Source organism: Liolophura sinensis, chromosome 11 (assembly GCF_032854445.1).
Source record: "Liolophura sinensis isolate JHLJ2023 chromosome 11, CUHK_Ljap_v2, whole genome shotgun sequence".
NCBI classification, from domain to species: Eukaryota; Metazoa; Mollusca; class Polyplacophora; order Chitonida; family Chitonidae; genus Liolophura; species Liolophura sinensis.
Window position 1 is genome coordinate 26,069,255 of NC_088305.1, and position 106,887 is coordinate 26,176,141.

Genomic DNA, 106,887 nt, shown 5'->3' on the forward strand with positions numbered 1-106,887 from the left:
GGACTGGTATTACGGAAAGGTCAGCTTTTCGGGCCCTACATACAGGGTTATTGCCAGTGACCAATTTTTAATAGTAGTAACCAACTGATATTGTCATTGAGCCACTGCTATTGCCAGTTATCAGCCTACACCTTTGTGGATAGGTTGGCTTCCTCAGTCATTTACTGTGTATTTTCTGCAATAGGTTTATATAGGCAGAAATACTTGTAGACAGAAACAGAACAAAATATATGTTTGGGCTGGTCGATGTTTCCTAGTGATACGTTTTATTGTCTACTAGTATGTATATAGTACCTGGTGTGGGTTTCGTTTCAGGACAATGTTTCTAATTGCGCTGTTTTCACAGTACCTTCGGGACGTCTCGATCCCTTTTCCTGTCTACAGAAGGGGCTCAGGCTGCGGTGTATACTTTGTGCCTATCTTCCGGTTATTTCCTGTAAGTACACTTTACACGTTTAACCTCAGACGTGGCACAGGTATTTTGGTTTTCAGCATTTTCAACAATATTTAGATAATTTTATAATGACATCCGGTCAGTTTCAATGTCGATGTATTTATATTGCTACTACACTATATTTTGTGTTGGTGTTTTACACCATACTCAAGACTATTTCACTTATACGTCGGCGGCCAGCATTATAACAGGAGGAAAGTGGGCAAAGCCCTGGGGAAAATCCACGACGATCCGCAGGTTGCTGCAAGACTTACGGAGAAAAAGTTAGCATGGGCTGGACTTGAAGTCACAGCGACCGCATTGGTGAGAGGCTCCTTACTTCACTATAGAACACCATGCCAAAGACACCAGACATGCCGAATCGCTGGTCAGCGTTATTGGCTCCAAACGGACAGGTATTTCCCCCATCTTTCAACCTGACAGGATGTCGTCTTTGTCGTGCTACTAATATGGCATATAGCTGAAAGTCATTTCATTAACGGAAACTGCTAAAATGTCAAGAGTACAACAACGTACACATTTGAATTTGTACACAATTCTCATTGGACTTACTCCATATCTATGCCTCGAAACAGACATGCGTATACCTTCTGTCAACCAAGATTGACGTTCCGGGTCAATAGTCGCAAGGTCAATTCCCAAAACGACGTTTAACACAAACTACCGAAGATAAAATGATGTTGGAAGGACGCAAGGTGTGGTCAAGGCGCCTGAGTGAAATCTGTATTCAAACCGTGTACCATGTTAGAATATGAGTTGTCGTTGATAAAATATGTATCTCAGTTCGCTCAGATACCGTGCCCAAAACTATTCCTCTGCCGCCACAGTTGTCTCCACTTGCATGTGTAACAAGAGGTACACGATCCGGTGCAAGTCATGTGGTGGAGAGTCGATAAACTTTGAGAGTAGTAATATGTGTGTTGTTGTTGTATCCTGTTCTCTTTTGTCTATTTAACTACAGGACCCTCATCCACTAGAAGCCAAGTAACACGAGATAATGGGGGATTTTTTGTGGCTACTCATCACCTTAAACTTAAGCAAAAAGAGTCGTTTTTTCTGGCGTTCCGCTGATAAGGTGGGCGCCCTAACACCTTGATAATTACAGTAACTTCAGGTTAAACGTGAAAATACCACCTCCTACATATTTTCTCTCAGAATTTCTCTTGGACCCTCTTCCAATTTTCCGTAATATTTCGACGATTTGCATTAAAATATAAACGACAACGTCACTGAGAGTGAGAAGAGATTCAGCGATGGAAGTAAGATAGTTAGCAAATAGTCACACTTAACGAGTGTTTTCCGGTCTCTCGCTAGGCTCAATGCCGTGTATTCATCCAGTAGAATTGGACCGCTGCCTTGGACACACGAACAGTTGCTATCAAAGTTAGATATTTTATCATCGACAACTTATATTGTAGCATGGTAAACAATTTGAATGCTAATTTTACTCATTCTCCTAGAACAATACCTTTACAACATCATCGGAAAAGTGATGACTGTTTCTCTTTGCCTGATTTCGTCTTGATTCCGTACCTATATTTTCCTAGTTCTTTAGTGGTTTGTGTTACACGTCGTTTTGAGAATTGGAGAGAAATGAGAGTCCGGATACCGAAGTAGGCCTGGGCGCCATCTGTGTAGGTTACGTGTAGCTCATCGCAGTGACTGTATTCTAGGTAGCATAATTTAGAATAACAAGACATCAGGTCATTCTGAGTTGCAAAAATATCGAGGGGTCTGACATGAAATCGATGTTCTTAATCTTACGTAAAATATGGAATATCACCGAATGTGTCTGCTGTACATATGCTTGTATTTCATTAGGAGATAGTCATATTTTCCCGATTGGTTTCACAAATTTTTAACGCTTATCCTGGGCTTTCCAGATGAGTTTACAAAATTAAATTCTGTCTTTAAGGCAAGTCTTCAACTAGCTTGTGCCGCTTTAACTTTAATTAGCCATTTTTAGAGGTTCCACCTAATCACAGTTTACTCCAAAAACGGAAACTAAATGGAAACGTTACCTCAAGGGAGATAACTGGGTGGGACCCTGTTTAGACAGAAAACCGGTAAAACAATATCTGAAGTTAAAATTCCCAAACGTTTTGTGAATAAAACTAGCACCACTGTCTACATATAATTAATTTTAATAAGGCAATTTCCGATGATGTCGGGAAGACATAGATGCCTATTATCAGATGCACAAAATCCAGTACGTGCACCACAACACTTTAAGTTTAAACGTTGAAAGGTTCCTATTTGTATTAAACCCCTTATCCGACTATAAAACAAGAAAAAGTATAGAAGTATTGTCAGTTATGCACTTATTGCAAACCCATCATGTTAATATAGTTGCAATCCTCATTGCAAACCTATCATCTTTATATACTCGCTATCCTCATTGCAACCCATCGTGTTTATATAGTCGCTATCCTCATTGCAAACTTATCATGTTCATATAGTCGCCATCCTCATTGCAAACCCATCATGTTCATTATGTCGCCATCCTCATTGCAACCCATCATGTTTATATAGTCGCTATACTCATTGCAAACCAATCATGTGTTTGATGGGTTTTGTCTCTGAACAGCAGCAACAACAATTAAATAAATCGATTAGTACGTTAATTGTAGGCTTTTCCTGTCTTTCTTCATCAGGTGCTGCTGGGCATGTGCTTAGCTTGGCTGATCTGTTACATCCTGACCGTGTCAGGAGCCTTGACCTCTGACCCTGAAGGCTGGGGGTACCAAGCCAGGACCGACTCGCGGATTGCCGTACTTAACAGCGCCCCCTGGTTCCGATTCCCATATCCAGGTATGAACGTCTAGTTTGAGATGCCACTTTGAAGCCAAGTGCATGTATAATCCGTTTCATTTGTACAGTGAACCAAACATAAAATAGAATTAATATATTTATAGGAAACGATAAGCAGTCTTATTTTATCAATTCACTTTGAAGCCAAGTGCATATATAATCCGTTTCATTTGTGCAGTGAACCAAACATAAAATAGAATTAATGTATTTATAGAAAACGATAAACAGTCTTATTTTATCAATTGGCTGTGGGATTTCATGTCTTTATTTTTAGATTTGCACTGGGCATTCAGAATTTGTTTCATACTAATTGAGAACAATACAATTATTGATGGGGTATCTAGATTTAAATACTCAACAGAACACTTCACATGGGCAAAAGGGGTGGGGAAAAATTGCATAAACTCATTGATCAACAATATGGAGGATGAACTGACTGACTCACGGTCAATTCATCTTTTTTTTTTCAGTTTTTATTCATTGATGATTTATGCCGTTCTCAAGAATATCTCGTCTAGTATTATGGTGCGGGGAAACCGGGTGGGGCCAGGGGTTAACTCGCGACCATCGCCAGGTGTACTAATGACTACCGAATATACCACCCTAGATAAAGCACATAGGCTAAGTAAGTGCCATATATCTACATGCATAATATTGCCGATAGGGCGTTAAGCCCAAATCATTCATTTATCTTTTTAGGACAATGGGGCACCCCTACTGTAAGCGTAGCCGGTGTGTTCGGTATGTTGGCTGGAGTCTTGGCCTCCATGGTAGAGTCAGTTGGAGATTACTACGCCTGCGCCAGGTTAAGCGGAGCTCCTCCGCCCCCTGATCACGCAGTGAACAGAGGTAAGTAATGAACGGTGCTTTCCTTGGAAATTTCGTTTGACAAAAAGTATCTTGAGTAATTCTAAACTGTGGCAATGAATTACAAGTAACACAGCTGAATTTTTTTTACTCAATTCTGCTTAAGTTGCTGGTATTATGTCGCAGTTTGCTACCATTCAAGACTCTCATACATGAACAGTTAAAACAAAAATGACGAACAGTGGCAAACTGACAAGAATACTGGATTTCACTTGGAGGGAGTCTCTCACACTGTCGTTCCTGCTCTGGTTTTTACTCTTTACACACTATACAGTTTAATATACAAATATGTTGCTTAGTACTTATTTGCTTTATCTTTGCTCTGTCAGGTATAGGTATGGAGGGTATAGGGTGCATCTTGGCCGGTGCTTGGGGCTCCGGAAACGGGACTACTTCTTACAGCGAGAATATAGGAGCAATCGGGATTACAAAGGTAACGGTATTGCACATTGTAATGAACTTTACTGAGTATTCCAGAGCTCTCCAAGGACGGTCCCACTTCCATGGCAGTCTCTTTTTCCTATGAAAAAAAAATGAAACAGAAAGAATATGAAGTATCCCATTGTATATACAATGAGTTCATTTTCACATTGTAATGGATTCCGCGTCACCAACCCGTTTGGCTCTCTTTCATGTGCCTACACCGTAAAATAAGTGTTTCGTTTATAAACAGATTTTCCTTACACTTAAATACTAAACCTGTCCTGTTGATTATTCCTAAGGACAGTGTCGTAATTAAAGAGATGTGTTTATTAAATCAATCATGTGAAATAGTGATGTAGTGGATATTTTCAAGAAGCAAGAATAGTCCAGTTAACATGGCTTCAAGTGGTCCACTTTATAAACTTTATACTGTTTATCGTAAAAACCGATGCACATGTGAAAGTGTTTACTATAGTAAACATGTGACATATTTACCGGTGACATTTACTATGAATAAAGTCAGGTTTACTGGACTATTTTGTGTATTGAAATAACTCTCTTTAATAACTGAAGATAGACTTTATGAATAAACACCACGATGTGTAACAGAAATGTGTTTATAAGTAAAACACTGATATTTAGTGTGTATAATTGAAATATGTCGTGAAATAACAATCAAGTAAATACTAAATAAATAGGCCCTGAATAAATGTTTTGGAGAAAGTGACAATATTGAGAGAAGGCCCATTGCTCTAAAATTCCACCTTTGGAATTTCCTTCTAGATTCTATCTAGCAAACTCCCTCTGGTTCACCTTCGACTTTTGATTAGAAAGTTTACGAGGTCTTTTATACAATGAAATTGGATGTTCGGTCTACCTTTACGTACAGGTGAAAGTTGCATAGTTTACGCGCATGCGCAACCATTGGTGACTTGGTTACTCGAAGTTTTTCACAATAAATCTTTTCGACAAAGCAATAAACTGTAAGGGATTTTCACTGTTTAATTTTTTTACTCGATCATGTCATTTCTATAGAATTTTCTTCACTTTTTCTCAGCTTATTTATTGGTGTTTTACGCCGTACTCAAGAATGATTCATTTATACGACGACGGCCACCATTATTTTGGGAAGAAACCCACAGAATCTGGAGAAAACCCACGATAATTCTCTTCATATGGAAGGATATAGAAAGTGATATTCCATACGATGTCCATCCTTTACGATAAGAGGGCTATGTTCATTTCCCAAAGGTTGGAAGTCGTCGCGTAGTGCAGGTGGGAGGGCTCATCATGATCATTCTCGGGTGTTTGGGGAAGTTTGGAGCTCTGTTTGTCACGATTCCTAGTCCGGTCATTGGAGGCATGTTTATGGTCACATTTGGTAAGTGCCATCGGGACATTTGTTCCTCGCCATCGGGATATTTGCTCCTCACCGTCGGGACATTTGTTCCTCGCCATCGGGACATTTGTTCCTGGCCATCCGGACAACAACTATGAAACATGTAATGCGACCAATCTTTATTTTTATTTTGTCTAAATGCTTCTGATATCTTTGTCAGAAAAGATAACATCAGCTCCTTTGCTAAATCGACAGTATTTCTACGTTTCGCTGTTAGAATAGGAATTGTGGCAGCTGTGGAATGCTCCCGTCAAAATGCTCACTGTCGTATTGAACTAAACCTGTTATTTTCATCACACGTTTGGTAGTAACTGTGAGATAGTCATGTCATAAATTTGACAAATGTCTGTCGTATTTGATTTGAAATTTGTGGCATCAAGAGGATGGTAGGGCCAATAAATTGAGTATCCATTTTCGTATTGAACTAAAACTGTTATTATCTTGACAGGCATGGTGGCAGCCGTGGGATTATCAACGCTTCAGTTCGTAGATTTGAACTCGTCACGAAATCTTTTTATTCTTGGATTTTCAATATTTTTTGGTTTAAGTTTACCAAATTGGATGGGGAACAATCCGGGAGCTATTAAAACTGGTAAGAACGTATTATCCAGGGAATTTATAAAATTATTTGAGCAGATGTAGGTTGGAGAAACACCAATCACGTTGATGTATATTCGATCGCCAAAGTTATCTTACTTAAGCTAACAATTAAATAAGGCACCTAAAACGATACTCATCTGAGACGCTATTTGAGGAATTCTACATATGAAAAAAATTTGGTTAGGGAAGCAAGCCTTTCCGTGTTCAACATATGTTTTGCTCATTCAATTCGTTTTACCGGAGTAAGTTTTACTGTTCTAATAGATTAAAAAATCACTGCTGCTGCTCGAAGCAGAACTTTTCGAGGCATTTGACATGCCAACAAAAAAGAAGTCTCCCATGGTTGGCTTTCTTTATTCCGCTTGGGATTAATTGTTGTTCTTTTTTTATAAGGTAATGGTATAGGGATTCAAACGCTACAGTAAAATCAGTATAGTGAAAGGTTTCAGTGGGAATCCCAGCTGACTTCAATGAGTGCCGAAATTTTGACTATCTAAAATAAGTCAATAATTGAAACATTGATGTAAAAAAAGGAATCTAAAAGTACGTATTTAAGGTTTCCTGTGGTGTCGGTTCTCGACATTTCAGACTCAAGGAACGTGTTTGTTCTGAATGCTGTTAATGATACTTAGGCATCTTTAAGACATACCCTCGCGGGGATTGAGACAGACAGTATCTATACTTTAACATTCAAAAAGGCTGCGTTATGCAAAGCTCCAAAAGCATGTCAATTTTAGAGTTTAGAGCCCATATGTTGAAGTGACGTACCTATTGTGAAACGTAGGTAGAAAAGATCTTTTTCACCCATGTTTTTTAAAAAATAAACCGAGAAGGCCAAGACACACAGACCTGCTGTTGTCTTGTAGCATTTAAGCTAAAGATAAAAAGTATAGTCAGCTGCTGTCAAAATGGAAATGTCATTTTTTTCTATTCTTATAACTTTTTACGTTCGGTTGCAAATCTTGTTCCAGGAAGCATCATTGCGGATCAGATCCTGACTGTGTTGTGTAGTACCAGCATGTTCGTGGGCGGCTTTTTCGGCTTTCTACTGGACAACACTGTACCTGGTACTGTCTCCTTTAGTATTTCACCATAATGCAGCTCTTATTATTTCAAATGTCAACCCCCAACTAACAAAACTTTTCGGCTAAAATCGTTTGGGGTCTGTCTGCACATTAAAATGTACTTCGTCTATAAACACTTTTAAAATACCTAACAGATACATTTACAAACACTGTGTTATTAATTAAAAGGATATCCTTTTATAGTACACACTTAATCCGTTTACATAGTAATGTAATAGATGTCTTAATACACACAACTAGTCTAGTAAGAACGACTTGATATTATTAAGTGTAAAAATCCGACAAATATGATATTACATTTTTTCGGCTTTTTACATTTTATAACACAAAGTTTTATTTACTGGACTATTTCTGAAAATATCGACATTAGTGTGTAAACGTTTCATATTTATATAACAGAAATGTGCTAATAAATGAAACACTTATTCTTGGTGTGTAGTTAATTAACCCATGCTTCGTGTTTCAGGCACAGCCGAAGAACGAGGAATCTTACGATGGCGCAAATTGTTAATTACCACACATGCGGCCTCTCATGCCACATTCGCGGAAGACACGACATATGATCTCCCCTTAGTGCAAAGATTTCTCAACAGGTGGAGCTGGCCAACTTACCTTCCGTTCTGCCCCAGTTTTAAAGGATTTGCCGAATGTTGCGGATGTGGAAATAAGCTGACTCCTCCTGAACACGTGCAGTCCCGAGAAAACGTTGGATATGTGAAAGATGCTGAGGAGAGTAGCAATTACGTCATTACGACGTCTTTGTAACACCTGTGTACACTCACAGCTGTTATAAGCGTAAATTACAGACTAATTAACGATGTATTCGCGTTTGTTTGTGATTCAAGACACAATGTACTTTCTACGCATATGTATGTTTAGGTTCTCTAAAGAAAAACACCCTGTAGTGTTGCGCAAAGAACAGTCCATGTGGCAGACACAGGGATTTGTGATCTGAATGTGGTGCGTTTTGGTAATAAGGGGATTTTCATAAAGGGGAGTTTGTGTTGAAGTCTACAAGCGTTCATGCATAGCTCAAGAGGCTACTAAAACAGATTGTACTTGATGGTGAACGACTTTCACTATTAAATACAGTCGGTTTTCTGGGCGCAGTCAACGACGTCACATTGCCTCAACTTCCTTGTTTAGGTTGGCCAAGTCCATAAAAACAATTGCCTCTATCAAGGCCATTTTATCAAGTCTCCTTTTTATACCATACACTTGTGACATTCGAAGAAAACGCTGCCGTGTTTGTGGTAGATGTAAGGGGAGACAATTGAAATGAGACACAAGGACGGTTGTACGGTAACGACTTCTTAACGATTGTTTGGTGGCGGCACGCTGACGAACATCCTGCAATTACGTAACCATAGTAACACAGGTGGTTCTGACACAAATATCAAATCACAGATTACACACTTCTATACCTGGATTTCCTTTGGTTCATACATTTCGTTTGTTTGTTTACTGTAAATTACAAACCACTGCAACTTTCCAATACATTATAGGTACTAAGCAATTACAAACAGAAATAACAAAGTAATTTCTTGTGAGAAAACTCACAGACATCATATTTATGCTACCATTGACACACACTAACAAATCAAAATTACTAGTATCACAATAGGCATAACTAAACTATGTACTCAGAGATCATAGTTATGTTAAGATTGATCCCGCGATAACAAAGCAGAATTACTGAACATCATTCGGCCGAATTGAACACTGAGCTATATATACATTACAGTTTTTGTCTGCTATCCGGTTAATGCAAAGTACATTGTTTCGGAAAAGATCGGCGTTACTTACGCAAGCTATCAACATTACTGAACTATTCAGTCCAAAATGAGGTTGTGATCAATACAGTCCACTGTACTCTGTATACCTAAATTGGACCGTTACCTTACACTGACTTTGTGATCAGTACAGTCCACTGTACTCTGTATACCTAAATCGGGTTGTTACCTTACATTGACTTTGTGATCAATACAGTCCACTGTACTCTGTATACCTAAATTGGACCGTTACCTTACACTGACTTTGTGATCAATACAGTCCATTGTACTCTGTATACCTAAATTGGACCGTTACCTTACACTGACTTTGTGATCAACACAGTCCACTGTACTCTGTATACCTAAATCGGGCTGTTACCTTACACTGACTTTAAATACTGGTTGTCTCTTCAAACTAAACAGGTTGGTTTTTTGTCAGCTCTACTATACATAAACCTGGATGTGCTCAATCACTGACATCGCTAGATAAAACATTCATTACCGCTACGATTTATTTATTTATTTAATTGATGTTTTACGCCGTACTCAAGAATATTTCACTTATTAGGCGGCAGTTAGCACTATGATGGAAGGGAACCGGGCAGATCCTGAAGGAAACCCATGACCACCCGCAGGTTGCTGGAAGACCTTCCCACGTCCTACCCACTACGAATGATCAGACCATACACGGCCTCGATTCCGAGAGAAAATACTAATTATAACTCTACCCTATGGCAGGTCAATGTAACATTGAATGGGCTTGGAGGATTCTTCAATACGAAAATATTTAGACATTCACATACATTGTCTTACATCATTTGGTGTACGACAGATTCGACATCACGTTTTAAAAGAACCATTATTGAAAAACTGAATGAGTTATTCAAATCTGATTGTATTGACGTTAAGTTAAAACAAAGGTTATATCCATTTTCTGAGAATCCTCCATCCATCTATGGTCTTCCAAAAATTTGAATAGTTGAATATACCTGTTAGACCCATTGTGTCATCTATAGGATCGGTTACCTATCAGCTTGCTAAACATCTTGCTTGTGTAATCCAACCGCTGGTCGGAAATATTCAACATCATGTCAAAAGCTCTCAAGATTTTTTTCTGAGATACATAATGTCAAATTAGATGAAGGTGACACATTAGTATCATTTGATGTTGTTAAACTCTTTTCTAGTATTCCTGTTGCTAATGCCATAATGCTGTTTCTAATGCACTGCATAATGTCACTTTGCACGCACTAAACTCTCACCTTCACAAATCTGTCAATTGCTTGAATAATGTTTAAACATGAATTATTTCTCCTACAATTGTAAACCATACAGGTAAACTCATGGGTGTGCCATGGGATCACCTGTATCGCAAATTGTAGCCAACGTATTTATGGAATATTTTGAGCAAAAAGCGATATGTACATTCACTGGAACATCACCTTCACATTGGTTCCGATACGTCGATGACACTTGGGTTAAGATCAAAACTAAAGCTTTGACAGTTTTTTTCACTCATTTAAACAACATCGATAGTAATATACTGTTTACTATGGAGATAATGACAAAGGTTTATCGGAAAAGATCAGAAGAACTTTCGCGAACATTCCATAAAACAGCTTTAAACCCATATCAGAAACTGAGAACATCTCTTGTGGGACTTATGGACAAGCCCAGCAAAGACAAGGCAAGTGGGGTGGTGTATAAAATAAAATGTGGTGAAAACACGTGCAGGGATTCATATATTAACGGAACACAGCAGCCACTAAATACCCGTGTTAAACAACATCAAAAACCGGCATCCAGTAGCTATGATTCTGCTGTATTCCAACATATATGTAATTCAGGTCACAGTTTTAATGGGGATAACGTAAATATTTTATCCAAGGAGCCCCATTGGTTTGAGAGAGGGGTTAAGGAAGCCATTTTCCTAAAGGTTAAAAATACCACTCTCAACCGCAATGGAGGACTCAGATTTAATCTATCATACATCTGGGACAGGGTGTTGGAGAAATGTTAATTAGATTGCGCAAATGTACCTCAACATGGAAAAATCTGTTCACTCATGTTAAACTGTATCATGTTTAAATTCGGTCACTATATGTTGCTCCTGTTGTCTCCTTGTTTTAAATTGTATAGGCCCATTGTATACTTCAACCATGAACGTGAACTGTTTTCACCACGAAACTTGTACATACTGGTTTGTTTTTGTATGTAACTTCAATATAAACAGGAATTCCTTTTGTTTAACACCTTACCCTGTTGAAGGCGATAGGTTGTCTCCACAACGTCAGTAAATAATATACATTGTCAAGTAGAACAGATCTGACGTGTTACCTTTTATAGTACACTATCATGCTTGTCTGAAAATCTACATTCTCATATGGAATGAGACACAAGAACGGTTGTATAGTAACGACTCTTTACTACTGCTTAATAGCCGCAGACTGACGAACACCATGCACAAAGTTTCCTCACTTGAATGTGGGAGCTATTCCCCTTTAACGACACCACCGCCGTATTGCAACACAGACCTTCCTTCACGCCTTTCTGCATACATGTAGGCAAATTTATCCGTCTGTTTTCTTATCCTTAAGTATCGAAGAACCGTTCGACCACTGTCATGCTGTCATTTTACATGTAATTAGGTGGCCAAATTCGTACGAACCCTGTTTCACAGAAAAGAAATTGAATTTGTCAGCTCAAACTGGAATGTGATGCTGGGGGAGTTCAAGTTGGTCAGCAGGACAGTATGATTGAAATACTTATACTGTGTCGTTAAACCGCTACCATTCATTTATTTTTTTTACATCATTCTTTCATCCATTCATGTTCGTTATTTCATTTCTCCGTGCAAAACGTTATAACTCATTATTGCAACCAATCATCGTTTCCACTGGACGCTGGGAAATATTGTGAGAAACAACACTTGACAAGGTGTAACTAACGTCTTTGGCATGCTGCTCAATTTAGGAGGATACCATGGTGCGTGGGTAGCCTAAAACCGACGCCAATCAAACATGTTGTCTAAATCAGCCATCTGCATCGACTTAGTTAGCTATATATCAGAAATCCAAACACACAAGAAAAGCACGATTTCACCCTTCTCTCAATTATAACAGTATATTTTGTTGGCAATCTAGCAAAACGGCAAATAAATTACAGGAGCATGTACTTATGACATTTGATCTTACACTTCTTTACTGTTTTTTTTTTAAACTCAACCCCATGTCCAGATACTTTATGATATATCCTAAAGATAAGTATATAATATACAAATAACAAAATAGAAACAAATACATTAGTATTTCCGGAGCTAACTACACCTCTTACCTGATGAGGCAAAGTGGCCAATTTATCTATGACCGTCATTAATCATTTTGTGATGGTATTTGCATACTTTCAGCATGAATGAATCTTCTAACGAATATAAAAGAAATGGCACCAAAATACGATACTAAAAGGCAAATATAAAATAAGACCAAAATATCAAACATAAATGTCTGAAAGAAACACATTCGAATGTTAAATGACAAGCGTAAGCGACAAAGTGTTATGGTGACAAGACTATACGTATGGATGGCAATTATTTGCAAGTACCCCTATTCAGTAGAGGCAACCTATATAATAATAATTTTAATATGACACAATCTAGCACACGATATAATAATAATAACATAACAAAATCTAGCACCCGATCTAACAATAATAATATGTCAAAATCTAGCAAATTAACTCTGCCCGACATCCTCCTGCCATATTGATCTCCTTCGTCGTATAAGTGAAATAGTCTTGAGTACGGCATAAAACACCAATCAAATAAAAAAATCTTACAAACCTACAGAATAGATCATTTGGTTCAAACTTATACAATGCTTGACTCGTATGCTAAACAATATGTATGCCAATTTTTGTATAAAACATCGCGCATTTGATTAGGAAGGGATAGATACGACCTTCATAAAAGCCTTCAAGTTTCGAAAACTACTTTGTCCTGGCCCTTAAAACTCGCATTGAGCATAGGATATAATGATATTTTGTTCTAGTCAAAAAAGTTTTTGAAACATCATGAATATTTCAATACAACTACTTTGGTTCAATATTATTGTCAGGCAAATGTATCCCTCCTTACACAAGAGAGTAGCACGCCTGTGGACGAATGGGTGATCCAGTCAGTCACTAACTCTTTATGGTGTATGTGGGTCTACACTCCTTTTTAATATTTATTGCTTTTTTCAAGCTGCTGTACTTTCAATATCTTGCATGTGTATGTTGTGTTTACTTAAAGAATATGTGTGTGCAGTTTATTAGATTTTATCTTCATTTCTGTTGTGTAGTTCCGATGGATAACATGACAAAAACTTACCCTCAAGTATTAAAACTTTGTTCAAAATTGTTTCTACTATTCAGAAAGCTCCTGCATGGCCATACGATTATTTCTGGCTTTCTCCTAAAATCCTGTTCATGAAATGACTATCACGAAAACACGAAGTGGAAGGAGCTTTACGCAAGACTTGACGTTTTCTTGGCTACATTTTCACTCAATTTTCTTCAACGCTGTCTCGTCAGATGTTACATTAGAACAGCTGTCACCTTTGACCTTCCAGCTACGAAACATCCATTTCTCCAATTCTTCACTAAGTGTACAAACACCTTGTTTTATTTCTGCACATGCCCGTATGAGTACTGCCAGTTGTTCTGCGAGCTCTCCATCATCATTTTTCTTGGCTTCCGGGTGTTTCATAAGAACATCTTGAGTTAGATCCCTCACAGCGTTTGTTGCAGAACTGGAACCTGGAAAAAGTACAAATGTTAAAATATTAAACTCCAGTCGTGTGAAACACAATAGTTCCTATAAAACAGTAATATCGCACCGTTTATCTTGCGTGTTAAATATAATTTAGAATTCCACGTACAATAACGCCAGCAAGTTATTAACACAGCAACTGTGACCGTCATATACAGGCGATACCGTTACATATACATTCCTGTGAAGTGTTTTGAATATTTGGAACTTTGTTACAGTATTGAAAACAGCAACAGAAAACAGACTCAGTGACTCAATATTACAATGTAAACAATGCTTTATATATAAAATGAGACGTACAGTTTTACAGACAGTTCAACAACAACAACATAAAAAAACATACACATCAGTATTACCAGTCTTTAAAAGTTTCCAGTTCACCTTTGCATCCCAAGGAACGTATTCCAGGAGATCCAACGTAAAGATTATGGGATAAACACACAATTCACACAAGTCACAAATTGTCCCAGTCAGGTACTTCGCTAGGTTAGCGAACACGAACACAGTACACAGGTTACACAGAACTGGATCAGTCAAGCCTTTGAATGACGTCACACCCGCAGAGCACAACACAGGGTAAATACAGGCATGGAGGTATAATCCACTTTAGAACAGTCACAGCTCCCGCAGAAACTCACAAACGAGCCGTTCAGAGACGTAGAGTAATGTCACCTTGTGGCAGAACGAACGTCCTTTGCGGTCAGCGTGTTAAACAAATTACACAGTCAACACTGTATAATCATAATAAAGATCCGAACACCAATTAACGTGACTTCCGCAGAAAGTCACTTAAACCAGACATCAGTACAACTGTGGTACACAAACGGTGCCGGCATAGAAATCTGTCCTCCCAAACGAAACTGGCATCACCAGCTCATATCAATATAATGGACTCGATACGAGAGCGTCGCACACTCTCCTGGCTCCCAGTGGATGCAGCAAAAATACCGCCACTCTGCACAGAAAACACGGCTTATATACGTTCCAGGTGGATTCAACTATTTTTAAACACAGAATTAACAGCCAATGAAATAAACGAAGCATTGAACAAGGTGCTTTCCATCCGGTCCGCGCTGTACATATATAACAGGGCCTGTTATGCTTAACACAAAGGTCCGCAGACTAACAGTACATGAAAACGTTAAATAGTCATACATAACAACTTTCATTATCTAAAAGTTCGCTCGCATCGATTCAACCCGAACAAAATAATATTTACGTGTTAACAAGGAAGTAAAGAGCAAAGTCATCCAGTTTCGTTATATTATCTTCTTAGTAACAGGGAAGCTCATTCTGTCTGATTTTATCGAAAGAATTTCATTCAAACCTTTCATTAGTACATTTTTCAAGCATTGTATTAAAGTATCCATAAATGTGTTTACCATCCTAAGCATCCTCAGGCGGGCAGTTTAAATCAGCATTAAACTTCGATCAATACAAATGTATTATGACCAGCTTATTTACCCGCGAGTGCCAAGGCCAGATGGGTCTGATCAGACTCCATCAGCGCGTTTCGGAATTCAGACAGAGCTCTGCTTCCAGTGAGAGGTAACACCTTCAGCAGTCTCTGGATTCGGCTGTGCCTTGTACGGGGATAAAGGACATAGTCGACAGCTGTGGATGACAGGATGTTAGCTTGACGAAGGTAACCCTCGATGTGAGGAACGTCCATCATATCATCAACCAAAAGCTGGTAGTTCTCCGTCAACATCTTCTTGTCGTCTTCACTCATCGGGTCAACTGCACGAACATACAACAACGGCAAAGATGTGTTGAGCTCCGTCTCCGCTGATCGAGACTCGGCATTTAGACTCACCTTAATAATCTGCCTTGTTAAACCAGTGCAGATTTTGGACGCTAATATATGTAATTTTGTCTTTAATTGTTACATTCATGTGATGATTGTTACAGCATCACGATGAGCACTGAAACACCATGCAAGACTACACAAATTTTGTGCTGAATAGGACATACGTGCACTATGGATACAATATACATATAGTGTGCGTTAAACCACAAGCATTCATTCATTCATTCCCATGGCACACTTCACATTTAACTGTGTTTAGCTTACCCGCCGATGTTACAGAGAAAACCAGATGAATCACCAGTCATTCCAAATATTGAGTAACCATCACATTTACTCTTCAAACGAACAAAAAATAATAAATGCGCAAGAAAAAAACCATTTACGCGCAGCCTAGACCATGGCAGCTAATAGCGGTCATGTGGACTTTCCCTTTTTCTACTGATTATTTAGACCGGAAATTAATACGAACGTCCGAAACGACGAAAGGACGAAAGAACTGAACAGAAGTACAGGGCAAAATAACAGGGTTTTGCCACTTTGTACTTCCGTCTCTCCCTTTCGTGCTTTTCTTTCGTCCAACAAAATACATGACGAGATTTCACCAAACCTCGCACTTTCGTACTTTTGTCTTCTTGATCTAAATCGCTGTGCGCATCGTCATTTCGTACGTTTGTAGTTTTGCTTTCGTTGTTTCGTCCTTCCGCATTTACTGTCTGAACTATATAATTAGTAGAACAGGCGAAAACACGTATGGCCGCTACAGGTTTCCATAACTTACCCATCATCGGGTTTATCTCAAGTCGTCTCATAGCAATCTTAAATTCATCCAAGCTGCCTGAGTCTGGAGAGTTGCTACACCAGCGTCCAATCACTCGGAAAGTCAATTCCCGCATTCCATATTGTTCCCAGTCGACCTGTATTCTCCGCAGCTGGTCTCCGTCCAGACCAAGAGCACGGCCCATATCCAACCAGTTTGGACCTGAAAACACATTCATGTAACAACGTCATAATGAGACATTGGGGACACCGTTGTTACATTTCAAGCAAATGTACTCTACATAATTTATTACATGAATTGCCACAAATACACATGTATATAAGCCATAGACATGTAACATCATATAAGTCAAGACATATACATACATAAATACATACATCACATACAAACCCCTGACATAGGACTGAGCAATGTGATTTGCTGCAAGGAATCGTCTCCATAATGATCTAGCTAATTGGATAAATTGTCTTCTAATGGCTGCCAGTTTGACCCAAATATGCTAACACAGTCGTTCATAGTTCCTGACGTTTTTTTTTTCTTCCGTAATATACAGATATTCCAGTAACTCGAGGAAATTATTTCTCTTTCATATAGTATTTTCAAATTTATTATTATAATCACATTTTTTGCAAACAAGTATAATAAAGTTTATTAAATATTCATGTCGGATCCATCCTATTATTTTTGAATTCGTTAATTTTTAGATGATCCTGCCGTATTGTCCAAAGAAAAGTCCAGTACTTAGTAAATGCTGTGAAGTGGAAGCGCTCAGAAAACACACCGAAGAAAACATGTTTACCGTTGTATAAACCCAATTTAAGTATATGTAGACGATATTGGCTGATAAGACGAGTGAGTGCTTGGGGTTTAACGTCGTACTCAACAATTTTTCAGTCATATGACGACGAAGGAATCATTAGGGTGCATGTACGTGTAATGTCGCAGGACGGATTTCCACCGCTCTTTTATTTAGTGCTGCATCACTGAGACGACTTACCGAAGGCAAGTAAGCCGCCCCGCCCGAGCCATTATACTGATACGGGTCAACCAGTCGTTGCACTATCCCCTTCATGCTGAACGCCAAGCGAGGAAGTTACAACTTCCTCTTTTAAAGTCTTAGGTGTGACTCGACCAAGTATTGATCCTGGATCTACCGGTCCCGAAGCGGACGCTCTACCAACTGTGCTATCCGGGCCGGTCTGATAAGACGAAATAGTAAGACAAATTTAATTTTTTTATATTAGACATATAGTAAGTGTCTGCTAAATTGTTCACTTCAGTTTTTATTAAAATGAATGGCAGCCACAAGGTTTGCATTCGTAAGATGTAATAGCCCGAATATTTGAGTGAACAATAGCTGATAACTCAATGTCAGTAAATATAGCCACGTTAAAAAATAAAGGAGAGAAAGACTAAATGGCACTGAACGCTTCATCATTTCTGCTGTGTGTTTGTTTGTCTAACCTCTTTAAATGCAATAACTTACCCACTGTACAACTCAGCAGCTCGGCATGACTCTTCAGCCATGAAGGAATATTCCTCTGCCCAGGGCTGTCCGTGCTGGCGGCTATGTCATCGGAAGTGTCCTGTTTTCGAAAACTAACCCAGGCATTCCACAAGGCGACATCCTTAGCCATAATTTGTGAGCTAGCATTGTTCACACTGTCGTGTAGTTTATCTGCTGTTTCCGTGATGTGACTATGTATGGCCTGGTTCTGGTCCGTGATGTGACCGTGTATGGCATGACTCTGGTCCGTGATGTGATTGTGTATGGCTTGTGTCTGGCCCGTGATGTGACTGTGTAAGGCTTGGCTCTGGTCCGTGATGTGACTGTGTATGGCCTGTGTCTGGCCCGTGATGTGATTGTGCATGGCTTGTCCCTGTGACAAAATCATCTCAGGAATGGCAAGCAGTGGTTCCAGACGTGCCCCGAACTCTTGAGATTGCTGCAGAGCAAATCAATAATTTGGTTGAATTTGGATTGTACGGACGAATTCCACAAACCCATTAGGTCAAAGTTTAAAACTTGATTATATTTTGGTACTAGAGGTTGGTTTTTTAAGTTTGCCTTAAGATAGCATTCATGAGATGGTCAAATCAAAATTTATAGGCCCTATAAATAAGTTTTGAAATGTTTTTTCTTCAAACTTAAGAAATGAATTAATCTCTATCTCCCTTCTCATGTGATTTACTTTTTCGCATACTTTTTTCACAAAGAATCTTTCTTCCACATACCTATTTAGTGATGAACCCTTGCTGCCTCTAATGAAGAGTTGATAATTGACTTTATGCATGTTTGAACATATGAATAGTACACTCAAAAAATTAATCTGTTAATTGTCCGTTGTCTGAGTGATGCTAGAATGTATTCTGTTTTTGCAGCAGATTGCTCTTCTTACATATAACACACACACTCTATTAATCTATAAAGATTCTATAAGACTAACAGGATGTTATGTTGAATATGACAGAATATTATGTTAGGATAAGAGAATACATTCTGGCATCTTGCATACAACAGAATAATTTTTTGAGTGTAAACATGTATGAACAAACTGATCTCTTTTTCAAAGAACATTAAATATAACAGATATCACTGTGATATTGATTTGATTACAGACAAAATAATGGTGGTAAACTTTCCACAAGTTTAAGTCTTTGTTGTATTTCAGTGAGTGGACTATCTCTGTCACGCCAGTCAAATGGCCAGAAGCTTGTAAAAGGGTATTCAACGACCACGTACAGAAAACAGAATAGGTGACATACTCAAAGCGTTTATGTTTTTCTGGCACATTCCGATGTGTAACGGAAATAACCGTTATTGTGTCGTGAGGGTTATCTCACTTTCTCAAGGGCAAAGTGCGCTTAAAGACTTCCGCCCACTGATCGACAGCATGCGACGCGTGTAGGCTCAACACATTATTTCGCCGATTAAGGTAAATTTTTCTTTATAAGTATTGATATATTGGCGTGAACATGACTGATAACATGTTCTGTAACTTTAAGATATACCTGTAATAGGTTGTTATGAAGCGTATTGAAAGAACAGGCAGATATTTTCTTCGGACAGTGTTGTCTGTGTGAGCCATGCGACTTTGTACAGTGAAGTCCATGTTTGCAGTTTTATCGCTTTTCGTTGTGAATTAACAAATACACTAGTCTTTAACTAATACGCTCGCATGGTCAAGTACATATAACTGTGACGCGCTTTAATTTGTATCTCTGCGAGGGAAGTTTGTCAAGGTTTTAAGTAGGGAATTTCAACAACAATTACATGAGCGGTTTGTGATTACTCTATGTGTAGTTACTTTCACATGTAGACGATGAGCTGGTTAATTCGATCGCCAGTTTTACTAATTTTAACTGATTTTTCACTTCGTCCGAGTGACACCTGTGTACTAATAGTAGTTTTATAAATGCATATCGTTATAAGCAATGGACTGTACGGTATTTGCCTTACCGTAGGATTTATAATATTTTACTGGTGGTCATTCTATTCATGAGGAAGCTCTAGCAACAGATCGTCGTTCCCGTCATACTTGTGTGTGACTTCACATGAGTGCGTGTACATGGAATATGTCACAAATACGTAGTTATGTACACTGTACGTAATACCACGTATCTTTGATACAGTAGTATTTACCATCGTACGGTCATTGTCCTAGTATATATAACCTTGTATTTCTGTAACTAAATACTGGATGTGTCCCTTTCCGATTTACACCTGTTTAGTCAGTTTGGCATTTGGCATTACAGTTTTCTATTTTATTTTATTACTCAAGTAAATTGTTGTAATACAGAAACTGTGCCAGATTGTAAGAGCCAGAGCCGATTGCAATACATTAACAGGTATTATGTTAAAATGTTGTGTTCAGGGAAATAAGCCATCACTGCAAGGTTTTTTTGCAGACTGCAGGACCTTCCCACGTACGGCCGGAGAGGAAGCCAGCATAAGCTGGTCTTGCACTGCAAGGTTAACTACACTGATAATGTAGTTATCTCCCTAGACTGCTGACTACATGTACCTTTGTACTTAGTAATGGACCAAAGCTTAAATTCTTTCCGTTTGTCTCCCTTGAATGCTGTATACATGTACAGTTGACTTGAATCATGCAATCCTGTTTTCAAGGGGAAGTAACCCTTTTTTCTTTTTGTCACGGTCTGCTGCATTTTTTTTGTTGGTACTGCAAACTTTTATATCTGGCAGCATATTACTGCCAACCCTAAATGATAAACTGTGGTAGACATGAAAACTGGTGTCGGCCAGATTTTATCGTTTTCAAATGGATACCAATACATTCTTAGCTTAGTCATATTTAAAGTAGACATTGTCATATGACGTGTGCTTATCTGGTATAAAAGTTAGAGAGTATATAGCCTGACGATATCACAGTGATCTGTGGGTCAGTATAACTGCCGATATAACATAGTACCAGCATTAATTTCCATGTCACTATGATGAAGGAAGAAAAACAGCCACAGGGACCCTCTGAAACATCGAAAGCTGCACTTGACCATCACAGTCACAGGGGCACCCTATATCATCGAACGATGCACTTGACCATCGCAGCTACAGGGACCGTCCAAATCTTTGAAAGTTGCACTTGATCTTCACACCCAGAAGGATCCTCTAAAGCATCAAAAGCTGCACTTGACCTTCACACCTAGACGGATCCTCTAAAACATCGAAAGCTTCACATGACCTTTACAGCCACAGGGATCCCTCTAAAGCATCAATAGCTGCACTTGACTTTCACGGCCACAGGGACGCTTTAAAACATCGAAAGCTGCACTTGATCTTCACAGGCAGAAAGATCCTCTAAAACATCGAAAGCTGCATTTGACCTTCACAGCCAGAGGGTAAAGGATAAAGCATCAAAAGCTGCACTTGATCTTTACAGCCACAGTGACGCTTTAAAACATTGAAAGCTACACTTGGCTTTCACAGGCAGAAAGATCCTCTACAGCATCGAAGCTGCACTTGACCTTCACAGCCACACGGACGTTTTAAAGCATCGAATGTTGCACTTGACTTTCACAGTCAGAGGAAGCCTCTAAAGCATCGAAAGCTGCACTTGACCTTTACAGCCCACAGGCACCCTCTAAAGCATCGAAAGCTGCACTTGGCCTTTACAGCCACAGGGACCCTCTGAAACATTCAAAAGGTGCACTTGAACAGCCAGAGGGAGCCTCTAAAGCATAAAAACTGCACCTGACTTTTTACAGGCACCACAGGCACCCTCGAAAGCATCGAAAGCTGCACATGATCTTCACAGCCACAGGCACCCTCAAAAGCATCGAAAACTGCACCTGACTTTCACAGCCACAGGCACTCTCTAAAGCATCGAAGCTGCACTTGGCCATCACAGCCACAGGCACCCTGTAAAGCATCGAAAACTGCACTTGACTGTTACAGCCCCCAGGCACCCTCTACAACATCGAAAGCTGCACTTGACCTTCACAGCCACAGGGACGCTTTAAAGCATCGAAAGCTGCACTTGACCTTCACAGCCACAGGAAGCCTCTAAAGCATCAAAAGCTGCACTTGATCTTCACAGCCACAGGCACCCTCTAAAGCATCGAAAGCTGCATTTGGCCTTTACAGCCACAGAGTCCCTCTAAAACATCGAACGCTTGCACTTGACCATCACAGCCAGAGGGAGCCTCTAAAGCATCGAAAACTGCACCTGACTTTTACAGCCACAGGCACCCTCTAAAGCATCGAAAGCTGCACATGATCTTCACAGCCACAGGCACCCTCTAAAGCATCGACAGCTGCACTTGACCATCACAGCCACAGACACCCTCTACAACATTGAAAGCTGCACTTGACTTTTACAGCCACAGGGACCCGCTAAAACATCGAAAACTGCACTTGACCATCACAGCCACATGCACCCTATAAAACATCAAAAGCTGCACTTGACCTTCACAGCCACAGGGACCCTCTAAAGCATCGAAAGCTGTGCTTAACTTTTACAGCCACAGGAGCCCTCTAAAGCATCGAAAGCTGCGCTTGACCTTCACAGCCACAGGAACCTTCTAAAGCATCAAAAGTTGCATTTGACCATCACAGCCATAGGGACCCTCTAAAGCATCGAAAGCTACACATGACTTTCACAGCCACAGGGACTCTCTAAAACTTCAAAAGCTGCACTTGACTTTTACAGCCACAGGGACCATCTAAAGCATCAAAAGCTGCACTTGACTATCACAGCCACAGGGACCCTCAAAAGCATCGAAAGCTGCACATGACCTTTACAGCCAGAGGGATGCTTTATAGCATCAAAAGCTGCATTTAACCTTCACAGCCACAGGAACCCTCAAAAGCATCGAAAGCTTGTCTTGATACGTGGAGTTACATTTGGCGGGATAAACCTGCTTGAGTATAAAAATTTAGCCTTCGATTTTGCTACCAAACTGAACAGAAACTCCCTTTGTCATCGTTGTATTAAGTACTCTACCCTGTTATAGTTGTTGGATTTCGATGACAGCTATTAAAAAGTGTGAACATTCTGAAAATTGTTTTTATTTACTGTCTTAAAAAGTTTCTCAGACAATTATTTCACTCACAGCTATTAAGGATGCCTCCAGCTTTAGGATGCGCTGTGTTCTATCCACTAGATGGCACTCCTGAGACCTAATCTTCTTCCTCAGAGCGCTGTCTTGACTTCCTGTTGACAAGCTCCTACCATTTGCTCACAACGCGTTTTCTGTCTAATCAGTTCATCATTGGTTTCTCTCAGAGTCGCATGTTTTATCTGCAGGTTTCTCTCTTGTTCTGTCAGCTGCTTCAACTGATGTTCTAGTCTGTCTCTATGGGCTTCGTATTGGTTTTGTAGCTCGTCATACTAAGTATTGTGAGGACAAAGAAAGCATATTTTTATACGCTTCAAGCGTGTAGCAAAAGAACAACCTTTGCATGATTTTATGTGTTTTGCAAAATGTTAAGAGGTAGAACATCAAAAGTAGAAGCAAAACTAAACTATTCTCCCCACACAGAGACATGCAGCCCTCCGTCTGTTACCTCTGCTAAAAGAACTTACCAATCTGATACATTTGGTTAATTAACATAATCCAGAGTGACCATGGGAAGCAACCGTAGCATCGCTACTGTGACTAAACAAATGTGAAAGTAATCACTGGCCATATTGTGCGAGGATTGAGATTATGGTTTATTTGTGGAAGACCACATACGCCAGGTGTTGCTGAAGTAGTTTTTGTTTCGTTGGAAACCCTGTCTCTATGTAAGTTATGTGAATATCAATGAAGACTCCCTTCTACGACCAATGAAAAGTTCTCCTCATTTGCCAAGATATTTTGCTGGTACCCAACGATTTCTGGCCAACACAGATTACGTCAATTTTTTACGAGATGTCTTTCGACAAAGTATAGGTTCGATAGATTCGAATGGTCTGTCCTTGACAGGGCAGTATACTTCCTACAGATGTCGTACCTTGCAGCTGATTTCCGCATTCGTAGAAGACAGTGCGCTGATTTTGCCCTTTAAAGTTTCTATTTTTTCATCACACCCTTTTTTTCTCACGCTTTGGTTCCTTGTGGGTTTTTGTTAGTTTTGGATAAGCTGCGAACAGCTCTCTCTGGGCAGAATAATGAAAAATAATTATAGAGAAACACGTTTAAATATATGAGTGGCCTTTAATATGCGCTTCGTTTTATTTACCATACACATGCGCACTGAAGTTCCTCGGAAAACGAGGCTTAGATAATGGCTTCAATGTGGAAAGGACAATACGCTAAATTTATCAGCACACACAAGCTGAGACGATATTCGCAAAAAGCTGATACCCTAATGACAACTTCAATAAAGATGACAAAAAGTTGACACGACAGAAAGACGACAAACAGCTGATACTATGGTAACAAACAGCTGATACTATGATGAGAATTCAGTTTTCACGAGGATGACAAATAGCTTTCACGAAGATAACAAACAGCTGACAGGACGCTAACAAACACCTAACACGATGATGAGGAACAACTGACATCATCATGACAAAGAGCTGACACCATGCTCACAAACAGCTGACACGATGACGACAAACAGATGGCAAACATGTGACACAATGGCAGCCAACAACCTGTGGATCTTCATTTTGGGCAAGATCATGCCACTGGAATGGGTGGGAAATAAGTCATCCAATCAGAGCGAGGCACATGAAAGTTATTGACCAATGAATGTACATTTCCCGCCAAGATCTCACTATGTCAGTTCGAGACCTAAATTTGAAGATAACAGTTTTTCGACGACAGAAGAATGATGATTTTATGTCAAACTAAAAAAAAATGTCAGAAGGGAACGATTAATTTAGTGGAGAAACTTATAGATTCAGTTGAAGCTCAAATGGAAGTTGCTTCCTGAGATGGTAGCGTTGCTGAGAATTTGATGACCATGTGGAGCCGATTTCGGCAGAGTCGAGCTTACAACGTTTTCAACTCGGCTCACACTTCGTGTCCGGGTGACGGTAGGTATGGAGCCAGGCGCGGTGACAAGTCACAGGCATTCAACAAGTATGACGAAGATGGCAACTGTGTATACAGATTGTCATTTTGAGCACACATCGCTCACCATTGCTTTTAGTGTTAAAGTTTTTCGAGATATGCTAGAACACGGCGTAATACACCAATAAAAGGGATAAATAAATTTAAACTCGCCTTTTTCAAGGTGTGCAGCCTGGGTGCTGAAAGTCAATTTATGAAACTAAAAGATGATATCTCAGTCTTATTAAAGTGTATTTTCAAATCACTTCTTCCGCACATTCTGACATACCTTACACGTATCAGCAGTTATGTGTTCATAATTTATTCCATTCACGGTAAAAATGTTTTCTTTGACAAAAAAACTTCAGACAAAAAAAAAATTTCACAAAATACACTGATCAGAGAGAGATAAATTAGTCGGCCTATAAAGAGTAAAAAGGCGAAAATTTGGCTTTGGCATTTTATTGAAACTTAACGTCAAAGTTGGAGAAATATTTGTGTATTACAAAAAAAAAAAGAAGACTTGTTGAACAAATGGTAGATCGAGGCGAAGCATCACAGCATCATTTACGTTGTCAAACCCCCCATGTAACTACCTTCGCTTTGTCTTTGTCTACCTTCCCGCGTTTGCTTTCTTTTTAAATTACGTGAGCATTTTACGTCCTCAGGAGCATGTTTAAATCATTTGCACACAACATATTTTGCTCGTTTTAAATCGACAGTGTGCAATCAAAATTTATTTTAGAATTATGCCGGCATGCCCTAACAGCCTATTGCTCTTTTCGGCATCAGTATGATCTCGCTTTTTTTTTCTATGCTGTCAAAATGACTATGGTAATTCTTGTCATCATTGTTTTGGTGAATACCAACAGGTATGACATTTCACATATCAGACTCCCGTAAAGCTTAATTAGGAGGTATCAGCTCATTTTTTCCGATCAGTTCTCACGTACTTGTAACTATGCATAGTAACACAACAGATGTGACGATATAATCTTTGTGGAAAATCAGTTATTCAGTTCGAATGACCGTCAATCGATCTGAGGAGGCCACTCCATCTGTAAAGGCCCGTCCATCAGTAAAATGCCATTCCATCAGACGGTTACTCGATTAGTGAAGGCCACTCCGTTTAATGACGGCCATTCGCTCAGTGAAGGTCACTTTGTCAGTGACCGTCACTCAATCAGTAACAGTCACTCCATCGGTGAAGGTCACTCTGTCAGCGACGATCAATTGATCAGTGAAGGCCACTCCGTTTAATGACGGCCATTCTCTCAGTGAAGGTCACTTTGTCAGTGACCGTCACTCAATCAGTAACAGTCACTCTATCGGTGACGGTCACTCTGTCAGCGACGATCAATTAATCAGTGAAGGTCACTTCATCAGTGAAGGTCATTCGAACTGCGTGATATATAAAGCTATTTCAACAGCCAGTGAACGAACATATTCCTAAACACGTTTCACTCTTTAAAGACTAAACTGGTAAATTATTTTTATTTATTTATTTGACAGATGTTGTACGCCGTACTGAAAATTGACAAATTATGGTGAAACGGATTTTGTAGGCAGAGAAATGATACCCTTTTTCATTTTATTGTATTTATTTTGTAAAATGGTGAGCTATCTAAGCACATCCGGTCAAAATGAGTTCCGGTCAGGCGGAAGGAAAGCTCATGGAGTGCTCATATCAATCATACGAGTATATATATTCTTACATTGTTTGGGTTTGCTACACATTGGCAATAGTTTTAACATTACTAGAGAACATGACCAGTGGAACAAAGGTGCATTGTATCTCAGTGTTACACTGTCGGATATAGTGTCTTTTCCAGGGACTCTTCTTGTTGATGTTAATACGCCACGGTAAATGGGTAATCCGGATGACCCTCCGCCCTGCAAAGTAAACACATCAGAGAGAAATGGTACATTATTTCTAATCAACACTATACCATGTGTGCTCGTTACGACTGATACTAGTACATAATATCATTGTAAATCGTTCAGTGGATGTCTGCTGTCGAGGTCACGGAGATTAGAATGATTCAATACTAAATAAAAGTGAAACAAGAGCAACATTTTTGATACCCGTTAAATGTTTCATAACACTGCCGTAATTATTCTTTTGTTTAGTTTTTGATTGGTGTTTTACGTCGTATTCAAGAATGTTCTTCTACGACGCCGACTAGCATTATGGTGGGAGGAAACCGGGCAGAGCCCGGGGAAAACCCACTGCGATTCGCAGGCTGCTGCAGACCTTTCTACGTACGGCCGGACAGGAAGCCAGAATGAGATGGCGTAATCATTTATGAAAGCGCGTTTTAAGACATATCTAGGCATGTCTTGGACTTACCTAGGCATGCTCTATACCTGAATGGACCGTTAATAAAATATCAATTATGATTTACGCAAAAAACAGAAAACAATAACTTCCTAAATCAGTAGAAACGTTAAAAAAAATTACGGGAAAATCCCACGTTCGAATTCAGTCAGGTCAAAATGTCTATAAAAAATAGACTATCTATTGTCCACAAGTTCACAACTTTGTCAGGTTTCGTCCACAAAAACGGAGAATGTGTATATCAAATTGGGACGTCGTACTTAGAATAGCTTTTGAGAAATCGCGTGTCGACAAGTCGCACGCAAACACGCACAACCACTCACAGACAGGTGCAAAACAAGATATAAAATCATGTAGCCTCTGACCAATCGGTTTAGATCTGCTTTCATGTATTTCTGACCACTTGTCGAATCCACCATACGCAATCTGAGAGGAGTCTTAAACTAACAGGTTCTCAAGTACCTGCATGAATAGATACGTAGTTTTCTCAAGACTGTTATCTGCCTTTGACTAAACACATGATCACCCTCATATGTTTATTTGTTTATTTATTTGATTGGTGTATAGGCCGTGCTCAAGAATATTTCACATATATGACGACGGTCATCGTTATGATGGGAGGAAACCGGGCAGAACGTGGACGAAACCCACGGTCATCAGCAGTTGCTGGCAGACCTTCTCACGTACGGAAGGGGAGGTAGACAGCATGAGCTGGACTTGAGTCAACCCAATCGTCAACGGAGGCCCCTCGCCCTCAAATAAATGCATCATTTTGATTACATACTTGAAAAGCAAAAACATATGCTTACTTTAGCTACTTTAGTGTTAAGACAAGTAGGCGTTAAAGGCAAGCTTAAAGAGGAGGATCGAAATAGTCGGAAATACTTTTTTTTTAATTGTAGAAAAAAACGCATTGTGTTAAAGCCGATGGTAGCTCGAGAGGATAATACGGAAATAAAAATTTTCTGCCGTTTCCAATTTTACATGCAAGAACACTTGATGTCACTCCATCACTAACTTATAGCAACAAATGACGTCGTACTTTCAAACGCGCATGACGTCATTCCAGCGTAACTGCCATGTCATGTCGCAACGTCATGTCAGCCCCGATTCATCGTCACAGAAGGAACATTACTACGTCACATCAACAAAATTTCACGGAAACTGGCGAGGACTTTGTATTTTTTAGGACTTTTCACTTTAATAGGGGATAAATATCTTTATTCAGCGTAAATTTTTTTGAACCGTGGCTAACTATATTTCATAGGGTATCCATCATATCAGTCTAATATCTTAACCTGGCATTTCTTAGGACTAAAGGAGCAATGAATGCCAACCTGCGGATGGTCGTGGGTTTACCCCGGTTTCCGCTCACCATAATTGCTGGCCGCCGTCGTATAAGTGAAATATTCTTGAGTACGGCGTAAAACACCAAACAAACAAACAAATAAATAAATAAATAAATAAATGCCTGTGGTAAGCAAGAATAAAAGTTCGGTATAAAGAGACATCGCTAATAACATCTTACTCACATCCAAAGCATGTCGTAAAACCGTCGCTTTCTTTTGTTGAGTTCAGCTAAGGCGACAACATCTTCCTGCGCGAGTTCAAAATCAAAAATCTGAAAATCGATTTTATCGCAGTGGTGAATTTTCGTTATGCAAACAGAGATGATGTTCTGATATCATCATTAGCGTACTAACAGAAGAAGAAAACATGAAAATGATGCAAATATCAAATGAAAGAACGTGAAAAGTTATTTGTAAATACATTATTTTATACTTTTTTCTCGATTTTTTTTTCAGGAGAAGTGGTATTGGAACATGGTTGTTGGTGGGTATTTATGAGTACTTCTTGGCATGCATACTGTTTTCAACATAATGTTCTAAAATAAGGATGTGATGCAGGTCTAATAAATTTACTTAAATATAAATTCTTTGTTAATATAAAAGAGATGCATTTAATTTGAATTTTGATAATATTTATGAATATAAAAAAATACAAATGTGATTAAAATGTAGGTAGACACATTTGTTTTAAAAAAACTAAAATCTAGGATGAATATATTTATTAAACATGTGCCATATCATGTTTAACATCATTATGAAAAACAATGCATAACGAGATGTGGTCCCAAAACCCACCCTTCAAAAACTGTTTTCAAATGTCGGTCTCTCTTAAAGAAAAATTGAAAACAAAAATGTGAAAACAAAATATTTACAATTAATTTTTCACACTTTTCACACTGTTCCAACTAAACTGAATGCAATTTTTATGTTTTCTCAACCTTTTTTTAATTCACAACGTCCGTCTCTGAGAAGCTGACATGATTCATTTACATGTTGTACAATATATGATGCCTTCGATCGTGAAACAGCTTAAAAACGTGCGGGAGAACAGGTTATGTACAGTTTGTTTCATGGACATTCTACCTCGACGGTTGAAAATAATTTGCTAACATGTTCCCGTGGAATCCATGTAATGTGACATCCCGCTACGTCAGAAAATTTTGTTGTTGTCAGATAAACTCATGTCCACGTGTACAGCTCAAAGACAAATATTACTCCCTGATCTTGTAGACTCTGGAATCCCATCCCTAACAACTTTGTTCGCTGAAGAATACAAGTTAGGTTTTGAAACTGTGGGGAATTGTCAGTCAAACCTGATGTTGTACGAATTGGCCTCTGTACGCTAATGTTACCATACCTCGATGTTTTCCTTTATCCTAGACGGTGTTGAACTCTTCGGTAGAACTGCAATTCCCCGCTGGACGATGTCCCTCAGTAAAATCTGTGAATAAAGATCAACACTTTTTTGGTTAATCAAATAACTGATTGATCGACTGATATAATTAATAAATTATTTGGTAGCTAAATGTTTTCTTTTTAAGGTTTATTTATTTGATTGGTGTTTTACGCCGTATTCAAGAATATTTCATTTATAACCTGCAGCACTATGGTGGGAGGAAACCAGGCAAGCCGCTAGCAGACCTACCCACGTACGACCCGCGTGGACTTGAACTCACAGCGTCTGCATTGGGGAGAGACTCCTGGATCATTGCGTCTCGGCCACATAGGTCCCTCTTTGTTCTTTCAGGTCAAGGCGTACGCTGTTCTTGTACGATGGCAATCAGTTTTATGGGTTGAAGAAACCGGAGTTCTCTGAGTAAACCAACAAACAATTGTCAATTTCCTGTCTGACACCACATTGGTGAAAGACAAGTGAAAGTTAGACTGTGAAAACCACAACAGGAGCATCCACGATCGCTTATTGTGACTAACGTCTCCCGAACAATGAAAGAATGGGAATCCAGAGATCCACCGCCTAAGGTCGGGATTGAACCCGAACCAGTCGTGTTCTACTAATAGCCGTACCAAAGAATATTTCACTTCTAATACGACACTGTGAATTTCGCCAGATACCTCCCAAAAATCCTGACATAAAGCCGCTGCCGAACGAGCCGAAACTGGATTGGAAGCTGTGATTTTCCGTGTTCAAGTGTACCTCAGGTAAAAAAAAAAACCCATTAAACCTCTTGGCCAGCGAGAGTACATTCGAGATTTGTTATCGGTGCATCGCTAATGGAGGTCGAGTCAGGCCCAATCCAAAATTTCCTGACATCTGGGAATTTCTTCAAAGAATTTTATTTCTTTGTCTCTGTTCATGTACTTTGTAAATAAAAGCAGCAGGTGAGGCTCTTAATTAATGAACTAGATTCGTGTAAAAAAGTACAGACTATAAAATAAAGAGTAAAACCAGAACAGTGAGGACAGTGTAGTAGTTGGACAACGGTCACATGCACGTAACCGGTGAAATCCAGCCTCATGTCCATTCACCTATCAGGGTTTTCATTTTCCCTTTAAGTACAGTTAGTTCTGGTCAATATTGTACCTGAAAGAATTGTTATTATGTCTAACCTGGGCGGGTGTTTTCCCATATTTCTTTGCAATCTTCAGGACAATCTCTTCTTCTAAAAGCACTGGGTCGTTTTCCCGCTGGCTGCGACAAGGAAAACAATCAAGCAATGCAAATATATTTCAACTAGGTACATCTAAATACAAACATGCGCGAAAATTGAGAGAAACTGTATACGGCATTACAGATTAGTAGTTAAATATTTCATTCAATTGTTAAAAATTATATTAAAAGACTAAGATGAGACATTTGTTGTAAACAACGGTAACTAAGACTAATCTCCTTATTAGATAATGTAATATTGTTACAGATTGAAAAATTGTGTCCGACCAATTGAAAGTATATACCGGTTTTATGCGATCTCCTAAAGTGGCTAAGCAATCATATGAAGGACGTCTTGTCGCTGTTCCTAACTCGAACTGATTTTCACTAGTATTTACCTGGTAATATGACGATGCACAGATATGTAGGCTACCTGTAACCCACTGTTGTGATACATGTACATCCACTATGACAAGTGATATTTTGTCTCTCACGCCTAGGATTCTGTAGGTGAATGTTGTGATATTTGCCTAATAAAGACAATGACGTTACACCCTACCAGCCCAGGATTCTGTAACCCACTGCTGTGATATATGCCTGATGATGACAATGATGTTACACCCTACCAGCCCAGGATTGTGTAACGCACTGCTGTGATATATGCCTGATCATGACATTGGTGTTAAACTCTACCAGCCCAGGATTGTGTAACCCACTGTTGTGATATATGCCTGATGATGACATTGGTGTTATACTCTACTAGCGCAGGATTGTGTAACCCACTGCTGTGATATATGCCTGATGATGACATTGGTGTTAAATTCTACCAGCCCAGGATTCTGTAACCCAATGCTGTGATATATGCCTGATGATGACATTGGTGTTATACTCTACTAGCGCAGGATTGTGTAACCCACTGCTGTGATATATGCCTCATAATGACAATGGTGTTACATCCCACCACTCCAGGATTCTGTAACCCACTGCTGTGATATATGTCTGATGAAGACAATGATGTTACACACTACCAGCCCAGGATTGTGTAACCCACTGTTGTGATATATGCCTAATAATGACGATGGTGTTACACCCTACCAGCCCAGGATTGTGTAACCCACTGCTGTGATATATGCCTGATGATGACAAGGATGTTACATCCTACCACTCCAGGATTCTGTAACCCACTGTTGTTATATCCCCTTGGTGACCAAAATGGTGTTAAACTCTACCACTCGAGGATTCTGTAACCCACTGTTGTGATATCTGCCTGATGATGACAATGATGTTACATCCTACCACTCCAGGATTCTGTAACCCACTGTTGTTATATCCCCTTGGTGATCAAAATGGTGTTAAACTCTACCACTGCAGGATTGTGTAACCCACTGCTGTGATATCTGCCTGATGATGACAATGATGTTACATCCTACCACTCCAGGATTCTGTAACCCACTGTTGTGATATCCCCCTTGTGATGACAATGATCTTACACTCTACCACTCCAAAATTCTGTAACCCACTGTTGTGCTATCCCCATGGTGATCAAAATGATGTTACACTCTACCACTCCAGGATTCTGTAACCCACTGTTGTGATATCCCCCTGGTGATCAAAGTGATGTAACACTCTACCGCTGCAGGATTCTGTAACCCACTGTTGTGATATCCCCCTGGTGATCAAAGTGATGTTACACTCTACAACTCTAGGATTCTGTAACCCACTGTTGTGATATCCCCCTTGTGATCAAAATGATGTTACACTCTACCACTCCAGGATTCTGTGGCCCACTGTTGTGATATCCCCCTTGTGATCAAAATGATGTTACACTCTACCACTCCAGGAATCTGTAACCCACTGTTGTGATATATGCCTGATGATGGCAATGATATTACACTCTGTCACTCCAGGATTCTGTAACCCACTGTCGTGATATCCCCCTGATGATACCAGTGGTGTTACATTTTACCACTCCAGGATTCTGTGGCCCACTGTGGTAATATCTGCCTGATGATGACGATGATGTTACACTGTACCAGTCCCGGATTGTGTGGCCCACTGTGGTAATATCTGCCTGATGATGACAATGATGTTACACTGTACCAGTCCCGGATTCTGTGGCCCACTGTGGTAATATCTGCCTGATGATGACAGTGATATTACACTGTACCAGTCCCGGATTCTGTAATCCATTGCTGTGATATGTGCCCAATGATGACAATGACGCTGCACTTGACAAGCTTAGGATTCTGTAAATTCTTGCATTTATTACATATGATTTTATGATTTTAAATTTTTCAGTGATTATCTAGTTAATGAGGATAAGTGTAGATTCTTTTGTTTCAGCGCCGAGTTTTGTATCCTGGGTGTTGTTTTATATGTATTGTCTCTATTGGATGTCATTATGTAAGAAAAGCCAGGTGAGTTTTGTACCCTGGGTGTTTTTTATATGTATTGTCTCTATTGGATGTCATTATGTAAGACAAACCAGGTGAGTTTTGTACCCTGGGTGTTTTTTATATGAATGGTCTCTATTAGATGTCATTCTGTAAGACATGCCAAGTGAGTTTTGCAACCTGGATGTTTTTTTATACGAATGGTCTCTATTGGATGTCATTCTGTAAGACATGTCAAGTGAGTTTTGTACCCTGGGTGTTTTTTATATGAATGGTCTCTATTGGATGTCATTCTGTACGACATGCCAAGTGAGTTTTGTACCCTGGGTGTTTTTATATGAATGGTCTCTATTGGATGTCATTCTGTAAGACATGCCAAGTGAGTTTTGTACCCTAGGTGTTTTTTATATGAATGGTCTCTATTGGATGTCATTCTGTAAGACAAGCCAGGTGAGTTTTGTACCCTGGGTGTTTTTTATATGAATGGTCTCTATTGGATGTCATTCTGTAAGACATGCCAAGTGAGTTTTGTACCCTGGGTGTTTTTTATATGAATTGTCTCTATTGGATGTCATTCTGTAAGACATGCCAAGTGAGTTTTGTACCCTAGGTGTTTTTTATATGAATGGTCTCTATTACATGTCATTCTGTAAGACAAGCCAGGTGAGTTTTGTACCCTGGGTGTTTTTTTATACGAATGGTCTCTATTGGATGTCATTCTGTAAGACATGCCAAGTGAGTTTTGTACCCTGGGTGTTTTTTATATGAATGGTCTCTATTGGATGTCATTCTGTAAGACAAGCCAGGTGAGTTTTGTACCCTGGGTGTTTTTTATATGAATGGTCTCTATTGGATGTCATTCTGTAAGACATGCGAAGTGAGTTTTGTACCCTGGGTGTTTTTTATATGAATTGTCTCTATTGGATGTCATTCTGTAAGACATGCCAAGTGAGTTTTGTACCCTGGGTGTTTTTTATATGAATGGTCTCTATTACATGTCATTCTGTAAGACAAGCCAGGTGAGTTTTGTACCCTGGGTGTTTTTTATACGAATGGTCTCTATTGGATGTCATTCTGTAAGACATGCCAAGTGAGTTTTGTACCCTGGGTGTTTTTTATATGAATGGTCTCTATTGGATGTCATTCTGTAAGACATGCCAAGTGAGTTTTGTACCCTAGGTGTTTTTTATATGAATGGTCTCTATTGGATGTCATTATGTAAGACAAGACAGGTGAGTTTTGTACCCTGGGTGTTTTTTATATGAATGGTCTCTATTACATGTCATTCTGTAAGACAAGCCAGGTGAGTTTTGTACCCTGGGTGTTTTTTTATATGAATGGTCTCTATTGGATGTCATTCTGTAAGACATGCGAAGTGAGTTTTGTACCCTGGGTGTTTTTTATATGAATGGTCTCTATTGGATGTCATTATGTAAGACATGCCAGGTGAGTTTTGTATTTCTGGACTGCTCATCTGCACAGAACGTTAATATGTAAGTAATATAGGTATTTTATTTCAGTCTGGTTCGGACTTACTACACATCAGCCCGGCGTGGTGCGCCTAAGGGGGCATAGGCTGTAAGAGTTATTCCCCTTGACCTGCAGAACTCGTTTAAAGCGTACTGGGGTAAGTAGGCATGAACTTCAACCTGCAAGATAAAAATAACAAGATCAACAATCCCCTTCACCCCACGAGATAATTACGGTGTGATTCCAGCAACATTTTGTAATATATTAAAAGTAAGTTTTCGTTTATGGTATTACATTTCTGACTTTGTCAGGAACGATTCTTCATGCTAGCTTGCTCTCATATCGTACAACGTGCGAATCTTCGTGGATTTCCCCCGGGTTCTGTCCGGTTTCCTTGCACCATAATGCCGGCCGCTATCTTCTGAGTGATACATAATTGAGTCCGGCGTAAAATACCAATCAAAGAAACATGTGAAGAATTGTGCATTACTTCCATCGTCACAACCAGCTTTCTAAGAAATCTAATTACACAATACGTGTACATTTGCCTATATACTGTAGCAGCCTTTATACATAACTAGTTTCTGAAATTATCATGCATTTGAAACGTATTCTCGGGCCCTTGTAAATATGTTTGATTTAAATTATATATATATATATATATGCTACATTTTTCATTTTGAATTTTAGTTACCGTAGGGTCTTATATCTACCTGGTTCGTCACTGGGATTATCCGGGCATTCCTGCACACATAGTCTAATTGTACGGAGTTAAAATTGGACACACCGATGGACTTTACTTTCCCAGCATCCACTAGTTTCTCCATTTCCTGTTCCGGTAGATATGTAAATATCACCACATTGCATTAAAATGCTGAGATCAGATGTCAATTGACATAGGTAGATTTTCCGATTGTTAGATACATGTAAGGGTTTCTTAACATCAGGACACTGATAGACTACTTGGGAAATAGAACAGCGTCCCCTCAAAAGAATATCACAATATATTAACTCATTGTCTGTACCGTATTGTACTTATGTAATAAATGGCAGCATATGATTCATGTTACATCTATCCTCGTCCTAATATCCCGAATATTCTGACTATTCTTAACGCGTGATTTTGCGTCACTCATAGCCAAATAGTGTTCCAGTGGATCAACTTATGCACAAACTGTCGGACAATCCAATATATGGTCAACCTGAAGAAGGCAGGAAGGTGCGTCCGCCCGGGACACAAGGGCACGGACAGGAGCGGCATACTCTAGAAACTTGCAGTGGTAGCGTACAATCAGCACACATACAGGCGACCAAACGTGATCGTATATAACTGTTCTGAGATTTCCCAAAATAAACCGATTATGGCCCATTCATCATTTTACGCGACATAGTCTCGTGGTGTTCTAGCCACTAAGCTCTGTTTGTTTGAGAGTTTAACGTTGCTTTCAAAATTATCCCGGTCTGTTCACGACAGTGTCTTTTTGAGGCACTCTGGCCCGAACGCCGAGATAGTTTGAGTGCTTTCTCCGTGAACACTCATAATGACACGAAACCAAGTATTAGCATACTGACACGAGAACAACCAGAGTACACCGGCCGTGTCAAAACAAGCCCTTCGTCGTAAGTCGCATCTGTTACTTGTTTATAGTTCTTAGTGACACAGCGTCGACCAGAGCTTTACTATTCGTTTCAAAATGAAGCAATATGACCCCCAAGGATGTTTGATTTACCCAGTGTGGGACTGAAGCTACAGTTCCTGTTTAAAATTTATTTATTTATTTATTTATTTTATTGCAACTTAGCGCCATCCTCAATTATGCGCTTACACCGTGGGGAGAGTTTTTTGTGTGGAGGAAACCACGGGACCTCGTGCAAACCAAATTACCGACGCTTCAAATTACCGACGCTTCCCACATGTGACGTACAGATATGTACACCGTATTGGTGGAAGATAAGTGTTCTTCAACGACTGTTAGATTGCTCAAACGACCACATGAACGTCGTCGATCGCTTATTGTTACAAAAACCCCACAAGATGTGAGAGCGATGGAATTTGCAAATAAACACTGGGTCCCCGATGTGTGCGCTTTTTTGCTGGTCTTTTTGCCTACACTCACCCGCCAGGTTTTCACAGCATCATAGTGTTCATACTCCAGTCTACCTGTCTGGTCTCTGGGCAGTAAGCTTCCATTTCCTCGATTCTGCAAAATTAAACCACGTACATGCGTGTTATAAGCCGCGCTAAGCAGGTCATGCTTTTGTCGGGCCTTAATTTCCAGTCTGCCAGTTAACAGTTTTACCCTAAAAATTATTTACGGATTTAAATGAAATTTGATCACAACTTCGCCCGTCCATTATTGGCGGTGAATCTGAATAGGGAACCATGAGGAGTATCAAGCGTTTGAGTGGTTTGGTGCGCAGGCAGCAATGACAACTGCCTACTTGGTCGCTGGATTTTCGTTGCCCATTTGTAATGTTTATGAAAAGATCTCACGCCAGAGTTGTGTGTATATGATGGAAACGTATATACTAGTCCTCGCACGCAAATATGGCTAACTCTTCGCTTCCGGTATATTACCCATAATGCCTCTAAGGGAACGGCTATTATTTACCATAGACACTATATCTCTTTCAAAAGAACATTCATATGCTGGGAATCAGAACGGCAAAAAGTATTTGAAATAAAAACAGTATGTTATAACGTCATTAAAAAGATCAGATTTCATTTTTTGGGAAACGTTGATATATCAATTACGTTTGAAAGTCCTTCACTTCATTCACGGTTCATGAACTGGAACAATTAGCAAATAAAATGTCAAATAAAATCTCTCAGATAGTTCACTCTTGACGAACTGAAACAATTAGCAAAAAAAAAAGCCCAATCACAATAACCAAAGCAGGCGTCGAATGGTTAGACTTGTGAAATGTTCATTGTTAGGAAGAGTCACATTCATTTTAAAGATCAGCTAGTCTACACATAGTCCTGGAGGCAAATCGGTCTCCTTCTGACTCTGGCTGGGTACGTCCTCAATGTCTGGTTTCCACAGTTGATTAGCGTTGGGTTGATTGGAATGTCACTGACGTCATCGATATCGCCCGAGGTTAATACCGGATACTGGGTTTCGAGGGGAACACGTTTAAGCTGGGAACTGTTTCTTGCCAACCATTCACCATTTGTGCCCATAAGATCCATCACAGACCCTGTGACAATCTTGACAGCGTATGGCTTTAGACTTTATTTCATTGTCAGTTTGTTTCGTCTTTGTTGTTTTACTAGTACTCAATCACCTTGTTGGTAGACAGGAATTTTGCCTGATCGGAATACACCTTCATTCTTGTCTTCTCTGTTTGATCTCCAGATCGTGCACTGCTTTAGAACTCAGGAGAGTTGATGGAGCACACATGTTTGAGGAGTTTTTGTTTTGGTTGATCAACTGAACAGTACAGTAGCTCGGGCAGCTCTTGTAGTAGACTGAGCTGTGGCTCTGTAATTTAAGAGGACACTATTTAGATCTCGCTTGCATTCCTTTTCTTGAGAAAACGAAATTCGAACAGCTTTCTCTATTGTCCAGATAAACCGTTCGGCCTCGCCATTTGCTTTAGGCCAATAAGGTGTGATCTTGCTGTGCTTGAATCCTGTTACTTCAGCAAAGTGGGCAAAATCACGTTCATTTTCTGATTTAATTACATCCACTGTTCCATGTGTTGCAAAAATTGTGTCCAGTTTGGGAATAAGGTGATTATCTGATGTACATTTCACTACTTCTACTATGGGGTATCAGGAGTAATTATCAATGGGAACAAACAAATAATCTCTGGAAGAATTGGTTTACAGTAGTCAATACTTACACAGATCTGTGGTTTTGTAGGCATGTCTGCCATTTCAAGGGGCTCTGGTTTCTGTGAGGGGCCATTAGTTTGGCACTGTAGACATCTGTTCACATGGTTTTCCACACCCTAATCAATCTTGGGATACAAGAACTTTTTGTGCAAAAGTCTCTTTGTCTTGACTATTCCTTCATGACCTCCATGGGCTAATTGAAGCACTTGTTTCCTAAGAGATGGGGGTGCAATGAGCCTTGTTCCACGTAATGTCGTGTCTGAAGGGCTAAGTGTTTCAGTTTGTAGTATCTCTAGAGATGAGAGTCAATCTTATTCCATCAACCTGATTGAATGTCTTTCGGCAGTTTTGTCATTTTTGAATCCGTGTTGTATGAGCTCTAGATAATCTGCAGCAAAAGTGATGTTGGAATGGTATATTAAGCTATGTATGTTCAGCTATGAAGTTCACATCTCGGTCAGCACTGTCTGTGATGGTTTCGACTGTTGAGGGTGTCTTGAGAGAAAATCGGCCGGATTACCTTCTCCCTGCTAGTACAAAACTGAGAATTCATAGGGTTGTAATAGTAGTTGCCATCTGACTATGCGTGCTGGAGGTTGAGACTATGGTTTGTTGAACATTGGATCAAATGGTTTGTGGTCTGTTACAAATGTAAACAGATTACCAAAGATAGAGATGTGAAACTGCAAGGGCCTCTCGCTCAGTTTGGGAGTATCGCTGTTCAGTGTCTGATAAAGTTCTGCTGGAATATGACACGTTGTGTTGTATCTCACATGTGTTTGTTTGAGTAAAAATGTCAGCAAGTCCAACAAGGCTTGCGTCTACGTAGATAGATGTTTCCAGCATGACACAACAGGATTAGACGATAATACGTCCTTAAGTTGCCGGAAGGCTGTTTGTTGTCGATCTGACCTTAACCATGTTGTGTTCTGTCGGGCCAGATCCACCAGTGTTGCATAGTTTGGAAAAAACCGTGATACGTCAAGCTGAGAAAACTCTTGATAGAGGCTGGGGTCCCGGATACTAGGATGTTATGGATGTCATGAACTTTCTTTTGCGTCTGGAGAATTTCCATATTTTGGAGAATGTGAATCCGAAGAATGAAATTGAACATTTTTTGAATTCATGCTTGTGCAAGTTTAGGGTAAGGTTCCACTCTCTTAGACGTTGTAGAGCCTTGCGTAGAGATGCATCATGGTCATGATCGTTCTTACCTAACACTAGAACATGACCGGATAGGTTCATAACGCCGGGAATATCAGCCAGAAACCAGCTGGAGGACCTGTAGAAATATTTCGGATACAGAGGATAGTCCAAACGGAAAGGGTTTGTATCTGTGAATATCTTTGTGAGTTGCAAGTGTAGTTCAGTGACGTGAGTCTGGATGTGATTCAGTTGATGATATCCTTGTTTAAGATCCAGTTTTGAGAAGACCGTACCACCGTTAAGATGATGTGTCATTTCATCAGTTGTGTCCATGGAATGTCGTTCACGTTTTACAGCTGTATTGGGCATACGCATGTCGACTCACGGTGGCACAGTGTTGTCTTTTTGGGGATACAACAACGATAGATGAAACCCAGGGAGTACAACCTTCTACTGTTCAGTAATGTCTGCATTTTGAAGAGACTTTAGTTCTGGTACTACCTGTTTCCTTAAATGAAGAAGAAAGCCACGAGCAGATTGAGCCACTTGTTGAACGGATGGGTCAGGGTGAATTTTGAATTCAGATTCATTCAACAAGCCAACACCTTGGAATCTGTCAGCAAATTCATGAACAACTTCTTTGACATCTGATGTTGTCAGGTTCTTGTGAAAGTCTGGTTTAGGTATGGCATTCACTGAGCTGTCTGGAATGTGTATATATATCCCAAGTCCGTTGCTGTGTCAAACCCAACAAGCGATATGCACGGTTTGTCAGTGAGGTAAAATTCAGGACGTCACAAAAATATGATCTTAAGTTTAGGAAGACTAGACGAATTAGTGAACAGTGGTTTGCAAAGTTCGGATGCTGTCCGAGTGACTGCATCGGTTACAGTTGTGTTACTTGAGGCGTTTAGGTATTTATTATTGAATATTATTGCACAAGGGGGTGATATATGAATTAAAAATGACTTCAATATAAAGGTAAATCTGTTTTCATTGCGTACAGCTTTAAGAGTTCCAGGTTAATGAATGTACATGTGACGATACAGAGCGGTTAAGGAGAAAACCACGCAGAGAATAAACAGATCTCAGCCCTACTCTCATTTATGCGTTTAGCTACAATATGCAATCAAAATCATTTATTTTTGATTTATTAAAGCGTTGCTCGAGAATATTCCTCTCAAAAAAAAAATATGCAAAACGGTCAGAATTCTGAGATGACGAAATCCTACGAAAAAAAATCAACCAAGATGAGAACGCAATGGAAATTTAGAAATGAATGTTGAAGTACCTTATATCCAAAAGGTGAGTGCACTAAGTACAAGTCGACGTAATCCATTTGAAGTCTGTCCAGACTTTGCTGCAGACTGGGTGCCACACTGTCCCCACCCATCCTGGCCCTGGCCAACTGAGTACGCACAAGACGAGAAACTAGCTCATGAAAGAGTAAAACAGCTTTTTCTTAAAATTAACTCCTAATTTAGCAAATGGCATTACAGCGGTTATTTGGATAAATTTAAACCTCTTTTTCTGACCAGTTTTTTACGGAGGACTTTCCATGGACCATAGCTAACCTGTATATCTACCACAAAGATATATCTAAATGTTTACCAGAATTGAACACAGTGGCGTTTTGCTCTCTCTACGTCACAACAAAGGTAAATTTATCTGAACTGATCGAAGGGCTAAAATTTTAACGGAAAACTAGCGGTAATAAGAAATACAAAAGCTTGTATCTCTCGACCTAGATAGCGAAGAATCTGAATATAAACAAAACATGCCACGCACGCACACTCAACCCTAAACCCATGTTAAGCTTCACAGGAAACAAACTGATTACCACCCATCCTACATTCCTTATTTCACCTCACACCCGTCACCATAATCTTCCACACGCTGTACTTCGGTGGTAATGAGCATCTGCTCGCTGTTAGCCTCTCCGTAACGTATTATCCCCCCTCCCCTACTCTCTCTCACGCTCTGCCTTGGTGGTAATGAACATGTCCTCCCTGATAGCCTCTCCGCCCCGTATTATCCTTCCCATACGCACCCCTCGCGCTCTACCAAGGTGGCAGTGAACATCTCCTCCCTAGTAACCACTCCGTCACATATTATCCTCCTTCCCCTACTCTCTCTCACGCTCTACCTTGGTAGCGTCTCCGTCACGTATTATGCCCCCTCCCCTATTCTCTCTCACCCTCTACCTTGGTGGTAATGAACATCCCCTCTTTGGTAGCGTCTCCGTCACGTATTATGCCCCCTCCCCTACTCTACCTTACGCTATACCTTGGTGACAATGAACATCTCTCTGATAACCGTTCCGTCACGTATTATCCTCCTTCCTCTATTCTCCCTCACGCTCTACCTTGGTGGTAATGAACATCTCCTCTCTGGTAGCGACTCCGTCACGTATTATGCCCCCTCCCCTATTCTCTCTCACCCTCTACCTTGGTGGTAATGAACATCCCCTCTTTGGTAGCGTCTCCGTCACGTATTATGCCCCCTCCCCTACTCTACCTTACGCTATACCTTGGTGACAATGAACATCTCTCTGATAACCGTTCCGTCACGTATTATCCTCCTTCCTCTATTCTCCCTCACGCTCTACCTTGGTGGTAATGAACATCCCCTCTTTGGTAGCGTCTCCGTCACGTATTATGCCCCCTCCCCTGCTCTACCTCACGCTATACCTTGGTGACAATGAACGTCTCTCTGATAACCGTTCCGTCACGTATTATCCTCCTTCCCCTATTCTTCCTCACGGTCTACCTTGGTGGTAATGAACATCTCCTCTCTGGTAGCGTCTCCGTCACGTGTTATGCCCCCTCCCCTACTCTACCTTACGCTATACCTTGGTGACAATGAACATCTCTCTGATAACCGTTCCGTCACGTATTACCCCCTCCCCTATTCTCCCTCACACTATACCTTGGTGACAATGAACATCTCTCTGATAACCGTTCCGTCACGTATTATCCCCCTCCCCTATTCTTCCTCACGGTCTACCTTGGTGGTAATGAACATCTCCTCTCTGGTAGCGTCTCCGTCACGTATTATGCCCCCTCCCCTACTCTACCTCACGCTATACCTTGGTGACAATGAACATCTCTCTGATAACCGTTCCGTCACGTATTATCCTCCTTCCCCTATTCTTCCTCACGGTCTACCTTGGTGGTAATGAACATCTCCTCTCTGGTAGCGTCTCCGTCACATAATATGCCCCCTCCCTTTTTCTCTCTCGTGCTCTACCTTGGTGGTAATGAACATTCCCTCTCTGGTAGCGTCTCCGTCACGTGTTATGCCCCCTCCCCTACTCTACCTCACGTTATACCTTGGTGACAATGAACATCTCTCTGATAACCGTTCCGTCACGTATTATCTCCCTGCCCTATACTCCCTCACGCTATATCTTGGTGGTAATGAACATCTCCTCTCTGGTAGCGACTCCGTCACGTATTATGCCCCCTCCCCTACTCTACCACACGTTATACCTTGTTGACAATGAACATCTCTCTGATAACCGTTCCGTCACGTATTATCCCCCTCCCCTATTCTCCCTCACACTATACCTTGGTGACAATGAACATCTCCGCCCTGATAACCGTTCCGTCACGTATTATCCCCCCTCACATACTCTCCCTCATGCTCTACCTTGGTGGTAATGAACATCTCCTCCCTAGTAACCACTCCGTCTAATATTGCCTGGCGCACTGCCTCGCCCACCACCTCCTCGTTCCCATATTTATGGGCGGTGTCGATATGTCGGTAACCACACTCAATAGCACATCTCACCGCTTTTCTCAACTCTTCATTGTTGCTCTTCCAAAATCAAAAAAGATGAAAATCGTTTAAATAATCGATATTTACTTTTAGACATAATTGCTCAATCCTGTCGTGTTCAATATTGCTCCACCATACAATGGCGGTTGGAATCAGGAGTGAAGAGAAGCAATACTGGTTCAACACATTCAAGATTAAAAGAATATAGTCTTTTTCTGAACTCTTTTTCTCTTGAGCAATAAATAAACAGAATAATAGCTGATTGCCATAGCTTGGACAACAACAAGGTCACTTTTGAAAAATAAATGAGTATATAAACCAATCAGATAAATCAATGCACAGCACTTAATATTCTGGGCCACGCTTTAATGGTTCTACAATAGCTATGAATATAAATGAATAAAACAGAAACGATCAAAGCGAATAACACTGTATTCATGTATAAGTAATCATGTATCACATGTGAAGGCAGTGATCAAGAAGATTGTTACACCGTCATGCATACAGAGCCTTACCAAGAATTAAGCAGAGCCCTCAAATTATCTCTCTGTAAATCTCTACGGAAGTGATCATTTATAGGCGCAGTGATCAAGAAGTGAGCTACACCGTGATCCATATATAACCGCTTACCAAGGATGACAGTGAGCGCTCAAATTATCTCTCTGATAAACGCAACATATATAAGTGTGATCATTTATAAGCGCAGTGATCAACAGGAGAGCAACACCGTGATTCATGATACATAACCACTTACCAAGCTAGATCCGCTCAAATTATCGCTCTGTAAAACGCAACATACCTTTAAAGTCCCAAGGCCAACGAACGGAAGCTGCTGATTGTTGTTTAGTGTTACAGTTGGTATAACTGTCTTCGCCATAACCCGTATATAACAATGTCACTGTAGTCTTTATTCACAAGCTGGTCCACATGTAGCGTATTCAAACTGGGACACGTTTACATATCAGATATAGCCTACAGGCTTCCAAAACTGGGCCACAGTCATTCGTATACACCTTGCCGACATGTCAAGAGTTATCTCGTATAACGATATGACTGTATCATATTTTGATTGGGTGTTACTCCATTGCATCTTTCTTTACTTACTTTCTTTTTACATCTTTACTCAGTTTTGTATATAGGATTTTAAACCGTCTGGAGTATAGTCTTTGAAAGGGATCGTAGGAAACCATTTTCCATAAATTTTACAAAGTATAAATTGGCTAGTTACTGACGAATTTTCCTACGTGTGACTTACATATATGCACAAGTAGTTAGGAATGTGACTTACGTTCGGTATTGGGGAGGCAGTTTTTGTGGTTTGGGGAGTTGTTTTTTTGTGGTGATGTGGTGGTGACGTCACACCTGCCAGCCCGAAGGGCTGGTAGGTGTGACGTCATCCCCCAGTTGTGGGTTTTTCCCCACACCGCGGGACATATGTGTATAGACGAGTGTGATATAGTGTATAGTATAACAGTATAGGGAAAAAAGAGAGAAAAAAAAGAGGCAAAACGTCGGCTTGTAAAGTCGAGTGGGACAGCTCGAAAAGAGCTCCCGGGCGCCAAAACGAACCAATGGGTGAGCCGGATTTGCCCCCAAACGGCCCAATGGGGGACCCGCAAAACGAACCAATCAGCGTGCGAGAAGAGGTTACGTAAGAAAAAAACGAACCAATCAGCGCGTGGTGAATTTCCGCGTGGATAGGATAAAAGACAGGTGCAGCAGTAGCAGATCACTTCACCTGAAGACACCGACCGAGCGAGCGAGCGAGCGACCGAGTAAACAAGCAACGATGGATCAAGAGGATTTCGAGGTTAATATGGAGAAGAAGACGTTGGAGGAGAAGAAGACGGAGAAGCTATTTACCTGCGAGGTGTGCGATCGAGGATTCACCCGACGCGATAACTGGCGACGACATGCTAAAACACAGCACGGCGATAAGGAAAAGAAGACGACGGAGAAGTATTTTTGCCGGGTGTGTGCCCAGCATTTTACCCGGCGGAATAACTGGCTCCGGCACCAGCGGACGCAGCATCAGCCCCAGACAAACAAAAGATTCACCTGTCCGACCTGTGACCGGACGTTTTTTCGCCGAGAACATTTGATCCGCCATCAACAGCGCCATGGCAACAAACGAGAACGTGTGTGGCATTGCGAAGACTGCGGTGAGTCTTTCTACCGGTTGTGGGATTGGCGGACCCATCAACGTGGGAAACACGACTCGGTAAGTTCTTTTTTTTTTTATTATTTTATTTTATTTTTCTCCACCCCAAACAGCAGGTTGAGTGACCTACTAACCCACGAAGACGCCGCTTGATTATGGAGGTTGAAAAGCCACCGTATTCCATGAATGGTTGGTTAGCTCAGCCGGCAGAGCGTTGGGCTAATAACGCGAATGTCACGGGTTCGAGCCTCATATCAGCCAGTCGACATTTTTTCATTTTTGTTGGTGGGCATTGATTTTTTTTTCATTTTCGTTTCTTTGCATACTATTTCGTTTTAAATAACGACGAGTATGTTGAATTTGGGGATAGTCTTTGAAGTCCAAATGTTGAATCATGTGCATGTATGAGTAGTTGCTTTCCGCGTTCAGCGTTGGTCATCTCAGACTTGGTGATAAAAAGGGTCCGTTTCCAAAAAAATCATGCGCACAATAAATGTACATGATTTGTTTGTTTCAGGCTGGGGATGAATTAGGGGGAGTAATTTGCTTCTTGAAAGTTAATTTAAGACAGTAAGAGCTATCTCATGTTACATGTTTGTAACAGTATATGAAAAAAAAGTATAAAAAAAAAACTTCTTTACTGGATCGTATACAATAAGACATGCTGCATTTCATTGCTGAAAATTACTATGCAGCCGATAAAAACAAAAAATAGGCTTAGATGTCTTCTTTCTTTCCTGAACCCGCTTTGCTTCTTGAAAGTTAATTGAAGACAGTAAGAGCTATCGCATGTTACATGTTTGTAACAGTATATGAAAAGTATAAAAAAAAGGGGCAGGGGCGACTACTTTTGTTGGAATAATGGAAATAAGGGGCGTAACTCTAAATGTCAAACGACAATACGTGTCTGGAAATCTGGAAAGAGTAATATATAGTAATTTTCTTTATTTTTGTTCCAAAACTGTATAGGGGTCTTGCAGAGTTAACAATTGTATCAGTATATATATATAGATTTATTTCATTTAGTTCATATTTGTGTAAAGCAAACTCATGTCACAATTCATTTAAACACATTGTATGACTTTATTTCACTTAATTTACAATATCTCATGAAAATTAATTATGATTTGTTGTTATTTAAATCGGGCACTCATTTACCATCCTTGAGACGACCGCCAAATAGTATGGGAGAGTGTGTCAGTGTGTCATGCCAGGGTTGATATCTATCGGAATGGCTCCTATGTATTATATGTATTCTAAAATTTTTTAGCGGAACATATGTACATATGTACAATAGTATGTATATAGAGTATGTCTAGGGTTTACCTAGGTTATAACGTCTACACCCTTCTATGTTACAGAGACCTGTTTCATCTACCACCACCACCACCACCACCGACGACAACAAACCCAGCACGAGTCAAGCTCAAGTGAGTTTAGCGGGGGATGCCTCGCTGAAAGAAGAAGAAGAAAAGAAAATCTCTCACCTGAAAGGAAACAAGGGGTTATACACGTTGGTGGGTGGAAATAACGGTCCTTACAGGGACTATTTGTGTTTGTTTCGGTGTCTAGCCATCCATCTAGACCAGGCCAACCCCCAAAACTGCGAACGCCAGGCTGGGGTGTATTACCGCAGGTATCTGGAGGAAATGGAGATGGAGCCGAGGTATTTCCGCGGGGTACCGCTCAGTGCGCTGGACACGGTGGAAAGCCTGTTTCAAGTGAACATTCAAGTCTACCAGCTCATCCCCATGGACAGGTCGTACTCAGCACAACTCATTCACCGCAGTGCCGAGCGCTATTCTCCCCCTACCCTGCGGTTAAACCTGTACCAGCGGCATTTCAGCTATATCAAAGACATGGGGTGTTATGCTCGATCTTTCACCTGCCAGGTGTGCCAGAAGAGTTTTCGGACACTGTGGGAGTTACGACGGCACGGTCAAACGTGCACCGACGCCATTCGACGACCACCTATTTAGATCTGTAGAACGGTGCTATGGATACTCTACACACCCTGCTCCTGTGCTCCTGTGCTCTTGTGACACTTCCGACGGCCCTTTTCAGGGCCAACCAACTCCTCCCGAAAGAGTAATTTCTAAATCTAAGCACTAAAAAAAAAGTGGATGTGTTTTTTCTACTTCATGTAGATAAGCGTGTGAGAACGAGTTATGTAAGGAGGACTATTTAGCGTGGGCGGATGGTGATGGGGGTGGTTAGGTCACGGGTGATATCACGGGCTGGTATCTATCCCGATAGCTCCTATGTATTATGTATGGACGCACCAGCTGGCTGGCTGGCTGGCAACAATGTATACAATGTATACAAGGCGCAGCCGAGCAAAACCAAAAACCACGTGTCCAAACAAAAACCACGTGTCAAAACAAAGCACAGCTGACAACATTGTTGGCCTGACTGTAGGTCGGCTGGTGGGTAGGATCGTTCAGCGTGTCTTTGCAACACTGTTCGCCCAGGAAGGCTCACTGCTGCAGGTAGGGGGGTCGGTGTTATGAACCGTAGACCCTGTCGGTGGGATTTTTTTTGGGTGATCTGCCTGTCTGTCTACCTGCTGGTTGTGGTAGGGATGGATGGATCGACACCACACCCAAACATACATGCACACTGGAGACTCTACTATACTATACTATACTCTACTCTACTCTATACTATATATAGGCGATGTAGTGGAATAGAGCACAGTAGAGTATAGGGGAAAAAAAAAAGAGAAAAAACTTGGATCAGAAAATCTCGAAGCTTATAAGAAACTTGGAGGAGATCAATGTGATGGTATTTCACACATATTTTCAGCATCTATATTTTCACCAACATCCACATATTTAAGCAAGATATGTAACAGCCATTTCTTAAACGGTTAAATTCAATTATTCTTTATCCACTAATCTTAACACACATATACACAAGACAACCAAATGACCATGAAGGAGAAAACAACTACCAGGTTATATTAAAAAAATTCTTTTTTTCAATGTTTTATTCTTTTCTATCAAAAATCTGAAATACAAAAGGATATACCGAAACATAAACTTGCAGTACTTGCTATGGGGAACCTAACAAAGCCCATACGTGTAAATGATAAAAATGATATTGAAAATAAATGATAAATGGGTGTGCTGAACAGCTAATTTGACTTTGAAAAGACCGGTCAAAGCAGGTGTCAAAATGTCTGGCTCTATTAGTAGAGATTGCCAAATGACCATCGAAGAGACCTAGCCTCTGTATAAAGTTAAGTTCCTACAATAGCAGAAGGTATACATTCGAAAAATTAATCTGTTATTTTTAACAGAAAATCTGTGATCTGAATGATGCTGGAATGTATTGTGTTATTACAATATAATATTCTGCCATATTCAACATAATATACTGTTAGTCTAATGCTAATTTTATGTGGGATTAATAGAATACGTGTTTTATATTCATCTGATATTCATCAGTTTTCATCTGATATTTTACATCACATGTGACCCGTTACAACTCCGGGAACAAGAAGATTCGAAGAAGGAAGAAGTCATTTAACAAGTCCACTCTGATACGGGCATCTCGTCCAAGGTCACGCCCCTTTCTAGCCCAGGGTCATATTGGTTATCAGAAATGAGAGAAAAAAAACAGAAAAAAACCAGGTCATCCATGGCTTTTCACAGGATCTGTTGGAAGCGTTCCACAGGTGGGTCGGGGTGGTTGGCATAGCTCGGCTGGGTGTAAGGACATGGTGGGCTAATGAACTCTAGGGCTGCAGCACAAAACAATAAACTCTGACAATTCTAGTTATGCAAATAGTTACTTTCCTGGCTAATATTCATTCAAAATATACTTGGGTAACCGCATGCGTGTATGTATGTGAGTATTTAACCATTCATTCTTCAAACGAGTTGCTAACACACACAATACCTGATGCATGTCACAAGTGCTTACATAACGGCAAACAGCTCAGCTATGAATAGTAATTTCCAGCAATTAAGTTTTTTGCAGCATGTCTTATTACATATGATCCAGTAAAGAAGTTTTTTTATACTTTTCATATACTGTTACAAACATGTAACATGAGATAGCTCTTACTTTCTTAAATCAAGAAGCAAAGCTGGTTCAGGAAAGAAACAAGACATCAAAGCATACAATGGCCACTTATTCAATGAGGTATCATAAGTGAAAAAGGGTAGAGCTTGGGCGGTGAAGCATTTGTTTGTCTTTCCTTTTTTATCTGGACACTAACTTTACCTTCAAGAGGCACACCTAACTGCATCAAAGTGTACTCTGCTGCAAAAACCTTTGCCCCCTCAACAGTAGGACACAGTTTATTTGGGGTAAATGGATTACGATTTGGAAACTGAGTACCGAGAGCTGGTATGGTGATCTGAAAGACAAATGTACTTTACCATAGATTAACAATGTAAATGCCTAACATCAACTTCTACATATACTTATACATGTATAAACCCCAACCACGACATTCTTTTTTCGATTTACTTCAGATCAATTATTTTTATAAGATAATTTACTTCTTATTCTTTCTGGTACACATGGACATGATTAATTGTATAAATAAATAATAAAAAAAGTTACATTCCAGCAAAAAGAACTTGATTCTTATCTCTTCAAACAAGTTTCTTATCAACATTTTGTTGAAACCTATGGTAGTACCTTGTACAAAAAGAGCTCTAAGAGCTGTTGGGCACCACTTCCACCCCTTCCCATGAGAGAATGAAGCTGGTATACAGGACTTCCCCATCCATTCTTCTGACAAAGGTCATCGAGCACCTATAGTGAACATCGTTACATGCATGACATTCTTGATTTACTGAAGCCTCACTAGGGCAATCGGGCTATAAATTAAAGGTAATTAGTAAAACAAAAAATTCTTCCACAAAACAAAATCATGGTCAAAGGTTCAACACAGAGCCTTGCATTATGACAACTTTCAATGATAACAAAACAGCCAATTTTTTAGCTATTAACACACCTGATTAACGAAATTTAATTCAAAACTCATTACATGTATAGGAAATATTAGATAAGAATTAGTTTCTAAGTATGTTCCCTGTTACTTCAAAGTTTAAACAAACACCCATCTTCAACGAAACTGAACTAACTCACCTTCTGGTTAATTGCACAATCGGTTCATGTCTTTTAGTACGGCGTAGGCAGATTATAGATTTTAAGACTGCGTAATCCTTTAAGCATGCTTCAGAATAAGTTGCAATGCGCAACTTTTTAATGGGATATGGGACCGGAAACCTTCTGCATTGACAACGATACACACCTCCGCTGGATGTTTCCTAAAGCCACACCCCCTCAGCATCATCCCCCGGCCTCGCACAGGGCTTCTGATGCCCATGGGACCTCGCCCTGCCAACGCCCTGCTAACAGTACAAAAAAGCACAAATATTCCAGCTATTTCATGGTAAAAATTATGTGACTGAGCCTTCTTAAAGTTTCTTCTTCCTGCTTTTCCTCCTGAGATGTTCACATAAAATCAAATATATTGAGCTATTCAGGTTTGGTTGATGAAACTTAATGCTTCTTTGTATACTTACATGTAAGAAGCTCATAAAACGTTTTTTTGAGGACATTGCATGGATAACACATAAATGCAACTTCTTTCACGTCAAATGACTCTATCAACCACAATGGTAAAACCACTAAATATGGTAGTGTACCTTTCCTACATGTATGCTGTTGAATGGAAAGCTACAGAGTGACAATTAAAGAATATAGGTCACAGGTGGTACGAAGTTCACATTAATTCTTGGCAAAAAGCAAGCCCCTACCATTCAATAAAATCGCCTGTTTTCAATAAAGCTATGCCTTGCACAGTCTTGCAAATATTTCTGCTCCGTGTGAAGCACCTTCCAACTGAAATCCGTCATTACCTCATTTTGGATTTCAGTTGCCAAAGTAGACTTACCCATGTCATTTTTCTAGTTCTCACTCTGTACTCTGTATCCATTAGCATATCAGCAGGAGAGCTACAATACTGTACTTTGTAAAAACCACTTGCATATGCTTATTTACAGTTACAGTTATTACAGACAAATCATAAGGTAAAATTTAATCTTAGGTTATCTAAGATTTCATCATAGATGATCACAACTGAAATGATTTAAAACCAAAGACAAATATCCTGTTCCTGGTCTGAAGCACACAAATGACAGAGCATCTGACACTTCTGAGAACCCTGATATTAAACAGACAAACTGGACACACACGGTGGAATATGACAACCTATGCTCTTAATTCCGCAAATATTGTTCTAAGCTAACTGATTTTTATAAAAATTCCAAGAATACAACTCTATTCTGACTGCCAGATCATCTGCTGTGCTGGATTCTCATCTGTATTCTTATATCAGGTGAACAGAGTTGTGGATTTCAGGCCAAAATAGTTCTTACCTTGCGGGTGGTGGAGACATCGGGTTGTAATACAATGGAGGCGAGTAACTAGGATCATAGCCATAGCCCTGAAAAATTTGTCACAGTATCAAGTACACTTGTCATACAACCAAAGCATGCATAACCCCCTACCTTAACATACGAGGAACTCTTACCCTAACATAACAGAGCCCATGACCTATAAATTCATGTACAAATCCAGGTCTTACTCCAATTTCCTCCATCCATAAACCTGATCGTGGTGGAATAATGTGACAATTCTTGAATATAGTATTATACACTGATTAAAAAAAAGTTATTATTAAAGATTTTTAGCATGTAGTTCTAATCATTTTTTAATCAACGGCCTGAAAGGCTAAGGCATTATACTACACATATGAGGCCTTCAATATTTCTACACACTGGAAAATTTCAACATCATAAGCCATCAGTGGCATTCCCTACCCTTGCATACCGGATCTGAAACCCCTATGCTTACATACCAGAAACTCTTATGCTGACATATGAGAACCCCTTACCCTTCCACTCGTGGCCCAGGTGAGTATAATTACTTGTGTAGTTCTGAGTGGATTGTCTCCCTAATAGTTAGTTTCTCTTCATTGTGAAGGGGAATATACCTTCAATGGTTGACACAACAAATAATGTTATCCTACCACATGAGGAACTCTTACCCTGACATATGATACTTCTTTCTGCTTCCAAGATTCCAACGCTTCCGGGCCTCTGTTGTATGCTCTATCAACCTCACCCAAGTGGCAGTCCTGATTAGCCTGCCATAAAGAATTTTCATCAGTAGTAAAATTCAATTATTTACCTGATATAAATATATATAAATAATTTGGTTTTTATATGCAAAGCTTACTTCACACCTATCCTACCACATGAGGAACTCTTACCCTGACATATGATACTTCTTTCTGCTTCCAAGATTCCAACGCTTCCGGGCCTCTGTTGTATGCTCTATCAACCTCACCCAAGTGGCAGTCCTGATTAGCCTGCAATAAAGAATTTTCATCAGTAGTAAAATTCAATTATTTACCTGATATAAATATATATAAATAATTTGGTTTTTATATGCAAAGCTTACTTCACACCTATCCTACCACATGAGGAACTCTTACCTTGACACATGATACTTCTTTCTGCTTCCAAGATTCCAACGCTTCCTGACCTCTGTTGTATGCTCTATCAACCTCACCCAAGTGGCAGTCCTGATTAGCCTGCAATAAAGAATTTTCATCAGTAGTAAAATTCAATTATTTACCTGACATAAATATATATAAATAATTTGGTTTTTATATGCAAAGCTTACTTCACACACACCTGACATATGAGAACCTCCTACCCAGATATATGAGAACCCCCTACCTTAACATATGAGGAACTCTTACCCTGACGTAACAGAGCCCACTACCCTAACATGCGAGGAACTCTTACCCTGACATAACAGAGCCCACTACCCCGACATATGAGGAACTCTTACCCTGACATATGAGAACCTCCTACCCAGATATATGAGAACCCCCTACAGATATATGAGAACAACCTACCTTAACATACGAGGAACTCTTACCCTGACATAACAGAACCCCCTAGCCTACCACATGAGGAACTCTTACCCTGACAGATGATACTTCTTTCTGCTTCCAAGATTCCAACGCTTCCTGGCCTCTGTTGTATGCTCTATCAACCTCACCCAAGTGGCAGTCCAAGGCCTTCAATATTTCTACACACTGGAAAATTTCAACATCATAAGCCATCAGTGGCATTCCCTACCCTTGCATACCGGATCTGAAACCCGTATGCTTACATACCAGAAACTCTTATGCTGACATATGAGAACCCCTTACCCTTCCACTCGTGGCCCAGGTGAGTATAATTACATGTGTAGTTCTGAGTGGATTGTCTCCCTAATAGTTAGTTTCTCTTCATTGTGAAGGGGAATATACCTTCAATGGTTGACACAACAAATAATGTTATCCTACCACATGAGGAACTCTTACCCTGACAGGTGATACTTCTTTCTGCTTCCAAGATTTCAACGCTTCCGAGCCTCTGTTGTATGCTCTATCAACCTCACCCAAGTGTCGGTCCTGATTAACCCGCAATAAAGAATTTTCATCAGTAGTAAAATTCAATTATTTACCTGATATAAATATATATAAATAATTTGGTTTTTATATGCAAAGCTTACTTCACACATACACGACAGATGAGTTTACAATGGTGAAAGAAAGCTGATGGGGGAAAAATGTGGACAGGTCCCGGTTTCCGACCAAATACCTTCCACAAACTCTCAATTTGAAAACATTTGAACTCTTCCAACTTAACACAGTTCACTCCACATACTATGTTGCAAACAAACTTAACCTATGGAAGAGGATGATCGCTGGGCTGTCCTGAATTACACATTTGAGACGATTTTCACGATGTGGCAGCAACATTGACCAAATGATTTCTTACCCGCTCTCTTCCTTTTGCCCATGCAACCTCAATGTAAGCACCTTCAACATTCATTCCTAGAGAGAAATATACATGACTTATTATATAACGCCTTCTCACCTTGATCTTCCTTTAATTTTATTTCTTGAAAGAATGAGGACGTAGTACAAATGCTACACATCAGTTAAAAAAGTGTTCCAGATACAGTCTACCTAGAGTTTCTCCCAAAGAAAACTTCTTATTTTCTCAAAAAATTCCCGGCAAAATGGTCCCGGGATCTTGGGTTCAATATTCAGCCTATTACATGTAACTGTTGAAACAACTTCCCTCTTTTAAACATTTGATCATTTAATGTTCAACAGCTTCTTTTCATGCTGAATGATTTATTGATTGGCCCGTTTTTACGCTGTACTCAAGAATATTTCACTTATACGACGGTGATCAGCATTATAGCATGAGGAAACCAGGCAGAGCCTGGTGGAAACCCACAACCATTCACAGGTTGCTGGCAGACCTTCCCATCCATGTTGAATGAGGGGTGATATTAAGTTAATAATAAGCTACCATAAAAGCCAATTTATACAGAAATTTATCCAAACAAATATTCTAGAGAATGCCCACACCTTATGTTTTGAAGTGTGAATTTATACTGTATGTGCTCTTCTGTAAATATATGTAAGTCTGTCCCATAAATGTGAGCCATTTCCTGTACGTAGTTGGAGTATCAAACATCCTATAGGCAAGCGATGCGTCAGTTATTCACTGTTTCATCTTAATTACTTGAGTTAGCATGTTTTCCCAATATTCTCCCTTAGATGTTGGTGGATATTCTATCATGTAATTTTCTGTAAACATCAATCAAGTGGAAAAACTAGTTAAAACATACTAATGTGCCACACGCGACTGACAAACGAAAATGAACTTTTACTTATCAGAAACAGAACTATCCGAATGGAAATATATCACACTCTATAAATGCACACAAAAACTACATTCGCCTACCGATAGAAAAAATATACTTCCGTTAATGCATTTGTATTTATCCAAAACCAATCAACACAACTCCAAAATAAATAATTTTTCTCACCATTAAGTTTAGCCATGGCCTTGATAGCAGCATCTTTGTCGCTAAAACGAATGAATGCATAATCTCTTATCTTCTTTACTCTTCCCACAGCGTTGTCTCTTCCCACAACTTGACTGCACAGCTTTCTAATTTTGTCTTCTGTAGTTGTCGACATAAGGTTCCCCACGTGCAAAACCACCTTCTGTAATACAAATATGCACAACATAAATATTATTCCAGTCATACAAATATGCACAATATTAATGTAAAAGATGACGACGCATCAGTGCTTTTCAGCCATAAGTGACTATATTAATTATCACCACAGCCTCCCATACAAAAGAAATCACTTGTTGCAAGAAATGTTGCGCGCGCGCGCGCACACCACCCTCTCATGACAGAAAATGCAACAAATGCTGCACGCGCGCACACCACCTTCTAGTGACGGAAAATGAAAGAGCAGACGATAAGAAATTGCAAGAAGTTACGAGACATTTTACACATATCCACCCACACAAAATACCCCTCTGATACAAAAAATTTTAGTTCAATTATAACTTTTCAAATAACGGCTTACATAAAGGTCAAATCTGTTTGGACTGTGGTACCTACTCGTGAATTTTACAACTAACCAACCGATATTTCCGACGTCTGGTGCCGTCTACATTGGCAATTAAATGTGTTTTAATTTGCAACGAAGAGACAACCAAAAAAGTTTCTATAGTGGAAATTACATGACTTACAGAAGAGTTGCGAACACACAAGAGCTGGCCTTTATGAATTTCGTAGTTGTGAAGCTCCTTTACCGCTTGATTCGCGTGTTCTTTGTTAGTGTATGTAACGAATCCATATCCTCTATGGGGTCCAAAGCGGCGGTTCGTTACGAGTTTCAGTTCGTAAATCTTTCCTATCTTCTCAAATACTGGAACGAGCTCGTCTTCGTAACAGTCTTTTGGAATACCTCCGACGAAAATTCCACAATCCTTTAAAGGAGCCCGGCTTTCCCAGTCGGGAGGTGGACCGCCGTACTTTCTTTCCCATTTTTCTCGCCGTATGGTGTATCCTGTTCTCGCCGTAAGGTTCAGCAAGGCTTCGTTTGGCTCCCGGGTCACACGATGTGGCAAAGCCTCCTCCGCGGACGCCATACCTACACCCTACTAAACCCTGCTTGTCCCACTGCTGACGAACTAGAAGTAGGCAAACTGGACTTTGCCACGCACGTGCGTGGACTTAGAAGAGCCCTACAGCGCCATCTATGATGTCCAATAATTATTGTTTTATTCAAATTTACATAGAAAAGGCATCAAATCCAGAGAATATGACCGCAGAAACGTGTAAGGCAACATATAGGTAAAAAAATAAGCTGATAACTTGGAGGGGCACGGTTATGTAGCACTCGCTGTGCCACTGCGAAAGCAGTTCACCCGTGAGTCTCAAGTATCGAAAATTGAACCGTTCATAGTACGAAATGTGAGAAGAACCCTACAGCGCCATCTATGATGTCCAACAATTATTGTTTTATTCCAATGTACATAGAAAAGACACCAAATCCAAAGAATATGATCACAGAAACGTGTAAGGCAACATATAGGTGAAAAAATAAGCTGATAACTTGGAGGCATACGGTTATGTAGTACTCGCTGTGCCACTGCGAAAAGCAGTTCACCCGCGAGTCTCAAGTATCGAAAATTGAACCATTCATAGTACGAAATATGGCATGTGTTTATACTTCAGTGAGTGTTCGGCTATACCAACTATCTGGGTGATTGAAAATGACCCGAATCCAATCTACTATCGCTGACATCGATTTGACAACAGGCATTGTCCTGTGTAATATTCAAAAATAAAAAAACCAAATTTTGTTTTCGCGTGGTTCTAGCTTCTGCATTGTCTTCTAGAACAGCTTATCATGTTCCAGGCAAACTTTTGCACTGCGACGTCCAAGACAGACCAATGAGCGCGACAAGGAGCAAAACGTCGGCTTCTAAAGTCGAGTGGAGCAGCTCCAACAGCTCCATGCTATGCCAGCTATGCCAACCACCCCGACCCACCTGTGGAACGCTTCCAACAGATCATGTGATCAGCCATGGATGACCTACGGTACATGTATATTGATCCGGCATTTCAATCTTTCAGACATGGATATACACGTATAACTTAGATTAGGGCCTGGAAACTAAACACCTGCCTAAACATGGCTCGCATGAGAAAGGTTTGTATTATAATGTGTTATAATAAAGACCGTATATTTTGACAAATAGAGTTAATTTTTTTTCTTTTTTCATTTTGAAATTTCAGTTTAATTTTCTATCATCTGTATCGATCAATTATACTGCTGGTTTAATATACAGAACCTGTTAAGTATACATGACACGTCTGAGTAAAAGTCAGACTTACCTGGTGACCACACCCGCCTTGATTACTATAGGCTTGATTCTGGGATCGACCATGGCTGTAAGGAATCAGTGACAAATCCGAACGCTATCTGAAGACGCAGCGTTTGGGCTTACTCTTCAGGAGGTGCACTTACAATTTCTGCTTTTCTGACTGCTGTTTGTTGTAGCGATGAAAGCGGCTTCTGCAAGATGGCAACAGTACCGAACAGCAGACGTTCATGATAAGACCGGAAGTACATCAACAACAGACGGAGCAGTTACCTCCCGTATTCCATATTATACTGATAGAGTAAAGCGTCCGCAGAGGCCCACTGCATCCACACGTGAACAAATACATATACATGGGAAATGAAAACCATTACTGAAAACAGAGCTAAAGAAATACTGATTTCTGATAACGTTTGTTTCACCCATAGAGTACATATAAAAGTGTACTTGTTTGGGTGTTTATTAAGTCTCGGATTAAGGCAGTCTATCTTAATCCCAGATTGAACTCACTTGAACTCTTTGATAATTCCTGGTACAAATTATCCAGTTTCTGAGTTAAGAAAACAAGTTTTTAGAACTATAATCTATATGTTAATCTACTACATGTATATGACATGTGACCCAGGAACCTCTCCACACTGGGGTCGCTGTGAGTCCAGTTCATGCTGGCTTCCTTTCGTGCCGTACATGGGGAGGTCTGTCAGCAACCTGCCCATGGTTGTGGGTGTCCTCTAGGCTATGCACAAATTCCTCCCACCAAAATGTTGGTCGCCTTTGTATAAGTAAACATTTCTTGAGTATGACGTACACCACCATTGCCCAATCAAATCAATAAATGAATAGTAAGCAAGGCAGGGATGTCCATACCACGACCATGTTTAAACTTCCGAAGATAATTTGTTCATTCCTGTAATGTTGTGTTGGTGTTAAAAAGTGTTCATAATAATAAAATAAAAAATAAAAAAAAGAACTTACGTGGCTGTGTTCCCCACGTTGATGGACACGCCAGTCCCACAATCGGTAAAAAGTTTTACCACAGGCAATCGCACACACGCTCGTTGTTTTTTTCCATGCTCCCGCTGGCAGCGCACCAAATGCTCCCGTCGGGAAAACACCCGCCCGCAGGTTGGGCAGGTGAACCCTTTTTTCTGGGGTTGGTGGTGTGCATGGTGGTGAGGGGTGGTGGTGCGTCTGCTGGTGACGCAGCCAGTCATCCCACCGACTGAAGTCCCTGGCGCACATCATGCAGGTAAACGGCTTCTTCTTCTTCCCTTCACCTGCATGATTTCCATCTCCATCTCCAACCATTCTCGCGCGCGGATAGGTCCGTTTTGGGGGCAAATCCCGCTCACCCATTGGTTCGTTTTGGGCGACAAAGAGCTCTTTTCGAGCTGTCCCACTCAACTTAACAAGCCGACGTTTTGCCTCTTTTTTTCACTCCCACTACCACCACTCCCCCTATACTATACTCTATTATACTACACTCCACTCTAGTATACACACCCCGTCGTGGAAAAAACCCACCACCACCACTACCTGACACACACCTGACACGTCACAGGTGTGACGTCACTCCCAGCCATGCGCAAATAAGGCAAACACAGCAGAGCAGATTAAAATGACTGCATCTTGGGAAGGACAGCCCAAATTACCGAAAAGCTCCTGATTAACCTTTGAATGACGAAGGCAATTCAAGAATGAATAACCATTTATGCGCATGTCTCATAAATTCTTGAATAATGTTGAGTCGTACATGTAGCGATTGGACCATATGTGATATAGGGGACAACAACAATAAATCTGTACTTCCACTTCACTGCCAAATGTTAACAAGAATGTGAAATAACCCACCTTCCAGCTACAGGTTTTCCAATGACTTAATGCTTGAATTAAAAAGTATACATATGTAAAAATAAAACAAGCATCATTGCGTTGTCTTTTTTTACCTGAGACACGCGTAGTGATACATGACCTAACCACTCCCATCATCATCCGCCCACGCTAAATAGTCCCCCTTACATAACTCGTTCTCGCGCGCTTATCTACATGGAGTAGAAAAAAAAAACACATCCAAATGTCACCTACATAATTACACGCAGTAGACCATATCACTTCAACGAGTCGTCTATAACCTAAAAATTTTTTTTATACATAATACATAGGAACCATCCAGATAGGTAGGTAGCCGTGGCTTGTCAGCTGTGGTTGATCATGCGTGGTTAATCACAGCCCGACTGGTTGGTAACACTGTATACAAGACCGTCTACGGTGAACAGCACGGTCGGTTGGATGGTATGCCTGCCTGGCTGACAACAATGTTTAGGCAGGCTGGCAGGCTGGTCGTCGCTCAACAACCGTGCGGCTCGCCGGACCGATTTCGTTGACGTCCGCGCTCCGCCACAGGCCAGGTGGCACGTTTGCCGGATTCTCTGGTCGGGGGAGACCTCTAACAGATACACTACAACGTGTGCGTTACACTGAATCCTTATCCATTAAAATCCATATCACTGCTTTGATATAGGATATACTCCTACTGTGGCTTGTTGCAAGCAAAAGTGTAAGTATATCTGTCAAAAAAATATCTATTTCCCAGCAACCCTTATCAAGGCTAAAACCCAACAGCTCTTGTCAGGGCTAATCATTTTCCTATCATTTACCACCATGTATCGGAGTAGGCGGGGGCCTGGGAATGTGGTGTGAATGTCTGTGGTGAAGTTTGGAGCAGCTTGTCGTCTATGGCTAATAAAAAAAAAAAATGCACCAACCTGTATGGTTCTCAAAAAATACGACGCGCCATTTTTTTTTTGTACCTGAGACACGCGTAATGATACGTGACCTCACCACTCCCATCTCCATCCGCGCACGCGACATAGTCCCCTTACAAAAGCGAAAATAGTCCCCTTACATAACCGATTGGTCCATTTTTTCTTACGTAACCCCCTTCTCGCGCCGATTGGTCTGTTTTGCGGGCCCTCCATTGGTTCGTTTTGGGGTAAATCCCGTTCACCCATTGGTCCGTTTTTGGCGACCAAGAGCTGGCCCACTCAACTTTACAAGCCTATTTAGTGTGCGAGCTAAACATATGATGTCTGACAGTGTGCTGATATAACACAAAACTTGTTTAGATTTCGACCGCGGCCCGGACAGGAAGCCAGCATGAGCTGGACTTGAACTCTCAGTGATTGCATTCGATATCTATTTAACAAATGTTTTCTGTATTGTTTTATTTTCACGTGACAATTGTGTTAGATAGTCCATTTGCTTTTTTTTTTTTTTTTTTTTTTTGTTTCAGATTTAATGCCGGTCTGTTGTGTGTAATGAGTGAACCCACCTCAGACCGCCTATATATAGTATAGAGTGGCCCTAGCCTGACACACTGACACACTGACCCACTCCATATAAAAAGAAAACACAAAAAAAAAAACCGGGGATGGATTCCATAGTAAGGGAACAGTATTATTAGTATTCTTTACAGCAATGTACAGGTCTGTAACACGGAGCGTTGATAGACCTCTGTTAACGTGGGACGAGCAATCTCTACGTAATACGCTTGAATAGGTCGGGAATCCTCGACATGCTGACAGACGTCTTCAGTGTACGCTTGCAGCACCTGCAGTCGTCCCCCGTTCACCCTACCGTCCGCAAACATACTATGTAGTACACTTGTGTAGCTTTGCAGGTCGGTGACGACAGCGACCCAGTCTTTCCATTGCGGCGTTGTACGGAGCTTCGCCAGGCTAGAAAAGACATAAAGAAGACACCGTCGTCATTCTAATGCCGTCACCGACCGAACCCTAGCCACATCAATCAAAACGATAGATAGATAGATAGATAGATAGATAGACTATCCCTACACCAACAGGTAAAGACAATAACCAACACCAAAGACCAGGGTCGTCAACCTGAAAACTTTTTTTATTTATTTTTTCGAACTCGAACAGTGAACAAACGAATGAACGAATAAATACATGCTGTAAGTGTCCATTATTTTGGTGTCACGGTGAGAAATGTCTCGTGATGACGATTGTATCGCCAATATGAAAGTCCTGACACTGGTCAATGTTTATAACGTGCACCACCCTAGTCATCTCCCTGTAAAAAACACACATAGGTAAACACAAAACGAGAATGTATGAAGGGAAAAAACAAAACAAACAAAAAAAAAAAAGCTGGGTAAGGGTGGTGCAGTTAAAACAAAAACACACTCACTCGGTCATCGTAGCCTGGGTGGCCTGGGTAGCCTGGGTAGGCTGGTTGGTTTGGTTGTTAGGCCGGATTGTAGGCTGCTTGTCAGGTGCAGAGAGGTTGTTGGCTGTCGTCAAATACTCCACGTACATCTGGGCGAATGCCGGGTTCGATTTGTTGATCGGCGTCTCATTTAAAAACAGCCGCAGTTGGTCTTTCACACTCTTCTCCACAGCCCACGGGAGGGAGGCTGCCTTACGGGCCTGGCGCATGAACTTGGCCAACACAGTTCCCTCTTTCAGGTAACGCATACGGGCCTCGTCCACGATACTCAGGGCCAGCTCTCGGTTCTCCAGCAAGGGAGGCCGGGGAGGAGGTGGATCACTCGCGGTGTTGGTGGATTGTCGAGCGTACACATCGCGCTGTAACTTGAGGAGGTGGGGTTGGAGAGCTACATCGTAAGCTTGCCACAGCAAGGCTGTTAGCGCCGTCTCAAGCTCAGGGTTTAACGGGTCCGCCTTTTCCACCTTTTCCACCTTTTCCACTGGGATGTCGGGGATGGTGGGGGTTGCGGTAGCAGCAGTAGTCGCATCATCGGCAGTCTCCTCATCAGCAACCGTCACAGCAGCCGTCACAGCAGCGGTTAAAGCAGCACTCATAGCAGCATTCACCTCACCGCCCGTCTCACCAGTCTCTCCAGTCTCTCCAGTCTCTTCAGTCTTCCCCTCCTCTGTTTCCATCATCTCCATCCCCGGCTCTTGGGGCTCTTGGGGGTCTTGGGACTCTTGGATGTCGTCGTTATCACCAGCCTCGATCACCACCAGCACCAAGGCGTCGATGTCGGGGATGGCCTGGACTAGTTTTTGCCAGTAAGTCCAGTACTTGAGCGTGATACCCTCACTCGTCGGGTAGAGTCGACCGTTCGGCTGGTAGGCTCGCCATTTCTTCACATGAACGTACAGGACACCCTCCGAGTTCCTCAGCGTGGACAGAAAGTACCCGTTGGAGAGTGGCTCCCGCACAGGTAAACCCGCCTCAGGTAGATCAGCAGCCAGGGTCTTGAGCCGAGTCCACCCCACCCCGTCAAGCCTGACGCGTTTGGGTGGAGCGTTCGGGTCTGTCGGTGATTGGCAAATCTCAATCGTCTCGTCTCTACACACCCCCACCCACAGCCAGGGGGCCAGCTGTAATTTGGCAAGAACCTCGCTGGGTAAGGGCAGGCACACCTTCCTCTTCTTCTCGGAAGGTTGTTGTTGTTGTTCGGCTATGGTGGATAGCCGGGTAGGTACAGACGCTGAGCGTTTCATCCTGATGGCAGCATGCAGGGGGTTCACGGTGGTGGAGCGTTTCATCTCACCAGGTAGGTAGGTAGGTAGGTAGGCAGGTAGGTACAGGTAGGTAGGTCGTGTAGCAGTCTCTTCTCTTCTCTTCTCGTCTCTCGGCAGGTCAGTAGGTCGGGTCGTCAGCAAGCAGGTCGGCAGGCAGGCAGGCCGGTAGAGCGTCAGGTGCGTCTGAGGCTGCCGGTCGCTGTCTTCACCGGCTTTTATCCTATCCACGCGGAAATTCACCACACGCTGATTGGTTCGTTTTTTCTTACGTAACCTCTTCTCGCACGCTGATTGGTCCGTTTTGCAGGCCCCCCATTGGGCCGTTTTGGGGCAAATCCGGCTCACCCATTGGTCCGTTTTGGCGCCAGGGAGCTCTTTTCGAGCTGTTTCACTCGACTTTACAAGCCGACGTTTTGCCTCTTTTTTTCTCTCTTTTTTCCCTATACTGTTATACGGTTATACTACCTATCCACGCGGAAATTCACCACGCGCTGATTGGTTTGTTTTTTCTTACGTAACCTCTTCTCGCACGCTGATTGGTTCGTTTTGCGGGTCCCCCATTGGGCCGTTTGGGGGCAAATCCGGCTCACCCATTGGTTCGTTTTGGCGCCCGGGAGCTCTTTTCGAGCTGTCCCACTCGACTTTACAAGCCGACGTTTTGCCTCTTTTTTTTCTCTCTTTTTTCCCTATACTGTTATACTATACACTATATCACACTCGTCTATACACATATGTCCCGCGGTGTGGGGAAAAACCCACAACTGGGGGATGACGTCACACCTACCAGCCCTTCGGGCTGGCAGGTGTGACGTCACCACCACATCACCACAAAAAAACAACTCCCCAAACCACAAAAACTGCCTCCCCAATACCGAACGTAAGTCACATTCCTAACTACTTGCACACGATATATTAGTGAAAGACAAGTGATCAACGCGCGTACCAGTGACCGACCGCATTTTGTCGCAAAGGCTCCACGAACGATAAGGACAATGGATTATACAGATTCCGTGTCCAAGCTCGGGTTTGAACCCCCACCATGTGATATTGCTTGTTTCATATAGTTGTGTACTGTATGTCGTACTGAAACCTATTTCAGTTACATGATGTCAGTAAAGTTTTATGGATTACCAAAAACCTCTTAAAAGCGTATTATGTATAGTTTAACCACTAATGACCCGCAGTGCTTGCATTCGAAGTAAGGGGTTTTAACGTTTTGATGCATTTCTATAATAAACAATAAACTTGACATTTAACTCTCATATAAACAAATAATTTATTTATCGCAAACTTATGAGAATTTTTAAAAGCGTTTGCACACCACATCTCCATTCATCTTGTAATGCATCATTCTGTATATCCCACACTCGAAACATCCCAAAAAAGAGTTGCCCAATGTAATTTGACCTGTGTTCAATAAGCTGGTGGGTTTATTTACCTAAAATACTGAAATATTTATTTATTTTATCTGATTGGTGTTTTACATCGTTCTTAAGAACATTTCACATTATTTCGCAACCATATGTTGAAAGAAAACCAGGCAGAGCCATGGGGTAGTTCACGACTATCCACAGTTTGCTGGAAGACCTTCCCACGTACGACTGGAAAGGAAGCCAGCATGAGCTGGAAGGCTCGTGAGTCGTTGTACTGTGTAAATATACTAACAATTCACCCAGGGAAGCCCCATTGTACGTAAACAAAAAGGCAAAGGAAACACTAAAATAAAGTATTTATTAGATCAAAGGCCATTAAAGTCAAGAAAAATTGCTTGATTTATTTTTTGTAGAATTTTTCTAACCGACCAAAATATAAAAAACATAGGATTCCTTTAAAACATAGGATTCTATTATGGCCTGTTGGGACCCAGGGGTACCAGTGACGTCAGAGCAATATTTTTGGCTTGAAATGGTTAGTTTCAAGGCCCATTTGTTGAGTGCATTCATAGCTCCAAATAAAGATTTTGCATTTTGAATTATGAAATAATTGTCAAGTGCCAAAAAGCTGAATTGACACCACCAGTCCAAGCATGATCAGAAAAGGCCACAGTAGAATCCACAGTTTTAAATGCATTTTACTGGGTCGAAAAATATTCTAAAAAAATAAATGAAACTATTTTCACGGACCATATTTAATGGTGTTACACCCAACACATATTTCATGCTAGTGTGTTCTTTACCTTATAGGAAATGTATATAGTACTTGTATCTAGAAACGGATGTTTAGCGTCGAACGTTTTATCGTTCCACCGTACGTGGGAAGGTCTGGCGACAACCTGCGGATGGTCGAGGGTTTCCCCGGGGCTGTGCCTGGTTTCCACCCACCATAATGCTGGCCGCCGTCGTATAAGTGAAATATTCTTGAGTACTGCGTAAAACACCAATCAAATAAATAAATAAATTTTATCGTTCCAACTGACCAGTAACTGACATTTATCCAGGACAAAAAGTTTCTTCTTCCTTGTCGTCCGCTTTATCCCTTGCAAACATATATCAATGTAGTCTCCAAAAAACAAACGCATAGTCTCCCGGCAAAAACTTCCACCCGTAACTATTCACACAGTGGACCCTTGGTAGGTGGAGTAATAGAGCTTATACACCATTACTACATGTTCCAAATTGTTTATACATAATTGGCACAATTCTGACGCCGTGGTTATTATGAATTACAAGTTAGGTATGTGTAACTTTATTTGTTTATTTTATTGGTGTTTTACGCAATACTCAAAAATATTTTATTTGTAGGACGGTGACCAGCATTATAGTGGGAGAAAACCGGACAGAGCCTAGAGGGGAAACTCACGATCACCCGAAGGTTACTGACAGGCCGACGTGTGTGACATTAACAAGTGTGTTCTTGAAACCTGGCTACATCCAGTCACTGAGTGTTTGAGTAAGGCGGGCAATATTTCGATCCATGATTACACATTTCTTCTACAGAAACTTCCTTTTTTACCTTTAATGTTTGAGAGTGTACATTTACGTAGAAGCATCGATTGCGTCCAGTCGTTCACCAGGTAACGGCACGCGATTTATCAATACAAACAAGCACAAATCGTGCTCACTCACAGTGGGTCGTGTTGTAACGTTATTGGTTTCAATCTTTGTTTTATCTTTGTTATCTCTTACCCAGGGCACAGGGTCGAAAATCAGATAGGATCTTTCCCGTTGTTTGGCCTATTGTAATGTGTGTGCACCACTTACAAATCATACGATTCACATTTATGTCAAATCTGGACAGAGCAGGACGAAAAGCATGTGCGTTAAGACATACATATACATCAACGAACAATCGTATACCAGTCGTCTATTATAACGGGCGTGGCATGTCAACAATCGAAAGAGTAGTTTTCAGATGGCATTCACCAAAGAACTAGAAGGTATTTAATGCAAGAAATCACTAAGTGGTTAATGTTGAATAAATCGCAATTTATGTCCTCGTATACATTTAATTGCATCATATACATGTACGCACTTGCAGGATGGAAGAATGGTTGGTTGGTGTGTTCTTTGATTTGCATGAGATTTGGTGAATTCGTCAGAAAATTACATTTTGCTTGTAGCTGGTAGAGCTACGAAATTAAGCAAAGAATCATCGGAGGACTATAGTCGCTTACTAATATCGTACATTGATCTCATTAGGTAGACACACAAACCAAACCTGGCATTTGCACACAAGCAGTTGAACACTAAACCCAACGAAACTGTCCCCTAAATTGTTTATTAATTTTTTCTCACTTTTATTTTATTTTATTTTATTTTATTTTTTGACTAGCGAGAAATAAGATAAATCTTGTGGGAGCACATGTAGGTGCTGTCTAACAACAGTGTCCGCAAAATTTAACTTATTAGTCTATTCGGAACATTTCGGAAATAGTTAATTTTTTGTGATATCATCTCTTGTGAACTAGCTTTGGATTGTTCTATTAAGGTCTGATGATTTTCAGGCGCTAGAAATAGTATGAAAAAAACACACTCTGCAAAATATCGCCTCAAAAACCCAGAAACTTAGAAAATAATAACTTTTTCTTCCTTCTTGTCAACACTTAATTGTGAAAAAAATGCAATTTTAAACGGGTTCAGTACATTCACACATTACTGCTTACCTTATGTTCACTTTAGCGTTCCACAATAAATCTGTCAACTCGCCAGGGCTGCATATGATACAGGGCTGCATATGATACAGGGCTGCATATGATACAGGTCCGCATATGATACAGGGCTGCATATGATACAGGTCTGCATTTTCTTTTCGGCAGGTATCGGATGGCAGTGTTCATACTTAATTCAAGTCATTTTTCATTGTCACAGACAACGCTGTGTAACTCCATCTAGGGGACATACGTGAATTATTCATGGAGTCTTCAGACGGGTACCAGTGGACAAAAGTTTGGTTTGGTACAATTCCAGGTAATATCGCCTGTAAATTAGCTCGTCTACGTATGTATGTAACCCAATATTTATCTATTTCACCGTTGTTTAACGCTGGACTCAAGAAGGTTTCACTTTTACATTGCGGTGAAGAAAGCTAGTGTCATCAGGGTAAACCACCGACCTTTGGCACATTACTCACTAACTTACGCACATGTGACGTACAGATATTCTCTTCAAAGAATGCTGGATCAGGCAAACGGCCACATGAGCGTCGTCGACCTCTTATTGTTACCAAGGTAGCACAAGCAGCAAAAGCAGGGAAAAATACAAATTCACTGTCCAAGCCTATTGAAGGGCAGGCGTCGTTAACCACTGTAGACTACGACAGGCGCACAGTGAATTGGAACAAACTTAGAAACCGTAGTACGAGGTAAAACACCAATGGAAATAAATAAACATTTATTTATATCATTGATGTTTTACGCCGTGCTAATGAATATTTTACTTATACGACGGTGACCAGAATGATGGTGGGAGGAAACCGAGCAGAGCCCGGGGAAACCCACAAAGCGTAATGACCCAAGAGTCCCTCACTAATGCGGTCCCAGTGATTTCAAGTCCAGCTCATGCTGGCTTCCTCTCCGGCCGTAAGTGGGAAGGTCTGCCAGCAACCTGCGGATGGTCGTGGGTTCCCCCTGGGCTCTGCCCGGTTTCAACCCACCATAATGCTGACCGCCGTCGTATAAGTGAAATATTCTTGAGTACGGTGTAAAAGACCAATCAAATAAATAAATAAATAAATAAATAAATAAATAAATAAATAAATAAATAAATATAATAAATAAATAAATAAATAAATAAATAAATAAATATAATAAATAAATAAATAAATAAATAAATCATTATATTGAAGTATCGAGACGAATCTAAATCTGACAGAAACTATCCTCTACAGAGTATCTTCCAAAGTAGGATATTTGAACAGTTGCAATCAAGGCACAAGTGTCAATCCTCGGTCGATTCTCACCTAAGGCCTTAAAAGAGGAAGTTGTGGCTTTCGGGCTTGGCGTCCAGCATTAAGGAGATAGTGCAACGACTAGTTGACCCGTATCAGTATAATGGCTCGGGCGGGGCGGCTTACTTGCCCTCGGTACGGCGTCTCAGTGAAGCACTAGATAAAAGAGCAGTGGAAATCAATCCTGCAACGATGTGGCGCATTATATGCACTCTAAGGATTTCCTCGTCGTCATATTACTGAAAAATTATTAAGTACGACGTTAAATCCCAAGCACTCACTTCTAAACCATTACTTGTGTTTTCCAACGTCAATGAAACCTGTGCACAAATCCGTCCACCTTTCTCACTTTCTATACCGGTACTTTCTAAGCTAATATTTTCATGGTTCATGTTGAACGTTATTGCAACAATATGATCTTGCAATTGTTTACACAGAACGTCCAATTTTGTTCACGGCTGGTATTTCAATATCTGTCTCGACACCTGTATTCCACAAAACTCTCCGCTTCAAGCGAAGGCGACATATTCGCAGTTTCTAACGTCTTTTACATCACGTGCTTCAGAATTCAATCCATTACTGTCACTTAGGGAGACTCTATGACCATCAGGAAATGCTTAACGGCTGACTTAAACTCGCACCATATGCTTCGTTCTCAGCGGGTAACCTAATGCCTAGTCATTTAAACAAGTCGCTTCGAACCCAAGTACCTTGTCAATTTATAATGCCTTTTGTACACGGGTCTATGTGTGCTTTTGTACAGACCTTACAGTGTGTGGCAGTTCAGGTTTATTATGTATTTGTCTATATATCGATCAGAGCCTGAGTATACGATCTAATTAATTATAAGCTGTCCAGTAATACAGATACATGTACCAAAGGCTAAAGCTTGAAGAGAAAAAACAGACCGGCGATGACAGAATGATACTAGCAAATGGGCTGACATAACTGATGAAATGCAGTCTCGTGTTTTTAATTTATCTCCATTAATGTGTTATTCGAACTGATCGTGGGAATACTTAAACAGTGGCGGTTTAAACATCCCATATAACAATGGTTTAAATATGATTAGGCAAAACAATACAATGATGTTAATAATTTATAAGACATCACTGGCCGCATAGCTGTCAGTTTTATCGGTGTTGGAAACCGGCGTGCAAGGGCAAATCCCTGGTCATTGGCAAGTAAGTGATGAACTTTCCCACGTCTTCCGTGCAGATATGAACACCACATTGGTGGGAGACAAGACAGGTGGTTTTCAATGACTGTAAGACTACGCAAATGGTCTCACGAGAGTGGACGCCGTTTAGCATCAGCAAAGCCGCAAACTGTGAGAGGGGGGGGCAACTATACAAACTCCATGTCTACATCCGGGTTTGAACCCGCACCTTGTGTGCCCTAGTGGTTGAAGAGCAAGCCAAACACGTGAACTACCAGAGCAGAGCTCGCTCCTACTTACAATAAGAAACGTGCGGGTTTTGTTTATTTTGTTTTTTTTTTACTGTGTACGGTAAAATATGAAGTACAAGTGTACTTACGAGGTGGTGTGGAAAATCTATCGTCACTGGTTACTTAGCACCCATAGCTTATTATTGCATAATTCATATAGCATTATCGACCGTTTACTGAGGCCCCCATTAACAGTTAGGTTGTCAAACACTGTTTTCTGTTAACCCCTGCTGTAAAAGCGCTAAACGGATTGAGCTTAACCGCCCTGTGGAACGTAGGCCCTCTGGAAGTGCGATAAGCGCGAGACTAAACCACACACAGAACAACTATCGTAAGTCAAAGTTGACTTATAACTAGCGATTACGAAGTATACAGCGTTCACCTCTATAGATGTGTTACTTGGCTTGTCATTGGCACAATGACTCCAGCTATAGTGCGACAGCCTTGGGCACGAAAATCAACCACAGGGAACTGACAGGAAAAATCACTCTACCGTTAAACATTTGGAGGGAATGAACCTTAGACAAGCTCTTGGTTGGACTGGCGTTTATCTCATTGCCCTTGTGAATATAGTTGGCTATTGTAATTTGACTTTATATGGCAGTGGTCATTGAGCCCCTCATACCACAAGGGGTGCTATCGCTCAAAACTCTCCGTCAACGCAAGTCACTTCCTAACTACGTAAAAACAGACCATTCTGCTTGTTAGGCTGCGGTACTTGTGAACATCATCTTTATTTTACAAAACAGAAACAGTGACGTGTTACACAAAAGAACGAAAGAGTGCACCGCTTCGACGGACTTATTTTAGGCGGGCAGTGTTCGTCATTCCGTCTACTGTTCCTTGTTTAGCACAGCGGTAGACTTTGTTTTGATTCATCGCCACTGGATTCCGTTCAAGCCTCAAGTGATGTTTGGAGTGTTTGTCGTCACCAGGTTCTTCAAGACAGCAAACAACTGAGGCCTTGGGAGTGTCTGTTTACGACAGAAAAAGTATACGGCGTGATCAACTCTCCACGCCCATGGTTTTATTCTTCCAACGAAGGAACTTTGTGTTTTATCTAAGATCAAACGATCATTGTGAACTCCTGGCTAACTGTTGGTGTTGAGACCCACGATAAGGAACCATTAGACTCTCAGACACGGTTGACTGGGACTGACAAAATTCAGACAGGCGTCGATTTTTTCCGAGCAGGTGACTTAAGAACAAAGTTAAGGCTCAAGTAGAGCATACATGGGAAAAACGTACCATTGTAAGGCAATATTAATGATGCAGCCTGAAAGGAGCAAATCTATATATTATGGAAACATATGAAAAAATGTGAATTGTGGCAGTGAGCGGTAATATTGGAAGAGGAGCTTTCACATTTGAAGTGAGTTGTATCAGAAAGCTTGTCTGGCTTGTCCAAGATCGCATTTCGCACAGAACAAACTTGGTACCTCTATGTAATAGCAATCTGCTTACTATCGTGTTAGACATATCCTTGATGGCATTCTATAGCATTTCTGTTTGGCCAACTTTACCTGCTTGCGCGAATGGAGCTGACAATGCAGTGCGGATTTCTATACCTCTGTTTGGTCAGCAGCACTTGCTAGAGAGAACGGAGCTAACAAAGGCACTGGAGATTTGAGATCGTTTGGCTGCCACTCTTTTCAAAAGTCTAGATAATTTTGAAAATACTATAGACCCTTTTGTGAAAACGCCATTTCTAAACGATAGCGTCACAAAGTCGGTACGATAAGCACAACACCAATCTGTGTGAGGTAGGGTTACTGGGTTAACACAGTCCCAAAGCTAACACTTCTTCAAGAGATTACGTGACCGAGGCCATCCGAGTTGGTAAACTACTGCAAAGTATTGGATTTCAGTCGTGATATGGAGACGTTGTGGTTAGCGGGAACGGTGGAGCGGTTGGCTGTATAGCGGAACATTGGCCGCTGGATATAGGCCTACCCAGGGTAAGGTGGATTAGGCCTTACCTGTACTTACTTTAAGCTTACCTGTCCGACAGTCCATCAACCTGTCTGCATAATTCAGCCAGCGCCGTCCACGAATCTTGGCCCCCAGTCTAATGAGGAATGATGTATACGTGAACACGCGAGGTGAAACGGTAATGAGTTGATTGTTCAACCTTCAGCCTGTGTTGACTGGGTCATCATACAACACGCGATCAGTTTGTTTCCAGCCCATACATATTTCTTCACCAACGTCGATGACCGGCTGATTTCTGGAACATTTACTAGGTGTTTACAACACGAAATTATCTGGCGTTTTACCATGGAGTGATTTAAGAATGATAAGTGACGTATGTCGGCCACATACCGAACTTCAATTTCACTTCCCGAGTCTTGGAAGTTAAACTGTGTCTTTTAAAAAAAGCAACGACGAACTGAATATTCATAAACAGTATATCTTTGTTGGATTATGACATGTAACCTGATTTCTATACCAAACTGGTGTGTAGTCACAGCAGGTGTTTAAACATCTTGGCATTGCTGCACACTTCATTGTGATTTTGTACACTTCAGATTTTGAAACAGAATGTAGTTTCGGTAGCCATGTCTCCTTTAAAAATGGCATTCAAGTTCAAAGTAAAACTGACCGAGTTGGTTACAAATCTAAACAACGTTCAGCTATTTTTGTGTACGATATATACCGGCACGGTGAAAACAAGAATCAGCAAAGATATTCCTTTTTGGCATGTTTAAACTGAAGATTATTTTCAGTGCATTAATGGTTTGCCGGATAATCGTCCTAAACAACCATCTTGTTAAAGACTTAGATCTATTGTCAACCCAGTGAATGGACTGTCAGTTGTGCTGCGGACGCATTTGTTACTCTTTTTGACATTGTTTGTTCGCGCTTGGTTGTTTACCTTGTCTGTTTTGTTATCTTGTCGTCGCTGGAAAATCGATACCGGGTCAGTGGATACAGATATCGATGAGTGGTATCATGAGCTGTTGTGTTACAGTCCTCGTGGTTGTTAGTGGAAACCGTGCTACAAGAGTCAGAGGCGACTTCTATACTTCAGCTGTGGAGGAAATGTAAGCCTACATACCGTACACGTGAGTATGATTTGCTGTATACCTGATGTTTACCAGGCTTTCATATACTAGGAGGTGAGACAGCTGATACCATAACAAAATTATCATTAGATATGAGTAAACTATAATAGTGAACAATAATATAAATATAGTAAATTAGACATGAGTAAACCATAATAGTGAACTATGATGTAAATATAGTACATTAGATATGAGTTAACCATAATAGTGAACTATTTATTTGAATTATTTGATCGGTGTTTTACGCCGTGCTCAAGAATATTTCACTTATACGACGGCGGACAGCATTATGGTGGGAGGAAACTTGGCAGAGCCCGGCGGAAACCCACGACCATCCGCAGGTTGCTGTCAGACCTTTCCACTTACTAATAGTGAACTACGAAGTAAATATAACAATAGTACATTAGGCATGAGTAAACCATAATAGTGAACTATAACATAACTATAGTACATTAGATATGATTAAACCATAGTAGTGAACTATAATATAAATATAGCACATTAGATATGAGTAAACCATAATAGTGAAATATAATATAACTCTAGTACATAAGATATGAGTAACCTGTAATAGTGAACTATAATATAAATATAGTACATTAGATATGATTAAACCATAATAGTGAACTATAATATAAATATAGTACATTAGATATGAGTAAACCATAATAGTGAAATATAACATAACTATAGTACATAAGATATGAGTAAACTGTAATAGTGAAATATAATATAACTATAGTACATAAGATATGAGTAAACCATAATAGTGAACTATAATATAACTCTAGTACATAAGACATGAGTAAACTGTAATAGTGAACTATAATATAAATATAGTACATTAGATATGAGTAAACCGTAATAGTGACCTATGATGTAAATAGAGTACATTAGATAGAAGTTAACCATACTAGTCAACTATAACATAAATATAGTATAAGATTTAATCATTGAAATATAATATACAAATATATACATTGTATAAGGGACCAGGAGTAACTAATTAAATAATGACATGCAGTAATTTACATGTCGCAATGCTTTACAGGGTAGCCACGTTATTGCTGCAACACTGCCGAAGTCATAACAGATCTTTCTTTACACGCAGAGGGGGAGTTGGTGGGGAAAAGGAAGCTGGGGCAGGGGAGTAAAAGGTGTGTGGTATGAAATACAAGACGGTTTACAAAACGCCCGGGACGTAAACATTCACATGTGTGTGGAAAGATGTTGTCTGAGTTCTAATGATTCCTAGAACATTAAATATATCCAGACCATATCATAGTGATAAATCGGTTTAGTTTACCTTCAATATTATCAAGACACCTTTCTTACCCCATTCGTAGTCTATAAGAAAATGTTGAAAAAATAATGTGAAGATTTAAAAAATTTATTTTAAATTAGAACATTTATAGTGAAGTCTTAATAAAAAAAAACATTTATTCCTTTAAGTTCAGCCATTTACTTTCTGTTACGGCTTTGATTTGAAACACTATAATTTTTATTAACAATTTACAATAATCTAATTATTATTATTATTTTTATAATTATTATTATTATTATTCGAAACGAAGTTCATCATTTAACTGGTGGTATTATCTGCCATTACCCAGCGTGAATTACGCCCTATATCACAATTTAGGTTGCAATCGGTTCCGCATCGTTGTTTGTTTTTTGTAACCATGATTAACCATGTTTAACCCTTTATTCTCTGCAGATCACACGCAACAGTTTCTGACTGTGTTGCGAGTCCTATTAGTTCCAAAAGGGAAATGTTAACAGATGTTAACGCCTTTTACACCAGTTCAGTCTGTTTCATTTCAGTTGTAGCCAAAGTATAAGGCTTACCATTGCTATGTTTAACTACCAAGTCACCTTCATGAATCGCACTTTTTTTTTTATTTTGAAAGGAGAAAATCTATACTAAATATTATTCATATGTATTTTAAAAAATCTGAAATAAATATAATATTATATGTCAATTATTTATTTTATTGAAATTGTTGGTATTAATACAATGAAATAATTGGTTTAATGTTTCTTCTGATTTTATACAGATTTGAACAATAGCTTTGCTGTCGGACAAATTATCATGATAGAATAAGCTACTCATTTACCGTTAGCAAAAAAGCTTTCACTAACGTCTGGCTTGTACAGGAAGGGAAGTGTATGAGGTAAAAGATTTAGCAGACAAGGATATAAACAGTAAAGTTAAGCAAGAAATGTGCCAACCGTTCTCTGTTATTGCAATAATATGGCAAAATGCATTAGTTAGACAAATATACATAATCGAATAAATGCAACAGAACTAAATAATGTTACACCGATGTGAAGCCAGCAAGTCCATGGGTTGAGAAATCAAATGCTTTTCATCAAAATCAGGCAAACTTTTTGAAGTCAACAAACACTGGATTCGAACTTCTAACCTGGTCGTTGAAAATCTAGAGGTGTAGAAATGCAGGTTTGTAGAAATGTCACAGTTGAGAAGAGGTAGTACCTCAACTTGTTGTTTAGATAGACATTATTAAACTGGCGTGAACCTCTGTGATCAGCCATGCGGAAACCCTTTAAAAGCTTGGCTTCAATAATTGATTAGAGGAGGTGGTTCATGGACACACTGGTATCAATTTCGATTCACGCCCTTTAAACAACATTGAAGAAGGTAAAAAGGTCACACACTTCAAATGGTATTCTCGACACCTTTATATTAACTTGGAAAACTGCGAGGTCGTTTCGTATGGTTGCTTCAGTGATGAGCTTTGTGGCTTATTCTTATCATGTTATACAGCCTCGGTAGGTATTTTGTGCACATTATTTCACAATAGTTCATACAGATAATGAAAAATCCTGGTATACATAGCCAGGTTATAAAAACATATCATTACTTGTTCGTAATATTGGCTTGTACAAGTTTACTTTCAGTTCACTTAAGCTATATAGAGGCAGGCTGGAAGTACTCATTTATTTTCTCCTCAATCGCATGTTAAATCCTTTTTATCTATTTATTATTTGTTTTTTTTTATTTATTATCTATCGCCAGCTGTGTATTATATGAACAATGTTTGCTATGTCCGTAAGTAAAAGTAATTATGGAAATATTTGAAATTTGCCTGATTGTTTTTGTACATTTTTGCCTGTCAAAAGCCGCGTTAACAAAGTTTCGAAGTTTTCTTGGGGCATGGTTTATACTACCGACTCTCTCCGGACGTGCGTACGGAGGTCTGACAGCACCATAATGCTGGTCACCATCGTACAAGTAAAACATGCTAGAGTACAGCGTAAAACACCAATTAAATAAATAAATAAATAAATAAATAAATAAATATACTACTGACTTGTAAATTGATGAAAGCTATTTTCTTCAAAGTTGTAACACACACCCACCCCACCCCACCCCACTCCAAAATGTACATCACTGGTAATATTGCAATATCACTACAATATTTAGAAAAACTATGGTTCTGATATGCTCCTGTGAGATGATGGACGAGTTTGCACATACGGGTTAGACCTCACCAAATCAATCTTAGTTTATCTTTTAATGTTTTCCCACTTTAGATATCCACAGTATGTATTGACATGACCGTGCACGAGCTATTCAACGTGGTTTGTTTGTCCAAGCCGGGCTTGGGAGTTGGTTTTGTATACCACTTAGCAAACACATTCAAAGAGATTAAATTCGGTCTGTTTAAACTATCGTGAATGTGAGTTGAACCGTAATTAGAACTCCGCTGACAAGTGATCAATAGTGGGTAATGGAGAAGTAGCTCTCTAGGACATTGAGGTCAGAAAGATCAGTTATATGGGATATCTATATTACAGTCATTACTCTGTGAATATTTAGAATATGCATCTTTCTCACATGTTTGATGGAATATTAAAATCACCGAATATGGTTACTCAGGTTGCAAGCCCTACTCCAGCTTTTGTTATTTCGGCTGATGCTTAACTATGTCAAGAAATTTGTCAAGTATCTGTCAAAGATTTTTTTTGGTTTACTTCATAAACTTGCCGTTTTTATCCACCCACAAATATGACCGCCGTTGTATAAGTGAATATGTCTTCAATACAGGCAAAACACCACTCTATGAACGACAGAAATATCCTCAAATTATGGCTTATACACATGTAAATGTTTGACAAAATAATAATGGAGATATTCCACAATTTCTAGAATAGATGCCATATATGATTTTCCATTTCGCTTTATTTTCTGCAGATCATGACAGACTTCGACTACTCCCTGTATAGCAAGAAGTCATAGAAGCAAGAGACCCACCATGAGAATCCACGGAGATTTCCACAGCTTTAGGCCCATGCCTCGGAGGCGAGCTGCTCTCTTAGGAGACAATAGTCATCTGGCAACGTCCCTGTTCTCCCGCCCAAAGGCAAGCTCACACGACGTACCACAACGTCCAAGGCAAGTTTCCAAATCTGAAATGTCCACTCGATCATCTAATCCACAATGGATGAAAACTTTGGAAGAGAAGTTCCATAAGCTTCATGTTAAGATTGACTCCTACCCGCAAGCAGGATTCCGAGGAAATCAGTTTCCCCCTAGTTATGGGGTCGGTATACCTCGGTATAACTGGGCACAAAAAACCTCTAACAAACCATTACCTAACAAATACACCCTAAATAGGCCGGTCGACCTAGTTCGTCTTGGCAAATCCGTTCTTCGCTATGCAAAGACGAGACGGTACTCGGAGCAGCGATCCAAAGCTACTCGACCTTACGGTGAGGCACACAGTCCCAAAACAAATCAACCCGGCAATCAGTCTGTTAGCGCTGTCGCCTTGTGTGCTAATTCAACTATAACGATTCCCCCCACGACAGATGATTCGCACGGATTGTCAGAGGGATATGAAGATTATGTGGGCAGGAGTAACCTACATGTAGGTGCAGTCCGAACAAGACCGTACTACTGTGATACACAAAGTCTGTTGCCCGACGGTAACGAGCTGGGCGCTGACAATCCCAAGGGTGATATTCACGGGACCGCAACGGGTTCACCTGTAACAGACTCTGGATTCGACTTACCAGGGCTTTATGACGACTGTCAGCTACCTCTGACTGACAGACACGGAGATAGACGCAACCAGGGGGACGTTGTTGAAACGCGAGCGGTGGCAACCACCAATGGGACGTACCTGGACACTATAGCTCGTGCATTTTCTCCCAGCCCCTCTTGTTTCTCCCACCCTTCAACTTACAAGAGTTCCTGGAGACCCAAGTCGTCGCAGGCAGCGTCGGAAAGCGCGAGCTACCGAGTTCATAAGAACATACGCCCACGATCAGTCAAAATGCCAAGAAATGGCCGCAAGACCTCTGAAGCAAAACGAATCAACGTTCTACTTGGAATGTCCGAAGAAGCCAGATATGCAATTTCGGAAACCAAAAAAGAGATGGGTTCACAACCAAAGAGTGTCCTTGACAACGGACTCGGTCTGAGCGACGGCGATGGCGAAAGTAACAACAACAACAACCGTCGTGGAAGGCTTCATTATAGCATAACCACGTCAGACAATTTGATTTCTTCGAAAGGACAAGATTTAAGAAATGATACAGCTGAAGGAGATTGTACTGATATTGGAGAAGGTGACGGGGTAGGTACTGGGAGCAACATGCATGAAAGTGTCCCATCTTCAGCCTCTGTCAACACAACAATTGGCGAGGATTCGAATTCCAGGAACATGTCGGTCACGTCAGTTGCTCAGGAAGATGGGAACGAGCTCAGCAAAAGGTTGCCGGCACTTTCGTCAAGTGGAGTGTCAGGAGCTAAAAGTTTAAACTACCTTCAGGTTAGGCAGCACAATGGCCTGAGTGCTGACAGTAGACACAAAATGCTTCGAAATATTTCCCGTGAGAAGACGTTCCAAATTACACCACCTGACTACGACGTGAGATTTCGGGAGATTCTCACGTGTGAAATCCCGGAGTCCGAGACCCCGCCTGCAGACATCAAAGCTCAAGCTGTGGCCAAGTGCTCAGAATGGCTCAACAAACGGTATATCACCAATTTTAGGGGTGGTAAGGAGAATGTATCGTGACGAGAAGTGTTTACATATACTTATATATACCTAGGTCAGTATTTCCTATCTGTTCTTGGCCACGTCGGTTACGATCGCTTAAAACTGCCCACGGACAAAATGTCACAATATTATATATTTGATACACGGTACATATTTGCGTACAAGTCAGGTATAGCAAACGTGAACATTTTGCTTCAAAGAACTTCTTGTTGTGAAAGTGAGAAAGAGGGAGAAAATTGATTAGGGAGCATAGGACTAAGTGTTTATTTACGCAGATAACTTCCAGGCTCCACCTCTTTCCAATGGACGCTGACTGGCGGACAAAGGACTCAGTGTTTATTTAGACTCAGATAACTTCCAGGCTTTACCTCTTTCCAGTGGACGTTGACTGGCGAGTATTTAGATTCAGATAATTCCAAGAATTTACCTCTTTCCAATGGACGTTGACTAGCGAGCAAAGGACTCAGTGTTCATTTAGACTCAGATAACTTTACTTCTTTACCTCTTTCTCATGTGACTCACAAAAACTGATTGTGTGTGAAGTACCTAGAACATTCCATAACTGACAAGGATTTTATTTTCTGCTCTTACATCACCGCATGTTGCATTCTATACAGTATTCATGTATTTATAACCGATATGAAGATATTGTGCAATTTTCCAACAAAATAATGTCGAGAACTATTTTTCATGCATGACCTCTTGTATCTTTCCGTGACCAGTGATGATTATTTCCAGGCTCTGTGGTAAGTTTCCTACAATAACAAACATAACTGGCTTCATGCAGTAAGTGAAATACTCTTTGTTTATATGCGGTATGACTGCAATCGAATTAGCATTTAACCGATCCACAACTCATAAACTCGTAGGTTGAACGGGAAGTTCATCATCATTTCACCAATTATCGAATCAGTGCTTGATTGCTGTTGACAAAGCGAGGCGAAACTCAGACAAGTTTATTTTCCTTAATGTCTGTCTATATTGATGACAGATTATCGTCAATGATCAACTCTCCTCTAGCCGTGGCCTACATGAGGACGACTCTTTGTGACGTTGTCATGACAACCCTCTTTATCTGTTTCCATATCTCACATTTATGACAAAAGGGTGAACCATTTAAATTTGTGTGATATTCATATGAATTTAGTCAGAACATTATAGTTTTGACTCAACTGTCTGTTTTATATCTGCGATATCATTGGATTTCAAACAAGTTTTGACTCAACTGTCTGTTTTATATCTGCGATATCATTGGAAGTCAAACAAGTTTTGACTCAACTGTCTGTTTTATATCTGCGATATCATTGGAATTCGAGATATATTCAAACAACTGTATCCACTAACTTTGAACGTTAGTTTTAATTCGAATTCCTTTTTTTTAGATCTGTGATATGCTGAAACAGTGCAAAAAATCGCAATATATATTTTTCACTCACAGAGATTAATCTCGTCACAATTATAATTAACCTCGCTGATATAAATTAAAGATTTATTGAATGCAAAAGCAGGAAACAAAGCAGTGTTGGTCTTGTTTTGTTTTCATCGATTACCATTTCCCTGGATTCGGGCATGCGCAATATCAGTACAATGTCAGAGTACGAGCATTTTGCCACGGAATTACTAGAATTCTGGGCTTGTGAGCTTGTTAATTTTTTTCCATCGAGTTTAATATCCAACTCAAACACAAATTATTCGATGGAAGCGATGAGCGGACACGCCTAAATTGGACAGTTTTGATACCATTATTTGTTAGGATGAGCCGTTATTGTCGGGGACCTAATCACCGTTATTGTCGGGGACCTAATCACCGTTATTGTCGGGGACCTAATCACCGTCACCGTTATTGTCGGGGACCTAATCACCGTTATTGTCGGGGACCTAATCAGGCCCGAGCGGCTCGGAACTGTGTATGCATTGGGCGACATATCGGTGTGTCTTTCCAGTGACGTTTGATGGAGGCACAGGTATGGACACAAGAAGACACCTCCCTGATATTCGAGAACAAAAGTAAAATATCATAAAATCACAGAATGGCGTTGCGATTAGGCGGTCGTGTTTATTGCTGTCACATCTATTGTAGAAATCAATGCATTTCTTTATGCCTATTTAAGCCCTTTCATAATTACTGCTTAAGGAAGCATTTCCACTTACAAGTAATTAAATTGGCAGTATTTGCGACGTCCTACAAAAATTTGATGTCGTCTTACACTCAGCCCACAGGTTAAGTGACCGGGCCTTCTCGAGAAATTGGACATCAAAATTTTCACCAACCGACATATGGGCAGACACACGGGCCAGTAATTCGACTGACCGACAGGCAAACAAAAGAGCGACTTATCGAACTGGGTGTCGCAGTTAGATAAACAAAGCCTTACAAAATTGCCACTCCCAGAATGATCATGATAAATACTTAGCGACTCTCGAATTCACTTACTCGACATGTCGTCAAAATGTCAATTGATTTTATGCACGAGATCGTGTCGACACATGCTCGACATTCCCTCCAAACTGTTAAATAACAGCTTATCAGCGTTGTTGAATGGGACTGTTATATATGTACGCAATCCTTAACTTTACATTGTTTGGATAACCAATCAATAGGTTGACAAGAAATCGACCCTGGTGACAACGGAAAGGTAACTCGATTGACTGAGTTAATTGTGGACCATCCATGCCGCATGCACCCATGTCAAAGATTGAGCAGTGCATACATGTTGGAGCTATAGCGCATACTAATCAAAACAACTCGGTACAAATAAAGTGAAGTGAACTCAGACATTTATTCTGGATGTGTCAGTTAACAGTTAAGAAGCCTATATGCAGTCCATACCTATAATCAACGTGTTACGAAAACACATCAAAATAACGATTTGAAGTGCAAATAAGTGACAAATAACAATTCCAGCAGATCTACCAGCAACTTACGGATGGTTGGGATATGTTATGTTAAATATAGCACACATATTTCATGAATTCAACAACATTTCACGAATAATAAAGAAAATTAAATTAAATTAGCGCGCATATATATATATATATACCCTGACTGAGATAAATTGACAAGAGGCCATATTTCACCAGTTACGTTTGACTATACTCTGCTCTGCTCTATCTCTATTTTAGTATCCAGGCTGAAGCATATTTGTGTTGTAGAACGATCTATATTAAGTGAATAAAATGCTTTACCGGATTAACACTATCACAACAGACGTCTTTTTGAGAACACAACCTTGAGAAGTTTGACCCTGTATGGTGGATGCATGCATGTGTATCGCATTTTCGTGTATATATTTATGCCCAAAATCTCCTGTAGGCCTATAGCCTCTTGAAAGACGTTTTTAGCTACCCATACAGGATGCTACTTTCAGCTGCATATTACAAGGTTTTATGGAGCTACTGCTTTCTAATGGTTGGTCATTCAAACTTAGGGTTCCTTACTATAAAATAAGCAAAACACTGAACGGTCGACAATGTGCCATGACAAATGTTAATGAGTTCAAACCACGCAGATCTTAACGGTTTATAAATGAATGTTGATCACAAGTTGTTTGCAAGCCTGTCGCTATATACAATGACAATCGAGAGCAAACAGATCTGTCAAACGAAAGTTACATAGCCGAGTTCCTGTTAAGGCTTGTTATATGTGTATATAACACTAATCACTTGGGACAATCAATTCAAGTCGAAATCGATCTACTTGACAGCGACGGGATTATTAAACGAGATAAAAAGGGTCGTCTGCGGGTGAATAACTTATCATAATATACTGCCAAATGAGGCTCGCGCCGTATATAAATTTAAAGGTGCATGTTAGAAGTTCCTCATTTGTAAGGACCTTATCAATCCGCTTCTAGGTAGAGAAACATTCGATGAAATAATATGCGTCGTGTCAATAGGGGCAGTTCTATATATGTATCGGGAATCTGAAAAACTGAAAGTGCTCTAAACCATAAAACCGTAAAGAAAATTATTCCCACTTGTCACAGAGGGAATTAACAAATTGTTCGCGTCCTGAGTTCACGTCCTGCCTGCGCTGACTTCCTCTCAGGTCGTAAGCGGAAAGGCCTGCTGGTAACTTGCAGACGGTCGTGGGTTTACAGGGTTTCCTCCCAGCATAATGCTGGCCGCCGTCGTATAGACCTACGTGAAATATTCTTGAGTAACGAATGAAACACCAAGCAAATAAAAAAGCCGTAGCATTTTCCATACTCTGACGTGTTATAAGTTGCGTGGCTACAAAAGATTCTGTTTTAGTTAACCGAATATTTAGTAACTTAATACTTTAGCATTTAATATTTCTTTATTAAATACAGTTGTAGATGTAGAATCACGTGCATATTAATGGGAAAACGTAGAACTATAGGCATTAGGATGTTAAGCGGTATCAATCGATGTACTTCAGCTTGTTCAACACGTGATCCAAAATGCCCAACATACATTCTCTACTTTATCCGAAACAAATCAGCAAAAGAGTGTAATTAGTACGACGCGTACTTTATATAAAGATGGTCTGTTCCTGTAATGAGAGTAATACTCCGTGTAAACGTGCAAACTCCGTGTAAACGTGCAAACGGTTTCACGAGCGCCTTTGACCGCTCATTGTCACCAAGGTGAAATGATCAGGAAATTTGAATTTAAAAATTGTGTGCCCATGGCTGGGGTGAACCCATTTCGGTATATAAGGTATATTATAAGTAAGTAAGTATAAACATGTGCACAAGATTTTGTCATTAGAAATGTAAGTATGACAAATTTAATACAAAGGAAGTCCATGTTAAAGTTTATTTCCGACTTTATCGCTAGAGTGTGTGTATATATATATATATATATATATATATATATATATAGGCCCCGGTACCTAAAAAGTAACCCAAACCATGCATGCTGCAGTCTGCAATAAACTAGCATACGAATAGGGTCATAAATTAGCTACAAATACAAAATCTGAATGACGAAGGTTTTAACCCTCGTGTTAAAAACGAACAGTGCTATATATAAAGGGTTATATGTTTTTCTCCATCTTGTCGATACATGCCGATCATGTATATCAAACATACCTGTAACATAATACGGAATTACCTCATTCCGTGGTTGTTGACCAAGGTCGTAGCGTACGTAACACTTGTAAAAACCTCAGTGCTGAATACCAATTCATCAATCAATTGCCGTGATGTCAAAGGGGTAACTGGATCCATTGAGCTATTTGTGGATAACGCATTAACATGATCAGGGTCGGGCACGGCGAATGATCTTGACAGGAGATTAACAGGGTATCGTTTTCCGTCAACATTTAGGAAGGCGTATATCGTACTAGATACATTTCGCTAAGGGAGGTCTAGTGTTAGACAAGTTTAAACATTTTTACGTTGCTGTCCATACACGACTCTCGCATGGCTCCCTCACAGTCCCCTGTCGCTTCGTCAATCTATCAGTTATAGGTCTGGAATAAACCTTAATCGATCAGTTACAAGCCTGGAGAAAACCCCAATCTGGCAGCTACAGGCCTGGAGCAAACCCCAATCTCTCAGCTTCAGGCCTGGAGTAAACCACAACTTTTCAGTAACAGGCCTGAAGTAAATCCCAATCTGGCAGCTGCAGGCCTGGAGCAAACCCCAATCTCTCAGCTACAGGCCTGGAGTAAACCACAGCTTTTCTGTAACAGGCCTGAAGTAAATCCCAATCTGGCAGCTGCAGGCCTGGAGCAAACCCCAATCTCTCAGCTACAGGCCTGGAGTAAACCACAGGTTTTCAGTAACAGGCCTGAAGTATACCACAATCTCAGTTGCAGGCCTGAAGTAAACCCCAGTCTCTTAGTTACACGTCTGGATCCAATCTGTCAGTTGCAGGCCTGAAGTAAACCCCAATCTGTCAGTTACAGGCCTGTAGTAAAACCTTATCTCTCTGTTACAGGCCTGAAGTAAACCCCAATCTGTCAGTTGCAGGCCCGAAGTAAACCGTAATCTGAGAGTTACAGACCTGGAGCAAACCGCAATCTCCGAGCCACAGGCCTGTAGTAAACCCATTCTCAGTTACACGCCTGGAGTAAAACCTAATCTGTCAGTTACAGACCTCTGGACCTGCTTGATCAAAAGTTAATACCTGTATTATAAAGTCATATTACATATTTACGATTTTGACCGAACCCACCATCCAATACAGCTGTAAATATAGACCTCAGCAGCAGATTTGGTTCATATTTAATACAATTTGGGGGAGGGGTGAGGCTAAGTTCAAAACTGAAGACCTGGATTAACATTAAATCTGGTATTAAGTCCTCAGTCACTTTTGAACAACAGAGCACAGGAGCAAACCGCAGTCTCTCAGTGACACGCCTGAAGTAAACCCGAGTCTCTTCACGTGTCACGCACGACGTCCATCATTACAAATGGTCATGTTGACCTCGTCGTGACCATTGATGTAAAGTGTTCTTTCTCTAAGGTGATATCTAGGTCATAACTAACTCAAATAAACATCGGATTCGGTCAGTGCTCTTGTCGTTCTTCACATCATGAGTTCATGTGATTTTCATATGTGTAAAGGCCCAAGCATTCGTGTAAGACGTGGTCAAAGGCCAGTGCGAAAGTAACCGTTGAAACGTCACTGGAAGTTGACCATGGCGTTTAAGTGTTAGCACAACAAAAGAAGGAAATAAATCAAGAATTCTAGAGAGAAATCAAGAAAAAAAATCAAGAAATCGAGCAAGCGATTATTCGACCGATCGAGCGAGCGGGCAATTGACCGATCGAGAGAGCGAGCAATTGACGGAACGAGCGAGCAATCAATCAATCGATGAAGCGGTCAATCAATCGATGAAGCACTCGAGCGAGCGAGCGATCGGTCGAGTGAGCAGTCAGTCAATCAATCAATCGAGCAATCGAGCAACGAAGCAATCGAGGAAGCAAGCAAGCAAATCAATCACTTATTTATTAATTTTAGTTGATTGGTATTTTACGTCGTACTCGACAATATTTCACTTATGCGAAGGCGGCCAACATTATGGTCTCTTTGGTGGAAATCCACGGCTATCCACAGGTTGGTGGCAGACCTTCCCACGCAGTGAATAAATAAATCAATGCCGGTGCTAAGTAATTTGAACACCTGGCGCCAATGCTTGAATATGGCTAAACTAGTGATGGCAAATACCCCAAAACCCGGATTCGCCAAGTACTCTCCCTGACAAACCGTCGTTCTTAGGCAACCCACCCCTGGCGTTCTCCTTGTCACAGCCGTTCGGTAGCTGACTAGTGAGGTCTGAGGTTCGAATCCAACTCTCGCTAATTTAGCTGCGACTTTTGTCACGTATACCCAGCGAGGGGTTATGCTCCCTGTACTCCTGTTGCCTTCGCTAGCATAACCTGACTACCAACTGATGAAGTAAAGAAAATAAATAAATATATGTATATTTAATCAATCAAATCTGGTCCCAAGCAATTTGAACACTTGGCATGTCTGACTTAAAGTTTGTATCAAAGTATAGAAGCTACTACAACACTAACAAACCTAGGAACTTACTTATGTTCTAATTCGCCAACTCAAAAGAACATAGTTTCAAGGTACCTTTTAATAGGAATAACCAAGTCACGCCACGCATTCCTCCTGGCGTGCATACTTCTGTCAGACAACGACAAAATGGTACAGTCAGAAGCAAAAGACGACTTTCACAAATATCAGGCGCCCCCCAGGTGAAACTAGAGAGAAAACCTCGAAAGGAAATCTGTTTCCGTAGCCAAGCTGCCGAATATCTCCAGTCTGGATGGAGGAATTCATGGAATATAACAATTGCTTTTCAGAATATATCAGACACAAGGTTTCCCCAGATCCACTGCTTAACCATAGTACCGACTATCCTTGAGCAAGCCTTGCATCCGCCAATGCTAAAAAAACAAAACACCATGTTACGCCTCCCACCCCCTGCCAAATAAAAAACCAAAACCCAAAATGACCGTGCACGCCAAGAGTTTGGACACTGACTGTCTACAGACTACATACAAGAATTATGACCATGCACTCTACGGTGCCATCATATAGCCCAAGTCATTAGCGTATTAATACTAATACCTATACTAAGATAATAATAAGACCCCTTGGGATACTGGCAATCAAGTTCACAGCAAAGCCAAATTATCGAGAAAGTATTGGTGCGACAATTAAATATAAAAGTGAAAGCGGGAATTACGGTCTATACAGAACGCTCATACTCAACGAAAGTATACCAGTGCTGACCTGATTTAAACGCCTAACATTCATTCGTCGACTTCACCGACAAACATGTTCATCACGTACGATGGAAAGCACCATTAAACAGTTGAACTATTCTTGAGTCTGTCTTTAACGCCAGGTCATCAATCAATAAATCAGTCATGGCCCCGTGGTCAGCGGTGAGCTGAATTTTTGTTTGAGAACCTAAAATAACATTACTTATCACAATATCACGTTGAGGATAAATAAGATGTGTATACAATGATATCATTTTAAAAAATCAGTTTTATGATTCGCTTCGCCGCATTTGAAACCTTAACAAATACAGTCCACTGATTTGGTTTGGCAGTATAGCATTAATCAGCCCACCACTTTGAAACTCCCCAGTCGTCAGTTCCGAGTGAATGACATGTGTTGAGAGATCGTGGTGTAGTTGTTGTATTTACAAACCATAGGACTCCAACGATTCCATTATACCATCCATTGGAATATCCGGGCTACTTCAAGGAAAACCATTACACTACCAGAATGTGGGGGATGTCTGCAACAAACACCACTATACCACCAAATTGAATATTGGGGATTTCTGCAACGAAAACAGTTATTCATCCATTTGGAATATCGGTCATTTTTGCAATACCACCACTTATATTATTTGAGGATTTTGCGAAAATCACGTGTGTTCTGTTGAAATGATAGACATGTTTTTCCAGATTAGCCGGTTTATTGTTTCTGGCTCTAATACGGATACAGAGTAAGATAAATAATAATTATATTTGGATAGGTTACAAATATCTGTTTGTTCTGTGTGGACATGTCCTGGCCTTAAGCATTAAATAGGGTGATGGAAAATTGAATAGAAAACATTCAGGTATGATGTCATGTTATGTTTATTTCTTAATGAAAATTAAATTGTCTTTACTTAGCTGAAAACGTCAAACAGCGATGCTTGTATTAAACAAATTGCGTGTGTGGCGAGCAGCTGGTAACCCCTGAACTTTGCAAACTGGTGTTTATACCGCTAATGATCTGCTTGTGGAAGTGTAAAACTTAAAAAAAAATGTAATATTTTAATATCACTTTATTTTATACGTGTTTGTGTGTTAATATGCACCAATGCTGTGAAACTTCTCCAAAACATACAGTATGCTTACTCTAACCAATTTACTTCAGCTATATTTCTTATTACACAACACCGGGGTAAAACACCAATCCAATCAATAATTAAATATTACAAATTACTGATTATTAATCATGCTACAATCATTAGTATGAATCATTCCGAGGTAATGCTAACGGTATATAGACGGGTCAACACTGTCTTGTGTGTTACCATTAACATCAGGAATCTATCCCTGTGTTGGTTCTATTTATTTCACTGTGTTTGTACGCAGTACCTAAGAATGTTACACTCAAGTCTGTGAACAAATCAAGAATTATGGCTGCACGTGGTGTATAGCCATATTTACTCATATATTTACAAACAAGGTTAATGGGTGGAGGAAACCTGTCAATAAAAGGAAACCATCCCATTCATCATGTATACATGACTAACTTCGTAACTTAAAGCGCAGTAAACGAAGAGGAATATTTTGATTGATTGATTGATTGATTGGTTATACGACGGCGGTAATCATTATGGTGGGTGGAAAATGCCATGTCCATCAACTAGAATAATGATGCATGGTCGGGTGTTATTCCAGTCCGTTGTAGTAGTCCATGGTGAGGTCGCGTGTTCAAATCTAGCTTCCGCAGAATTAACAACATCTTTACTTTAGGGATCTATTTGCCTTGCGGTACTTTTTCTGGCAGAAGCTAACTATCTAAACTGATAAACAACAGAATGGCAAAATAATCTTATACAATTTAAATGTCCTTTAAAATACGGAGTGTCAACATATCAAACAAATATTGGCGTTAAACCCCAAGTATTCGTATATCAAAGAAATGTACATTTATGGTAATAGTTAAGCTCTAGGGCGGGCGTTTTTATTTTGGAATCGACATATACCCCCAAACAGTCAATAATTCATTCTTTTAGAAGGGTTGTTCCCCCTTTATATAGGTTTACAAATCGATTTTGACAATGGCTGGCCCTGTACCTAGGCGCTGATAATGAATGAATGAATGAATGCTAGGGATTTAACGTTGTACTTAACTATTCTTCAGTCATATGACGACGAGGAGTCATTAAGTGTGTGTGCATGCATATACTGTGTCTTCTTGTGGCAGGACGAGTCCATGCCGCCACTGAAGTATCATGCCGAAGACACCAGACATGACACCACCTCACCCTGTCACATTATACTCTCAGTGCTGAGCGCCATGCGAGGCAGCAACAAGTATCATTTTTAATGTTTTTGGTATAACCCGACCCGGGTTTGATCCCAGATCCGCTGACTGCCCGGCAATAAATGTATTAAAATGTAGCCACGGGATGTGTCCGGGAGCGGTATGATGCGTAATGTCTTCGGTTTGTATTTGAGTGAGTCAGCACTACCAACGTGGAAGATTTGCTACCGTTATGTTAGCTTGGTAGACATGGAGATCATGTCACGTATATGATTCACATGTTGGTCAGTCTTTTCAATTAATATGCTATATTACGCGCCAATATTTGGTTTAATTCGTTTACTATACCAAACAATTTTTCTGTACCAGCATGGGCGGCTATCAAACCTCCTTGAATAAAACCGTTCATCCGGAGCACACTATGCAAATTTAGAGGTTCATTTTCATTATCTTCTCAAAATAGGTTTTCGTGGTACTCACTCTTACCTGTCAATGCAAAAAAAAAACGCAAAATTTTAAACACGAGATCGATTGAATTTTAATTCGGAAAGCAGTCTGCTTATGTTGTAGACTGTAGTTTGTTCAGCAGTAATTTTAAATGTGAAAGGCGTCGCTTCTTCTGCTATTGTGCTCAAAGTATTAATGCCACGAAAACCCATGAGGTGATGCTACTACGAGTGATCATAGGTTTCTTCGTTTCCAAGCGCTTATTTTAAATGGCTTTTTTTGTTTCTCCACACACCAGCATTACCTGACAGCCTTTGGCCGTAAACTGCTTATACTGTTATCACTGGCACCCTATTTCTGCATCGGGGATGACTACCTGGGAACCAGTCAACTCATCTCTATCATATTCTTCGTCTGTGGCATCATCACATTGCTGCAAAGAACATTTGGAATCAAGTGTCTCTTACAAACAGCAACAACGGAACAAAACCCCGATACGCTCTAAGGCAAATAAAAATAGGCACTGAAGCATTCTTTTTTTTGCGTCTAAATTTTTATCAAATGTCTTCTCGTCTTTAAAAAAAAAGCACATGGTACATGTGGGTTTTGCCACAGCAACATAATATTAACAATATATTCTGTCTGACGATGAAACTGAAGTGTGCTCTACTTATTTGCAGGAATATATATGCGTTCTTCGTATCATATCAGACCGCTAATGCTTAGAGTGTCCGCCTCGTGGTCGGGAGGCCCGTGATCAAACTTGGGTCGGGTCATACCAAACACTTCAAAAATGGAACTTCTTGGAGCCTCGCTTGACGCTCAGCACCGAGAGGTTGGAGCAAGGGAACAGGACTGGTTGGACCCGTGTCAGAATAAAGTAACTAGGTGGGTTGTCCTGTGTCTTCCGCATGATACTTCAGTGGCGGCAGCGCTTGAGCGGCATAGACTCATCCTCCCACTAGAAGACACATTATTTGTACACACACCTAATGACTCTTCGTCACTATATGACTGACAAATTGTTAAGTACGACGTTAAACCCCAAACATTCATTCATTCATTCATTCATTCATACAATATTAGACACTGATTTAAGTCTGCGCGGATCTGACATCTTTGAAATAGGGTCTATACAAAAAACTAAAACCCATTCAATATTCGTAGGTGTTATCATTTAACAAGGCAGTCAGAATCAGCGCCAGATGGATTCACACCGCTGAAGTAATTGGTCAAGAGTCGATTAACAGCGACCAAAGCAATGTTTTAATGGAATAGGCCAAATTTTGAAAATCAGTAATATTTGTAATTTAGTCTTTGTGTTGTTGGCTGATGTCGTCGATTGTTCATCATACCGGGAACGTCGTTGGCTTACCGGACTCCGCCCATTGCCATAATGGGCCTTCCTGAATAGTAAGTCGTTTGTGTATACCATTATGTATAGGGTAACATGTACACACCAAACTGCATACAGAAATTTAATTTTTGATTCAGCTCAAATTTTTGATTCAGATTCAGTTCAGCTTAGTTGCGTTTATCGTGCTGTTTTCCCAGTATCTGTACCAAATGAAGCTCCCATTACAGGTTTATGTTAAAGGATCAAGCTGGAAACTTCGCCATTTTACACCCTTCAGACTGATTCCTGTAAGTGTTCTCATCTATTTAAAGACACTACAGATGTTTGTGGGTTTCCTCTGGGTTCTGCCCAGTTTCCTCCCACCATAACGTTCGCCACCGTCGTTTAAGTGAAATACGGTCTTCTAGACTACGGCGTAAAATACCAATCTAAAAAATAAATCAAATAATTCTAGCATATTAAGTACATAAATGTGATGGATAGTATTGTTTTGTTTTTTTCTGGGTTTTTTTTCGGGGGTTTCTATAGCTACTACAAGCAGCTCCATAAAAGGCTTTGTCAGCTTGCTGATCTATCGGTCGGTTAGTCCGTCAGTCCGTCAAAATTTTGACATTCTGTTTTTAACACGGACATTTCTCCTAATAAAAATTCGGCGTATTCTGCCATGCCACAGCCATTGTGAATCCCCGCTTGTTCTGTATACAATTAACTTCAGCAGATCCACAAAGTGGCTGCCATTTTAATAGAAGAAAACAACCGAGTGTTTAGGTTTAGCAAAATGGTATATATACATCTCAGTTCCGCTTTGGTTGTGCTGGCTTCCTCTCCGGCCGTACGGTCGTGGGTTTCCACCGGCCTCTGCCCGGTTTCCTCCTATTATAATGCTAGTTGCCTTCGTATAAGTGAAATACTTTTGAGAAGGGCGTAAAACACCAATCAGATAAATAAAATAAATTCCGCTTTGGTTGTAGCAGCTCATATATGAAACACAATTATAAGAGATTAATCACAAGAGGGCTGTAGCTCATTGTCAAAGTTAACAAACTTTCTTGTATCACTCCTCATATCTCTTACCCATATTTGAGTCATTTTTATTACAAAGGTGAAACTTGGCATTTGCCTGTCCTGGCTGGTCTGCTCCTGACTGTCGCCGGAACCTTGACCTCTGATCTATAGGCTGAGGTTACCAAGCCAGGACCGACTAGGAGATTGTGGCCCTGAACAGCGCCCTCTGGTTCTGGTTCGCATATCGAGGTACTTCTCAGTAACGAATAACGGTATCATCGATCCTGTAACAATTGCTGTTGTATACCCCTAGCAGCTGTCCATCTTTTGCAATCCACATCAGCTGCAATGTTTACTTACTGCATATTTTTACTTGCTACACAGGTATTTCTCAAGGCTTTCCTTCTACATTTGTTTAACTTGGGATTGTTGATTTTTGATCATTATTCAGTATATCGCCAAAGGTCGGGTATTTTACTTCGTGCGCCATATTTAACAGAATAATCTGCTTCAATAACAGAATTCACGTAACGTCACTGAGGGCAACAGACTTTCTGTTATATTAACAGATTACCATTTTGAGGGTTCGTTTTAAACAAGTAAGTAAATAGATAACTTTATGGCATATTTTAGGACAATGGGACTTTCCCACTATAAATGTTGCTGTATTTTCTATGTTGGCTGGCGTTATGACCTCCATGGTGGAATCAGTCGGAAATTACTACGCATGCGCACTGTGTCACGCTGTCAACAGAGGTGACTAACACATGAAAGCATTTGGAAGCAAGACTAATCGGAAAAGTTTGCCACAATTCTTCCCATGTAAAATGATATGTTGATTGACTAGTCAGTACTACGTATGCCTGCTTTATGGTTCATTAAATCTTCAACATGTCCTCTCCTTTCGTTTCTTCAGCATGTCTGAGAAATGTAGCACTTGCAGACGAAAAAGTGAGCGGAGAAGCTGCAAAACAATTTGTCATTAACTTCTCTTCATACTCTTAAATCGTTATTTCTTTGTTTCTGTTTCTTTTTGTTTTCATAGGAGACGAGAAAGTAGTGTGGACCCCAACTGATTTTGTCCCCACGCTCTTTAAATTCCATGGCCTAGAATATCTTTGGTAAATTCACAGTATCACATTATCACAGTATCACACATACATAGCTGACAGATATCCAGGGCATTGTACAGCACATTCATAGTCATTCATATTCACAAATCAGCAGTAAATATCACACATACGTAGTTCACAAATCAGCGGTACATATCACACACGCATACTTCATAAATCGGCGGCACAGTAACAAACACACAAAGCTCACAAATCAGTTTTACACATCACACATACGTAGTTCACAAATCAGCAGCACATTTCACACATACACAGTTCACGAATCAGCAGTACATATCACACATACACAGTTCACGAATCAGCAGTACATATCACACATACGGAGTTCACAAATCATCAGTACATATCACACATACATAGTTCACAAATCAGCGGTACATATGACACACACATACTTCACAAATCGGCGGCACAGTAAAAACACACATAGCTCACAAATCAGTTTTACACATCACACATACATATCTCACAAATCAGCGGTACATATCACACACACATACTTCACAAATCGGCAGCACAGTAAAAACACACATAGCTCACAAATCAGTTTTACACATCACACATACATATCTCACAAATCAGCGGTACATATCGCTCTTACATCCACAAATCAACAGCACAGTAACAAACATATATAGCTCACAAGCATTCGTGGTACTGTACCATACAACACCACATGCAAATTGCAAAGTTATGTACACGGTACAGTAGCACACATAAAACTAACGGATATCTGTGGATCAGTACCTCACTCATAATTCACACATATAACAATTATAACATAATGAACACAAAGTGTTGTGTTTAAATGGACATTTTTACGTATGCCAACATATATAAATACTTACTAATTCACTGCAAGGTTTAAGAAATGTTACCTTACCTTTGTACAATATTGTTTTCTTGAGCAATGTATACCTTTAATGAATATACAATGATCACTCAAAACAAAAGGTCCAAAAAAAATTAAAATTTATGACCTCGTGATTTGTAGGTAAGCAAGTTTCAAAATTGTTTCACTTCGTGAAATAAATGTCTATGGGTTTCATTCTATAACAGTGCGGAAGAGTACATGTATGTCTCGACTTTCCGATTCCTCTAGGAATTGGTATACAGGGCATGTGCTGTATTTTAACCTGTGCCTGGGGAAGTGGTACCGGTTACTTGGGAAAGCGGTACACGATGCCTAGGGAAGAGGTACCCGATGCCTGGGGGAGCGGTACCAGGTGCCTGGGGAAGCGGTACCCGATACTTGGGGAAGCGTTAGTCTGCGCACAAAAAGAACGCTTGCTCGCGATAAAAGCGAGCGCGATAAAGCAAGCACTTGTAATGTTGTTCAGAATTTGCTTGTGCCGCACAAAAAGCACGCTAGCTTTATCGCGCCTGCGATGTCAAGCGACGCTTGGAAAGCGTAAAGAATCAAAAGTTAATTCTTTATCGCGAGCAAGCGTGTTTTTGGTGCCCCCCACGTGTGTTGTCTAGTCACGATTTGGCAAGTGCAGTGTGTGTTTTCTCCTCTGACAGTCCGACCAAAATGGATGTGGAGTCTTTGATATCAGCCGTGTTTCAAAAGAAGGAAAGACCACGCAAACCGCAACGTTGTGAATCGTGCTTGGAAAGAAATTAGGGAAGAGCTGAAACATGATGGTAAGAATAACTTTATTGTATGTATTTATTCATGGCTGCTTTCATTTATTTGTGCTCCATTGCCTTCTATTCTGTAGTAAAAGTCCCCCCCCCCTCTCTCTCCCCCTATCTCTCTCTCTCTCCTCTCTCTCTCTCTCCTCTCCCTTTTTTCCTTTCATGCCCAATATCTTTCTCATTATTTCCTTGGACCCTCTCGCTCTAGCCAACTCTACTACAAGCTTATTGTAATTTACTAACAAAAGAAAATCGAAGACAGATCTACTTTTATATTTACAAGAGCAGCGTCTGGTCAGTTTACAAAAGCTTTTAATGGACTTTGGCCCAGATTGTTCCTTGAAGGTTACATTTTCTTGTTGATAGGCTATTGAATATATTGCAGAGGATATCTACTGAAGTATGCTTTAAAAACATCCCTAACAGTTTTTGAATCATTACATGGCCTCCCAACACGGTCCCAAACTATGCCTTGGTTTTCAATCGAAACTTCGGTGAGGTTTTGCACCATGCCTTCTTTGTCTATTATAGTGTTATGCAGGACACAAACACATTTTACAATGCGATCGGCAAGCAGCACGTCTGTCTCAATTTCTTTGTTTAGCAAACGCCATTTTGCTACCAAAATTCCAAACGCACATTCCACGGTTTTTCTACATCTTGACGATCTCTTGTTGAAGCAGTCTTCATCAAGAGGGAGATTTGTTCCACTGTAGGGTTTCAAAACATTAGTGTCATTAGTGGGTATGTCTCGTCAGCAATGAACACAAATGGGGCCACGACATTGGAGTTTGGCAGGGCTGTAGGCTGTGGTATATGCAGTTTGTCTTGTACAAGAGCACGATAAAGGCCAGAGGCTTGAAAAGTACCTCCATCGCTTTGTTTCCCGTGTCCGCAAAGGTTGATTTTCAGAAATTTGTAATGAGCATCAACAACAGCCTGCAACACTATTGAGAAATATCTTTTGTAGTTATAAAACATGGATCCTGATTTGCTGGGACAACGGATTCGAACATGCTTTCCGTCTATCGCTCCTAAGCAGTTTGGGAAATTCCAAAGATTGTAAAAGTCATCAGAAGCCGATAGGAATGTTTCCCTGGTTGGAGAGGGCATATGCACTGGTTTCAGCTCATCCCATATAGCAGTAACAGTTTCAGACACAACGTGTGCTACAGTGGAGGCACCCACCCGGAAGTTGAAGGCAAGGGTCTTAAAAGATGAACCGGTTGCAAGAAATCTGAAAAAAGACGTTCATCATATTAGTTGTGTCTCTGAAAGCGGCTTTTGAATTGTGATATATATATATTTGACTTGCTGGAATGGGGCAATCATTATGACTCAGTTTATGTGAACTTTCATCATTGACAATAATATTGTATGCAAGCACTATATCATAAATAATAATGTGCTGTTAATTTTTTTGTTTTCAGAAACTGCACTGAAGAACAAATGGAAGTCCCTGCGAGACTGCTTTGCGACAGAATACAATAAAAGGTCTGTGCCAAGATCAGGAGACGCTGCAAGCAATCGCCCACAATCAAAGTGGCAGTTTTTCAATCAGCTTCTCTTTTTGAAAAATATTGTTGCGCCGAGAACTTCATTCGACTACCTATGTCTGGATAACTTTGAAGGTAATCAACCAAGCCCGGGGATTGCGGATGAGTCTGCAACAGAAGTAGACACCCAGGGCAGCAATGTGGAAAGTCAGGGACCGGACACATTTGACAATCCTACAGCCTTTGAAGCACCAGAGCCTGGGCCGTTCCAGGAGTTTTCTCCGGGGCCTCCGTCGAGTAAACGTACAAACACAAGAGCAGGACCCCCCAAAAAACGCAGTCGAGACAGCTCGGACAGTTACAGGGAACTGATAGATGTAGAAGAAAGAAAACTTCAATACTTAAGTCAAAAAAGAGAAAATGCCGAGCAAACAAATGATGCTGACTTCCAATTCCTCAAATCATTATACCCATACATGAAAATGGTCCCTGAGCACCTGAAACTCTGCGTTCGCAATCGAATACAGTCAGTTCTGCAAGAGTTTGTATACCCACCAACAGTACAACAACGTTCACAAAGCCAACCTCAAGATCTGGATGTACAATTGCGAGATAGCACATCGCCCGCATTGTCTTACCAAAGCTATAGCACAGGTTCAACACCTAATAGCATTGATTCCTACACCACTCAGCCAGACTCTCATCATTTCCAGTACTAATTGTTTTCATTATGATGGTTAAGACATCTGTCAACGCCTGAACAAAAGATATTAAGCAGCGTTTTTGTTAATATGTTGTAATCTTTATGTTGTTTTATTTTTTCAGCTGTTATCATTTCCAGGTACATTCATTTAAAGTGCTGAAGACAAAGAGTCATCAAATGATCCTTAATTTTGTTGTACTCAAATTGTATTTTACACAAGATACTTAATATGCCAGTTAGGCGTAAATGATTTTGTTTTCTCTCGCAAGTGGAAAATCATTCTTATTCTTTACGAACAGTGATCTTTTTTAAACATCTATGTTGTTGATTTTATATAATCACTCTATAACTAAGATAGTTTCTGAGTTTGTTGGCTGTTTTCTCTGTTTGTTTATTGTCTTTTGTGAGTAACAACCTTTTTAATCCTACTCTTCTCTCCTAAAATGTCCTCACCATAAGTTTAAAACAAACAAGAGATTTACCTGTTGTAGTTCATAATGGAGATCAATAAACTTTATGATACACGTTTACACAGTCTTAGTTCATTGTGTATGCATGAATATATATTTACAGTTATTACTTCATACTTATATATATAACTGTATATACACATACGTTTCAACTAAGGGTGACTCACCTGAGCGTAATAACTAGACGCTCCTCTGGCAGAATTGGTTGTTGGTGCCAGTTGCACCAGTTCTTTGTTATCTTTGGTTCAATTTTTTCTAAGATATACTTGAATGTCTCTTGGCTGATTCTCAAGTATGACTGGAAACGAGAAGGGCTCCTTTTAAGCAAAGGAAACAAGTGATGATATTCACCTTCCATTCACCTCCTTTTATTTATCTCATGAACGCCCATTTTTTTTGCGTTTTCCTAGGATAATTTTCGGCAAAACACTGTCTAGCAGCAATAGTTCGTCTTCACTTGAATCCGCCATGGTGCCAAATGACAAAATTCTACCAGTCGCAAGCGCGATTTACAATCTGTCAATATGTCCACCTCAACGACAAGCAAGCGCTTTCATTTCACGTGCTTGCTTTATCGCGCTCGTTTTTATCGCGAGCAAGCGTTCTTTTTGTGCGCAGACTAACGCGGTGACTGGGGAAGCAGTACCCATTACCTGGGGAAGCGTTACCCGGTGCCTGAGGAAGCGGTACCAGGTGCCTGGGGAAGCGGTACCCATTACCTGGGGAAGCTGTAACCTATGCCTGGGGAAGAGGTACCCGATGCCTGGGGAAGCGGTACCAGGTGCCTGGGGAAGCGGTACTCGTTACTTGGGGAAGCAGTACCCATTACCTGGGGAAGCGGTACCCGTTACCTTGGGAAGCGGTACCCGATGCCTGGGGAAGCGGTACCCGATGCCTGGGGAAGAGGTACCAGGTGCCTGCGGAAGCACTACCCGGTACCTGGGGAAGCGTTACGCGGTGACTGGTGAAGCAGTACCAGGTTCCTGAGGAAGCGGTACCAGATCCCTGGGGAAGCGGTACCCGTTACTTGGGGAAGCGTTACGCGGTGACTGGGGAAGCGGTACCCATTGCCTGGGGAAGCGTTACCCGCTGCCTGGGGAAGCTGTTCCGTACCCGTTACTTGGGGAAGCGTTACGCGGTGACTGGGGAAGCACTACCCAGTGCCTGGGGAAGCGGGATTGGAACATCATCATACACGAAAACATCGGGGTATCGGGATTACCAAGGTTTGTGTGAATAACGACTTACTTGTTAGGCAAGCGGTATACACTATCTTTTGTTCGCACTGCTCAATTCACAGCACCCTCTCGTTCTGCTGCGATCTGCCCTCAGGTACCAGACAAACTGCGGTGATATTCGCAATTTTCCCCATGAACATTTTACAACATTTAACGTGAACTATAAACCACCGTCTTATAATTGCATGGTATAAATGGTATTCTGTTATTATAACACAGTATTGTGTAATATTCAACATAATATCCTGTCCGTATACAAGAATAGTCATGCTGTGTTAAAAGAATATGTGTGTTATATTTATCAGAATAATCCTCTGCAAAAACAGGATACATTCATACATTCATACATACATCACAGACTTTCTGTTAAATATAACTGATTATTTTTCAATAGTGATTTTCATCACCAACCTATCAGTAAATCGATCAATACATCCTTCAAGTGGCCAGTCGACGTGTGATACAGACATGTGAGCTGCTGTTGATCGTTCTAGGCTGTCTGGGAAAGTTAGGGGCCCTGTTTTGTCACCGTAGCTACCCCCAATAATTGGTGGTCTATTCATGGTCTTGTTTGGTCAGTGACTTTATTATTAGCTTACATCATTCAAAATCTTATTGACTTATTTTTCATCTACCCACTGTCGTATTTAAACTTTCATGCTGTGTTTTAGAATACAGTAAGCATTAACTGATTGAAGTTCAGTGTTAACTAAGTTGTGTCTGGGTGCTTCGGGGCGACCCTAATGTAGGTGTAGATGTAGTGTAGGTCAGGTTTGTGGCTCGTCATTTATGGGGTCAAAACTGGACAATGTTGGGGGACGGCATCAAACTGACGCAACCCACATAACTGTATGGGGAAAGGGGCTCTCGTTGTCTCATTTACTGGTTTATTTATTTGATTGGTATTTACGCCGTACGCATGAATATTTTACTTATACGTTGTCGGCCAGCATTATGATGAGAGGAAACTGGGCAGAGCCCGAGGGAAACCCACGACCATCCGCATTGGTGAGAGACTGCTGAGTCATTGCGACGCAATGGGGCCTACCTGGTGTAGCCTGGCAGTCATCTTATAAGTAAACATCTGGCTTCCTCTCCGGTTGCACATAGGAAGGTCTTTCAGCAACTTGCGAATGGTCATGTGTTTCGGGTCGGACGGCTGTAATGATGGCCCACATCATATAAGTGAAATATTCTTGAGTTTGACCACGTGCACTCGAAGTTATCTCCCTTTATAAGTCAGTCATACGCTGATATATATTGACGGGCGTGAAACACCGTTGGCAAGAAACCACGAAACAGCAATAAAAACCATTTGTTTATCGACTGTTATCGCACCTGCTCGCACTAAACACACATCTTTCTTAATCTCAGTGCATTAAACAGCTCGAATTCCGCGTGAATATCACCTTAGAAGGAAATGTCCAAAGTCTGTCAACTCCATCGTTTATCCCGACGCTCAGCCATCCATAGCCTCTTTGGCCCTCCTTCGGGTGCTGACGGAGATTCACGAACCGGTGTACATGCGCGTCATACTTGACACAGATATCATCCAGTTTTTAACCAGCGTATTACAAATCCAAAGCAGATGACACCAAATGTTTATTAATTTATCAGTTGAAAAATAAGGAGGTATAATTTTTCTTAATCTATACATAGGCACAATTTAAAAGTTAGAATTGATATACCCATATCATATTTCAACTGCATTTTCATGTCAGCTTACATGAATTGTAGTGCATATAAATTGTTGAAAGTCTGAAGACAGAAGACAAAAAGAAGAAATAATTGACTGGTTTAAATTCCCACAGGTGTATGTACTCATACTTAATACATCCACAGTTCAGTTAATTATCAGCTAGAATTGTGTATCCATTTTTGTAGTGTCCCATTTCTACATAGAGAAAACTAAATATAAAAAATGTCTCTATGACAAATGATTTTAAACATTTCCTTCAAAAGTGATATTAACGAGGAATTCGAGCCGTTTAAAGGACTGGGATTAGGAGAGATGTGTGCCTAGTGTGAGCAGGTGTCATAACAACCGAGAAACAAAGGTTTTTTATTGCCGTTTCGTGATTTTTTGCCAAAGGTGTTTCGCGCCTGTCCATATAAACTAACGGCCAAAAGAAACTTCAAGACTCCGTGAGTTAAATTTAACCAGCCTTTTCAGCAAATTAATACCAAATTATTGTAGGAAAACAGTGTACGAGGCATATTCCCATGTGCGACAAGCGTCATATATGCCCACACGGAGACAACAAAGATAGTTGAAAAATCATGTGACCCATGGATGGCAACTGCACATGTAATAAGTGTCTAAAAACGTTACACACAGTGTGCTGGACTTGGACACTGACTAAAAACTACCAAAGTAATGCCTCGATTGACTCCAGAACACCGCGAGAGGGCCCTGGGTATGGTATCTATGGGAGCCACCCATGCCCACATTGCATGGACCTACGGCTGCTCTCGTGTCAAACTTGATGCAAGGTTACAGGCAGACAGGGCAGACATCGGACAGGCCAAGAACAGACAGGCCTAGTATAACTACGCCCAGAGAAGTTGGGTACCTGTGCACCTTACATCTGAGGAACCGCTTCCTGACAGTGACGCCATCGTCAATCAACACCTAAGGTCACCGGGTGAGTCGGCAGACCGTGTCCAGGAGCCCATAGCTCACGGAATTAGAGCCTATCTACCATTCAGAGGGCAGTTGTTGACAGTCGAACATCGTCGCCAGAGGTTGCGCTGGGCTCGAATTGTACGCCGTTGGCGGCGACGTGATTGGCGTCTTGTTTACACGGATGAAAGCCGCTTCTCCCTGTTCCGAGCCGATGGCAGACAGCGAGTTTAGCGTCGAAGAGGTAAACGAACGGCTGCATCATGCGTCCAGGAGGTGGCACCATTTGGTGGCGGCAGCGTGATGGTGTGGGGTGGGATTTGTGGAGAGGAACGGACACCACCGGTCATCATTTACGGGAACCTAACAGCTCAACGTTACGTGGATGAAATTCTACGTCCTTGTTTCCTGCCATTCCTTCAACAGCAGCCACGTCATGTCCTGTACCAGCATGGCAACGCCATACCTCAGTTCTGCAGAACTTCCTGGACTCTAACGACGTCAGCGTCTTGCCGTGGTCTGCACGTTCCCCAGATATGTCCCCACAGAACACCTTTGGGACATCATGGGTCGTCGAGTAAGACAACGGCCACACCTTGCAGCCAACCGACAAGAACTCACGTCATCTCATCAGACGAATGCCTTTTTCTATGCGTCAGAGAGTTTTTGTATGCATTGAAGCAAGGGGTGGCCACAAGCGATGTTGATCGGTTTTGATATTGACTGATTTTAAAAATAATCAACATTTGGTACTCTGCCCGTTGTTAACTAAGAGGCAATGGCTATTTTTCAACCCCTGCAATGTTTGTTCACTTGTAAAATGATTTGAGGGCTGCTTTGTCCATTCTTACTCAAGACTTTCAAATTCTAAAGTCATTAGTCTTTTCAATATATTAAACTTCAATCACCCTGTTTTTGGTTTGGCAAAATAAATTGATTTGAACTCTTTGTAAAGTTTCTTTTGGTTGTCAGTTTATATAAATTAGTGTTTGACAGACGAATAAAGGGAGATAACTTCGAGTGCCTATTGTATGGCGTAAAACTCTAATAAAACAAGTAAATTATAAGTGAACAAATGTTGACTAAAGCTTTAATCTTCTCGTCCTCGGATCGTCAGTATTCTTTGGAATAAGTCTGTCTTCCTGGATGCAAAGTAACCCTGGTGTCAACCAAACCCGTCAGTGTTTCCTTTTGTTGTCATTTAGGAAACAAATATAAAATTCTGCTGAACAAAACTAACAAAGCGAAGTCCGGTTTCTTTAAAGACGCTGTGCAGAAGAGTTCTAGTAAAAATGAATCAGCAGTGAATTCTTGCTATTATTTTAGAATAGCCCATATAGTTACTTTTCGCAAATTATCATCCTGGTCTGTGCACGTGCTACCTTTCAAAATCGGCAATACAGTTCCAGAAATTCATAAAGTCGCTACCACGATAATATCTAAAACCTTAGAATCATTTTGACATAATAAATAACACAGGTAGGAGTTTGAGTGTTTACTGAAATGCAATGATTTGAGCAATATCCTTGGTAAATACAGAATTTTTTTACCCAAAAATCTCCGGTAGATAGCCCCTTTAATCATTTTTGTCTATCGTAGCTACCGATTTGCAACAGATGTGAACACAGGATCACGTAAAAAGGTATACGATGACAGTGCTCTATGTTCTAAATTTTTATTCGGGTATTTCCTCCTCAGGTAGTCACATTGCTGATCAGATTCTTAAATTGTTATGTATCACCAGTATGTTTGTCGGGGGCTTTTGCAACTTTGTCTTGGATAACACGGTTCCAGGCGTGAGATGGAATTCATTCCGTTTTTTTTATTTATTTACTGTAACTACTTCCTTAAAATACTGAACAAGACATGTTTGAGTATTTCCGTTCCAGTGCAATTGTGTGCTTACACCTAAACGGATACCCTGGGAATAGGAAAGAAGGGTATTGTTTTTAACAATCTACATTCAGCTTGACATGATTAGATGTTGTTTTCCTCGATAAATACAGGCACAGAAGAAGAATCGTAGAATTTTGAAAAGGTGCGAGATGATCAACGCATGAAATCCTCGCCTTTTATGTGGGACACGTTTGGTTTCCCCTTCATTCAGATGTCCTCATAGGTGGCGTTGGACAAGCTATATCCCATTCTGTTCCGGATTTAAAGGTCTTGAGAGATGTTCTACTGCCAAACGCCATTAAGGATGCAGATTTTTATTAAAATTTTTATTTATTAATTTTATTGAAATCTCGAGCTATCACGCTTTGTAGGTCATGTGACATTAACAGCATGAACAAGAATTCGTCGATCTCATGAGTTTTAAACATCCACCGTCTTATTATGGTCATTGTTTGTTTTTTTCCATCCCATTATGTTGCACTAATTTTCGTGTAATTTGCTACCATAATAAACATTTACATGAACAGTTAGAATAAAACACTAAGTGAGGAAAACTAACAAGAGGCCGTATTTCACCGGATATGTGAGACTATTTACCAATTATCACCACTGTTGTGATGTACAATGGTGTACATCTTTAAGTATGTGCATGTGTGGATGGTGTGTTAAAACTCGTGAAAGGGAAAGCTGGCCAGATGCAGGACAAACTGCCACTTTATTGAAGAGATGCCTAATCAAGGCTATATCTGGAGTATCCATTTCTGACATGTATTTACTCTCATAGAACGCATGCGCTAAAATGTCTACATGTTCTACCAGATAAAATGATACACGCATTTAATAAAATCTGTAAATATTGTAAGAAAAATTAAACCAAAATCAAAAAGCAACGTGAAAACTTATTTGCACATGTATGGTCTTCTTATTTTTTTTCGATTTTTTCTGTGTGGAGGAAAGGGTATTTGAGTTTATTTGTAGATATACGATTCGTATTTATGAGAAGACAGTAACATTCCAAAAGTCCAATTCCTCAGATTTATATACTGTGAAAAAAAATCCAGCTCATGCTGGTTTCCCTCTCCGGTCATAGGTGCGAAGGTCTGACAACAACCTGCGGAAGGAGGTGGATTTTCCTAAGTTTTCTTCCAACATAATTATGCTGATCGCCGTCGTATAAGAGAAATATTCTTGAGTACGGCGTAAAACACCAATCAAATAGATAAATAAATAAAAACCAGAGATTTTGTAATAGATAAACCTACTCAGAAAAAGACACATGTCACACCATAGATGTTCTACATGGGAGCCCACTACGCTTACGAGGAATAGATCATTGACGATCGGGTTTCCTTGACCTACCTATACAACCTCACATGTTTACTTCAATTCTTTAAGTTAGGCAACATTTCTACACCTCTGACCTTCTCAGCAGGACCTCTTACCAGGTGTATCTGTGATATAAGTCTGTCGCTGGGGTCGTGACTTCGTATGATTATGAACCAGCAGGTGGGGACAAAGTTCAGGTAAGATTTTACTGCTTTTCTTTAAGTCTCAAAATAACTACTTATTTATATGGGGAGCTGGAGAAGCCACCACGTGAATTTACAGTGAATAAAAAATGTTAAATGTTAAAATTTTATTAAGATTTACTAAGTGTTCAAATGATACGCGGTAAATGAAATGAAATATATGTATGTCAACACCTTAAACTGTAGTGACGTGTAATGAGTGTTTGAAGGTCGTAACGCAATGTTAGACTACACAATTTTTATTTATTATTTATCATGCGGGACACAACACCTAAAAGTGGTTAATTTCAAATCATTTTTGTACAACGTTAAATCTCGGACACTTAGGAAAGTGTTTTTTCTCTAACGTTATATGTGTAATAATATTCAGCAATTGTAGATTCTGTTTCCAAAAAAAATAGTTCACGTTCCAATATCTTACCAATGCGCATGAGTAGACATTACACTAGTAAACGTCAGAAGAATTTCATTTAAAAGTAGAATTCTACGTAGAAATGATCTCAACCCCACTGGCATCCAGCATTGTCAATATGGCCCTTAACAACCGAATTGATTTATTTATTTATTTGAGTCGTGTTTTAACGCCGTACTCAGGAATATTTCACTTATACGACGGCGGCCAGCATTATGGTGGAAGGAAACCCACGATCATCCGCAGGTTTGCTGGCAGACCTTCCCACTCACGGCCGGAGAGGAAGCCAGCATGAGCTGGACTTGAACTCACAGC

General features: G+C 40.5%; 6 protein-coding genes across 9 annotated transcripts in view; 3 read left to right on the forward strand and 3 right to left on the reverse strand.

The window, feature by feature from the left end:
- The window catches only part of LOC135477666 (solute carrier family 23 member 1-like), a 12,732-nt gene extending 4,252 nt beyond the window's left edge, over window positions 1-8,480 (forward strand). Inside the window, exons 5-12 of the mRNA XM_064757849.1 lie at window positions 316-436; window positions 3,109-3,265; window positions 3,965-4,114; window positions 4,462-4,565; window positions 5,807-5,936; window positions 6,403-6,546; window positions 7,526-7,621; window positions 8,106-8,480. Coding sequence (XP_064613919.1) covers window positions 316-436; window positions 3,109-3,265; window positions 3,965-4,114; window positions 4,462-4,565; window positions 5,807-5,936; window positions 6,403-6,546; window positions 7,526-7,621; window positions 8,106-8,404 — 1,201 coding nt within the window. The 3' untranslated portion in view covers window positions 8,405-8,480. The remainder of the gene's footprint in view (window positions 1-315; window positions 437-3,108; window positions 3,266-3,964; window positions 4,115-4,461; window positions 4,566-5,806; window positions 5,937-6,402; window positions 6,547-7,525; window positions 7,622-8,105) is intronic.
- An 18,412-nt stretch (window positions 8,481-26,892) lies between these two features.
- On the reverse strand, window positions 26,893-44,413 carry LOC135478041 (prostaglandin F synthase 2-like). The gene is made up of 9 exons (XM_064758305.1): window positions 44,105-44,413; window positions 41,745-41,861; window positions 37,584-37,667; window positions 36,180-36,296; window positions 35,533-35,645; window positions 31,564-31,645; window positions 30,353-30,436; window positions 29,179-29,267; window positions 26,893-27,201 (listed from the first exon to the last, which is right to left on the reverse strand). Exons 1-9 carry the CDS (start codon window positions 44,120-44,122, stop codon window positions 27,159-27,161), a joined length of 747 nt encoding a protein of 248 aa, XP_064614375.1. The 5' UTR covers window positions 44,123-44,413; the 3' UTR covers window positions 26,893-27,158.
- A 1,609-nt stretch (window positions 44,414-46,022) lies between these two features.
- On the forward strand, window positions 46,023-48,373 carry LOC135478250 (zinc finger protein 39-like). Its single transcript, XM_064758523.1, has 2 exons — window positions 46,023-46,454; window positions 47,756-48,373. Exons 1-2 carry the CDS (start codon window positions 46,023-46,025, stop codon window positions 48,371-48,373), a joined length of 1,050 nt encoding a protein of 349 aa, XP_064614593.1.
- Window positions 48,374-49,398: 1,025 nt separating this feature from the next.
- On the reverse strand, window positions 49,399-59,972 carry LOC135477913 (APOBEC1 complementation factor-like). Of its 4 annotated transcripts, XM_064758131.1 has the most exons (14): window positions 59,663-59,972; window positions 58,701-58,881; window positions 56,325-56,505; window positions 55,259-55,314; window positions 54,799-54,888; window positions 54,415-54,528; window positions 53,917-54,015; window positions 53,692-53,790; window positions 53,467-53,565; window positions 52,796-52,863; window positions 51,667-51,766; window positions 51,048-51,164; window positions 50,625-50,760; window positions 49,399-50,139 (listed from the first exon to the last, which is right to left on the reverse strand). In XM_064758131.1, the coding sequence occupies exons 3-14, from the start codon at window positions 56,476-56,478 to the stop codon at window positions 50,045-50,047; spliced, it is 1,227 nt and encodes a 408-aa protein (XP_064614201.1). In that variant the 5' UTR covers window positions 56,479-56,505; window positions 58,701-58,881; window positions 59,663-59,972; the 3' UTR covers window positions 49,399-50,044. The 4 variants fall into 4 exon arrangements, with proteins under 4 accessions (XP_064614201.1, XP_064614198.1, XP_064614200.1 ...); XM_064758128.1 differs by lacking the exons at window positions 58,701-58,881; window positions 59,663-59,972 and adding an exon at window positions 57,110-58,292; XM_064758130.1 differs by lacking the exons at window positions 54,415-54,528; window positions 58,701-58,881; window positions 59,663-59,972 and adding an exon at window positions 57,110-58,292.
- LOC135478251 (gastrula zinc finger protein XlCGF52.1-like) lies at window positions 58,810-60,043 on the reverse strand. Its single transcript, XM_064758524.1, has 2 exons — window positions 59,663-60,043; window positions 58,810-58,881 (listed from the first exon to the last, which is right to left on the reverse strand). The coding sequence occupies exons 1-2, from the start codon at window positions 60,041-60,043 to the stop codon at window positions 58,810-58,812; spliced, it is 453 nt and encodes a 150-aa protein (XP_064614594.1).
- Window positions 60,044-73,977: 13,934 nt separating this feature from the next.
- LOC135477845 (uncharacterized) lies at window positions 73,978-81,643 on the forward strand. The gene is made up of 2 exons (XM_064758049.1): window positions 73,978-74,099; window positions 78,319-81,643. The coding sequence occupies exon 2, from the start codon at window positions 78,380-78,382 to the stop codon at window positions 80,147-80,149; it is 1,770 nt and encodes a 589-aa protein (XP_064614119.1). The 5' UTR covers window positions 73,978-74,099; window positions 78,319-78,379; the 3' UTR covers window positions 80,150-81,643.
- The last annotated feature ends 25,244 nt before the right edge of the window (window positions 81,644-106,887 follow it).

What these genes read in the sequence shown, in the direction of transcription:
- LOC135478041 (XM_064758305.1), bottom strand. An exon ending in ACTCACCTTTTGGATATAAG is followed by an intron (nt 37,668 to 41,744) that starts GTACTTCAACAT and finishes TTAATTTTGCAG; the next exon opens with AATCGAGGAAATGGAAGCTT. An exon ending in ATGCTGTGAAAACCTGGCGG is followed by an intron (nt 36,297 to 37,583) that starts GTGAGTGTAGGC and finishes CTACCGGAACAG; the next exon opens with GAAATGGAGAAACTAGTGGA.
- LOC135478250 (XM_064758523.1), top strand. Translation starts at nt 46,023, where the DNA reads ATGGATCAAGAGGATTTCGAGGTTAATATGGAGAAGAAGACGTTGGAG. An exon ending in AACGTGGGAAACACGACTCG is followed by an intron (nt 46,455 to 47,755) that starts GTAAGTTCTTTT and finishes TCTATGTTACAG; the next exon opens with AGACCTGTTTCATCTACCAC.
- LOC135477913 (XM_064758128.1), bottom strand. Translation starts at nt 57,448, where the DNA reads ATGGCGTCCGCGGAGGAGGCTTTGCCACATCGTGTGACCCGGGAGCCA. An exon ending in GGCCATGGCTAAACTTAATG is followed by an intron (nt 55,315 to 56,324) that starts GTGAGAAAAATT and finishes ATTTCTCTCTAG; the next exon opens with GAATGAATGTTGAAGGTGCT. An exon ending in AAGAAGTATCACCTGTCAGG is followed by an intron (nt 54,529 to 54,798) that starts GTAAGAGTTCCT and finishes GAAATTTTCCAG; the next exon opens with TGTGTAGAAATATTGAAGGC.
- LOC135478251 (XM_064758524.1), bottom strand. Translation starts at nt 60,043, where the DNA reads ATGGGTGAGCGGGATTTGCCCCCAAAACGGACCTATCCGCGCGCGAGA. An exon ending in AACGTGGGGAACACAGCCAC is followed by an intron (nt 58,882 to 59,662) that starts GTAAGTTCTTTT and finishes GCCATCTTGCAG; the next exon opens with AAGCCGCTTTCATCGCTACA.
- LOC135477845 (XM_064758049.1), top strand. Translation starts at nt 78,380, where the DNA reads ATGAGAATCCACGGAGATTTCCACAGCTTTAGGCCCATGCCTCGGAGG.